General features: G+C 50.2%; 4 protein-coding genes across 9 annotated transcripts; 2 read left to right on the top strand and 2 right to left on the bottom strand.

The window, feature by feature from the left end:
* Positions 1-2028: 2028 nt before the first annotated feature.
* Positions 2029-23122, top strand: WIPI1 (WD repeat domain, phosphoinositide interacting 1). Its single transcript, XM_033002282.2, has 13 exons — positions 2029-2177; positions 3447-3529; positions 5126-5295; positions 8755-8851; positions 12591-12688; positions 13741-13833; positions 14151-14221; positions 15138-15245; positions 15630-15794; positions 15979-16086; positions 17320-17441; positions 18189-18289; positions 22559-23122. Exons 1-13 carry the CDS (start codon positions 2107-2109, stop codon positions 22604-22606), a joined length of 1335 nt encoding a protein of 444 aa, XP_032858173.2. The 5' UTR covers positions 2029-2106; the 3' UTR covers positions 22607-23122.
* Positions 23123-24094: 972 nt separating this feature from the next.
* Positions 24095-64888, bottom strand: ARSG (arylsulfatase G). Of its 6 annotated transcripts, none has more exons than XM_042802644.1 (12): positions 64681-64888; positions 43129-43897; positions 42636-42823; positions 41744-41791; positions 41553-41664; positions 41097-41234; positions 38244-38440; positions 37492-37572; positions 34070-34178; positions 29448-29568; positions 25102-25192; positions 24095-24769 (listed from the first exon to the last, which is right to left on the bottom strand). In XM_042802644.1, the coding sequence occupies exons 2-12, from the start codon at positions 43323-43325 to the stop codon at positions 24435-24437; spliced, it is 1617 nt and encodes a 538-aa protein (XP_042658578.1). In that variant the 5' UTR covers positions 43326-43897; positions 64681-64888; the 3' UTR covers positions 24095-24434. The 6 variants fall into 6 exon arrangements, with proteins under 6 accessions (XP_042658578.1, XP_042658574.1, XP_042658577.1 ...); XM_042802640.1 differs by lacking the exon at positions 64681-64888 and adding an exon at positions 51997-52191; XM_042802643.1 differs by lacking the exon at positions 64681-64888 and adding an exon at positions 51919-52002.
* SLC16A6 (solute carrier family 16 member 6) lies at positions 50806-59514 on the top strand. Its single transcript, XM_042802645.1, has 6 exons — positions 50806-51055; positions 53193-53435; positions 54051-54194; positions 54994-55122; positions 56156-56977; positions 57613-59514. The coding sequence occupies exons 2-6, from the start codon at positions 53201-53203 to the stop codon at positions 57852-57854; spliced, it is 1572 nt and encodes a 523-aa protein (XP_042658579.1). The 5' UTR covers positions 50806-51055; positions 53193-53200; the 3' UTR covers positions 57855-59514.
* A 12348-nt stretch (positions 64889-77236) lies between the features above and the next one.
* On the bottom strand, positions 77237-107028 carry GNA13 (G protein subunit alpha 13). Its single transcript, XM_042802551.1, has 4 exons — positions 106648-107028; positions 104531-104757; positions 86955-87005; positions 77237-82258 (listed from the first exon to the last, which is right to left on the bottom strand). The coding sequence occupies exons 1-4, from the start codon at positions 106928-106930 to the stop codon at positions 81686-81688; spliced, it is 1134 nt and encodes a 377-aa protein (XP_042658485.1). The 5' UTR covers positions 106931-107028; the 3' UTR covers positions 77237-81685.
* Positions 107029-112534: the final 5506 nt, after the last annotated feature.

A 112534-nucleotide genomic window follows, 5' to 3' on the forward strand; every position in this document is an offset into this window, starting at 1 on the left:
GTTACTGCACACAAAGTAGAGTTACTGCTGTCACAGGATTGTCAGGAAAGGGAAGCCAACTCCTGATATATTCTTCCCAGCAAATGCACGCATCAGAACAAGAGCTATCCTTCTGGTGTCTGGCATGGCTCTCTGCTGGCTCTGCCAGACCATTTTCCCCAGGTGTGACATATACCCAGATCGTGAGAAAGATCTTGGGATCTAACTACTCCCTCCTTCCAAAGCTGTGTTCCTGAAAAATCAGTTTAGCTATTTCTTCACGTTTGAGACAGACACACCTAATTTCTTTATCAGAAAGACCCACAATTTCCACCCACAGCACCTCAGCTTCTATTCCACACCCAAAGCCCATGTGCCCCAATCTGCCAGAGCACAGCTCCTGAAATCTCCCAGGGCTCTTGTGAAGATGTGCTTCTCCACAACGCAGCAGCAATTCCAGCCCAAGGAGCAGCTTGCCCAGGTCTTAGAGCCACAGCCACCACTGTGGCATGGCTGTACCCAACAGCAACATCTGCTCCAAAGGCCACCAAAGGGTTTCACACTGTAGCAAAGGACAAGAACTGTTTGTTTCCCCCACCTCTGCTAATTAAATAGCCACTGTAGGCAGCTAGCTGAAAGGAAGATTGACCAACACGGTTGCATCAGTCAAGCTACAAAAATGATCGTGTTGCCCAAGTCTCAGATGCTTCCGTGGCTCTGCTTTATCAAGGCTTAATTTTAAAACCAGCTCATGGTGATTACCCAAGCAGAAAACATTCAACTGTAGCAGTTGCTCAGAAGCCGTTTATTGAAATACAAGGCACTGACTCCCTAATTTTGTTGGGGCTTTTTGTTTTTAAGGTTTTCCCTGCTCCACAACCCCATTTTTCATCTGACATCCCTGTTTCAAAATCAAACTACGCTGATCCACAGGCACAGTCTCATGACATTGACAAACAGCTTTCCTGTTTAATTTGGGGGTTTAATTAGAGCCTCCCACTAGGTCCCTATGAATAGAAGCTGTTTTCCCCCAAAACATGATGAATTTAAAATTATTCCCCTGCAGCCTTTGCAGCATCGTTCACGTGCTCTATGTCCTAGGGACGTTCTGCCATCAATTTCACTCCAAGCTAATGTTGTTTTGAAGCTGTGTGTTTTCATACTTTCTTCCCCAAAATCAATCATCTTCACAGTTGCAGGTTTTAAACTCCGTAACAGGGGAATATTATGGACACTTGAAGGCCCACATGCTGCAAAGGGGGGATTCAGCTGGGCAGCTATCTGTGTCCACATGGAATCTGCCTCATTTCGATGGTATTGCATGTGGCTCTTTTTCCAAAAGGCCTGTGGTGCACATCAAGTGATCTAGGGCCAATGACTTCAGCACTCACATGAGGATTACTCATCTAATTAGGGGGTTTGCAGGCTCTGCCCCTTGCATTTCTGTGCGCTGTTAATGCCATTGCACTGACTTCTAGAACCGTTTAGCGACTGGCTGGAGCGGTTTGTTTTTTTCTTTGTGTTTTCCCCGGCAGATGTGACCCCCACGGGGCAGCAGCGCCGTTCAGCACGGGAACGGAGCCGCTCCGCGCCCAACCGCGGGAAGTTCCGAGCGCGGATTTTGCGAAGAAGGGAAAACCAGACCCTTCAAAGCGCGGCTCAGCCACGGAGGCGGAGAGGGGGGCTGTGTCACCACCGGTTCCGTGTGCGCCCCCCCTTGTACCGCGCCCCAAAAAGGGGGAGGGAGGAGGGACACGGCACACCGCCCACCCCCTCGTAACGCGGCCTAAGCCGCTGCCGGCAGCGATGCCCCCCCACCACCCAAAAAAAAAAAAAAAAAAAACAACCCACCCAAAAAACATCTGCCCGTCTGATGCAACGACAACACCACCACGTGGCCACGCGCAGCTGTTTCCCGTCGCCAGCCAATAGCAACCGGCTCCGCTCACCCCAAAGGCGGGACCGTCCCGCCTGCTCTTCTTCGATAGGTCCATTTGCTAATCCGTCTGCGAGGGGGGCGGTCCCTCGGGCGCGGCGCTGGCCAATGAGCGGCGGCACCGCCCAATTCCCCCCCCCCCAGCTGCCGCCAGCGCCGCGGAGCGGGGCCGGGGCCGCCGCGCCCGCTCCATGGAGGCCGCGGCCGAGGCCCCGGGGGGGCCCGCGGCGCTCAGCTGCTTCTCCTACAACCAGGACTGCACGTAAGCGGGGAGGGGGGGGGGCGGTTGGAACGGGGTGGGGGGTGCGACAGCAGCGCGGCGGTGGGCCCGGCCCCACAGGGACTCTCCCACCCCACCCACGGGTCCAGCTCCGTGGGGCTTCTCTCCCCACGGCCCAAACGGGGCTGGCCCTGTGGGATTCCCTGGCCCCACAAGGCCCTACCCCACCCCTTTTTGGGGACACCTGGCTCTCCATAGACACCCCCAAGTCTCAGGCAGCAAATTCAGAGGAATCGCTGTTTTGTTTTGGTTTTGGGTTTGTTTTTTTTTTTTTCCCCCAGCGGTTTGGGAAGCATTTTCGGATGGTCAGAAGTGATTTTTCTCCAAGCGCTTTGCTGACCTGTGCTGTGGCCACTTAGTAGGTGGCAGGAGTTGCCCAGGGCTCTTGGTGAGCAGTCGGTGCCAAAGCGTGGCCCCACCACCACCTCAAGACAACATAGGGTTTCCTTGGAGCCTCTTGCCCTTCCGCCGTTGCTAACCTGTGGTTTACCTGCTTCAAAGCCAATCATTTAAGAACCGTTTCCAACCGGGACAACAAACATCCTGAAGCAGCAAGCCACACACAGTGTCTGGCAGTCACAGTCCAGATTATGGGCTATGAGATAAGAGTCACAGATACCAACACCTGGAGATATGGTCCCCATCGCATTTGTGTCTAAACAAAGAGCTCTTTGGCAGGTGGCGATGCTCTTGCTGGCCGCCACCACCACCAGCACAAGCCCTGTGTTGGTATTCTGGGCTGGCTGCTGATTTAAGACCTAGAGGTTGCTGCTTACTATATCTGGAACCCAGCAGAGCCAGTGCCTGGCACGACTCTGCCTTGTGCTGCGTGCCTGCCCCCACTGCCATTAGCAGCGAGGGCAAAGCTTCCACAGCCCTCACGAGCCCGTGTGTCAATGTAAACAGCTCAGCTCCTGCCTTAGGAACAGCCCCTTTTTATGTCACAAAGTACCTGGGAGGCTGCAGACAAGATGAGATATGCCTGTTTGTTCATCCTCTAGCTACACGACCACATAAATGGATGACAATTTGCAGTCTCACAGGGATATTTGCCTTCTGTAGGCTGCCATAGCCTCAGATCAAAAGCCAGATTGAGTTTAATACTTTATATGCTTTAGGACAAGAGTGAAAACAGAAGTCATGCCTTCACAAATCACTGTACCAGGAACTATCCATTTCCTCTACCTGTGGGGACTCTTGCTATCACCTGCAAGCCTTGAGATCTGAACTAGCAGGTTTTTGTCTTTGCAGCTCCCTGGCAATTGGAACTACAACTGGATACAGGCTTTTCTCCTTAAGTTCTGTGGAGCAGCTGGACCAGGTCCACGAAAGCAGTAAGTTTCCTGTTTCACTGAAGCGGAATATTGGCCAACAGACTTTACCTGTATTATTGTGCTTCACTCTGCCTCAGGGGATGATTCTGCTCACTGCTGTTGCAGAGATGGCATCTGTTTCTGCTGTACCCATATCAGGAGAGGAACAGCTCTGGTTATTGCCCTGTGCACAGCAGCCTTTACAGTGAGCTACAGCCTTGGAGAAGCTTCTGAACAGCCACCAGTACTTCAGCAGAGTTGAAGGACTCCAACAGGTTCAGAGTCCAGCTTCTTTTTCACTGCTGTCAGTCTGACAGCAGCTGTTTGCCCTGTAAACCAACATTCAGAGGCAGTTCACCACTAGCATGTTTCACACACATGGACAGGAGACCGCAGACTCCCAGCACAGATGCTGGATAACTTGCAGGCTTTTAGTCTAATGTGGTATTTACAAGCAAGATGTTTTTAACAGGTTTCCCATGCAAGAAGGTCATTCACAGCAGGCCTTCAGCTATTGGCTGTGCTTAGAGCAACATGCAATGCACTTAACAGCCCAAAACAAGTCAGGCCTCGTGGAACACGTGCTCTAGTCTGGTTCAGGCCATGGCCAGAAGTGTTTCAGCTGAGATGCACTAGAGATACACCTCACAGCTGGGATATGCTAGTCTCTCTCCACTGTCTGTAGAAGGAGCCTCAGCAACCAGATATAGCTGCATCATCTAGGAGCAAAGTCCAAGCTCCTTTCCTCTGCCTCACAAGGTGATTGAGCTGCTATATGGCAGAAAGCCATAGACTTGGGTCAAAAAGTATTTAGGAGTTTGGATTGCCCCTAGAGTCAGGCCAAAAAGGAACAGATCCCTGCTGGTGACACACTCAAGGTGATGGGCTGAGACATGAGCAGTCCCACATCATGGCTGTGGATCAATCCTTGTACCTCCAGCACAGCACAGCCTAAGCACTGAGCAGCATTCAGCACTACCTACACTAGAAGTCATAGACCCTGATGATTTAGGTAGAGGTCCACCAGGAACCATTGCAATGGTGCCTTCTCACCACAACAGGAGTCACCTCAAACGTGGCTTCTGTAAAACGTACCGCACCGCTGTTCACCACAGCCACATTAGAGCTCTGTAGACACCACAGCCCCAGTGACAGAGAGTGCTTTAAAACATCAGCCTTCCCAAAGGAGGCTGAGAGAAATCAGACACCAGAGAAGAAACAGCAAGTTTTACACACCTTGTTCCTTACCTCAGTAGATTCCCATCTGCTCACTCCCTCCAAAAAAGTCCCCAATCAAGTTGGGTGAGCTCCTCCTTTTTATGACCCCTTCCCGAGGATTAGCTTCAGCTGGAGGGCCCTGCCCATGAGAGGCACAACAGCACAATCAAAGGGGGCTGGTTTAGATTCTGCCCGCAGGGGAAGGTTCGTTAACCCCTTCCTGCTCTGACATAAATGTTTTGTGCCAGGTATGAGAAATTCATAACAAAAGCAGATGTTGAACACCTCAGCATGGAGCATTCCAACCCAATTCCCTCTTGAGTTGAGTCTTCCTTGTTGCTGCAGTCAAGCCAACCATAAGCCAATCTAAAGACTGTCTTGGTTTCCTTCTGTGCCCAGATGAAATCCCAGATGTTTACATCGTGGAGCGTCTGTTCTCCAGCAGCCTTGTGGTTGTGGTCAGTCATGCCAAGCCACAGCAAATGAATGTCTACCACTTCAAGAAAGGGACAGAGATCTGCAACTATAGCTATTCCAGTAACATACTGTCCATCCGGCTGAATCGTCAGGTAAGAGGCTGGGGAAAGGGTTAGCCAGAGTTGTCCCACTCTGGCTGGCTGCTGGTGTTGACTTTCCAGCTGGGCCCCCACTGCCTAGCAGAGCTGCGGCAATCTGGGTTGGTTTGCATGGAGACTCTGAAGTGGGACTGGAGGGGTAGGTACCTGTCCTTTCCTGTCATCTCCACTTCAGGCTTGCTGACCTCTGGCAGAGGAGCAGGATGGCTGTGTGTATGGTTTGCCACAACTTTTTGCTTCAGTAAACGAAGCTAAGTCCTTGTTTTTATTGCAGTTGCACAAAGGCTTTTTGTTGTTTGCCTTCTTCCCTATTCAGCATGCAGCTCTGCCAAAAAAACACCTTTTCATCTTCCTCCCTCCCTTGGATTCCACATCCTGACTGCAGGCCCATCTCTGCCATCTTGGCTGCAAATGAGACCTTCGAAGTTGGTAACAAAACCCAGGAGTAACTTGAACTCCGTGGATGAGGCAAAAGGCTGCTTCTCAAATATTGCTAGCAGCCTTGTTTTGTTTTCAAAGGTATAGAAAACACTCGGGCCACTTAGAAGAAGGCTTTTAGAGCATGAACTGACACAGCCTCATGCAGCCCAGAGCCCTTTTGGAGAATTTTAAGTCATCTTTTCTTTTTGTCCATAATTATTTTCAAAGTATATGCCATAAGAAGCAGAGGAAATTTTACAATGAAGAAATAAGCAGTCTGTGTAATTGTATATAATCAGCCTCTCCTCAGTTAGCAACAGTGAGTCCTGCAGTAAGGCTCTCCCATAAGGAAACTGGGTTGAGTTTCCAGTAAAGCTGAGTTTGACCAGAAGTTCCTGTCCTACAATTAAATCTGTCCTAAATTGATTTTTTTCACTTAAACTTACAATGGAGCTGGCAAAATAGGGACTTCCTTTGAATTTCAGATAGATGTATATGTATAAAAATAAACTGGGAGGTTCTGTGTGGCAGCTCTAGGAGATTAGTGTGAGACTAAAATAAGTTGAGACTTTTCCCCATGTGCTGCTTTGGAGATGGCATGAAGATGATGCATAGGCCCAGCCTTGCATCCGCATTCCTTGGCTGCTTTGTGAGCTCAGGTTAAAATCCTGGGCTGAACTCATCCTCTAGCTGTAACACAGACATGCCTGGAGAGACTTGAAGATGCTACAGATACTTGGGTAGATAGGAGAGAAATCACCATTTCAATCTACGTTCAAGATTTAAACTTTTGGCAGTCAGGTTCTGCGTGTGCTGTGACATTTAAACCCCTTGCTTGGGCTTCTGTATGAAAGCTATACTGCATCAAAAGTCCATAGAAGGCCAAATCCCATACAGGGCATTAGCACAGGAAAATGATGGCAAATAAAACAGGAACGGGTCTCAAACAAATGGTGCCTGTTTCAGTTTGATCTCTCTGTGAAAAAGTCCTCATTGTACAAACAAGCAAGTCCCTTGGTGGTTGCTGATCCATGGGAATTCTTTGTTCCAAGCTCCATCATAACTCTTAAGTGTGTTAAGGTGGATTGTGATTTGTCTCAAAGTGAGGAATAAGGCTGTGCTGTGGGACCGGTGAGAAGCTCTTCCATAACCTCCCCCAGGTTTTCATTCACTGCTGAAACCCTGCTGAGCTCTCTGGAGAGGTTTGATGCATTTTTCTGACTGTGTCCATACCCAGCACATTTAAGTCCTCAACATACAACTCGATTCTTTAACCTGATTCGTGTCAAACTGAAGCACTAAAGAAAAATACCAGCGAGCGGTACCATTTTGTACGAGACACAGTGCCCTGAGCCTTGAGTAGCAATCACAGCACCAGGCACCTTCTCTGAGGCTCTGTCTGTGTGCACAGCGAGGATAAAACCCATTCCTCACCCCAGCAGGGTTTGCACGGGCTACAGGGCTGCATGGAGGGCGGGAGGCAGAGAACCAGCCCTCTCCAACTCGTGGTGAGCTTCTCCAGGCCTCCTTCGCCTGTTCACCTCCCACCCCCATCACTTTCCTGGATTTTGTCCCTGTCGGTGCCAGCATCTCTCGCTGCAGCTCTGGCTTCTGTTTGGCATCATCTGGAAACCTCCCTTCACCTGTACATCAATAGCAGTGCGTTTTGCAGTTCTGGGAAAGCACATGGTGGGTTTGCCGAGATCAGCTGTATAAATATTACTCTGACGGTCTCTGCTAGCAAGTTGATAGCTGTTACTGTAGAAAAGGCAAAGTGTTCCTGGAAATGCAAAATGGCTCTGACACAGCCCCAGATGCTGTGGTTAGCAGGAATAGAAGTGGGAAAGAGTTTGATCCGAGAGTAATGGTGGAGCAAGGCAAAGATTTTCTAATGTGGGTGTTTCAAGTTAGTGACTAAGCTCCACATTTAGATACTAAATAAGTGGCCTCATTTCTAAAGAGGTGGAGGCTTCCTGTACATGGATTCGGGTGCACCAACTTCGGGAGCCCGGATGGAGTCTGGCCTTGCGTTTTTTATTGGGAGGTTTTCAGCGTTTCTGGACACTTGGCACTAACATAGATGGAGCTGTGTGCTCACTGGACTTAGAAAGCATAACCCTTCGGCCAGATCCAAAGCCTGGCCCCAAAATAAGCCTCTATGCAAAATGCCTCCCTGGTAGGATGTAGAGGTTTGGACCAAGCAGAGCCACAAAGCTGAGCGGTCACAGAGATGGTGGCCCAGTGCTAAGGTTACAGCATTGAGCTTCCTTTTTCCTTTCTGCCTTTCCTCCCCATCACTTGGAAGCTCCTCTCTTAGCAGCTGCCTCTTGGCTGGGTGGGTGTTTCTGGGAGTTCAGCAGAAGAGGTTCAAGCACATGAACTTGGAAATACCCTACCCATCTGCCAAGATGGTGTAAATGTAACTGTCCCTGAACAAACGTTTCCCAGCCCAGTTTTTATGCAGTTCTGCAGGGCACATAAAGCGAAATCTTGCCTGCTGGTACCAAATGGGAAAAGAAACATTAACTTGTTGAACAGATGCATTAGGTTTAACAGCAGTGGGAGGCCCGTCATCTGAATGTTCACTCCCAAATCAGGAAGAAGTCAGGGCAAGGGGTACGTAGTCCCATCTGTAGGCATTCTGACAAGCAGGATTGGCAGCCTCTCTGCTGCCAGGTCTTTATGATCAAAAAGTAATTTGCTATGAAAAGAACTACAAAGAAAACTTGGGGTAGGAATAGATGGCAATCAAGGCCCATGTTAGGGTGTAACTTTGATGTGTCTTCCTGTTCCTGGGGCCTGGGGGTGTGGAAGATCAGCTCTTAGTGTAGCAAAGAAGAAGTCATGATTTATCTGCTTTCTGAAGCAAGACCAGATGCAGGCAGCTCTCAAAAAAAGAGTCATACAAAATCAAAGGTTGTCCAGTGCAAGGGATGGAGAGGTGTTCTGACAGGGAAGATCTGGGCGTGGGAGCAGCCGAGACACTGTGCCCATGCTGGTGAGGTTCTGTGCATGTCCCTTGTGTCCTTGCAGAGGCTGGTTGTTTGCCTGGAGGAGTCAATTTACATCCATAACATTAAGGACATGAAGCTTTTGAAGACTATTATGGATACACCTCCAAATACAACAGGTGAGCATGGGAGAACTGTGTGAAAGGGAGAGATCTGCGGGAGCTTTGGAGAGCCACAACACTCATGTTAGAATTTAAACCAGCCTGTGGCTTGTGTATCCTAATGTAGCACTGGAGAGCGAGAATTGCGTGGAGGCAGGCAGTCAGGCTTGGGAGAGGAGAAACCCTGCTCTGTTCTGAGCAAATCCCTGCTCTGTCCTGAGCAAATGTGTCAGCAGAGAGCAGAAATGGTCAGCATGGTTTGGCTTCACCTCCCAGGTTCAGTCCTGTTCCCATGCGTGATGTCTGTGCAGCTCACAGCTTCCTGCAGCATGACTTTATTCTCTTTCACCATCAGAAAGCTGTAAGGCAGGCCAGGACCGCAAGTTTCCCTCCCCATTTAGGACAGCTTGAAATTTTCCCTCTGGGGCTCCCTGCTCTTCCTGCACCGTGCCCTGCGTCAGAGAGTCCCGTGGTGTTTTTGCTCTCCGGACAAAGGAGCCCCGTTTCCCCGCGCTGCTGGCGTGAGTCAGCTCTGCAGCGTCATGCCATGCTGCAGAGCTCGGAGCTCCCTGCAGACCTGTGGTTAACCCAGGTTCTCTTCTGGCCATGGACATGCACTGCTCCACAAAGGTAGAAAGCTCCTGTGATTACTTACAGGCTTGGGGTCAGCTCCCAAAGTGATTAGCGCTGTGAAGATCACCCCGGGGCAGAAAACGCAGCCAGGCACAGAGCTAATTCCCTGCCAGGGAGTTCCCAGGAGCCCGGGCTGCCACCCGATGTTATTCCATACACACAGCAAACCCTGCGGGCAGGGCAGGTGTCTGCAGAGCAGATCCTCTCCGTGCAGTTTAGGGTGAATCCAGTTTTCCTGCTCATGGGAGAGGAGCTATTTTTAGCTGCGGAGAGGAAAACTTGGCCGAGCGCCGGCGGCAGCGCTGCCGTGCGTTGCTGTGATATCCCAGCCGGTCGCAGGCTGCAGCATCATTTCACGGGTGGTTGATCGGGAAGTTGCTGATGTGCTCACGCCTGGCTGCTGGGCTTTCAAGGGACGCTCTTCTGGCGGCTCCCCTGACCTACTTCAGGTCTCAACAGATGGCCTCTCCATGTGGATTAAACATACTAAATGCTGCAAACATAATTAAAGTTTAAAACCTTCCCAAGGAAGCCCGGCAGCAGCAGGAAGGGCAGGGATACCCAGGCCTGACGCTGTTCTGCAGTGGGGCTGAATAGATCAGGTCATGGTTTAAGAGCAACGGCCATCAGCACTCGCTGGGCCAGGACTAGGCTGCTGGAGGTGGCAGAACTTCATACGGGCTTAATTTTTTAAAACCCTTTTACTGCGGCAGCTGTCATTGAAATGAGCTGAGCGAGTGACAAGCGCTATGCCACGCGTGCTCCCTTTGTCCCTGGACCATCTGCTTTGGTCCCAAGCCTGACCCCCAGGATGTCCAGGTGGCTGGGGCAGTTCAGTCTCACCACTCTTTGGACAACCCTTTTCAGAGTGGGGATCTCTGCCGGGGGTGGGGTGTAGGAGCACATGGCAAGCATTCCACCCCCCCTCATAAAGTGCGTGCCTTGGGCACGGTAACATCAGCGGGGCGAGGATTGGGATTTTCTCACACCCACCAGCCAGTTGCAGTGAGATCCCTGGCTGTTCCTGGCCAGGACCTTGTTTCCACTCCAGCTTCCTCCACGCAGGAGAGGAAGTTGCCCACAGTGGGCGAGCCTGTTTTTCATGTGTGCTCAAGCATGTTGTTTTTCATGCGGCCTCGTGTCAGGGGCAGGATTTGCACCGAGAAGGTCATCGTGCCCATGGTGACATGTGTGCCGCGAGGGCACATCTCCGAGGCAACTGCAGCTTTGGAAACCACCTCACATGGCTCCCCCCAAGCCCCAGATGCGCCTGGACCTGCTGGCTTGGGGCAAAAGCCAGGCTTCTCAGACCCGGTAGCTTTTCTCCATGCTGCTCAAGGCAGCCACCTGCGATGTGACACTCCCAGAGCTGCGATGCTGAGCAGCACCAGCCTTCCTCCTCCCTCCTGAGCCTGCCACTGCGTGCGCCGACCCTCGTCAGGGCTGTGGGGCTGCTGAGAGCGGAGGAGCATCTTCAAAGGCTGCCCGCGTCCCTTGTGATCCTTGTTCTTTGTGCGTCCCTGAGGTCAGCCCAGTACACTCACATCTGTGTTTTCCCCTGGCCTGGTTTCCCGTCCGGCATTCCCAGCCAGGCGCGGAGCAGAGGGAGCGGGTGACTCACCAGCCGCTCAGAGCTTGCTTTGTTTAGCTCGAGTCTTCTCTAGATCCTCTTCTTGGAGAAAGGGCTGTGCTGATCCCCCCGTGCTGCCCGGGCTGGGGGAAGACCGTCCTGAAAAGACGGGATGCTCACCACAAGCGAAGTCTCAGGGCTATCTTTGCCCTCCTCCTATCCCTCCCTCTCTGGGTGCCTTTTTTGCCTGCACTTTGCTGCTGCTGCGCCTCTTCTCCCCGGTGCATGCCGTCCCTGGCATGATGTAAATGCCTCTGATTGATAGGGAGTGCATCCCTGGGGCCCCTGGCCGATCCTGCAGCTCCTGGCTCCGTTGCGGTCTCTTTGTTTAGTTATAAACAATGACCTAAAACGAAAGTTTCAGCTGCTCCTTCCCTGCTGCTGGGCCTGGGCCAGGGCCGTGTCCTGACACGACGGGTTGCACGGCATGTGGCCGTGTGGCCGTGCATATACGTGCATATACATGCATGCATACGGGCATCCTGTTTGGGGACTATGGCAGCATCTCCAGCAGCCTTTAACCCTGCGGCTTCCTTCACACGTGGGACAAGGTGAGACCCCTGGGTGGAGGCCAGGAAGCTCAGGTCATGCTGAAGCCTTGAAGTCGGTTTTGGGAGGACTGTGAGCACGCGGATGTGGTGCAGGAAGCAAGTGAGACCCGTTTCTGTATGTGACAGCATTCGCTGGGATGCGTCCTCAGCCAGCGGCAGAAGTGAGAGGCAGGAAGAGATGTTCTTTTCCAAGGTCACCTGGGGGACGGGCGGATGGATGTACCCACACTCACATCCATCCATCTGTGTCTCATCCTCTAGTTCCTGCTCACTTTGAAAGGGGTGTTTGGGTACCTTTATGCTCATGTTGGCATAAAACCAGATGGCTGTTATAGGGAAGGATCCCCCTCTGTGGTTAAAGTTTAGCTAGGTTCAAGTTCCTTGTCAGCCGGAAACTCCCTGCACAGCTGTGGCATTTGCTTTGTCCCTCTCTGCTTCCCTTTTCCATTCAGAGAAAAAGGAAGCGGCGCTGCCCAGCCCCACAGCCGCTGCCTTGCCGTGCCAGGCTTCATAGGAGGGCTGCGCCCGCGCTGCGCTGCTCGCCTCAGCTTCTGCCCCAGCACCTCCACCCTGCGCACATCTGGCGGTGCCCAGATGTGCCTGGACAGGCGTCTTGTTAGCCCTGAGACCGCGATGCCCTTTGCTGTGTTTCATGCACCTATTCCTGCCTTCTCAAAGGAGATGATTAAGGGGGAAAAGCCAAGGGTGTGCCCAAAAGCAGGACTTGGGCTCCTTCTGAGCGGGGAGGAGGGTGGCAGGGCCAAGGCAGCCGTACTGTCCCATACCAGCAGATGTCCCCACGGCCGAGGCCCTGCCAGCCCGGTGCCGGACACTGCCCCAAAATGAGACAGAGCCCGGACCCCCTGCTGTGTCCGTGGCTGCGTTTCTGCTTTCTGTCCTCCACCAGCAAACAACCTCAGCTGTGTCCTTCTCGCCTTGCCAGGTCTGTGCGCTCTCTCGATCAACCACGCCAACTCCTACTTGGCTTATCCCGGCAGTGCGACCAGCGGAGAGATCGCGCTTTACGACGGAAATACTTTGGTAAGTGCGAAGCTCGCCCATTTGGATACCGGCAGGGGCTGAAAACAAACAGAACCACAGCAAAGCCAACCCAACAGGGCCTTTGGGAAGGATGAATAAATACACTCCACCAAGCGCGGCTGCGAGGGAATTGCCCGGGGAGGCACGTTCCCCATCCCCCTTGCTTGGAGGCCATGTGAAGCAGCCAGCCTCTTTGAGATCAGGACATCCATCTCCCACTACGGGATAGTAAGGAAAACGTGACCCGTTACCCTGCAGCCCGAGGGCTGCTGCCAGGCTGCCAGAGGGGTTCCTACAGGGGCTTCCTAGAGGAGCTTCAGCAGCGTATCCCATGGGAGTGATGCGACCGGGGTGGCTCAGGGAGGGTTGGAGCAGCTCCAGGCGCAGCGCAGGGCCTGGAGCAGCCGCTGTGCCATGCTGCGGGCTGGAAGGGATGCCGGTCCTGAAGTCACAGAGAGGGCGAGGTGTCCAAATCCCCCTCAGGAAATCTGTCCCTGGCTGGAAGCAGGGTCATGATTATCTGGTGTTTATGCCAGGGCTTTGGATTACATAAGGCTGTCGCTCTGTACGTGCAGCGGGAGCTGAGGATCTGCAGCAGGGGAGGAGCAGAGCACAAGGGGAAAACATGCTGCTGCTGTGAGAGGTACTAGCGAGGGCCTGGGCTCCCTGCAGGCATCGGGGTGGTGCCGCTGCAGCAGGATCTGTTGCACAGCCGAGCGAACAGCGGGGAGGCCAGCTCTGTCTCTGCACGTAGAAATGCCAGGCTTCGGAGCGGGCACAGCTGTGATCCCGCAGCCTGGAGAGGTGAGGAGCTGAGGATCTCTGCCCCTGAAATGAGCTGTCTGTAATCACAGTGGCCGGAGTTAAGTGGGGAATGAGCTCAAGGCAGGGCAGAGGTAAGAAATGCTGAGGATGTTGAAGGGATACCCCAAGTGCAATACAATCCCCTGCATCCACACCCTGCGTAGGGTGTGAGGCAGGGAACGCCCTGCCCTTACGCAGTCCCAGCAGCAGCGTGTCTCTCTGCACTCACACTACCTTCTGCCCTACAGAAAACAGCCTGCACGATTCCTGCCCACGACGGGCCTCTGGCTGCTCTCGCCTTCAACTCCACCGGCTCGAAGCTGGCAAGTGCTTCTGAAAAAGTGAGTGAGCACTGCTGCGAGCACCCTCCCTGCTGCCTCTGCTCTCTGCCCACGGCGTCCCAGCCAGCTCCAGTGCGTCGGCTGCCTGGAGCGTGGAGAGCAGGACTTCTGAGCTGCCCGTTCTTAAGCACAGCCAGCAGAGGAGTGGCACTGAAAGGACTCTGACTTGTGGGAGGCCAGTGTATCGGGTTCAGCTTGACCCCAGCTGGCAAACAGGAGGGGCCTTTGCACATCCTGAGTTTCCTGGGTGTGTCAGAGAAAGGGCTCATGCTCTTTGCCCTGCTCCTGCGTGATCTTTCCATTTGCATTTTTTGCAGGGCACAGTCATTCGTGTATTTTCCATTCCTGGGGGGCAGAAGCTCTATGAATTCCGGCGAGGGATGAAAAGGTCAGTTCATTCTTCTCTCAGTGACAACTACACAGAGGGCTCCTGGAGCAGAAATGTAAACAGAGGGACAGGGCAACGTCAGATCCTGGTGGCTTTGGCATCTTTTGCAGAAAGAAAACAAGAGCAAACATATCAGATAGAAATGTCATTGTGCCAGACAGCCATGCTGTGCCCAGCCGCCTCCAGCAAGCTTAGTGATTCAATTCAGTGTGTCACAAAACCGGGCGATTGCAGAGAATGGAGGTATATTCAGTCCACTTACTCTGTCCTTTCTTGTTTCTTACATGAAATAATGAAGTCCCCAAAGTTACCAGCCCAACTCTTGCCCTCTCAAAGGAGGTGCTTTGGAGCTATTCACTTGCACAGAGCCCAAGTCTCGATGGCAGGAATGGGCTGTTGCTGCCCTTCTGCAGGCTCCCTCAAATATTTTCAGTAGATCCATTCCTGACTTTTCCCTTTACCCCGTCCCTGACCTGCCTGTGATTTTACACACACTTCTGCAAGTACAAAAATTGCCATGACCAAGACACCCTGGCCCTGCTGAACCTGCACAGGAGGAGATGCCATATGTATCCCGCTATCCAGTGCTTTGGATATCCTCCTGGCCTTTGCAGTAGCTTTGCAGAAGCTTTAGCTGCTGCAGTGAGGCTGGCACAGATGTTCGCTCCACAGGCAAGGACATTTCCACCTCTCTGGCTGTTTGTCACTAGCTCGAGGCCACCCCCAGCTCTGCTGAGCAAAGGGATTAGGGAGATGCTAGCCAGTCAGCCCACAGGCTCGGCAGCGGCCAGGCAAGGTGCTCCTCAGCGTGTATGGGTCTCCTTCCTCCCCGTCCTCTTCTCTGTGAGCAAAACCAAGCAGTTCCCCTTGAACAGTATGCCATGAAGTGACCAGGGCTGTCTTTGCTTGGCCCTAGGTATGTGAACATCAGCTCTCTGGTGTTCAGCATGGATTCCCAGTTCCTCTGTGCTTCCAGCAACACGGAGACCGTGCACATCTTTAAACTGGAGCATCTCACTGACAGGTGAGGGGGTTAGCCTGGGTTAATCTGCCTGCCCCAGGGGTGTCTCGGCTTCAAAGGCCTGCCTTTACACAGCTGGCCTGCATTTCCTCACCACGTACTCTCCATGAGCAATACCAGCTGCAAACTGTCTCTTTGGCTTTGTGTCCTGAGGGACTTACTCACTGGAAAAGCTACAAACTGCATCCCTGCTGTCAGCCTCTTCAGGCCTGCTCTGGGTTTATTAACCACCACTGTCCCGTGCATCCAGCTAGGCTGGCACGCAACGTGCGCAGGTGCTTCAAAGAAAACCTTCGCCTATCTGAGATCAGGATCATTTTGTCTGTTCCTGATCTGTTTTTTGTCACTCTGCTTGTTCCTTCGTGATCCCCCCCCTCCCCGCCTCAGCCGGCCAGAAGAGCCTCCAACCTGGAGCGGTTACATGGGAAAGATGTTCCAGGCTGCTACCAACTACCTCCCTGCTCAGGTGTCGGGAATGATGAACCAGGATCGGGCCTTTGCCACTGTCCGCCTGAACATCTCCGGGCAAAGGAACATCTGTGCCCTCTCCACGTATGTATTGACATCCGCATCCCCTCTGCCATCCAGCCTGTGAGCAGGCACAACTATCTCTGCTGATCACCACCTCCGTGGCCCCTTATCTTGTACCCGTGCCTGCCGAGCACGCGGCCCGGGTGCGTGCTGTGTCAGTGTGCGAGTGCGGATGCGTTCGGACTCACGATGCTTTTCTCATCAGGATTCAGAAGCTGCCTCGACTGCTGGTGACTACGTCAGATGGACATCTCTATATCTATAACTTGGACCCGCAAGACGGAGGAGAGTGTGTCTTAATTAAGAAACACAGGTAACTCTACCTCCAGCCACATCTGATACAGAGGCTGATCTGTAAAAAATTAAGGGAAATTTCACCTGAAAGCACAAAATGGAGCCGCAAGAGTAAGAACGTTAGAACTGACCTTGTGATTTTAGCTGCCCAGTCTGACAGATGTGGGTGGGATCCATGTCAACAGGCAGGGGCATGGGGCTTCTTGCAGAAGAAACCAGAGACATCTCAGATCCCTAGGCAGCTGTGGGACGTCTCAGCTTAGACAAGCAGAGGTGGGCAGGCTGTGTTAGGAGATGCCTCCAGCAGCAGAGCGCTGACCACCATGGAGCAGAGCAGCTTCTCCAGGCGTGAGCGGGTGCTGGAGAGCTGACTTTGGGGGGGGGGAGGATGGTGTGGAGCGACGCTGGGAGCTTCCGTAAGCAAAAAACACGCACAGATGCACGCCTGCAAGCGTGCAGTGCCAAAGCAGAGCCTTCCGTGCTGCTCTTCCGTTTGTCTGCAAATTTGATGAAGCGCATAAGCCCCCCGCACACATCTGGGCTGCTTGGCTCCAGATGGGAAAGCCTTTTGGGGTGGGGTGCGATGTAACATGTGCTCTAAGCTGGGAAGTGGCTGACGGCCAGGAAAATGCCAGCAGTTTTTTGAAAAGCCACAAAACAACGGCACTTCAAAGCTGCGCTGTCCAGCGTGCTCCGGCCGCCCCGCCGCCTTCAGACGCGGCTGACGCCCGCCTGCTCCCGTCCCCGAGCAGCCGCCCGGGCCAGCTTTGTGTGCGGGTTCCTCTTACCATCCGAGGACTGAAAAGGGCCCTTGGGTCATGAGTTACGTTACATCATACTATATCTCTGCTCAAACTCCGTCCTAAACTAGCCAGGGCTGCTTTTCCCATCTAGTCTGCTCCTGTTGGAAGCCCTTTGGAGCCCCCTCTGTGATTAGAAACACTGTTTGCCTTTGTAACCTAAAGCTTTTGTGGTCAATCTGTTCCCTTCTATTCTTGTGCCAGCATTGTCCTCTAGCTGAAGTAGTGCTTTCCCTATCTTCTGCTTCCCCCCCTGCTTTACTGGTAGAGCACAATGCTCTCCTCCTCTGCAGCACGGCTGGGGCTGCAGGCAGTGCCTGGATGCAGTGATGCAGATGGGTGATGTGCTTCAAGGGGACGGGAATGCGTGTGCTTGCCTTAGCCAGTGCTGGGGGAGGAACAGTTGGGATCAGAACTAACTCTTCTCCTTTCTCTTGCTCCTCTACAATTAGCCTGCTTGGCTCAGGAAAGATGGAGGAGAACAAAGAAAACGACCTTCGGCCTCCATTACCTCAATCTTACGCAGCAACTGTAGCCAGGCCAAGTACAGTGCCTTCAACTTCGACCATGCCAGGTAAGCATCATGTCTGCCCTTCCTCGGGCAGAAGCAAGAAAGCCACCTGGGGCAAAGTGGAAAGTCTCCCAACTTCCAAAGGTTCAACCAGAAACACCACTTGTGCAATGCAGACCGGGGCAGCAGGACTCTCTGGAGCTCACCTGGTTCATCCCCAGCCCCAAAACCAGGCCAGGCGCTTTCTGCTCTGCTTCCCGGGAGCCCCTTGCCAGCGCTTCTCCTCGTGTGGAGCAGTACCACATGTGGGCCCGCTGGCAGAGCGGCAGCCACATCCGAGCTTCACAGTTTTTCAGACAGCAGCTGCTGCCAGGCTGGTTTCCAGGAGTTGAAACCGTGGGTGTAGAAGTCAAATCTCACTATTTCTGTAGCAATGTTGCTACAGATTCTCCCGAACCTGTTACGCCTTACTCTAACGAACCTAACACTGTAGGAGAAGACTGGGTGACTATTTCATTATATTCCCAAGTCTGAAGGTCCACATACAGATGTGGATCTTATTCTGAAATAGGTGCTTATGTTCATGGCGGGAGGAGGAAAGCTTCTGCCCCAGGAGCTAGCCATGGTGTCCACTCCCTCATCTGTAGTGTCGATGGAGATACCTTTCCCTTCCACAGTCACCCAGAGCTCTGCCAAAAAGCCAGAGAGAGCAGCTCAGTGCTTAAAAGGTGATGACAGTGTCGGCGCTGTTTGTTTCCAGCCTCCTTCCATCCACTTAATCCGTAACATTTTGTATTTTTACTTGGACAGGTTATTCAGAGGATGGTGGTGCCCTGCGAGGAGAGGTTATCCCAGAGCATGAGTTTGCAACTGGACCAGTGTGTCTTGATGACGAGAATGAGTTTCCTCCTGTGAGCATTCGGGACCCCTAAAACTGCAATTCAGCCCTCATGCTAAGAAGAAAGTATTAACCTCTTACAGAAGAGATACTGTTGCCCCCACCTTGTCCCAGCTCACTGTGAAGCCTGAAATAACTAATTAAGTTACAGTGACAGGGCCAGGAAAAGTACACCCCCACTAAATGGCAGCTAGGGATAGGGCAAAGATGATCAGAGCTAATAATTAGAGATGGATCCGAACAAACCAGTTGAATGAAGTGCAGATGCAGAATGACATTCAGATCCAGATCTGACCTTTGTGCCTTGTGCAGATTTCTAGTGTTACCAGGAGTAGCTTTAATTTGAACAACACCATCATTTGGATGGGGCTACGAGCCACCTGGTCTAGTGGAAGGTGTCCCTGCCCATGGCAGGGGGTTGGAACTGGGTGATCTTTAAGGTCCCTTCCAACCCAAACCATGCTATGATTCTATTCTACGATGATTTAGAAATAAAAACTTCATACTCCCTGTTGCATTTACAGTCAGTTGTATTAGTTTATGGAATGCAACTGGGACATACCTGAACCTCACTAGTCTCTTCATTTCCAAGTTAACTGAAAAGGAAACTCCTTTTTCAAGTACAAGGATGAAAGTTGTAACGAGTTTTAAATGGTTTTATGATTTTTATATGGCACTTTCTCAGTCACTCTTGGAAGAAGATACTGGCTTTTTAAAATCTAACTTAAGCCTGGCAGTGTCTCTCCTGCTCCTCTTCCTATTACACACGCATTTATTATGTTAAGTATCTAACCCCTAAATGGACAGATGTTGGTACCATGCTATGATCTGGTTGTAATCAGTGGCGTCTTCATGATAATAATGCATTAATACAGCAGAATATTGTAATGGATTTCAAGTTGTAGACTTGGCAGACTTTTGAATCCCTTACTCCATTTTTACATATCCTGCTGTTGGAGTTTTACCTGAAAAGGAGGAAGTAAAAACTTCATCAGGGTCCCAGGATTTGTTCCGTATGCTGAGGCTGACCTCTGTGAGGCCCTTTCCTAGTTACCAAGTGTTCTTTAGATAAAAGGTGACTAGCTCACGGCTCCCTTTGAAACGCCACCTAAATCCAACTCAAGTCATATAAACCTTAGACCAATTCTCTTTTGTTACCTGTAACATAACCTGCTGCAAACTGAGAACAAGAGTTTTCTGGTTGTCCCGACTCCATTCCCCAAGAAGGACATTTAAAATGTCTCCCCTCTGGTCTAAGTCGTGTGGCCGTGGAGAAGCTGGTACCCAGGCCCCTGGAAGGAGCAGCAGGGCCAAAGAGAAATCCTTTGCTTCCTTCTGCTGAACTTGCTCTTGAACATGTGGTTTGGGGCCAAGCAAATGCCAGCGAGCAGGAATCACGCTGCTCCTGAATGAGCCTTCCTGCTGGGACGATGCCGTATAAAAGCAGCCCCAAACCCCTGCTGTACAGCAGCAGGCGTCATTATTAAATGAACTTTGATCTGTCAAACCCCTGCGCTGTAATTAACGTGACAGAGCAATGTACACGTGTAATGTTAGGGAGGAGGTGGTGTGGGAGGGAAGGCGCTTTCCAGAAATATTCCCTGATAAGGTGGTTTAGCAAGTGGAGCTTCCAGATAAAGGCTCTGCAGCTGGGACTTTGGTTTTGCCCCTCTGTTGCTGACGGTAATGTGTTTTGCATCTGGTCTACCAGCTAGTGCGGCGCTGGCTCCCGCTGCGTCAGTGCATACGGAGGGTTGGTCGGGATGTTTTGATGCTCTGAATTTCACTGAACTTCGCTGTTTTCTCAGCGCCGAGATGTTCGGTCTCGATGACGTGTTCAAGGGGGGTTTCAGGCATCGGTCATTTCTGTGCGGAGAAGGAGGGAGAGAAAACCTGACCTTATCCAACAAAAATGTTTTGACAGCATTCTGCTTTGTGGAAACATGGGAAGGGTTTTGTTTGTTTTCCAGTGTGCAACAAAAAGACATTTAAAAACCTCAAAACTTGTGACAAAATGGAATATTCGCCCACAGCCCACGCCACGAGTATGGCTTTGAACTTAGACATACTTTTGGAGAAGCAGCAATGCTCAGACCCAGCAGTTCCTCTCCATTTTGAAACATCTTGCCTTCCCCTGACCTCAAGCAAGACTTCAGAGGCTCAGCTGTTAAAAGCGAGGAGAAGCAGCTTCAGCCTGACATAAAATCTGTTGCTAATTGTTGAAAACTGCCTCTTCATTAAACAGAAGGAGGGACAGATCAGAGAAGGGGTGAGAAGCCCAAGGAGGGCTCGTAAAAAGTGGCTTCAACGAGAGTGAATGTGGATGGTGCTACTGGTGGTGCCAGGACTGTGGAAGGATCCTGTGGCAAGAGGTTAAACAAGCTCAGTGACGTCTCTTGCTTGCCCTGATGGGGTGGATGAAGTGCTTTCAGGTCTCCTGTTGAGCTTGTGCAGGAAGGATTCGGGTGTTACTGAGATGAGCAGCAGCCTAAAGCCTCCGGTGAGGAGAAGGTGCCGTGCTTGAGCTGCTCTGGGAGGAGGCTGCGTCGCCCTTGCTCTGCGTGGTCAGAAGGTTTTGCAGGATAGGAAGAGCAAACCCAGCTCTGGCTGCAAATGGTTGCAGCGATTCTGGCTGGTTTCTGGTTACCTGCCCGAGCTGCCACTTTTCTGTGAGGTTTTTCAGTGTCGGTGAGGTTTCCAGGGGTGTGGGGAGCTGTTGGTGTGTGTTTTGGGCCAGGCAGGGCACCGCTTGGCCAGCTCCACTTTCGGGAGCCCCCGCAGTGACCCCATGGGCAAAACAGCAGTTTCACGGTAGCGCTGTGAGGTTTGACAAAAGAAATCCAACATGATTTAGCAAGCAAGACGGCCTGTGCGGCCCTGAGGAGTGCAACCAGGGGGTCTTTTTTAAAACTTCTGGAATTCAGTAGGAAAGGTGATTTCTTCCAGCAGACTGCAAAGTGCTTTTCCAGGCACACATGACCCGTCCTGCATTTGGCTGCACGCTGAAGCTTGTCAGCTTTGGGACCAGAATTGATGTGAAGGCTTTGTTGGGAGACCCATTTCATTAAGCCCAGCTAGATTGCATGCACCAGTCAGCTCTTCGAAGGCAGCTTCCCCTCACCGATACGCAGATAGCCTTTAAAAACACCTCTGGCATCGATTTCTGGCTGTGCTGCCGAAGGATGCTGCTGCCACTGGCTCCTGCCCGCAGCGCTGCTTACGGGCTGCACGGGGCAGGATGAAAAACTCCTCTCGCCGCAGCTCCCACCCCTGCCTGCTCCCTGCACGGACAGACAGACGGGCGAGAGCACGAGCTCCAGCAGCCCGTGCACCCCGGCCGCCCTCAGCAGCGCGGTGTCCCGGCGGCGGGGTGGGAATCCGTGCCGCAGCGCGGGGCCCGCACACATCCCCGCGGCTCCAAACCGCAGCTCCTCATACGAGTAACCAGGCTGCAGGTGCATCTTCCGCCCCGTGTTTGCCCAAGTTCCTCCTTGCTGTTTGCTGGACGGTGTTCCATTCTGCGGCGTGGATACGCGACGCTAACGATTTTAAGTGTTTGTTGGGTTTTGGTTTTTTTTTTGTTTTTTTTTTAACAGCTGGCTGTTAGCAGAGGAAAGGCCGTAGATTTTGCGGTGAAGCTCTACTAGCAGTCATGTTTCATGAGGGATAAGCGAGTTTGGCCTCTTCTTCCTCACAGCAGCTCCTGCCCCGGTAGCTCAGACAGGCATTTTGGGCAGCTGGGACTTGCAGGATTAAGCCCAGTTTATCCGGTCCCTTGGGAAGCGTGCGATCCAGTGCCAATGCTTGTGCCTCCAAAGTGGGCAGGCGATGGTCCTGAGGCTAGGCTTCCTCCCACCTAGTCCAGTCTAACATGTGAGAGTTTAACTCTGGGCTCCATCTGGAGACCCCGGAGAGAAACGGTGATGCACGGCACACACCTTTCCCCTCCCGCCATGCCAGGAGTTGAACTTTTTGGGAGGACTTAGGGAGGCAAAGGGACTTCACCCCCGGTAATCCAACTCCTGCAAGCACGGCTGGGCTCAGGCCGATACCAGCTGCAGGCCAGACACGCTTATCACCAAGCCAGATGGTTTCTGTTCCCAGGACTGTAAATTTGGGGAGGGGGAGAGTAAATAAATAAACCGCTCACAAATCTGCCTTTGAATGGAAAGTAAAACACTGCAGGACATCCCTCCCCCTTCTCCTCCCATGTGCGTAAAACCAACTTGAAACACACCCTGTTGCTGGGAAAAGTAAGGCCGTTCTGTTTTGATTTTGGTAGATAATCTTGTGCCGTGGAGGTCAGCCGGGCAAAGCGAAGAGGTCATGATGAGAAGCAAACATCCGCGCTTAGGACAGCTGCTGGGAAGTGCTTTGGAAAAGCCAGGAATTTCGAAGAACAGATTTGTGAGTCCCCAAGACAAGAAAAAAAAACAAACAAACAAACAAAAAAAAAAATCCAAGGTGGGCCACTGCTTTTTCCTACGGTATGTTTAAGTGACTACCTGGCCCTGCTAGCCCCCTGTTTGAATTTGTGTCTGGGTGGGGTGTCAATGTACTGTATGCACATCGCTATATTTAACAAACTATATGTTAGAACCACAGTGTAAATGCTAATTTAATCAGATTTGTATGTAACCAGGATTTTATATACCCATTTGTCCCTTTTCTAATTTATGCTGTTTTATGTGTATAAATGTACTTACAGGAAGATATATTAAACTTATGTCTTTGTACAGTATATACATACTATTTTACCCAAGCAAAGTATTTTTGCAGTGATATTAGAGAAGATGCCATTTGCTATGTTTAAAGACAGAATAAAGTCATGGTCTGTCCCCTGGCAGCTCCCTGCCCGTGCTCCTGCTGTTCTTTGTGAGGCCCTAAAGATGTCAGTCTTGATTAAGCTTTATGAGTGGGAGAGTGGGTTTGGGGGGCTGGCACAAGGACGGCTGCTCCCACACGACCAAGTCCACGCGAGTCCACTTACGACTTGTCCAACGAAAGATCTGGGTGTGTAAGTGGGAGTCCAAAATTGCTTCAGAAAACCCTCACTCAGCTGCTGAGAGATCCCAGCGGTTTCTTAAGTTTCAGTTGCCCCTTTGGTTTTGCCTCTGCAGCTCCCCAGGCCTTTGCATCTGCCCAGAAATGGCCCTGTAAGAGCTGTTTGGCCCCATCTGCGCCCCTGGCATCACCCTGGGATCGGCAGGAGCAGCTTCTCTGCCTGGAGCCCTGGTCTGCTGGGAGATCTTGGGGCAGGGACCTCTCCCTGAACCTCCCTGAAAAAAAAAAATGCTGTTACGCCATTGCTCTTTCCACGCAGGGTTGATGAGGAGCAGTTCCCCAGTTCTGCACTGCAAACCTCTCCCCCCACACCTTCCCCAAGAAAAAAACCCTTTTCCAAACGCCGGGACTCGGGTGCTGTCTCAGTGCAGCCACTGGCCTCTGCTGTGGCCGAGCAAAGCAGGCACAGGACAAGCCCAGCATCCTGTCCACGAGGAGGGGGGCACTGGGGGACAGCCCAGGACCCTCTTTCTCATACAGACGGGTGGGTCTTTAGCATAACCCCGTCTATAACCCCCCCCGGCAGCCGGCGGGGTGTGCGCTCCGTTCCCCAGAGCACTCACCTCGTGCCGGCCGGGAATTTTCTCTCTGCAGCCACAGATTTCCAGGCTCTCGGCACCAGAAGGGATGTTTGCTCAGAGGCTGCAGGCTCCGTCCTCCCCTGCCTTGTGCTCCCACCAGCCACTCCTGTAAGGTCCATTTTAGAGGAGAGCCAAGCAAATTTCCCAGAGGAATTCTCTCCCACAGCCAGCTCTCACAGAAGATAGTTTTAATCCAAGACCTTGGCTCTTTCTCAGCTAAAGAGCTCTACAAAAAGCCCGTCTCCTTCCACATGCCCAGAGCCACCAGGTACTGCAGTGTCCTGCTCCTCCAGCCACAGGGGACAGTCCTGCCGGGGGGACAGCCCTGCAAAGGGGACCCTCCTTCTGCTCCCACAGACCCACAACTCCCCTCCCTGCTTCATCGCACGGAGCCAAGGGACCGGCAGCCTCCAGCCCTCCCCTCCCTCCGTGGCCAACCTCCCGCCCGGAGCCAGCAAGCCCAACAGTCCCGTTCACAGGAACCAGACCCGGGAAGCCTGAGCAATGATTTGCTTAAAGACAAAGCCCCGGGGCTCTTTGTGCCATGCGCCGGTCCCGCGGGGCTGCAGGAGAGCCGGGCGCTCGGCAGCGGCAGGCCACGTGCCGCGCGTCGCAGCAGGGCATCGCGGCCGGGTCTTTGGAGTAATCTGCAACCGAGGTGTTGTCCGTGGCGATGTCCTCCAGAGCCTGGGCGTAAGCCCTGCTGATTGCGGGTAGCACTGCCTGATATTCTCTGGATGCCACGTCCAAAGGCGCCTGCTCCTGGCTATCGCGATCCAGATTGAAAACGAGCGGTGGCTGGTGACGCTCAGCTGGCCCGACGCTCCCATCGCAAGCCATCGCCCCTCCTAGGGAGGGAAAAAGAGAAAGCACCGGAGTCTCGGGCTGCCAAGGGATCACCCCCTTGGTGAGATTCCTCACGCATCTATGATGGCCCAGTCCCACCACATCCCAGCTTTGGGAGCCCAGATCCGAGAGCGCTAGTCCAAGAGTTCTTCCGAGGCCAACAACCCCGGGCTGCAAAGCCCACCACACAGACACAGCAGGGCACGTGCCTCCTGCTCACTGGGTTTGCTCTTGCTTGAATTAACTAGAGTCGGTTTTCACCCGTATCTGCAGGGAACAGAGAATTCCACAAGTTTTTTCCCAGACTTTATGACCTCTAAAAGGGACACGGTACCTGTGGTGTAAAACGCCTTGTACTGGGCCAGCCGGAGCGCCTCTATCTCGCCGTCCTTCCCAGCTGCCCCACTGTTGGGGTGGAGCAGAACCTGAAGGAAGAACAGAAAAGTCCCTGTTGCAGAGAAAACCTGCTCTGGGAGCCCCGCTCCCTCCCCAGACGAGCCCATGTCCCACCCGTGCCCGCGTGCAGAGACACCATTTAGCCCCTGGCCTCTGAGCAACCAACCGACTTTTGCTTGCTGGAGGGTGGGGTGACAGCAAAAGGGCACCGGGAAACCCCAACATCTCTCTTGTGCCTTCCCGGCCCTGAATTTCCCTCCACAGAACGATTCTAGTGATCACGAAGGCGCGGGGGGTTTTCAGCAGAGCGGGGCAGAAAATTTCAGAGCCGGGCCGGTCTCGGGTGCTCTGTGTCACCCACCACTGCCCCGCGCCACCCAGACACCCATCTCCCTCGGTGCTCACAGCTCAGCTAGTGGCAGGGACATCTACAGGAGCCAAATTGTTGCCTGGGGCCAGCAGCAAGGCACGAGCTGCGGGTGAGCTCATGCGAAGCGGAGGCTGCCCGGGTAGGTGAGGGGCTGGAACATCACTCCCGGCCCGTCTCCGCCGCTGACTCACCCCGCTGTGCGAGCGCTCCCTTCCCTGACAACAGCCGTCCCGGCACAGGGAACGGGGCTGAGAAGGAAGGGGAGAAGGGAAGGGCGGGTCGAATCTCTCCCTTTCAGTATTTAGGACACTTGATCCGCACAGGACGACTGCTTTGGCACACGGGAGGGAGAAGACAAGTGAGCTGGACGGTTCGGCGGGCTCATCTGTCAGATAATATCTGCCGCGGAGCCAATGGCTTCAGTGAGGGATGAGTCACTCAAGGTTTCCTCTCTGGGAATTGAGTTTAAAAGTGATTCAAGAAATTTCCACTGTGCTAAAAATTAGAAACATCTGCTGAAGTTGTAGGCAGCCGCGGTGCCAAGTTCAGTAACAGCGTTCGCAGCTGATCAGCACGGTGATGCCTTAACAGGTGCCCGGGGGGGAGCCCTGCCCCGGCACTGCCGGGCACCCCGCACCCCGAGATGTCGACCCCGTGCTGCCTGCTCCGGCTGCAGCCCCCGTCCCGGGGGGCCAGCTGGTAACTCACCCAAGAGGTGGCAGGATTCAGGCTGGGGGGTGATTTCCAAGTGCTCTCGGTTTCTTTTATTGCCCTCCATTGCAAGGTAAATTAAAAAAAAAAAAAAAAAAAAAAAAAAAAGTATTTTGCTTTCTGGCATCTGGTTTAAAAATCATGTTTTAGGCAAAAAAATTAACGGTATGAAGTGGAAGACGAGGTGCTGCTGCAAGGGGGAAACCCCTGCCACAGAGTCCCCCCCATCCTGACACTCCTCAGTCCAAATAAAACAGCTCCATAGCAGAAATCAGCAAACACTCAAAGGCCCGTGAAGCCAAGGTACCGGGAACTGAACCAATTCATCTGGTTCCAGTCTCAAAGTTTTGCCTACACCTTTAGCAGCACAACTGGGATGCCGCCATCTCGGTGTAAAGGGACTCGATCCTCCCTTGCTACCAAAAAGCACATTCCTAAACCTGCCTCATAAAACCCCACGCTATGAAAATCTGTTATAATTCACTGCTTAACCAAGGACCTTGTTTTGATTGACCCCCTTCAAGAAACATTCCCAGGTCTGTAACCCTTCTATTGATCTGTGACTTTGTTATTTTAATAAAATAATAATAATTAAAAAAAAAATATAGAAAAGGGGAGAAAAAGCCTGTTCTCCCTAGAAAACCTGTTGCCTGAAGTCAGTGCTCCAGGCTGTTTGCACAAGCGAGCAAGCACGCGGGGAGCAGGCGCACACCCTCTGCCATTAAGCTAATGGAAAATGCCGATTTGCCTGACACTTGTACCCTTGATACATCTTGTAGGATGCGTTTCTTTTTACTGTAAATAGCCTCTGCTCCAAACAGGACCTTGGCATCGCCCCAGCCCTGTCACTCCGGTTGTGCCGGTGCCGAGGGCGCAGGCTGGGACGCCGAGCGAGGTTACCCCGGGCAGCTCGTGTGGTGTCGGGGAGCCTCGGCCGGCCCGGGGACCCCCCTTAGGAAAAAATCTGTGTGGAAACCGGGCGGCGGGGCGAGCAAAGGAGCCGCTTTCGGGAGGATTTGTGTCAAGGGAAACCCTGCAACGTCGAAGCGGGGGGTTGCTATCAGCCGCTGGCGAGCGGGGGGTGAAAGGCAGAGAGCCAAGAGGGGAGGGAGCGGGGATGTTCGCTTGCCCCCCGTCACCTCGTGGGGCTGGAGCAGGTGGGTGCTGTGTGTGTGTGTGTGTGTCCCCCTCCCCAGTGTCGCCCAGCCCTGTGGCAGCGCGGGGAGCTGCACCGCATCCCCTGGGGATGCCCACCCTGCTCACGCTGCCAGGATGGGCAGGAATAACCCAGCTGTGCCCCGTGGCTCTCAGCACCCCTGATTGCAACACAATCCCCGCCCTCCCCCCTCAAAAAAAAAAGCACTGGGCCGGCGATGCTGGGGAAGCCTGGGGCAGCGCATTGCAGCTCAGGACATTATTCCTCAGTTTGAAACATGCAGGAAGGGCTGGCATGGGCTCGTGCCTCTGCACTGCGCCCTGACACCCAGCAAACCATCACTCCCAGCAAACCATCACTCCCAGCAAACCATCACTCCCAGCAAACCATCACTCCCAGCAAGCTGTTGCTTCCAAACCATCACTCCCAGCAAACCATCACACCCAGCAAACCATCGCTCCCAGCAAACCATCACACCCAGCAAACCATCACTCCCAGCAAACCATCGCTCCCAGCAAGCTGTTGCTTCCAAACCATCACACCCAGCAAACCATCACTCCCAGCAAACCATCACTCCCAGCAAACCATCACACCCAGCAAACCATCGCTCCCAGCAAACCATCACTCCCAGCAAACCATCACACCCAGCAAACCATCGCTCCCAGCAAACCATCACTCCCAGCAAACCATCACTCCCAGCAAACCATCACTCCCAGCAAACCATCGCTCCCAGCAAGCTGTTGCTTCCAAACCATCACTCCCAGCAAACCATCACTCCCAGCAAACCATCACACCCAGCAAACCATCGCTCCCAGCAAACCATCACTCCCAGCAAACCATCACTCCCAGCAAACCATCACTCCCAGCAAACCATCGCTCCCAGCAAGCTGTTGCTTCCAAACCATCACACCCAGCAAACCATCACTCCCAGCAAACCATCACTCCCAGCAAACCATTGCTCCCAGCAAACCATCACTCCTAGCAAGCTGTTGCTTCCAGCAAACCATCAATCCCAGCAAACCATTGCTCCCAGCAAACCATCACTCCCAGCAAACTGTTGCTCCCAGCAAACCATCGCTCCCAGCAAATCACTGGTGTCCCCCCCCCCTCCCGGCGCCGTGTGCGCAGGGGAAGAGGGTTAATCGCGAGGAGCACAGCGGAGCACACTGGCCATATCCCATCCGCTTCCCCGCTTGACCTCACGGTTCAGCAGAGGGTTCCATAAATACGAAGCGAATACCAAAGCCCTGATGGACGCAGAAAGCAAATCCAAGATCCCCACTGGGAGCTGGCTCGTGGCGCTCGCAGGAGGGTGGACTTTGAAAGCAAAATCGGGCTTTATCTGTGGGACTGCTATTAAAGCCACTTTTTTTTTTCTTTTGGTTCTGCAAAAATCATGTGTGACTGAGAAAAATGCATCGCCATACTGCTTGTTCTGCTAACTGTGGTTTTTAGGCTTAAAGAAGCTGTCTGCAGCTCCTATTGTATGGACAGAATGCTGCAGGGTACGGGGAGAGCTGCCCCCTTGAACATCAGGAACGGGCACGTGCCCCAGCCATGAGCTGGGAGAAGGAGGGCTTCGTTAGGTCTCAATCTGGGAAGATAAATAAAGTGGAGGCAACTAGGTCGGAATCCCTGGGACCTTTTCTTTCCCACACTGATGTACCTTTTGCGATTGGGAAGGAGACACGCCGTGCTGGGCACCGGGACCGCGGGCACAGCGCACGGGAAGGCACGCCAAGCTGCACGCGTAGGCATTTTCATTTATAATCCCAGATTTATGAATAAAGCATAAAGCACCTCTTCATTCATTCAAAAACCCTTTAACCCCGGCACCCCGAGCCCAGCCTTGGGCCAGCACCCGGCTGTCTCTGGCTCTCCTCCTCCTCTGGGCCAGGGGATGGTGCTCCTGTGGGTGCACACGTTGCCAGCTCTGGGCCCTTCTGCCCCCCACTTCCCTGTTTTAGCTCGGGGTGGGGGTGGGGGGGGGGGTGGGACCTGCTGTCGGGAGAGGGATGGCACCGGGGTGGGGGTGGCTCTGCCCTACCTTGTGCCCCACATCCGACCACCCGAAGAGAACGGGGGACACGTCCAAGCCGTCGAAGCGCCTGTTCGGGGGAAGTGCCGCCCCAGCCAGGGCCACCAGCGTGGGGAAGATGTCCAGGGTGCTGGGGAAAGAGGTGGCTTTCATCAAAACAAGGAGTAAAGATCCCCGGAGGGTCCCCCCAACCCCACCTACACCCCGCAGCCCCTGGCCCGGGGGGCACTCAGTGCGCTGATGGCACGGGATTGCCCTGGCTGGGGAGCGGGGTTGGGGGGGGGGGGGGTGGGGGTGTGGGCAGCTGCTTCCCAGCGCCCACCCCGGCAGCTGAGCTCTGCAGAAAAGGTTAAAACCGGCTTCAAGCAGTGGCTGAGCCCCGGTGACCCCTCATTTCGCACGCCTCCCAGCCCCGCCTGCTCGCCAGGCTCGGACGCTCCCGCGCCCCGCAAATCCCCCACCCCACAAACCCCACACCCACGGGGCAGGGGGGCGGCAGTGGGGAGCAGGGCAGCCCCTGCGGGGAAGGCAGCAGGTCACCCTCCGGAGAAAGTGCTAGCACAGGGACTTTTTTCCGCCAGTGACAGCAGATCCCCTCGCCCCAGGAAAATGCGGTCTCGCTTTTGCATGGCGCAGCACGAGCCGTTGCAGCCAGAATGGAAAATGAGAGCGGTGCTATTTTGTGCGCTCCCACCAAAACGCCCGTCAGCATTTCCACCGTTAAACCTCTCGGGGGTTTTTCAGGGGCCACAAAAGAGTGCTCAGGGCTCGTCCTTGGTCGTGGAGGGACACAGGGAAGGAGCGGGTGACCCGCTGTCCCTCCGGCTCCGTGGGGATGCAGAGAGTCTCTGCTTTCCCACCTGCTACCCGTGGCCCCAGGGCCAGAGCTCGGCCGCGGCGATTCCCCACCCGCCGGCGTGTCCCCGCGGTGCGGAGGGACCACGGGTGGAGCAGAGTCATTGCTGGGGTGGGACGGGGCCACCCTTGTGCATCCCGGGCATGGGCTTCCCCCCTCCACCGGCCACTGTTGCCCACTGGGGTCCAGGCTTGACTCTAGTGGGACGGGGACAGCCCCCGCGTCTGACTTCGCCCCCCACATCCCACCTCTGTGAGGCACAAGTGTCCGCCCCCGCCCCACCAGCAAACGCATCCTTCCCTCTCGCAGACGTGGTTGTGGGGTGACCCTACCCCCCTAAAAGGAGCCACCTGCACCGGGGGTGTCCCACGGCCCTGGGGGGACAGCGGGATGTCGGTGTGGCCGAGTGACACGTCACAGCGCTGCCCTCCCCGGGGCTGAAGCCGTGGCAGGGGAGCTGATGAGCCGGCAGAGCCAGCGGTGCTGAGCGACCAACGGGGACTCAGCCCGCTCCCTGCCAGCCACAACCCCCTCGTGCTGGCAGCTCGGGGGATCAAAACCCCAGGGGCTCAGTTGGGGCAAGGAAATCGTGGGGTTGGGGGGGGCGGAGGGGGGGGCGTGTGTGTGAAAACACTGTGTCCCCCAACCGGGGGGCACCCAGGGTGCTGCCACGGTCCTGCCACCCCAGTCCCCCCACCGCGTTTCCCCCGGCCGCTGCGTGACGGCGGCTGCGTGAATGGAGAGAGAGAAGAACCCGGGGCTGAAGGGCCCCCCGTTCTCCCATCCAACGAGGTTTAATTTAGCTGCTAAGAGACGGAGGGAACAAATAAGAACAAACACTGCTGAGGCAGCCCCGGTCCGGCACGCTCGCCGAGACAGCCCCAGCGACCGGACGAGCCGGGAGGCGCCCAGAAAAATTCTGGCTCCCCGCTGCACCCGAGGGAGGGGACATCCCCGCAGGCACCTCGCTGAGGTCAGCCCAGGTCCACCCGAAAGGGCAGCTCAGGGCAGGCCCCGCTCAGCACACTCGTGGTCCCGTGGGTGCTCAGCACCCTCAGGATCCGGTCCCCAGCACGGAGCATCTTTGCACCAAGCGGCCCCGACCCAGCGGATGAGACTGCTGGAAACTGTCACCGAGGTGGGAGGATAATGTGATTGAGGGCTGAGGTGGCCAAAGATCCCCCCCCCCCCGGCCACAGGCAGATGTAACCCATGGAAAAAAAGCACGAAAACCCAGCATTTTAGTCAAAGTTGGCACAAAGGCCCCACCAGCAGGCACATCCTGGGAGCCGAGGAAGCCACACTTGCAGGGAAGCCACGGTGCCAAGCCCCTGCCCCGGCCGAGAGAGTTTTAATAAATAAACTCACTCCAGCGTCCTGCTGCTGCCCCAAACACGGAGGGAGAAGGGCAGAGGGGCAGAGCAGCGCTGGCGATGAGCACCCCAGGCAAGCCGTGCCGCCCTGCCCCGGCGAGGACGCGGTGCAGGCAGCTGAACCACCTCACCCCACACCCCAACCCCCCTCGCCCAACCTGCCCGGCCCCACGCCGCCGGCACGGCCAGGCTGCTGCAATTTTGCTTCTTCACCACCCCACTGACCTATTTCTGCCGTGCCCTACTTTGGGTTGGGGCAGGGATGGGCAGAAGCACAGCGGGTGGCTCCGACGATTAAATATAATTAAGAAAAGCCGACGAGGCAGTTTTCTGCAGAAACCAGCGTGCAGGTGCATGTCCACGGAGATGCATCAGCATTTCTCTGCTGGCTTTGGCTTCCCCGGCCCCTGGGCACGCTCACCCCCTCTCACCCCTCCGCTCCCTGTGCCGGGGAGGACGCGAAGCCGAGCGACGCCGGGGAGAGGCAAGGCACAGGCTCTCCTCCCCAGCCGGATGGCAAAGGCTGTCAGTATTTTCATAACCTCAGGGGCAGAAGGAGGCTCACACCGGCAGCTAACTCCTGCCCTCGCCCAGAGCCTGCCCTTCCCGGGGGGATCCCACCAGACAAACATCCCTCCTTGTGTGCAGGGGTCTCCCAGCCCCATATGCATGCAGATTTCATTCCCTCCTCAGTTTCTTGGTCTTCCCCATCAGCTGGGGGGGGGGGGGCAGGGAGGAGGGAGCAAGTCTTCCACCACCCTATTTCACATGCTTGTCCTTCGAGGGATGTTCCCAAGGTTGGCTCAAGGCGCAGAGAAAAGCCACCTGCCCTGACACACTGCGAGCACCGAGCAGCCCCTGCCCTCCACGTCCCTCCACGTCCCTCCACGTCCCTCTGTGTCCCCTGCCCCAGAGCTCAGGCCGTGGCCAGGACTCCAGCAGTGACACCTTTCTGAGCAGAAGCCATCACTCCCATCCCCCCGGCTGGTTCTGTGCTGCCTCCCAAACAAGGGGGGTTGCCTTTTCCCGATGCCAGGGCATCACCCTGCACCAGCCGGGCACGGCCCCGTGGCAATGCCAGGCTGTGCTGCGGGGGGCACCGGGTGTGCTGTGACTCCTGGGGAGCCACGGAGCCGCTTCCCCAGCACCCTGAGTGCAGCACAGCCCGTGTGTCGCCACTGGCTTTCTAGATTTCCAGCTGTCCAACCTGCTGGACCGGAGCTGGGGAATGCAGGAGATAAGGTCTTCGAGGAGATAAAGGCAATGCCTGGGCTTGGTGGCAGGGGAGGAGGAGGAGGAGGAGGCTGCTGGGATGGGGGATGGGGACGGGCACTGATCTTGCACCGCGCTGCCCGAGCGGGGACGGGCTCTGCCCCATGTCCCAGCAGCTGGTGCATCCCCCAGCCGTGGGGAGAAGGGTTTGGAGGTAAATCCCAAGGGGTGATGAGTGCACCCCAACCCCTCTGCCAGGCGTCAGTGCCTTGAGCCCTCCCCAGCTTGCAAAAATCCAGCCCCCAGAGCTGCCCTTGGGCCACGTAAGGATTAAATGGGTCCAGTTTATCTTGGACCTTAGAAACATCCAGTGCCCTCCGCCAGGCCCCACCAGTCAGGAGCTGATTCCAGCAGCTGGGACACTTGCCCAACGCCCAGCAACCCCCGCCCTGGCCCCACCACCCTGACCTCCACCATCGCGTCCTTCAAGGGATGAAAGGGGCCGAGGCATCCCACCGCGCTGCCCCCAGCCCAGGCTGTGCCCCCCCCCCGCTGCACTGCGGCAGGGGGGGGGGCTGCAAAGAGGGGTGCACGGCGAGGGGCACCGGCTGCACGCAGGGGTGCAATATCGCTGCTGTCAGGGCCCCTCCGTGCTGGCCCGGCGGGGCGGGGAGCGGGGGGGCCGCAGCCCTTCCCTCGCCTCTCGCCGGAAAAAGCCAAAGTCGCTCGCTGCCTCCCAGCCCGGCCGCATCCTGCGCCGATTGCAAGCGCCAGCTCTCCGGCCAGCCTTACCCACAACCGCACCCTCCTCCACATAAAGCCATTCACAAACCACAAAGCCTAAGCCTGCTTCTTGGTGGGGAGAGGGAACATCGTCATCTTTTAATTATCGGGAGGCACTCGGCCACCGCGGCCAGGAGGCACACGGAGCCCAGGGGCTGCTAACGCCAACCCACCCGCCTCACAAAAAGCCCTTTCAACCCGTCTTTGCTGAAGCATTAAGTCTTACGGGCTTTGGGAGAGGACAAAAGGACAGTTTCTGGCACAAGGCAGGCAATAACCAGCGCGGGCAGCTGCTGCTGCCAAAATCCAGACCATCACCTGGGTCCCAGCGCGGGGACGGTGGGTGCTTCCAAAACAGGGGCAAAGGGGCTGCCCCGCGCCCCGATACGAGCCGGCCGGGCTCTTACCTGAGCAGAGCGTGGCTTGTTTGCTTGGCAGGGATGTGGCCGGGCCAGTACGCCAGTGCCGGCACCCGGTGCCCTCCTTCCCAGGTCGTTTGCTTTGCCGAGCTCCCACCTGCAAGAGAAAAGGGCAGCGCTCAGCCTCCTGCCACCCAGGGGCTCTGCGTCGATGGGAAAACCTCCCAACCTCGGAGATTCCCTGGGAAAGGAGCTTCTCAGAGGCAGAAACAGAGTAAATGAGCCCAAAGGAGGATGATTTCACTGGAGAGGGAGCTGGGTCGGGGGAGGGAGAAGAGTTACAGGAGTTTTTAAAAGAAATAGGGAAAGGGGAAAGAAAGGGGGCTCAGTTCGGCAGTGCCTTGTGTTTCTCCTCTGCTCCAGCAAGTCATGAGAAATGCGGCCGGCTGCTAGAGCTGCCACATTTCCAACCATTTTTGACATTGGGTGAGAATACAGGAAATGTAGGAGTTTATGCCAGACGAGCTGCGGCAGAGGAGCTGCAGCCCTCCGTGTGGCAGAGCACCGACAGCCACCCCCCCCCCCCATCTGCTGGAGACCTGCTTCATTAAAAATACCATCCTGCTAATAAAATAAACCTCCTGCCAGCTAATTAACCTGTTCGGTTGTTTCCCTGGCAGCACCCAAAACGCCCCCTGCTCTGCCCTCGGCTTTGAGACGCGCAATGTGGGGAAGCTCTCCGGTCCCTTCCTCCACCTGGGATGCTGAGCACCGAAATGGGGGTGCTGAGCACTGAAACGGGGGGCGCTGAGCACCAAAATGAGGGTGCTGAGCACTGAAATGGGAGTAATGAGTATCGAAACGGGAGTACTGAGCACTGAAATGGGTGGAAAGGCGTTAGAGAGCCTCGGCTTTGGCTGTAGCCCAAAGGGCCCCGGGGCAGCTGCCGGGGTGGCGGCGGGGGGGGGAAGGGGCTGGGAATGGGGCAAACAGAAAATCCCAACCCGATTCAACAGAAAATCCCAACCCGATTCACGGAGCAAACTTCCCAGGCCCAGCCTTTGTCCTCCCGCCTTTCAGCGTGCGCATGGCAACGGCGCTCGCCCGAAGCCATTTCCTCCGGGCAGAGCCAAGAGAGAGGCGACCCGACGTCCCCCCCCCCCGACTGCCGGCACAGCCACCCCGCTCCCCTCCGCCTCCCTGCGCCCATCCCCGTCCCAGCCCGGCCCCTCCGGGAGGCATCTGGGCTCATCCTGCCCTCCCCAGCCCCGCTGCCGTACCCACGCAGCGGAAGGGGACACGTGTGGCGCGGCTGCCGCCGGTGGTGCTGGCGGCACGAGGACTTGTCCTGCCGCCCTGGGCCGAGCACATCCTCGATCTCTGCCGCTCCCCACCCCAACTTTTGGCGTTTCCCCCCCCCGTGAGCATCATTTTGGGGCCTGACGTGACGGCACGCAGCCGGTACCGGGATCTCGCGTGGCCACTGGAAATGTAACAGCGCTTCCAACACGCGTCACGTACGGCTTAAGCAAGCTGCCTCCCCTGCCTTCAGATGCCCTAGAAAATTATAGCAATTACAGCAATTAATATCAATCCCCCTCTCTGCAGGTCTATTAAATAACTCATCCTCCCAGTAAGGCACTTCAAGGGGTTTCCATGCCTGGTCGGGGGGTCTCCAGGAGGACACTGCGTGGGTATTTCCCTCCAGCCACCCAAGTACTATTGGGCAGTAAACAGGGCTGAAACACCCCAAAACCAACCGGGGATTTTTCTCCAGAGCAGGGATGACGCAGCCCTGCTGCTGTGGGGTCCGTGGAGGCCACAGCTTTCCAGGAAAAGCTGAACTGAGCATTCCCATGCCGGGATGAAACCCCTGGTCACCCTCCTGCCACGCGCAGCAGGTCCCCGGCACGGGGACACCAGGTCTTGAGTCTCTCAAACCTGCATCAAAACATGCCCAGCATCACATCCCCGAAATGCAAAGCTCCATCCTGGCACCCCCCTTGCTGGGCTCTTGGCCCTGAGGTAGGAGGTGAGTTTTTGGGGTGGGCTGGGCACTGCGGGAAGCTCCCCAACAGGAGAAGGGGGGCAGCACGCACGGACGTGCCGCTCTCTCCAGGCGAGGACCGACTCCAGCGACCACCCAAAATCAATGGAAAACACCCCCTGGAATTTGGGATGGACCCTAAAAGGAGAAACGCCAAGCTATGTGAAACGTCCAGAGTCCCGAGCAGCCCGCTGTCCCCTGCCCTCCCGCTCCGCAAAGGGTTTTTCCCCGCCGGGGGACGAAGCCCCCGGGATGGGCTGGCCGGGCATCCCACCCACCCAGCACCCACGCCAGCGGGCGTTTGCAGCGTTCGACCCGCCGGTAGCAGACAGTAACACCGGGCTGGCTTTCAAACCATCCGTGCAACAACCAGCCGAGGGATTTCAGAAGTCATCCTTCCCGGCTGGTATTTCCAGCCAGCTCCTAGAGCCCTGCCAGCCCGACCTCCTGCCCAGCCTCCCGCGATCGCGAGGGCTCGGGGTGTTTTCGCAGGGCAGCGAGAGGCTGGGAAGGGGCCGTGTTTTCCCAGCTTTGTTCCCAAACGCTGCACTGCCTGTACCATCTGCTCTGACTTGTGACCGTCGGTTGCTCAAGAGCATACCCAGGTCGTCAGCAGGGTTTGTTTACTAAAAAAAAAAAAAAAAAAAAAAAAAAATTTAGGTTACGATTTCATCCCGGGGCCAGCTGAAGGAAGGGTTCTGGGAAGGGGAAAGCGAGCCAGCCCGGCGGCAGCCTTTGCCTGGGGAAGTGGCCACGGCTGCATCGCCGGGGTGTCAGGAAGCGGAGGAGGAAAGAGGCGCTGCCGCCCGCGGCCCCTCCGCTCCCTCCCCGCTGACCCCGAGCAACGAGGGGAACCGAGCCCGGCGTGCGTTTACACTGCGTAATACAAGCAGAAGTGGGAAACGCCTGACTCATGCGTGCTTCTGGCCGCTCGGGCTGAAATAAACCCACCAAGCAGATGGCTTGGCCGGAAAAGGAGGAAAGGCAGGGGAAAAAAAAAAAAATAAATAAAAAACAAAATATGGAGAGAAAGAAAAGCAAAGTTTCTAGGGCTGCCGGGCACTCTCCTCCAGGCAGGATGGGGCTGGGGACCGAGAGACCCTGATGGAGCCAATGGCTTGGGCGCTGAGAGCATCCCATTTCCAAAACCAACAGCCACTCGCCTCAACCTCCGGGGTAACGGCGACCTGGGGGGCCTCAGCACCCCCCCAGCAGAAGTTTTAGGGGAAAACTTGACTGACTGCTTGAAAGAAAAAAATGATTCTGGGGTGTGTTCAAGGCAATGCAGCCCAGCAGCAGCCAGAGGAAAGGTTGGAGAGGGAAACGTTCCCCTTGTCTCTCTCGATGGGCAATGAAGGGGCTCTGTGGGGCAGCCCCCCCTGCACCCCTGGGGACAGGGAGCCCCCCCACACCGCTGGGTTACCTCGCTGCCTCTGCCAGGCACCCACAAAGGGACCCAGGCGTCCCGCCAGCTCGCACTTCTGTGCCCAGGGGCCGTTGTCACCTGCAAGAGAAAAGAAATGTCCCCATGAGCGACACTGGGAGCAGGGGGCTGGGAGGGGACACCGCCGCAATGGGGGGGGCGGGCAAGGACAAGTGACCCCTCCGTCCCTCCTTCCCACCCCCGTGATGTGCTCCCACATTAACAAGAGCAGTGGGTTTCTTTATTTTTATTTCTGACAGTTCATTTTCAAGGGTTGGGGCTGGCCGAGTCCTGGGTGAGGGACTGGAGCGGAACTGGGGTGCTGGGGGGGGGGGGGTGGGGGGGGCGGCTGCCACCAGCTTTGGGCGTTAATGAGCGGCGGAGCGGTTCCTGTCGTCAGGAGCGAGACATCCTCATTAGGGAGGCCGCTCAGCGAGAGCGGATTTGGGCTTCTTAATGAACGAGGATTTGCAGTTTAATTAGGCAGGGCCCTGCCGGTTCAGCCCCACGGCCGGGGGGGGGGGGGGGGCCCGGCCAAGCGGCCGCAGCACCCCGGGCCCCCCGTCCCCACGATGTGACAGCCCCGGGCAGCTCTGCCGCAGATGCTGATCACTCCCCATCCGCAGAGCAGCCGGGGAGCATCGAGGGCAGGGGACAAACAGGGGTCCCTGTGGGTGTGGGTGTGTCCCCCACACCCACACACATCCCCGGGGGGCTGGTGCCGGTGCAGCCCCCCCGTTTTCCTGCTGTACCTGCGAACCACAGGAGCGTGTTGCCTTTTCCGTGGCTGTCGGCGACCCGCTTTACCCGTCCTACCAGGGCATCCATCTCGCTCAGGGAGGCTCCGTAGATGCCCCTGCCCGAGGCGGGGGGCGGCGGCGGGGGGACCCCCAGCGGGACGTGCATGTGGGCCAGCGCCAGGTAGAGGAAGAAGGGACGGCCGCTGTCGCTGTGCGGGGAAGAGGGGGAGAGTCTTCAGCCGGGTCAGGGAAGGGGAATGTGGCAGCAGGAGGTCACCGGGGGGGGGGTGGCACTGCTGAGCCTGGGGACGCAGGCTGGGTGCCACCCCTGCCTCTGCTGCAGCACCCGGGGGGAAAAACCTCCCTGTGTGCACCAGCCAGATGAAAACCCTCCGGGCGCTCACTCCCCTGGCAGGGGGGGATGCTCGCTGCAGCGTGAGCCACTTCTCCCCTGCTCCTGCTTAAACCTCTCCCCATTGTCCCTTGTCCTCCCATTTGGGGACAGGTTTGCCCCTTCGCCGGTGTCCCAGAGCCAGCGGCGTGCCAGCCGCCAGCCGAACGCCCGCTGTGGCACCCGCCCACCTCCCTCCCTTTTCTCGCAGGGCCCATTTTGGCCCTTCCTTCCCGTCCCCAGCAAGCGCTCGGCCCCTCGACGGTGATTTTAGCGGAGGATGAGCCGCAGGAGGACATGCACACCGACCTCGAGCGCGGCCTCGGTGCTGCCGAGCAGCCCCGGACAGGGAAGGCGGCACGTTCGCTCGCCGCGCGCTGCCCCGCTGCCTGTTTGCTTTTAAATCATCAGAGGACACGTCCTGTTTTCTTGTTTACGGCTATATTTATCTCCTCCAACGAGGCCCGCTCTTCCTCAGGGACCTCCGAGGGGAAGGGTGGGATGGCGAGCGGCGGGGACGGGCCGGATCCCGGGGACGTGTCCCAGCCCGCGCACGCGCCCGGCTCCAGCCACCCCATCGCTGCCTCCAACAAGCTTTCAGGGCCCCTCCGACGTGCGTTTCGGCACTTCCTTCCTTTACCCGTCACCCACCTGGGGATGGAAAATGAGTAAATCCCATCCTGCCCGGAGCTGCCGCATCCTTCCCGAGCGGCGCTGGAGCCCTGCAAAGGGCTGCGGCCCCCCGGCCCCCCTGCCCAGCCCCTGCAAAACGGGGGTGCTGATGCACCTTTTTCAAATCACTGCTTGAAAAGGCAACGCGGCACCTTTTCCCTTGGGATGTCAGAGACCTTGGAGCGGGGAAAGCTGCTTCCCCCTGGCTCGTGTCCCACCTGAGGGCATCAGGGGGACTCCAGCATCCAGACAGACTCATGACCACCGCGTTCAGCTGAACACTCCGCTCGCTTTTTCGCATCAACATTTCAGGATCCTCCCGAAAACCGAGCAAACATTTCATCAATAATTTAAGACAAACGCCCCTGACTTTTGCTCCCATGTTCGCCGCACTCTAAGTGTCCCGGACAGAGCCATGAATTGCTCAACCTTGACATGACTGGTTAAAAAAACACCGAGATGACAAATCCGGTGTTCTTTTGTTGCCCTGTAATGAATGAGTCAGGCAGAGGAAAACTGGAATAAGCCATCAAAGAGAAGGAGAAAAAAGAGCAGGCACCTGCTTAATCCTGTTCTCCATGAACGCAGATAACCCCAAAATACTATTGGGAGTTGAAAGGTTTTTCCTATTAGCGCGGAGCTCACCCGCTTGGCTTCACAGCCTCGGAGCATCCTCGCAGCCCCGAGGGCTGGGGGTTGGCGGGGGATGGACCCCTGCTGCCCGGTACAGCGGCCGGGCCACGCTGCGGCCCACTCCTGGTACCCAAAGGGGACCAATTACACACATTGTGCGCACAAAACCAGGCTTACAAGGAGGCATTTCCCCGCAGGCTGCTCCCTACCCAGCCCTTCGTTTGCCCCCCGTTACCCAAAGCTCTCCCCCAGCACCCCCGCGGGACCCCCCCGCCGTGGCCCTTCCCCGAGGCTGTGTTATCCCCGGGTGCAGGCGCGGGACAGGCTCTGGCACGGCTGCCCGGTAGCGCTTCCCCTCCTGGCGCTGCAGGGAGGCATTTTGCAAAGTCACAGCTCATAATCCGCCAATAATAGGGATTAAAATTACACAACCCGTCAGCAGAGCTTCGGGGTCGTCGTCTCGGAGGAGCCGCTTTGCTCCTCGGGGAAGGGCACGCGCGGGCTGCCCGTGTCCCGGCGCGCCTGGGGAAGGCTGACCCCGAAGCCCAGGGGCCGCGAAGCACTTTATTCCCAAAATGGATCAAACCCCAGGTACGGGGTGAGTTTAAGCACCCCCGGGTGTTGCCTCTGGTCCTGCCGCCGGAGCTGCCGTGGGCACCCATCCAGCACCCACTCCCACGCCATCCCCCACCCACAGAGGCACCTCCGCTGCCCCGCGGAGCCCCCCCCCCCCCCCCGCCGCATCACCCTGTGCCACTGCAAAGACAGCGGGACGGAGGACAGACGGACGGCAGCATTTCCCTCCCTCCCACCCTCGCTAGCCGGGATCTCGCTGCCCCCGGAAGGAGGCACAGCCCAGCTTTAAGGCTTTGACCTTCACTCTAAATGATGGTTTTAAACACACACGATACCTTTAGAGGAGACCCACCAGAAGGCTTCCAGGGGAAGCCCCGCAGGACACCGGTGACAGCCTCGGTGGCTTCTCCCTCCTCCAGCCGGATGGGAATCCAAGCCGTGGAGACCTGGGATTTGCTCCCCAAGGACCGTGGGGCAACACCCGTGTGTCCCCCCCCCGCCCCGGCGCCGCACCGACGCGCTGCAGGAGACTCTTGCGGCGCCCCACGAGCTCTCCCGGCGAGGGGGACGGGGGGCGGCGGGTGGCATCTCACCTCGCCCGCCGGATGAAGCGCGCTGCCTCCTCTGCGTAGCGTGCCGCCAGGCTGCTGAGGTTGACGGGCTGCTGGACGATGGCGACGTCCTCGAAGAGAGGAAGGGCCACCTCCGTGTAACAGTCCTTCCTCACGATCCTGCTGGGAAAAAGCCACCCCACGCTTGTCACCGGAGCAGGGACCAGCGTGGCAGCGAGCGTGGAGCCTGACTGTTCTCTCCTCTCCGCAGAAAGACGAGGAGGGGAGAAGAAAGGGGACGATGGCGACGTCCCCGTGGCCCAAGGTGCCTTAGGACTGACCCACCGCCCCGACCTGCGCCCCGCTGCGGGCTGCACAGCGGGGAAACTGGGTGCCTGGAGCATAAGGGGAGGTGACCGCAGCGAAGGGCAGCTCTTGGGGCTGGGGACACTGGTGCAAACACCCACCTCCCCCGTGCTGGCACTCGCACCCCCGTACCTGGCAGCCGCGCCGTGCCGCGGGCAGGGCGGGCAGGGCGGCAGGTTGTAGCCGGGGGTGTCCGTGCAGCCCATGTCGTGGCTGTAGGGGATCCCGAAGTAGTAGTCGAAGCCTGAGGGGCAAGCGAGGGTGTCGGCGGGGACAAGGCGAGCCCAGGCTGCTCGGCTCGTCCCCGCTGGCGCAGCCCTTACCGCGGAAGCTGGGGTGGTGGTGGCCGTGGTGTCCCAGGTGCCACTTGCCTGCGTGGAAGCCACAGAACATCATTTCAGAGGTTAACACAGCTACAGCCACCACCAGTTATCACCCACGAGGCGTCCACAGCACTGGGGGCTTTAATCTAGCAATGAGAAAGGCTACTTTTGTGCTGGCTGTGTTTCCAGAATGCCTTTTTTGTTTTGGTTTTGGTTTTTTATTTTCAGAAACTCAGAAAAAAATGCGTAAGGTATCTCATGTCTGTGCAAATCAACCGCTTCCAGTCTTAAAAGGCTCTTTCACACATTCGTGTTCAGAGAAGACAACTTTCTAACTCCTCCCAACCAACCAGCTTCGTCCCCTGAACCTCCAGCACGCTCTTGCTCCCTCCAAATGCGCCGATCCAAGAGAGAGGATTGCAAAAACTACGGGGGAAAGGAGAAACCGAGGGCTTTTCTGCCAGCACCATGTGGGCAAGCAACAGGACCTGCAGGTGCAAACCCGCAGGCTGGGGCGACCCACGGTGACAGGAGGGTGCCCAAAGCCACGGGGGCCAGTGGCACCAGTGGCATCACACAGGGTGGCTGTGCGCCGTCACGTTTACTAAGGAAAACCTGGCGCGTTCCCCGTGAGGTGAAGCGATCGGAGCTTAACTGGGGAGGGCCTGGATTTCAGGTAATATCGGACGCTTGGAAATGAAGATTTTTAAGCTTGGGCTTGCAAAATCCAAGGGGGAGGTGCAAAATCTCTCCCGTGTGATCCTTTAGACTTTCCTTTAATAGCCAGCAGGCCACCTAACTATCTCCTCCGCATGGATGGACACGGGCTGCTTCGTCTCCCCCCCGCCATCGCCCCCCACCCCGGACGCACCCTCGGCGCGGCGGGCGTTACCTATAGCCCCCGTGCTGTACCCGGCCTCCCGCAGGACCTCGGCCAGGGTGCTCTCGTTCAGGGGGAGGCCGCCGACCGACGTGACGGCGAAGTTGTGGGTCACCCCGTTGCGCGCCCCGAGGCGCCCCGTGAGCAGAGAGGCGCGGGACGGTGAGCAAGTGGACGCGGCCGAGTGGAAATCCACGAACCTAGGAAACAAAAAGACCCTTTCGCTCGCAAGCTCCCGCGCTGCCCTGGCCCTCCCTGCTCCCCTGTCCCCTTTCGCCCCAGGGAGGAGGGTCTGGAGCGGGTGATGAAGCTCGCAGGTCCCAGCGGGGATCGATGGATCTGCACCCTGAGGTGCTGGGCTCTAGCCACCCTCCCCGTGCACCCCAAACCACACCAGTGACACCCCCTTCGCCTGCCAGCCGCCGTGGGAGGGAAACCCACTGTGCTGCGGGACAGACTAACCCGGGATGCTTGGAGAGGGTTGGGGAGGGGGGACAGACGTTACCTCATCCCTTCGGCTGCCAACTCATCCAAATGCGGGGTCTCCTTTGTCTCTGCCCAGTTGGCCCCAAGATCCCCCCAGCCCACATCATCTGCCAGGATGACGATGAAGTTGGGCTGCCCGTACGCTGCTCGGGGAGCCGGGAGCCCCGCCAGCGCCGCGGCGAGGACCACCAGCGCCCGCGGGGAGGGGGACCCCATGGTGCCACCCACGCCGGGGCACCGGCGGCTTCGCCTTCCCCAAACTCCCTCCGCTGCGGCCCTGCGGATGCAGTTGAGCTCCCCACGGGCCCCCGCGGCGATGCGAACGTCCCCTCCTTGGCTGCTCCCGCGGGGTCGGGCCGGGAGGTCTGGGTTTGCTCCCTCGGCTACCGACCGAGCCGCAACGTCTCCTCTGTGTTTCACACCCAGGCACAGCCAATATTTCTGAAATCGGTGCCAGCAAAGGTATTATTCTTAGAAGTCAAAAACACCCTTTGAAGTCACTGTCACTCTATTTTTAACTTCCTTTCCTTCCTGGTAAATATCTCATTAGACACCGAACCCAAGCGGTATTTTTCCCTCCAGAAGCGTGCTCGAGCTGCGGCAGCGGCCCCTCTCCCCTCGCAGCCCTCGGGGGGATGTTCGTGTCTGACAAATGGCTCTTTCCCTGCAGACTGCGCTCCTCGGCTCGCCGAAGCGCTGGCCTCCCTCGCTTCAGGAGGGTAAATAACTGCCACGGCTCTGCCGGCGGCTGTCGGTCCGTCCTTCACCTTGCACGGCTACAGCATCCCCTGTGCAAGACAAACAAGACGCACTCAGGACCTGTTGAAGCCCTCCTGCACCCCAGCCTGGGGCAGAACGCTTTATCCAGGCACCAAGATTTTGCCTTTGCAGTTGTATTTTTTGCTGCCTGGCTCGTGATGGCTCAACTGGTAAGAACTGGAAACAAGTGCCCCTTTCCCGCATCCATCGCTCAGGCTGGGCTGGTTTCCTACAGTGCTGTCACCCCTGGGGAGCGGCGCTGCTCGCTCCCAGCACCACGGAGGGCAATGTGCAGGGCCTTGCCTTCATTTGTAAAAACTGAGAAGTTTCCAAAACTCATTTTTTAAATTTAGTTCTGCTCACGCAGCCCCGCTGCCAGCCATGCGGAACTGGGAGGGAGCCGCTCCCGGAGGCAAGAATGCAGAAATCCAGGCAAACCCAGAGGGCAATAAACCCCAGAAATACCTGGGCTTACAGGATTAAGCACACACAGCTTCTTAGAGCAGGATTTGGCCTCCAGGAGTGGAGAAGTTCAAGGACAAACACCCCAAAGACCAATGGCAGAGATGGAGCCGTGCAATACAACGTCTTGAGCACAAAGTTATGGCCAAAGGGAGGTGAAGCAGCAGAGAATTGCCAAAACCCCGCTGAGTCCCACGTGATGAGCTCTGCCCCAGCTGTGGGGATGGTGTGGGGACCTGCACCCCAGTGGGGACCAGCAGGACCCAGCTGGGACCAGCACTGCCGCCGATGTCCCCAACTGGTACCAGCAACCTTGGGGGAGGAACGTGCCACAGAGGATGCAGCCCCCATGGATGGTCAACACAGCCAAGCAGGACAACATCCATGAAGAGAAACCAGGAGGGCGAGGAGAGAAGGTAATAGTGGAAAACAAAAGAGAAGGTGACAGGAGGAGGCAGGAGAGGGAATATGATGAGCCCCATCTGTAGGCCAAGAGGTTTGTAGCTGACAAAGCAAATTTTTCCCACTTTTCACTCTTCATATCTTTTTAAAGCTTTGGGCTGTCGCTCAGATCAGCAGCTTCAGGACTGCAGTGATCGGGGATGTGACTCCATTCATAATTCATAGCCTAGTTTCTAAATTTCCATCCCAGGGCCTCGAAGCTCTTGGTACAGTAATTAAGGGGGGTGGGATGCGGTGAGGCATGGGAGGGGGCTGAGCCCTGCCCTGCCTGAACGAAGAACACCAGCTCCCATTCTGCACCCTAACTGCACACCCACGGCTCGTCCCTCATGCCCTGAACTGCCAAACAGCAAGAAGAATCGAGATTAGGTATCTGGACATATTGACGGTGGCACAGTTGCTTTTATTCTCCCATTTAAAAATTCCCTTTGCAATTTCTTTGAATAGCCCTTGGGGTTTCTTTGGGGATGGGTGCCTGAAAAGAGCAGCCCTGCTTCTGTCCAACACCCCCACGCAGGGGCTGAGCCCAGTTGGACCAAGGAAAGCACGGGCTTGAGTTACCAGCTTCAGAGGAACAGCACGGATTAACCTGGGCACAGCCCAGGGTGATCTCAGCCCCATCTCAGCTCTGGCCGGGGCTCCCCGCGGACGGGGACAGAGCAGAAGATTGCCCAGCACTGGAACTGGTTTTGGAGGGGTAAAATAAAGTGACAAATTTCAGCTGAGCCTCACGTAACCATCACAGCTGAGTGGTGCCTAAGATGGGTGGTGCTCACGCTTTCCAGGAAGCTGCACCACGTAATCCTGCACCTTCGCTGGCATCCAGCAGCTCCTGGGCCCCTTCGCCAGCCTGAGCACAGTCCCTGCATCCACCCCCAGCCTCTCCGAGCATCCGCCGCGCAGCACCGTGCCGGACCCCGTCCCGTCCCCGGGGGGGGGGGGTGGCCCTGCACCACACAACATGAACTGGGGACCCCCCCGTCAGCACCTGCAGCCACCCAGAAAAACCGAGCAAAACCCAAGGGAGCCGAACCCATGTTCGCCCACAAACCCCTGTCCTTTCCATTTACGTTGGGGAGGGATGCCAGGATGACACGGCTAACAAAAACAACCAAAACCATTTTCAAAGGACACTCTCTTCTCTCTAAATTACAGGGGAAAGTCATCCAGGGCTGAAATTTATGCATTAGAGCCAGACAAAACTTCTTGATCTCTGATGCTCAGAGGCCATTTGAAGGAGCGGCGGAAGGCAGCCCGTGGAAGGTGGGATGTGCTGGTGAGGATCCCACCCGGCTCCTGCAGATCCATCCCCGTCCCCAGCAGGTCCAAACCCCGGTGGAGCACGAGGACGTGCTGGAGCACCAAGCCCAGCGCGCTCTCCTCCCAGCTCCTCGGCAGAGGCACCTCTCCCACCCTTTCGATCTCGAATTCCTGGGTGAATCAGGGCTGTGCCGGCTCTGCCCACCGCTGCGCATGGCCTCCAGCAGTGCCAGGAGAGCCCTGGGCCCCCGCCGTGCCAGGACCTGCCCTTCAGCACCATCTCTGTTCCCCTACAACCAGAACCACGCAGAGCTGAAGGACCATCTTTTAGCTATTTAAAAAAAAAAAAAAAAAAAAAGTGACTCAGAAGAGATTCCCCCAGGTGGGAACTTGGTTGGGGCGGTACTTTGTGCCAAGAAGGAAATATTGCACTGGTGGTTACAGCTTGAGGAGGTACCTGGGCAGAGTCACCCCCAGGAACTGAGGCCTCCTGGTAACCAGTACCAGCACTGGGCTGCGAGCACCAGCATCGCTCGGGCTGGACGCTGTGCAGCTGGGCTTCACAGCACCCACTTTGTACCTGGGAAGAATTAAACAACTAAAACAAAGAGCATTTTTTCAAGCCAGACAAGACAGTTCACAGAAAGATAAGGGATAAGTGGAGACCAGATAAACCAGTTTAGAAAAGCCCCAAAGCCTCTCCAACCAGCTGTGCAGGACACCCTGGGGCTGGCCCCAGGGTAGGGGGGATGCCACCACCGGCTGTGCCACCACTGAGTGGCCGTGGTCACCCACCCAGTGCTGGGAGTATCTGTCATGTATTTATTACACATTAACCAGAAGTTTACAAATCTTGGGGCCAGCACGATCATTTTCACATTTTTCACATTCTTTCACATTTTCACGCCTGCCTGGAGAGCAAAGCAGCGGCCGGAGCCCGGAAAAACCTGCTGCCCTTTGAATCACACCCGGCTGTGCCGAGCTGTCCCCTGCCAGCACCCCACCCGGGGTGTCACAGCTCTGATCTCTGGCCCAAACCCACGCCCTGCTCTCCTGCTGAAAGCCCCAGAAGGCATCCCAGTCCCCACTGTGAGGAGCAGGGAGATAAGGACACAGCAGGGGATGAGAAATTCAAACTGGAGAGGGCACCCCCTGCTACCCCAGGACCACCCCGGGGGCTCCCAGCATCACCTCTCGCATCAACCGGACTGAGTCAGGGAAACTGAGGCAGACAAGGAGAAGTAATCGCTCAAGCTGCGTGCAGACCCCACGGCTGCTGAGTGACGCAGGATGGGGATGGGTCCCCGTGGCGTGGCCCATGGCACTGACCCCAACCCCACCAAGGGATGCCCAGCCCCAGACTGGGTGGCACATCCCAGCTAGGACAGCCAGGCTTTTAGGGTGGAGGAAAAAAAAAAAAAAAAAAAATCCATGTTTTGTTTGCAAATTAACCGTGCACAGATTTTTTGGTTTTGGTTTTTTTTTTTTTAATTCAAGCACAGGGATGGGTGGCAGGTGCCTTGCAAGGGGTTCATCTGTGGGGCAGAGGGTGCACGAGCCCTGTGTCTGCCCCATTAGGCCTTCTTGCTCCCTGCATGTTTACCACCAAAGCTCTGTTCCCGGTATAACTGTCCTGACAATGCTTTGAACAGAGTCAAGACTTTATTCCAGGAAAAGGTTTTCTACTGGAATAGTTTATACTAGTTCCCCTAACAGAATAAGCAGCACCGACAAAAACATACTTCTGCAGATTTACTAGGATTTCTGCCAGCTCCTGAGACAGGAGAATGTTTTTCACCCATCTAACTGCTAAGTCTTTCAGAAAAAACATTACACATGCCGAGCAGGGCTGGGCGAACCCCAGCAGAATAAATGAACTGGAAGTCCCTGACCCATCCGGCGGCAGAAAGCAGGGGCCCGCGCTCCCTTTCTGTTTGCAGCCCGCCCTGCTTTCCAGTTCCCAGCTGATTTATGCCCACTGACGGGATGGTTGCTCTCCTTCGCTAGAGCTGACAGAGCCCTCAAACACCGGCCACGCACCCGGGCTGGGAGCGCTGCAGAATTCCCCTGGAAGATGGAGAAGCAGGTCCTGGTGCGAACCGCTGCCAGGCACAGGACGAACCCATGAGGGATGTGCCGGGGCAAAGCATCCCGGCGGGACACGGCCAAGCCCTCCCCGGGGCCAGGCTGCGGCAGGGAAAATCCCCCCAAAGTGGGCAAACAATATGGGGGGCAAAAGGATTTCAGAGCGGAGCTGGGAAGCTCCGGGGCGGAGAGGCTGCAGCCACCAGCCCCGTCCCTCCCACGGGGCCCCTCCAGCCCCCATCGCTCCCCAAAGCCTTATTGCACTTGGAAAGCCCAAAGCAAAGGAATGAGAAGGTGAAGCAGAGACAGATGCAAAGTACTGACAAGAAATACCAAGGAGTAAATCGCCTTTGTTTTTTCATGCCAAAGATATTTGCATTCTTATTTCTCCCCTGGAGGCACAAACCTCTTTTGTTGTCCCATAACCACTTGCACTGTCGCTGCCAGGAAGAATTACAGCTCGGGGAGGGTGACCCATTCTCAAGGAAAAGCTTGTGTAACGGGATATCTATCGGCTCTTCAAGGCCAGAGGAGGTGGTTGCCCTTTATCCGTAGCCCTGAAAGGCATAACCTCAGAGGAGGGGGTTTCCCGCAGGACAGGGCGATACGAGGCTCCCCGAGGACACACGAGGCGCAGTCCCATCGCTCCCCATGGCCCAGCGACTGGATTTTAGCTTGTTTAGGACGGGACCGCGAGGGGTGAAGCTGCTGAAACCTCCCTGCGAGGACAAAAGCACCAGCAGCTTGCTGGAGGCAGCAGCCGCCGGACCAGCACTGCCATGAGAAACCAGCAGCAGCTTTCTCGAAGCTACCGAGCAAAAGCAATAGCTAATTTGCCTGATTTGTCAGAAGTTTGCAGAATTTTGCCTCCGCTGCCGGCTACCCTTATCTGCACTGCCTCACTAGCAACTCCCATTTAAAAAAAAAAAAAAAAAAAAAGGCAAACCAAAAGAAGGGACTGCTGCCAAATCAAACTCAGCAGCCCTTGCTGACAGGGGTGAGGCACTGAAGGAACATTTTAACCTGAGTAATTTTTCCAGGGGTATGAACCAGAATCGCCAGGTTCCACTTTAACCCAGCAAAGTGCAGCGGGGCCCTGGGCTGGTGCGGGAGGGCGGGCGAGGAGGGGTCCAGCCACTGGCCCGCTCGGAGCCCTCTGCTCTTACCTGCGGGCAAAAGCCACTCGCCCCGAGGAACAGCACGAGGCTCCAAACCCTCCCCGGCAGCGTCCATCCGCGCCCAGCACATCGCGGCCAGCACTGGCAGTGGCGGCACAGGGAGCCGGCAAACGCAGCGCTGTCACCTTTCCCTCTTTTCTACTGGTTCCAATGAAATTTAGGAGAAACCCTAAAGCTTTACCTCCATCCTCCTTTGCTGAGCAGTGCTGAACCGCGGGCTCCCCGTGCCAGATATCCGACCCCCCCACTCCCTTCCTTCCCCATCCATATAGGTGCCAAGTCCCTCTCCCTTGCTTCCAGTTTGAGTCACAAATCACAACTTTCTAAGTTCCCTACATAAAGGAGATGTTTTCCCCTAAAACTGCAACACGTGCTGCCCGCAAGAATGAAGCAGGGAGGGGACGAGCGCACGCTGGTGTCCTCAGAAACGGCGCGCAGGGCTTCGGCGTGTGCTCAGCCCCGTCCCAGTTGCTCCCGTCCCATCCCCAGCAGCTTGTACGGCAAATGGGATGGCGGCTGCCTGCCCCACCGGGAGCCCAAACCCGGGGATGCTCCGGCACTGCATCCCACCGGGAGCCCAAACCCGGGGATGCTCCGGCACTGCATCCCACTGCGAGCCCAAACCCGGGGATGCTCCGGCACTGCATCCCACCGGGAGCCCAAACCCGGGATGCTCCGGCACTGCATCCCACCGGGAGCCCAAACCCGGGATGCTCCGGCACTGCATCCCACCGGGAGCCCAAACCCGGGGATGCTCCAGCACTGCATCCCACTGCGAGCCCAAACCCGGGGATGCTCCGGCACTGCATCCCGCTGCGGAGGGGCGAGGAGGGGGGGAAGCAAGCAGCTGGATCCCGGCCACGCTGCCCAAAAGGGCCTAAAGCGTGCGGGAATCCCCTTTGCTCTCACCCCTCCCTCGACTTGCACCATCTCATCCCTTTCCCAAAAGGAAATCGAGGCCTCTCCTGCAAACCGAAGGCGCAAAACTTCAACCCCAAACCGGAGCGGGCTCCTAGACTCCCTGCTATAGGGAAGGGGGGAGCGAAGAGGGGGGACCCAAATCTGCTCCCGGTGCCGCTCTCCCCCCTCCCCCGCTCTTTGCACCGGCACAGCTTTTGCGGCGCCCCCCCACACCCCCCCCCCCTCACCGGGGCCCGGCGCCCTCCCCGCAGCGCGGCCACAGCTCCGGCTCGGCCGAACCGGCGGAGACCCGCTGCTCCCGCCTCCGCTCCACCCCCGGTGGGGCCGCAACCCGCCCCCCCCCCCCGCCGTGCGTGGGGGGGTGGGTGTGTGTGTGTGTTTGGGGAGGGGGGTGGAACCCACAGCAGGTGCCGGCCTGGGAGAAGCGGGGAGGGGGGGGGGGGGGAGTGTTTGGGGGGCTGGGGGTGGTGGAGGTTTGGGGTGGGGGTGTCCCGTCCCCCCCCCCCCCCCCGCCGCCAGCACCGCCCCCTCCGCACACGCGGTGCCGGCGCTGGGGCGAGCCGGGCCCGGCGCGCACATGGCGCTGCGGAGCCGCCGGCGGAGACCGGCTCCAGCCGGTATATAAGGGCCGGGAGCGAGCGCAGAGCAACCGCCGCCGCCGCGGGCAGCGGGAGCAGCAGCGGCCGGAGGGGCCGCCGCCTCCTCCTCCTCTTCCTCCTCTTCCTCGCCTCCCTCCTCCTCTCCTCGCCGCCGAGGGTCGCCCGCCCTGCCCCGGCCATGGGCAGCCCCTAGCCCCGCCGCAGCACCCAGCGCCGCCCGGTGAGTGGGCTCCCGCCCGGGGAGCAAAAAAAAAAAAAGGGGAAGGAGGGGGGAGCGCGTTGTTTGGCTTTTTTTTTTTTCAAAAAAAAAAAAAAACAGCATCATTATTATTTTTAATTTTACCTACCTTTTGGCTTCCCCCTCCCCCCCGTCTTTTTCCGCATCCCTTTATTTTTAGCCGGCGGCCCCGGCGCCCGCCGAGGAGCCGGTGCGGCGGTGGCGATGCAGAAATCAGGTCTGAAATGTTCGGAAAGTGATGCAGGGAAAGGGGGGCCACGCCGGGCCCCTGAGCGCTGGCATTTTAATTTTTAATTTTCCCCTCCTCCCCCCCATCGTAATTTCTTTTAATTTTTAAACGTACATAACGTACGCCAAGGTTTGGGGTTTTGTTGTGTTTTTTTTTTGTTTTGGTTTGGTTTGTTTTTTTTTTTTTTTTCTGCTTTTAAATAGCGTGCTTCCTTCTCATCTAATCTCCCCCCCCCATTTCTTGTGCAGTGACACAGGAATTCATTGCAGCCCTGGTGTCTCTCTCGGGGGGTTGTATCCAGGCACTTCCCACAAACTTTAGGCAGAGGCTGAACTCCCGCCTGGGCACACGGCGGTGGTCCTGCCTGCGCCCCTCACCCAGCCCCGGCTGCACCAGAGCCTGGGCACAGGCGGCACCGAGGGATGCTGGAGCCCACGCCTCGCTCCATCCCTCGGCAGAAAAACCCCCAAGGGAACCGTGCACCAGCCTGGACCCGCCACGCAGCACCGCAGAGGGGTCCGCGGGGTGCTGAGACACGCACAAATCCCCCCCCCCCCCCCCCCCCACACACACACCCACTCAAGGGACTGCTAGGGTGAGCCCCTGCATCACCCACCCCGGCCAGGCTCCCGTGGGGCTGCTCACGGGTCACCGGTGGGTGTCGGTGCTGGTGTCACCGGGAAAGCGCACGCACTCGCCTGCTCCTCCGTGAGAAGTTCCCCAGTGGGATGGGGAAGCGTTGCCGGAGCCGCTCTGGCTTCCTCTGCTGAGAAAGTCCTGCCGATGATCTGGAGCAGAAAATGGAGGAGGGAAATGCCTGGTGGCTGCTGGGGACGGCGGCGCGGGGAGGAAACGCGCCGCTCGCAAAAGCCGCAGGTTCACGCTGCGCCCGGGACGCCGTGGGCGTGGGGTCAGTGGCTGCCCACGGTCACCTCGCAGTCCCCTCCCGGGGTGGCCGGGGGGGGAGCCAGCGCCGGGGGTTTGACCCCAGGACTGTCCCCCCTTGCCCCGTGCAGGTGTGACGGCGCTTGGGTTCGGTGAGAACCCCCCCCACCTTGTGCAGGACACAAAATCTGCCCCCACTCCCCCCCCCCCCTCACATCCACGGGTCCTGAGTGACACGGGGCAGGGCTGAAGACCCCCCCACACACACCCCCTGTGATCCCCAAGCAGCCCTTAGGGCTTCAGCCCCCCTCCTGCCCTGGGGGGGTGACGGTGACCCCGAGGGCTGCAGGGGACAGCATGGGGAGCTGGTGGTAGTGGGGGGGTGGCCCCAACTCCTATTACCAGACTGCAGCGTGGAGGGCAGCCCTGGGGCAGCCGTTTTGGGGAACGGGCAGGCTCCCGAGGAGTTAGGGTCACCCCAAGTGCCAGCGGTGGCTTTAGGACACCGCAGGGTGAGGCGGTGGGTTGTATCGTTGACGGACCCCGCAGCAAATGGGGGGGGGGGGGGGTCACTGAGGTGTCACCGGCCACCCTGGGCCAGGCAGGAGGGTGCAGCGGGGAGGAGAGGTGCTCCCCGGGGGGGGGGGTTCCTGCGGCTCCACCAGCCTGTGCTGGGTCCTGCGGTGGATCTTTCACGAACTGCATCCCTCCACCCCCACGCACCAAACTACAGATGACAGCTCCCGGGCGCTGGGTTTTGCTGATGGGAACAGCTCGCCTGGCTGCTGAGCAGAGAGTTTCTGCTCCTGGGCTCAAAGGGCACCAGCAGAAACCAGCCCCGCGGGGTGACAAAAGCAGAAACTTCAACCCAACTCCTGCATTTAATCCCTCGGCAGCACAGGGACTGGTTAGTGGTGCCTTAGGGTTTTACAGCTGCTAGGCCATGCCTCTTTCAGCAAAATTCATCTTAAACTGATGCCTGGTTCTTTCTCCCCTCTTTTCCAGATCAAAAAATGACTGTCAAAGCTGTAAAAATGCCGTGCACCGCTGCAAATGTTTATACTAAAGTGCCTGACGGAGGATGGGGTTGGACAGTTGCTTTTGCTTTCTTCTTTGTGGAAGCTCTAACGTACGGCATTATAAAATCATTTGGTGTTTTCTTCAATGACCTGATGGAAAGCTTTGATGAAACCAACAGCAGGATATCCTGGATAATATCCATATGTGTGTTTGTACAGACCTTCACAGGTAAGAGTAACGGGTGTTCAGCGCGAGTGCGAGGGGCAGTCGTATTGCTGACTCAGCACATGTGGACCTGGTACCTGTGACTTTCGTGTCTCTGATGGCTCCGTTATAAGTAACAGCCATAAAGCCCGGAGGCTGCGTGCTCCTGAAACACCACGAAATGGCTGTCTCAGCCCAGCAGTCCCTCTGAGCCCCATCTCGTGTCGTGCTGTGCGGTACAGGGACGTGGTCCGCGTCGCTCACCCCGGCCCGGCTCTTATCAGCAAGGGGTGAAAACAAGAGTTTTGAAACCCAACTCTGTAGTGAAAAGGATTAGAAAGAACTTGAGCCTCTACTGGTGTCTGTGGACGTTGCTGCAGGTTTGTCCCAGGCTGCCACGCACCCGTCTTGAGTCTCTCGTGATGATTTTTTTTTTTTTTTTAGCACATCCTAAGTGCTTTGAGTTGCGCTGTGCTCCAAGGATGGCTCCAGGGTGATGCTCTGCGGCGTGAGGCCGGCTGGCAGGGGAGGTGGCATGTCACCGGGGCAGGGGTGCGAGAGGAGCCTCTGCAGGAGCCTGGTAGCTGGTGAAGTTGCTGACTTGGGTGTTGACGCTCTCTTCCTCTCCCACCCATCCAGCTCCTCTGTCAACGGTCCTCAGCAATCGCTTCGGCCACCGCTTTGTGGTGATGGCTGGAGGGGTGCTGATCAGCACCGGCATGGTCACCGCCTCCTTTGCCCGCACTGTTGTGGACATGTATGTCACCATCGGTGTCATCTCTGGTGAGTCGTCCTGTTCCCGTACCTGCCGAACGCTTCGCGCTCTCCTGCGGCTTCCCACAAGCGTGGCTCTGGCCGGGGGTTGGGGGGGGGGGGGGGGGGTTTGACTTCCCCATGGCACGGGGGGAGGGGGGCGGGATGCTTGAGAAATGGTGCTGCCCCTTCTAAGCTGGCCTCTCCCTCCTGGCAGAGGAGGTGAGCTGGGCTCAAGGCTTGGCTTTCTGCCCTGTCCCACCCCGGGGACTTGGTCCCGCAGCGCACCGCGCTGGTGCAGCCGCACCGGTTGCTTCTGATTGACTGGGATCGCTGGGGAGATGAAAGCTGTTCACGGGTTCAAATCCTCTAATCTCTCCCTTTATCTCTTTGCTTTTTTTTTTTTTTTTTTCCTGACACTTTACCCCCTCTCCAATCTGGCCCGGGTGTCCTGCTCGTGTCCGTGGCCAGGAGTTTGCCTCGCTTAGGGGAGCAATTGCTACAGGCTCAAATTCTTTAAGCAATGAGGTCCTTGAAGTGGACCCCACTGTTTTTTGGGGTACAGAAGGCATTATCTAGCAGATTTGGGAGGTTGGGTCTCTTGGTTTTGTTTTTTTCTTTCTTTTTTTTATATTTTTCTTTTCCCCTCTCCAATTTAAAAAAAATAACATTCTGGTTTCCCCAATGATTTTCTTCCAGGGTGACTTGCTGAGTTGGCCGAAATGATACTGTAATCTCGCCACTGGGAAAGCTGACTTAACGTGTTCTTGCATCGGTGTTTCCCCCTCCCTTACTTGTTGTTATGGCAATTTTTGGCATTTATTCACAGGCCTTGGATACTGCCTCTCTTTCCTCCCGACTGTCACCATTTTATCACAGTATTTTGACAAAAGACGTTCGCTGGTCACAGCAGTGGCATCTACAGGGGAATGTTTTGCTGTTTTCTCCTTTGCACCAGGTACAGTGCCCGATCACTGGGTGTTCACACGTGCATGCCTAAAGCTCGACACTGCTCCAGTCCTTTTTCCCAAGCAAATGGGAGCCGAAGGCCACCGATACCAGGGTGCTTGTGGACCTTCCTGTGAGCTGCTAAAGCCCACAGGTGGTTGCTCACGTGCCCGTGGCACTCGTGCCCTGGGAAGGGTTATAAGTGATCCCAGTGATGCGGGAAGGGTTATAAGTGATCCCAGAGACCTGCCCAGTGATGCCCGAGCCCTCCCCAGCATCGCCTGCCAGAGCAGGACGTGCCTCGCTGATACGCAGCCCGACGGGTTCCCTATATAGATCTAGCAGGCTAAAAATAAGACCGAGAAACTTCAGCTATTTAAAACACGCACAGCACACACAACTGCTCCTAAAGGTTAGTGGGCTTGTGCTTAGCATGGGGTGCTGAACTGCTCCAGCCTTCTGGGGACCTGTCCCCAGGCAGCACGTCCCTGCCACCGCCTGTCCTCTGCAGCTGAGGTGCTCTTCTGCTGCGCACGTTTCCTTTCAGCTAATAACCGTTGCAAAGCTGCTTTGGTTGCAGATGAGGGCTCCTCATGAAGCAGTGACATGCACCTTTGAGTAGAGCTAAGAGACTTCCTCTAGTAGTTGGTTTCAGGGTGGGGTCAGCTGAGAGAGGAAACTTGAATGTTGAGTTTGCTCTCACTCACTAAAAATAACACCACTTTCGTCCTTGCGCATCCAAAGTGACTGGGGACCTCAGAAGTGGCTACCAAGAGGGTAGCTTCTGCTAGCCCGATGTTAACTACAACTTCTAGCTCTTGTCTCCTGCAACTGATGGGAGGAATGTGGGTGCCAGACCCCTGGGTGGCCCCAGGCAGGATGGTCCAGCAGGGACCCCTGCTCAGCCCCTGCAAGAGCTGAGGTGCTCGGGAGCCTCCAGTGATGAAGCTCCAGTTACTTCACTAGCTGGAAATTCAAATAGCTCCTGGGTGTAACTACAGGCTTTTCTAGTTATACTTTCTTCTTCTGCCCTCTTCCCTCAGCAATTACTGCTTTGAAGGAGCAGATTGGCTGGAGATACAGCCTCCTTTCTGTCGGGGTGCTCCAGCTAAGCATTGTCATCTGCGGATCACTGCTGCGACCCATTATCATCAAAGAGCAAGAAGAAGTGAAAGCACAGCCTCCAGAAGAGCCCACGGAGACAAAGTACATGCTTGAAAACGAGCAAACACGCACCTCAATAGAGTCCATAGACTCAGGAGTAGAAATAACTACCTCACCCAGCAATGTGCCTGGAAACACCAAAGCAGAGCCGAAAAGTGAAGAACCAAAGGAACACGTACAGATACTTGTTGAAAATAACAGCACCCCTCCAGAACCAAATACCAAACTACTGGACTTCTCTGTGATGAGAGACTATAGCTTTATATGTTATGCATTCTTTGGCCTGTTTGCTACTCTGGGCTTCTTTGCTCCCTCCCTCTACATCATTCCACTGAGCCTCAGCCTTGGCATCAGCAAAGACCACTCTGCATACATACTGTCTGCCATGGCGATCGCAGAGGTCTTTGGAAGAATTTCAGCTGGCTGGGTTCTCAACAAAAAGCCTATCCGCAAGATCTACATTGAACTCATCTGCGTCGTTCTGCTGTCCGTAGCGTTGTTTGCCTTCCCTTTTGCCTCTGAATTCTGGGGCTTGATGACATGTAGCATATTTTTTGGGTTCATGCTCGGGACGGTAGCAGGCACGCATATTCCCCTCCTGGCAGAAGACGACGTGGTTGGCATCGCAAAGATGTCTTCTGCGGCTGGAGTCTATGTCTTCATTCAAAGCTTAGCTGGGTTGGCTGGACCACCCCTTGCAGGTAACTCTAAAACTTTTTTTTTTTTTTTTTTTTTTTTTTGGTATGACAGCTGTTGGTGCTGATCTTTGTCTAGAGAGTGTTCTGGCAGTGTGAATCACAGTACTATCCTAAAAGCCCTGCAACTAGTATTAGGAGTCTCTTGGAGCCAGAAGACTGCTGCAATGCAGCTCTGCAGAGTCCCACAGATGAGGCAGTTTCCACTGAGGAACCTCAGAGTAAAGGAAAATACTGCAGTGCTACCCTGCTCCTGTTAGAAACCTAAAACTGGCATCACTTCAGGCTCTAGCAAACAGCAGAAACGAATTGCTCTCGCTGTGCATGTTTCTGCCACGCGCTGCAGAAAGGTGAAGTCTTTATCGTAATAAATAGATGCCTGATGCATCTCGGGCTTAGCATCCCTGCAGTGCCCAGAGGCTTCTAACTTGCTTGAAGATGACACTGTGTACTGCTAAACACCATGTTTTCACTTTTTTTTTTTTTTTTTTTTAAGGTAGCATCTGTTGTCACTGAGTATCTTTTGATTGCAAATGAAATCATGCAGTGGTACTCAAATTAAAAATCCTACAGGAGGGATGGATGGGCAAGGGAGAGGAAGAGTCGGTTGTGGTTAACTGCTGTAAATGTGTTTTCTGTAGGTGTCTTAGTGGATACGACACAGAACTACAGCTCGGCCTTTTATTCCTGTGCTGCTGGCATGGTCCTGGGTGCTGTGTTTCTGTCCCTGGTGAGACCGTGCAAGGCTGGGCTGTGCCACCGCCAGCAGCAGTGCGCGGAGGAGACCGCGGCAGAGGTTGTCCCGGAGTTACCAGATGACTTTATTGAAATGGATATTGGAAAAGCAGAAAATTCAGGAAAAGGCTGTGATGGTGTGGTGTAAAAAAAAAAAAAAAACCTCTGTTCCTTTTCCATCTAATGTACTCGGCGTAAGACTGGGGAAAACATCAGCTCTGCTCCATGTTTTAAAACTACATTCTAAGGGGAATGTGAAATTTTAAATGTGAACAGTTGCTACCAACTTTTTTTTTTATTAGAAAGAACTTTTTTAACCAACAATGGAAAGCTCTATAGAAAATACAGATAGCCGCATAAGAATAACAACTGTCTAGCATGAAGATGTGATGCACACTCCTGCTTTCCTGACAATAAGCATCGGTAAAGGTTCGACTGATCCCAGAAAAACTGCGAACAGCCACAGAGAAGCAGCTCAGCCTCTGCCTGTCCTTACCCATCGCCCACCACAAATTCCATGCAGACAAGAAACCGATGATACGAACTGGAGACGAGCATTTCGTACACCACCAGTAGCCAACTGAATCTTCTTCTGGAAGAATATGGACTCATGTTTTAGATTTGAGGAGGAGGCTAGGCTAGATAGCTGACCTAAACCATTGATAATGTTCTTCTAATTAACTTGAACGTCACAAATGCTGGGAAATAGGAGGCTCCGTATGTCTTTATGGCCAGTTATTGCTGCACATATTTCATAAGATCATTTTTCTTCTCCTGATTGGTATCCTTAGAACTGTTTTCTATTGATAGGCAGATCTGATGTACTGTTTCTAATTTAACTAGTATTTATTAATTTATTCTAAGAGTGTTAAAGGAGGTTAGCTTAAATAACTGGAGAGGAAAAATCATCTTTTGCATAACGGAAAGCTGTCCTTATATCAATCTCTTCAATACCTATCTTGTATTGCTAGCTTGTGAAATTGTTGGGAAACTTACTCTTACAGCATAGAGTGTAGCTGTTTTTAATAGGTAGGTCTTAGGTAACCCAGTTATTTAAAGGAAAAAAAAAAACAAAAAAAACAACAACATAAAAAAAAAAAAACAACAAAAAACAAAACCAAACCAACAAATAATAAACTACAGATCCAGCATCTCTTTCCTTAAGGCCTCAGCTGGGGTCACCGGACCCAGCTCCGCTGCCGTAGCCAGCCCACCCCACAGGGAGGATCTGGCCCAGTATGTCTTAATGTACCCCAAACCTTCGCTTCCAGGTGCACAAGGAAATCTTTGCCCCATTGCTGAATGAAGGTGGAAGCCCCCCCGGCCCCTCGCAGTCTGCTCCCCGCATCTGCCAACCGGCGGGGGCACGGGGTGGCTGGTCTGAGCTGTACCCCCTTCCCCGGCTCTCCCTGCTCCCCCAAAGTCAGCAAGAGGTTTTTTAGAGACTTTTTTTTTTTTTTTTTTTTTTTTTGGCTGCTGACTTCAGTGAGAACTGGAGCCTGTGCACGTGGAAGGCATGAAGGGAATGATCAAAGCCAACATATTAGCTCGTCATTTAGTCTTAATGGGAGAGATTCCTACTCACAGTGACACAAGCTTGCTTACCCCACCTATATGCATCTTAACGCCTCTAGGCAACTCAGGGGGACAAATAAAACAAGTCTGTTTTGGTTTGGAGAAAAAGCCAAACCAACATTTCTGTGTATTTAAGTGGAAGTGGTATCATGCATTAACTGCTATGCTGACCTGTCTGTATTTTACCAGCCATAGAAATGTGGGACAATCTGTTTAAAAAAAAAAACAAACAAAAGAAAAAAAAACACACACAAAAAAAAAAACAAAACAAAAAAAAAAAAAACAAAAAAAAAAAACAACCTCTTTTTGGGAAGGTGCTTGATTTGTTTTTTTTCTGTCTTAGATGTTCAAGCAAAAAAAAAAAAAAAAAAAAGAAAAAAAGAAACAAAATAAAACAAAAAAAAGAAACAGGCACTCTTGCAACCAAGTGGCTAGAGCAATTCATCCTCGCTGCCCGAGACCTGCGGTCTCGTGTCCTTCCTCTGCCTCAGCACTTTATCACGGCCAGCAGAACCTCGCTGCGTTGCACCCAGGACTGGAAGACCCTTTACAGAGAACTAGAGTTTTGTGAATCAGTGAGTAAATGAACAAACGATGTTGCATTAAGATGTACTTTTTATTTATTGTTAATTTATGATACTTCAAGCATTTTGGTAAATGTTCTGTAGACTATAATTGTAAGATTATTGAAGTCTTTGTGATACGAGACCTCACTACAGCACTTTGCTATTACAACTCTGCTTGGAAGTGGAATAAGGCCTCCAGGTTTTGCGTGTGTGTGTAAGCTCCCTGTTCTGCAGATTTGCGAGGTTCTACTGTAATTTAATTTTTTTTTTTTTTTTTTACAACAGTTTCCAATACAGGTCAAATAATATGTTTGTCACTGACCTCACAGTACGTTTCTGTTCCTGTCTGTGTCGCGGCACGAGCAGGGGAGCGAGTGAGTATGTGTGTGTGCGGGCGCAGAAGACCCAGAAGCCAGGCTTTAATGTGTTCAAAGCAGGATTTACTGATTTGTTTGTAACGTACCTAGTGGACTCTGGAAATACTCTAAAAACACTGAGTTTTGCAATAAACTTTTTTTTTTTTCCTTTTTTTTTCTCTCTTTTTTTTTTTTTTTTTTCTTTTAATAAAGAAAATGTAAAACCTTTCCTCCTCTCCCTCTTCTCCATCCCTCAGACAGGGCTGGGCCAGGTTGGGGTGGGGGCTGGCGGCAGCGTGGCCCATCACGTGCTGCTTCCTCAGCCCCAAGGAGCGTGTTTGCCCTGCAAATTGGGCAATCCTACCCTCTTCTAACTGGGAGCTTAGAAGCTGGTAGATTAGTGCTGACCTCAAGGGTACTCTTGTAAACCCTTACCCGGGGAGGCCTGATTAGAAGGAGCCTTTTCTTCTGATTGGTGACTGAATTGGTGGCACTTGGGAACATTATCCTCACGTCTTCAAGCAGCACGCAATCATGTAATTATTTTATCATCGCTGAATTGCAGAATACTTTCTTCATGCCAGGCTAGGCGCCTCATGTATCAGGAATCAAACTACTAAATAGCAGGATAGTTGCACTAAAGGGCAATTTTCTCTCCCTCAGACCTTATTTCTTTTTACACCAGCTGAGATACACCCTTCCCTGCTTAGCCTGTAACTCCCAGCATCACCAAACCCCATGCTGCTTAATTCCAAATACCAACACATGTATTAGATCTGCAAAAGAACTACTTGTTGAAGGAATCCTCACACCACTGATATGTATTAAGTGTCATTTGTTTTCATTCTGCTTGCAAAAGTTCTAGAACAGAGGTGATCACACACACAAGTGGCGCAGACTTAACACAAATACCAAAGTCCTGGGAAGCTAATCTGTCTCCAAACTTGACTCTGGCTCAATTACAGCAGTGAACAAACATCATTTGCAACAGCTTCCTCAAAAACAATCCCCCCAAAAAAAGAAAAAAGCATGACAAAGGCTGCACACTGTTCACATAAATAAAAGCACGTAAAACTGTAACCCTATCAGATGTCTCCCTGAACAGAAACAATTTTGAGTAATTTTTCCCACCTGGTTTAAATTAATTGCCCACAACCTCCTCTGTTATCCTGATACAAATGCCTTAAGGCCAGAACAAAATAGGATAAGAATATTTATTCAGTGGCATTGTATATCTACTTTGTACCAGTAAATAAGGGGACAACACAGGGCAGAACTTGCTTCTGCAGGCCTTGGTATTCCTCTCAAGAGTGGCTGTATGAACTCTTGTAGTCAATGAGGCCAGTGCCAGCCAGATGTAAATAAAGGAAATTACACAAGGTCAGCTTGCAGAAGGACAAAAAGCCCTCAGACCGTAGGTATCTATCCTTTCTGAAGCAGAAAGGAAGCTGTACAGTGGGCTTGTTTGTTGTTTTGGGGTCTTTAAAAAAAAAAATATGAAAGGACAAAACCATTTTGAAATTAAAAGGAAGGGCAACCTCTTGTTCTTCGCTTTAGAGAAGCTGACATCAGGTACTTAAGGGGACAAATGAATCTTTAAAGATAGCTAAACTGGTTTCAGAAAAGAGTAAAGTAGGTGCTTACAAAACAGCTCGAATGTTTTAATGCTTCCCTTCAGATGTTACTTGTTAACATCTGAGATCATAATTTTCCAGCTGCCCGTAGTAAACATGACCTGAATTTGCAGTGATGCAAGCCCCAGCAGCAGCCTTCCTCCCTCCCTCCCTCCCTCCCTCTTTAAAGCTCATCTCAAAGATGCTTCCCAGGTCGGGGTTAGGAAAACATCCCTTTAACTTCTGGCTTGGCTTGCAGGCTGAGAGAGGAAGGACTACTGCCCCGAGGAATCCTTTTGCACTCGCAGTCCGCACCAAAAGCCACGACCCCGGTTCCCAGCGGCCGGCGGAAGGGCTCCTGGCGATCCCGTGCGGTGCCTTGCCGCCGAGCCGGGCAGCGCGACGTGGAGCTTTCCCCTCCCCGGCTTCGCTCACACCGACTTCTCCTTGCAGGAATTGCAAAGTCCTGGCCTGCGCTAGCATCAAGCGGCAGCAAGTCATCTAATAAATCAAATGCAATCCCCCACCCTCCTTCCTACTGCAGTTGTCAAGCTCCAGTTACAACAATTTGTGGTAAAATATTACTCACCAGCACTTTGGCCCGTGTGAGCAGCTCTGCCTCTGTAAAGACAGCCCCCTAAATCACTGCTTTGTCACAGAAGCCACAAGCATAACCAAAAGACTTATTACACGCAGACATTATGAGAATAAGGCTGAGGAGACAATAGTTTCCCTCGCTTCCTTTTTGTCAAAGCTTTCATTAACGTCGTGAACGTCTTTTTCTACTCTACCCGCTGCTGGCTGCTTGCCGCAGTCAGCCTGGCAGAGAAACGGCCCAAGGCAGCCCCAAAGAGCCCGAGAAGCAGCGAGACCAAGTCGGGCGACGGCAAACCGGGGTGCTGAGCATCACCCTGTGCTCCAGCTTCAGGGACCTGCTCTCCCCAGCGATGCTGGTACGCTCCGTCTTGCCTCTCTGCTCCACTAATTCACTTTAATCTCCACCAGTTTATGCTTTGTGCTGTGTGTAGTTAGCAAAATTACGCACTTTAGGTACTTCGAGGCTTTTGCATTTTGCTGTTGATGTGGCTGGTTTGGTTTTGGTTTTTTTTTTGTTTGTTTGTTTGTTTGTTTGTTTGTTTGATGTTGGGAAATGAGACAAAGACCCAAAATCAGTGGAGAGCAAAGGCCATTTGTGAAATTATACCTGGGGTTTGAGGATGGCAGGGGACAGGCACGGCGGGCGCTGAGCAGCCAGCACCAGCTTTGCTGGGGGGGCTTCCCACTCCCGCTGCTGCCCGTGCACAGTAACAGGGTGATGCTCCTGCCTAAGCCAAGCATCCCCCCAACCCCTGCTGAGCATCCCCCCCAACCCCTGGCCTGGGGACGGAGCAAACAGGACCACCTCCCTTCACGGTGCCCTAACCCCCAGCTCAGCGGCCCGTACACGTGGCCCTCGCTCCACCTCCACGCTGTGTGTGACGGTAGGGGAGGTTTCCTACAGCGAGTAGAAACCGTCTGTAGATGAACTAGATAACACGGCGACGACGGATGCACAGATCGCCCGAAGGACAGGAAGACGCGTGACAAGGTCTGATTCTGACACTGCCCCTCGGACGGACCTGCTGCTGAAGCCTGTTATCCGCTCCCGGGCAGAGCGTTTCACCAAAGTTATGCAAACCCTTCCCCTCGCAGGTCTGTGTCCCCGGCTCCTCTCTGCCGGCGGTGACCACGCAGGGGCTGCGCGTCCCGGTCGGAGCCGGCCCTGGCAGCCGGAGCGCCGCGGTGACTTGAGGACACCTCGACACGCACGGCCACTTCCACTCAAACTGCGGCGTCCGCAGGCAGGGGCTGGCCCAGCGATTACTACACCTTCACATTCCCACATCCCATTCCCCTAGGGAGCTTGGGCCGGGTGTGAAAGCAGGCTCCGGTTTGCAGGGAGAGGAGGGAAGAGCAGGGCAGGGTGCCCTCCGCATGCCGGCACCCGACGCCAGCCTCGCCGCGGGACGGGACGCATCCCTGCGGCCCCAGGACAGGATGCTCCCCGGCTGCTCCTCCGAAAGCAGCGCCCCGGGGGGGACAAGCCAACCTTTGCCAAATATTGCAACGCGGGCGCCAGGCAACTTGAAATCGGGAAACATGTGCGGAGCAACAGCCCATGCCCTGCTTGGAGCCGAACCCCCAGAAAAGCCAGCTCCTTCCCCACACACCGCAGGGCTCCCTCCCCGTCGCGAAAAATCACTTCTGTTGCAGCCCCAGGCCTCCCTCCGGTGCCTGCTCCGAGTTTGCCCTCACCCTGCCAAATAACAGGTACTGAGCACCCCGTGAGCCTCTATCTTCCTCCCTCACACACCCCGGGGCCGCAGCAACAACAGCTTATCAGCGTCAGCCAGGCACAGCCTTGCCCCCCGCGCCCCGCTTCGGGGCACCCCTGGGCGCTATCGGGTGCTGCAGGCCTCCCGTGCTGCTGGGACGGGCTCCAGCCAACTGGTCCCACCAGGCGAAGGTCACCGGGCGGTTTGGCGCTGCCAAGGACAGGCAGCTGGAAGCCGGGTCCCCCCCCTCCCCGCCCCGGGTAGAGGCGGAAAAGCCGTCGCAGGACAGAGGCGCCGTCCTCCCCTTGCTGCCCGCACAGGGCGGCCCCTTCTCCGAACAAACAGCAGCCGCGCACAACCCAGCGAGGGGCTTCGGCTCTGCCCTCGCACCAGCGCACCTCGAAAACCCCAAACCACAGCTTCAGCCACCCCCGTGCCCACCCCCATCCGCACCGAAACCCCGCCGGCCTCGCAAGACTTTCCCTCCTTCGGTAACTCCTACAACTCCCCGCGCTCTGCCAGAAGTAAAATACGTTAAATGAACCGTACCTGGAAAGGAGTTTGGAGGCATAAAGGCAGTTTTTCTGTTTCCTCTCCTTTTTGCTGGCTGTTCTCCTCCCCTGGTGAGGGGTCAGAGCCCTCCGCAGCTTCTTCCAATATCGGAATCAAGAGTGCTCAGAAAAGAGAAGGTGGAAACCCTCTCCCTCCACGGCAGTTAGAGCAAATCCCGATGCAGAGAGATCACCCAAATATTTAACTACAAAACCACATTCAAGTTTTGGTTCGTAAAATGTTTTCATGGAGACAACCCCTGCCCTTCCCAGATCTCCACTGGTATCTTCACATCTCAAACATTTTTATTCAATCTCTTTTGCACAGCTTCGAATGAGACAGGAATTTCAACTTCGGCATTTGTCTTCAAGGACTAGGCACTCATCTCGCAGCCTGACCTATGTTTTGGATTTCTCCTTAGTAAAAAGCACCTTCAGCACAGCATAGGGGACCAAACCTGTCACCTAACCGTGTGTAAAGTGATAACTGGCCATAAACTATATATTTATGTAAAATTAAATTTTAATAAGCAAGGAAACAACAGCAATAAATATCAAAATGTGTAAGTGATTCTGCTTCAAAAGAGTAATTTAAAAAATATATATCTAGATGCACACTGGTGTGTACTTTTAATAGCAGATAATTCACACACTTTAGAAAAATTAATTGCTGACAGTGTGTAAGACCAGGAAGGGAGCACAAAAGTAGATTTGTGAAGCAAAGAGCAAAAATTAATCCCGAAAATTGTGCCCAGTGGGAACTCTTCCCCCATCAGCCTGACCTGGGGCCCTGGTACGAGGGAGTCAATTTACCGGCACAGAGGAGGAAGCATCCTACCTGGCTAATGTAAAGAAAAACGGAAGCCTAACCAAATCCTGGTCACAGTAATTAAAAATAACATCCTGATACAGGAAATTAAACCTCTTGCACAAAGCGCCAATTAAATCTGTGAACCTGATTAAAAAAAAAAAAAAAAAAAAGAGAGAAACTATGTAAATAATCTGGATTAAAGTTCAAGGCATTTTCTCTGGATCTTGATGCAAACTCTTAGATGCAACCAGACTTTGCTCCTCTCCCTGCGACCCACACTACGGATAGACCCTGGTACTTGGAGACCCTTTTTCAGGACAGCACCCACCCCATCTCTCCCCACGTAGTGCCAGTACCCCAAAACCCAGCTGTTCATTCACACTTGCCCCTTTCACCTGCAAATAACTTTTTACTTCTACGCAGGGACTCCCATTCCTGCAATTTTACTACTAGTCTTATAAAATAGAAAGAATGAAACCGCACAAGTCACCACCTGCAGCTGTGTGGGGTGCAGCACACCCCGGGCCCTATTTAGAAAAGAAATTTTCAAGAGTGATGAAGACAAACATCCCTGGATACACGTGGCATCAGCAGAGACCAAATACTGTAGCATCACGTTAGCAACCAGTGTCAGCCAAGAGATGATACAAACATTAGCTTTTCAGTAAAGAATTTTTAGTGCACTGGTAGTTTCTTGTCAGTAAATTTTAAAATAGTCCATAGTAAATGACAGAAAGTAACCCTTTAAATACACGAGTTTTTCTGCATTTACTATATGCTCTGCTTATATGCTTTAGTCCTGCAGCACATCAAGGCATTTTAATAACCACTTGCAGCTCTCCTTGAACGCTTGTAGGGGTTTTGATGAACACATTTGGGTTCCTGACACTGTTTCACTATCGTCTTCATGCATTCCTTGATAGTGTGGTCTTCAAGAAGTAACACATGAAATGAAAATAAGAAAATGAAAGATTTTAATCTTAATGTTGAAGGACTAAAGCAAAATCATGCTCTCTCTCCACTGCATTCTGCTTCTTGTATTTAAAAACAGTATGGTTAATACTGGCTAGGAGGTTTTCAACCCCCAACCGGTGTGAGCAACGCAACCCTTCTGCCTCTTCCCCCAAATACCCCGAGTCCTCTGTAACACCTGCTTCTACTTAGCAAAACAAATAAACAGTTACTAACCACAAGTATAACTCTCTACCACTGACATTTCTTTGCATGTCTCAGACCACAGTTTCCTTTGGAAACCCTGAACTTATGTGCTCCTTCAGTTTTTACGTCTGTAAGACCGTAGAAAGATGAGAAAAACAAGAAAACACGCACGGACAGAAGCTACAGTATCTACAGCAACAGCTGAAACACAAACCAACGTAGGGGTTGTGAAATTCATCCTGCTAGGAAGTTGAAAACCGAGGCTGCCCGGCGCTCACCGCCGATGTGGTAACCCCGGGCCGGGCGGGAGGTGGTGGCTCCCGGGCAGGGCCCGGGTACGGACACACACCCGGCCAGACACACGGCCAGACAGCACCGAGGGCGGCCAGGAACCTGCCCGGCGCACCCTGATGCTGCCGCGCTGCCGCTGCTGGGCACCCGTGGGAGCGGGCGATGCCGCAGCGCGGGAGATTGCTACTAACACTCGTGAGCCCCGGTTTCGGCAGGGGAGTGGGGGGCTTCGCTGGGAAGCAGCCGGCTGGTGGTGCTGGCAGATGTCCTCCAGCTTTCCCGTGGAACCCCAGCTCTGCCGGGCTCTGCCCTGCCCGGCTTGGGGGGGGGGGGCAGCGAGGGGGGGTGCCTGCGCTGCTGCGGGTGGGGAGGAATGAAAAATTTGGGGTGCTGGCTTGCGTGACTGCCCAGTCTCCACACTCTCCATCTTTCTGTAATGTCAGAGCCCACGGCTGCCCGCAGCGCGCACAAACGCGTGGCGCAGAGGGCCAGGGCTGCTGCAGGTGGCCACGGGTGACCCTGAACTTGGCCTGATTTCACCGGGGGGGGGGGGGCTGACAGACAGCCCACGTTGGGCCAACCGCTCCCACCTCGACCTCCTCCGCTCCCGGGCTGCCCACGGCGGGCCGGTACCCGGCGGTGTCGGGGGAAAGGTGCCCGCTGTCCCCGCGTGGGTCCCCACGGCAGGGAGGCTCTCGGCCAGCGTTGGGATCGCTGCGGGGGTGTGTGGGGGGGGGGGGGGGGGGGGGGAGGAACCCCAAGCGCGTCCCGGCGCATAAAGCCGCGCTCAGCACCCCCACCCCCCCCAGCAGTGGGTGTCCCCCCCCCCAATTCTTCGTGTCGTCCCCCCACCCCGCGTGGGTTCCCCACCCCGCCAGCACGGCCCCGGCTGCGCGGCCCGCGGGCGCCCCCTGCCGGCCCCCACGCGCGGCTGCGCCGGGCCTGTCCCCGGCCACGCGGGACAGGCTGTCACCCGTGATTGGGGGCTGCCGAGCCTAATTAAGCCAAGCCCTCTGCCTTCCCCGCGGGTCATGATCGGCCGCGACGCCCCGTTCCAGTTACATCAGCGGGAACAGCCGTGGGATGAGAGTTTCCCCCCCGTGGGTGCTGCATTCCCTCTGTGGAGCCTTCCCCACGCAATGTTCCCCCCCGTGGGTGCTGCATTCCCTCTGTGGAACCTTCCCCACGCAATGTTCCCCCCCGTGACACACCGCAGGCGGCTCGTGGGAGAGGCTGGCTACCCACAAGGGCCGAGGAAGCCAGCGTGGGCTACCGCCACGCAGCCCCCACGGCCCCAAACGCCCCACTGGAGAGCAGAGACACGTCAGCCACGGGATGGAAACGATGAGCTCCAGGCCGGGCTGCGGGCGTCCGGCGAAAGCTCACGCAGGCAGCATGAACTCCAGCCTCCGCTCCCATCCTCGTTTCCCAACTTTTTTAAGCTTTATTTTCCCACCACGGCCCCTGCGGGGGTTGCTACCGTCCGTGCCCACGCAGCCTCCCAGCTGAGCCCCCACGCTCACCCGATGACACTATATGAATCTGATTTTTTTTCAGCGTGATGTTTTTAGGAAAGTCTAATACATGATGGCTTTCCTGAACACAGCCATTGTTTTGTGAGGGAAGGACAAAACCCCGTATTTATGTCTAGTAAGGTTCAGGCACCAGAGAATCCTGCTGCGACCAGGAGGCAAAGTCATGCTCTGAAACGTGGCCTGAGGTGCTTCAGGGTCTGGCTCTCCTTCCCCTGCTATCTTTTCACACTCTTTGCCTCCAGTTTACAGCAAAATAATATCTTATATCCAGTCATTCAGATGTAATGACAATTTTCAGTATGTAAAAACAATCAAATACATTTTTTTTTTCCCCCCTACAACAGAAAAAAATCACTTGCAAGCGACAGGGCAGCCAGCATTTGTTAGGAATTCCCCTCCTTCATTTTATCTGCTTGGGAAACTTGGCAAAGGAAACTTTGCCTAAGCAGTGACATGAATCAGACTACCCATGTCCCTGCCTTTTCCAAATAATCTAGAACTTAATGAGTTGGAAATTCATCAGTCTTCTAAAAATTTAATAAAGCCAACTGCTAGGCACTGAGCACCCCTGCTTGCCTTCCACCACACTTCAACAGCGAGCACGATTTGGCATTTTTCCTATTATTGAGCTGATTGTTCATAGTTTGAAAGTAATTTTAGTTTTCGACACTTAAAAGTTGTGCTTCTGTTGTCAAAGAAGCTTGTCCAGTGATGAAATTCCAAAACTCATCAGGGTTATTCCCACAATGCCAAAAGCATCTCTAGGCTTTTCCTTGTTTAGGTATTTCAAGAGGTTCCCCCGAAAGAAAAAAAACAAAGCATCAGTGAAAAGCCTATTTTCAGGAAACAAGCAGAAATATACAGAAAAGCTGTGAACACGCAGGATTGTTTTACATACAAAAATGCACATTACTGAGCTGGACAGCCTGAGCATTCAGACACAATCATATTCCAGAGAGAGGCTTTCAAGACCAAGCTCTCTTTGCAGACTTGGGCCTCGGGATAAAACAGCCCAGATGGTTTTCTTCTTGTTCACAGATGACTGAAATATTACTTTACAAAAGCAGAAAGAGGAGTAAGAAACTTAGATGCTTGAATCAGTTCTTGACTGCTAGTGGGAAAAATCTTTCTAGCCCTATGGACACTAAGTGGGCTCAGCAGAATTCCTAGTGGACCACATCAGATAAAAATCACCATTAAGAATGGCCAAACAGTAGATTTTATTACGATACCCAAAGCAAATTTGTCTTAAACAGGCTTGACAAGAATTTGATCTTTACTGTTGAAGCTAGAACCTAAATACTAGATAATTATGCTCAACAAAAGGCAAAACATCCAGCTGACCACAGCATCAATGTGGGAAGTTTATTCCTCGGCTTCGATGGCTGGCAGAGCTCAGACTTCACAGCTGTAACAGGGATTCAACCAGCTCCTGAAGCAGGAGCCCGCGGCCCTGGGCTCATCCTGCCGGCTGCAAGGGAATGACTTAGGCGAGTAAAAATTACAGAATCCAACAGCTGGGGGAGCTGGGATTGGGGCTGGCGAGACAGGGAGCGCTAAGCTGCGCCGCCCAAGGCACTGGGAACTGGCTTGTGTCGGACATCTCCACACTGACGAGTGGCAAAGAGTCTGGAGGCCCCTCTGTTCATCACTTAGATCAATCGACTCGCTTCACGGCCCTTCCTCGGAGCTGTAATATTCCCACTAATTTCGGTTTTTAATGAATTTCAAGTTTCTATCCATTTTTCAGGAGAAAAATACATGTATTTGCTGCTAAATGGCACTCTATAACATTCCCCCACTATACATGTAATCTTTTGCAGTTCCTTATAATTCCACACATTTGTTGCACTGATATTTGCTATCTTAACCAATAAATAAAGGAAAACAGAACTACGCAGCAGCAGTTGAAAATACTGCGTAACAGCAATACAGGTGTTTGCAATAATTACTGTAATGCTAGGTATCTTTTATTGCCATCAAACCCAAGCAAGGCAACACATGAGACTAAAAACACACAAACATGTTGTTACCCACAACCGTCAGGGCCAAAAACCCCATCGGTGTGGGACAAAAGCATGACACCGAGCTGTAATTCAGCTTGCGGCTCAGAAAGGAGCACTGCACCCCCAAAACAGCCAAACAAATACGAGGCAAATAGGGGTGCCGGAACTTGGCATGCTGGTCTGTTTTTTTTGTAGCGTATATTTACAACAGGATTGCAATTATTAATTTAAAATGTGTGCATGAGAAAAGTGGAGCATATTTTATTAGTACAGCTAATTAAAAAAATTGCTATTTTAGAAGTTTTAAACGACCTGTGTGAAAGCAGTAGCAAGTGAAGGAGACCTTTGTGATTTTTGTAATTAGAGCATCGCCCTTTCTGGAGGAGAATTTGTCTAGAACTTGGGGGGAAAAAAACGTTGTGACTGACAAGGCACCGCGACCACATTCTCATCCTGGAGTTGAAACCCTTCAGGGGATTGCCTGCCTCCATGCACGCAACCAGCAGACGTTTTTTCTATGAAACAGTGTATCAGGAGGTATTCCTGGGCTTACTGGTTTGTACAGGTGTGTCCTCTCTATTCCTCTGCCAGAAGCAGCATTTTCCCAACACACCTAGTAGTTCCTTGGCGTTTTTAGAAAACGAACGAACAAACAAACAAAAGCTCTAATATTGTACACTCATGTGATACTTTTTGTGTTTAGAAGCTTTTACAAAGGCTTGCTGGAAGATACTACGTCCAGACGGAGAAAGAGTTTAGCCCACGGTTCCAACATACGTACATCGATGTTCTGTGTTTTCCCCCGATAATTTCATCATTCTCCCAAACATTTCAAAGAGACATAAAACAGCGGAAAGACAGGGATCCTGGGATTCCTGGAAAGCGTTGCCGGTGTGGTGATGAGCGACTGAGTCTCAGAGCTGCCCTCGGGGCGGTACGATTTCTCCCGTAGCCTCGTCCCGAAGCAGGATGCTGCCCGCCGGACCCGCGGCCGCTGCGTGAGCCCGGCTGTTCTGCTGAGCGCTCGGAGGGGGCTGGGATCCAGCCCTGTGCTCGGGTCGCGGCGGCGCTCCCTCTGCCGCGCGGCTCCTCCGCGACGGTCTGGTCTCAGGCACGCAGAGACAGCTCGGGTGTTCCCGACACTTTTCAGGGCACACGCGTGGCGTTAAGGCTGGCCTCACGCGGCGTGCTCGCCTCAGAAGGTCACGGGGCTCAAACAGAACGGTGCGCAGCGCATAATCCTGCCATCTAAGTCAAACAAACTAGCTGCGCATGGCAGATCTGCTGTTCCTCTTACTAATATGTTCAGCTCTGAAGTATTTTTCATGAGCACGGCATTAGGAGCTCTTCCCGGGCAGTCTGGGCTCACCCACGGTGGGTGAGACATAAAGATGGGGTGACATTTGTCTGCACAACCAGAAATCCTGTCTGATCAGAAGATGGAGGAACAAATCAGTCTATGCTAGAGAGATGTGTGAACCAAAGAGCTCCAGCTATGGAAACGGGAATTTAAATGAGGATTTAGATATTGTTTTGCTTTTAAGGAACTGTAAAATATGTGGGGTTATTTCCTACACTACTGCCAAGATCTGCAGCTGTTTATTTGCAATGGCTTGTGGCTGTTACAAAAGCGAACATGGAGATGAGATGGGTGAAATCCTGCCACGAAGAGGAACTGAAGGACCCTGCATTGGAAACAGTCCTCGTCAAGAAGATAATCCAGACCTTTCCCCCAAGGATCTCAGGAGTGCTCCACACCAACACGCTCACACCGTACAGCCTTTCTTTATCAGGGAAATACAGTACAAAGGTGCTGGGGTGGGGGTGGTTTCATTTCTTTGGAAGTATCTGAAAGTGCCGTGGCCAAGTCTGGGCTGGTCACTTCTGGCACTGCTGGGGAATGACTCACCCATCTACCTGGGACACCATTTCAGGCTGAGAAATGCTGCCTGGAGGAGCTTTTTTCTCCCTACTGATTACAGATGGCCCTTGAAGCTGCTAGCTCCGAGAAACGTTCTCTAGAAGTGGGCAGTGACTCTCGCCCAGGGGACAGCAGGCTCCCCATCTGCCCGGGGAATCACTGGCCTCCACCTCCCAGGAGAGCCGCGGCGGTAAGCAAAGGTGCCAGGCTGTTTTCCTCCCCTGCTCTCCTTACTTTGGCATCGTCATAGACATTTGTCTTGCTGCAAGCAAATGAGACGGGGTATGGAGACACAGAGTGGAAAGCCTGGCTCCAGCGCAACGGCTGGCTGTCTTCCAGATGCTTTCATATTCGATCCCTGCTTCTGTGAAGAGGGAAAAACAAAACACTTTGCTAGCCTCTTGGAGAGCAGCTACTTTTGGCAATTAATTTGAATATTAAATGTCTAAATACTCTCCATGTATCTAACCTACCGGTTCAGGAAATTGGGGTTGCCTTTCTAAAGGAAGAAATCTTGCAACGGTGTCAATCAGTGCTTTGGCACAACAAGGAAACAGCCACAATGACTCACTGCTGATGTTTGTACATGTAAAAGTGTTCCCTTACCCCAGTGGCATCCCCAGATATAAGACAGTAGATGATTGTGCACTGCTTTATTACAAGTGCAATGAAAGACAAGGTTTCACTGGCAACAAGAGGAGGGGTTAGGATTTGCTACATGCTGGAAGAAAAGTATTTATTTAGTAGTATTTCTCCCTGAGTAATGCAGAGGTGAGAGAAGGAACAGCAGAAAGGTTTCCCTGCTGTGAGCAGAGATGTAATGCCATCGGCAGGGAGACATCGGGAGCAGAGGAGGAAGGAGAGCTGGTGTGGCGCTGGCTGCGGAGCTGGCGGCATCGTGTCAGGCTGGCGTTGCCTTCCCAGGCAGCAGCCAGGCTCGTGGAGCCGAGCAGACAATAAGACGAGAACCTCGGAGGTTGGTGTGGCCGTGGTTTTTATAAAGGGCATCCCAGGTTTCCATCAGGCTGGAATGCCCTGGGCGGTTGGAACCGTGGCTCTGCGTGCTCCCGGGGCACTGCAGCGCCCGCGGCACCCGGTCTGACGCCTGGCACGCCGCAGGGCACGGGCTGCATCACATCCCCTTTTCTCCTGAAGTTCTGTAAATGGGGATGGGAGGGAGGGGGAGGAAGAGTCTGCCTGGGTCATCTGCATGAATAAAAGAGGAAGTTTTCCCCTTAATTCTAGACAATTTTTAGCAAATGCCAGACATGATGTAAGAAGGCTGTCGCTGCTGAAGGCTTGCTCAGCTTGCTCCCCTGCAAATCCTGGTGTTAACTCTTTGAAAATGCTGGTTTCCCTGAAGTATTTTTGTTCACTTCCTTTTTCTTCAGGGAAAACTGAGGCTACAGCAGGAAACGGTCATCAATTCGCAGCTGCTCCCAGCATTAGACTTTGGATTAATACAAGAGAATCCAGACCATATAGAAAAAGTGCAAAATATTATGCCTAGGCAACCACATAAAGATCTGTTCATTTACAGATATTGATTTTTCTTTTGAGAAAAGCTGAAAACAAAGAACAACTCCCAAGCAAAGACTGCGGGTACGCAGAGCACTCAGAGCTGAAACTCACGTCAGGGCTGGTGATCACACCTCCTCATTGTGGAAGTGCTTACTGCCGTAACAGTCTGATGTGGTGAGTCGCCGGAGAGAAATTATTCACAGTTGGTGACATCCCACAAACATCATTTGCATGGTATATGGTCAACATGGAAACAGCCATTCAGTCTCTCAGTCAGCGCAGAAGGCTGTCTGGGGGAGTGTTAACGTTGAAATACATGCTTTTTTTTTTTTTTTTTTTTTTTTTTTTTTTTCCACTACTGCTTCCCCTTTGAATCTGATAAAGGGATGGCTTTCTTCTACATAAGAGAAGTTGACTGTCTTCCAGGTGGCAGGCAACATGGGAGAGAGAACACAGGGCAGAGCCTGCAACGCAGGTAAAAGCCATCCAAGGTTTGGCCTGGTGCTGGGTAGGAGAGAGAACTGGAAATCAGGCAGGGATTTTGCCTCTAAGCATTGCTGCCTGTCAAGGGGAAGAAGCCTGGGAAGGGAGTCAGCACCTCCTATGCAGGCAAGATCCAAGATTCACTATATTGAATATTGGGAGTGAGGAAAGCTTGCTTTTGATATCACTGGATGCACAAGGTCTTGTGCTTCCTCCTGCTCTGTAAATCCTAAATTAATAAAAAACAGTCTGCATGGATCAGCATCATCTTACTGGGTCGCCATGTTTCAAACCATCCAGGCAGAGAAATTAGATTTGTTCACTTACTGTATCTGCTGACAAACATGTTCCTACCTTATTCTCCAGCGCCTTACAGCCCGCATTGCCTGAGGAACAGCAAACACACATCCTGCTGCTAACAGCCAGTGGCTGGGAGGACGCGGGCTTTAAATATTCATAGTGTGAAGTCGCAAGCACTGAAGCGGATGTCTGCTTAGAACAGCCTACCCCAAATCCAGGTTTGTCAGATCTAGTGCTCAGCAATTAATCAAACTCTTGGCTTCCTCCGCCGAGGCGAGCAGAGGCAGCAGCACGCATGGGCGGGACCGCGGCTCCCGTCTCGGTGCACATCTCATTTCTGCTGGATGTTTTGATTCCTTATCTCCGAGTGATCTGCAGCCTGTTTACTGAGCTCTGGCATAAGGACTGGCTCTGCCATGGCATGTTTCACCCGCTGGAGCTGGGCTCGCTCTGTGATCTTGCAGGAACTTCTCTTCGGAGCAATAGTGAGCAAGAATCCCAGAGCCCACAAAGCCGCTGATGGTGGAAGTGGCACTCCAGCAGGAACAAAAATCTTGCCCCTCATTTTGAATCATGCATAGAAACAGGAGGGAGGATGGCACAGAAAATAAATCCAGTACTATCTTAAGTTAGGCACAAATAAAACACTATTGCAGAACCTTGTGGGACTGAGTCTATCTGGACCCTTTTTATTAATTTAATCTAGTAACTCGCATTTCACGCACTGCAAGAACGTTTCAGCTTGTGTGGAAAACACAGCCAAGCAGTGCCTTAGGTGGGCTGGCCAGAAGTAACTTGATGCTGTTATCTTTTTTTTTTGTTTTTTTGTGGTTGTTTTAGAGAAAAAAACCAGCAGGGTCTGCACCAGCGCAGCCGCTTGTCCTGTTTCCAGGCGTGCTCCCCGCAGGGCCCTGCTCCCTTGGCAGCTGCTCCTCCAGCACTTTGCCCTTCAGCTGCTGAACAGCTTCACGCTCAGCTCAGCTCCTCCGCGGGAACGGGGCTCCCGAGGGCAGCACCCGACCCGGCTCCTGCCGCCGGCCGGGCAGCCGGGGAAGGAAGCTCTTTCCGCAGAGCTCCACTCCATTTTCGTTCCCTTATGTCAGTTATTGTGTAATCACCGAGTTACTTTAACAGGAAGGAAGAGGCTCAAAAACCCAACCTACATTCCGTAGTACATGCAATGAGGTGTTTTGTTAAATCAAGAGCTTGGTGCAAAGTGAAGAAACTTCCACTTGCTCACATAAATCCTGTAACACGCTCCTTCCCGGCCCCTCCTTCGGCTCTCCCCACCGAGCCCATCAGTGCAGTAAGTCTGTGACTTACTCCCGCACAGAACACCACCACTAACCTATTTCTAATGAGAGCTTTGGTCAACAAGAGCTTAACTAGAAGCCTAGGTGAATCTTGATGCAATTAGACTTGTAGTATTGGGCTTAAAAAAAAAACCCACAGTCTGTTAAGATGACTTCTCGATGTTGTTTGTTTTGTTCAGGTGGCTGACTGCATCTCAGGAAATAAGATGCAAGAAAAAAAAGCTTATCAAAAAAACCTAAAGAGATTGGTTTTCAAAGTCAGAGCAACATCACACCTGGTGTTCATTTGACATAACTGTTTCAGTGCAAAAAAAGTGGTCAGGAGACAAGGTTGTGACTGCCCCGAAACAGCCCCCCTTGGAACACGCAGGACCTGGAACCAAAACTGCGCTGCGGAACCGGGTGAAGTTTCAGGGCATCCATCAGGTTTTTAACCCCCAGCTCCAGGGAGCGGAGGTGGCTCCTTCCCCCCGCGAACCCTGCTCTCCGCAGCAGAGGCTGGGGGAGAGCGTGCAGGCTCCTACTGACCCACAGCAACACTGACATACACTGAGAATTTTTATGGTTTATGTATTCCGATTTCCAAGACAAATACTAACGTTGAGCACTAACTATAAACAAGCATGACCTGGTCTGAGCATTTTCAGAGATTTAGTGTGCACAGCATGCCAGCCAAATCCGAGGACTGTTGTGGAAAATTAAGCATCTCGGGCCTATAAAAACTGACAAGGAGAAATCAATGTTTTGCTGCAAAACATTGCTTCATATGGCAGCCGGTTGCAAAACAGCCAATGATCCTTTTCTAGAGGAGGCAGAAGCTGGCTTATTCAGAAAACAGCTTAAAAAAAAAAAAAAAAATCTAACTCTGCAATACTGAGGTACATAATTTATACAGAGGCTTGCTACTTACGCCAGAACACACAAGAGTGTCATCAATGTTTTAAATATTGAGTACCAAACTGGTTGTCAAATGCAAGTCAGCAATTCCCTTTTGCCTCTCTCCTGGAGAGAAAGCAATCAGGCTGAACAAGAATTTGGAGGAGCCCTTTTAGCAAAGAGCTTGCTTGAGACCAGAGACTAACTCTATTACATATTTTATTTGAAACACAAGATGTGGCAGGAGCAAAACAACTGGCCCTAGCCAACCAGGAAAAAAAGTCAGTTGGCTGTCTCCACACATTATTAATTTGAAAAAATAATTTCGTAATACCAACATGAGGCTGTATATGTTTATTCATCGTCAGTAATTTTTGTACACAAGGCAAATATTAATAGCTGAAAGGCAACACTTCTGGAGCGTATGTACAGAGCAATGTACAAGCAAGTGTAAGAGGTTTTAAACTATTAATCAATTTAACCGTTTTATAAAAAGGAAATGCTGCTTTTTCTTCTAAGACCTCCCTTAGAAATAATTTATTGCCAATCTTAAACTAAAGCAAGGAGAAAATAAAATTTACAATAGAAAGTAGTCCCTGGAAAGTTTATAAAAAGTTAAACATATAAAATTGTAAGCCACAAACATTTATACAAAGCTAATACAAATCTTGGTTTTGTTAAAGATCTATGAGGTTGTTACAAAATATATTTTTACATAAAGGCTTCATGTAAGGTAAGCTCTCACTGCTACTGAAAGCGCAGGAAAGCGGTTTTAAATAGTCTGCAATTCAACTTATTTTCAAGTACAATGCAAAGAAATTGCAAAATGGCACTGTATTGCAATGCTGTGTAATTAAAAAAAAAACAACCTATGTTAATGGTACCATCAATAGACAAGACCTGTAAAGTTAACTCGTGAACAATTCAGCATGGCATGAAACTTCTGATCATTTTGAAACAGCAAATGTTATTCTTGGAAAATGAACCTTCAGTAACCGTCCTCAAACAGGAATAACCAGAGAAGTCTTCCAATGGCGATGGACATGTTAAACATGCACAGTTCCCAGTCTTTAAACAGTGAGTTGCTCCCAGACACGGTGAGCAGATGCAGTTTGACCAAGCTATCTGGGACTGATCATAAATACTATTACTAGCCAAGTATAACGAAGCTTGAAACACCCACCCCATGTGAGCAATTTGCTAGAATAATTCTGATGGGCAAGAGTTAAAGCTACTTACTAGACAAATGAGTCCGATATACAGCCTTTGAGATCAATGAACCCACCTGACTTTTTTTTAAGAGTAGATATTCTAGAAAAAAGCTTAAATTTTACACAAACTGATGGCTTATGCTCCCACATACAATATATAAAAAAGGTAAAATTTTTAAAGCCCTGATGAACAGCCACAGTTTTCCGGTATCCATCAATTCAGTTTAATACCCTGCAGCAGGGAACAGTTGCTAAAACACCAATTTCAACTTCAAGTACAGGAAGGCTGTACAAGACAGTGGTATATCTCCATACGGTCAGTGATTTTTTTTAACAGAGCTCACTCCATCAAAGAAAACTAAGAAAGTTTTGGGAAACTTGATTTTCTACCTGCTCTCCCACCTTCACTAGAAATATGTCCTGACCTTGTACCACAGACTGGTTTACGTGAACAAGCTTCACTGTTACTAGCCAACTGTGACTGTTTGCTTCAGGATAAAACTCAGTCTGTTCAAAACATCAATCCTTCCGCTGTTGTACCAAAATTATATCCTGCTATAAAGAAATCATATTTAGAAACAAATCTAAAAAGAAATACAACAGTACACGCTGTGCTCCTTTTCAAGTAGCTAATGAAGAGTAAGTTTGAAGATGGAAAAGCCAAACATTGATTCGGTTTGTTTAGGCAGCACGTTAACATAGGAACCATGTAAACAGTTACATCAAGGTTAGTTGCCTCACCCCCTCTAAAGAAGTGGGAGTGGGAAACACAAGTGATTTGACTCAGTCATTTCATTAAAATAATTAATTTCTGCCTGAGATTCATATAGTGCTTATCTACCAGGGCCTACTTTGTCAGAAGTGACCCAACATTGCAGGGTCCACCTTGCTATCTTACAGGCCTTGGTGTTCACAGGGAAAGTGATCTGAAAGAATTTTTTTTTTTGTGTGTGTGGGTTCAGGGGAGAAGCCTGCTGAATATTTTTCCCACTTCAGCTAACATCAGAAGTGCCCAGTGCCTTGGTGATACCATGTCCTTAGACTGACATCAATTTTGAGGAAATTAACAGGTAAATTAACTTTTTAGTAAATTAACAGGTCCCTTGACACAAAATTCATCAACATTTTACATAAACAAATTTGTTAAGACAAATTCTTGGTAATCTTCCTATTATCCGCTATCCAGTCTTTAGTCTTTTCTGCAATCATCTAGTCTGACATCCTGAAAAACACGTACTACAGACCCTCTCTAAATTAATTATTTTAATCAGAGCAGAGGTAAGTCTCTTTTCAAAAAAGAAACTTGCTCAGACAACCGTCAGCAAAGGGAAAATCACAAACCTACCACTCCTCTTGCTGACTAACAAGGGCATGGATTTGTTCAATTTCTGCTTTCCAACACTGGACTTTGGGGCTACTAGTCAGAGGTTTGTTGCCTGCTCATGCAGCATTTATAGCTCAACCAAATCAACCTGTCATCCTTCTCCAAAGAGGGAAATGGAAAACTTCTGGACTCCCGTGACAGGCACGTCATCCAATCCTTTAAACAGCCTCACTAGCTTTTTTGGAGGTCTCTAGTTCATCATCATCCTTGAATTTCTCACGTATGACCTGACATCAAACCAGACGTAATCATGTCTATGTCCAGTAAGGAGGCAAAATCTACATTATATATCCCCATCCCCCAAGATTATACTAATCCTCCTGACATCGCTGTTGCACCCCGACTTTCTGTTTATGTTTAGATTATGCACTGTGACTTCTCCCAAGCTCTTTTCAGAACTCTTTCCTCCCAAAATAGTGCCTTATCGCAGAAATTGCAGACTAATCTATGACTACTCATTGGATGATATAAAAAAATAGAGGTCTTTCAAAGCACCTAACTAAATAAAAATACACTATTCCCCTTCTACTGACAGGAGAACGAGGTACAGAGATGTTAATACAACTTACACTCACAGTAAGTAAAAGGCTAAGTTCAGAAGACAGGCAGCTTTCCTATGTTCTAGCAGGGACACTGCTCCAAGCAGTGAGAATATTATGTCACACTGCTTGACACACGTGTGGTATGTTAATAAAAATTCATTTAAGTATTGGCCAGCATCACGATCCACAGGAATTGGCCGGCTCCATCGGGCAAAGTGGCAAGCTGAACTGCCTACATGATACTACTGGGGAAACCTGGTAGCGGCATTACTTAAAAACACAACCTCACAAGCTTACTCTCATTTTGTAATATGCCGTGTGGTGCCTGAGGATTTCTGGGCAAGAAGTATTTTTTATTATTTTTTTAATCACATGGCAACGGTAACACCCACCCCCACCCAACCCCCTTTCCCTCCCCCCAAAAAATAAAATGAAACTGCAATGGAACTTTTGGTAAAATATTCTTAGTCACAAGCAGCACTCTGGAGTATGCTGTGCAACATATTTGGCTCAAGTACATTTCGGATTGCTAGACCCAGTTGGAAAGTCTCAGAAAGAACCTCATCAGCTGAAGCACGTTCTGCTGTGACATTTCTTTTTTCAGCAGAAAACATTCATCTTCACTGTGTCAGCTACACAAGGCCTCTGCTGGGAACACATATGCTCACATAAGGCCACTGAAAATACCATAGGAGGACAGAACACAAGGAGGCACTTAGGTTTGCAAGTACTTCTATCCGTCACCAAATGCTTACTGATTAAGATGAGGCACATTGTAAGAAGTCATGAAGAAAGTAAAAATAAACCAGTGCTATATTAAAGCGCTTCAAGAACAGGTAAGGTACCTACTTGTAACATCTGGTTAGTGAAGATAAGAAACACAAGTTTAGCTTCCTCCCCCTTCCCGTATCAGAATTTCAAGAGGACCATATCACAGTGCTCTGTGCTTTGCCATGGCTCTAGGATGTACGTACAACGCAACAGAGTGAAACCGTGTACTGTGCCATTCACTAGTTCCTCGTCACCAGACTTCTGCCTGCGTTAGTACTTCCTGCCAAATACAGCTGAAGCTCCCAATCTAAGTATTTTTAAAGCACCCCATGCTTTAGTCAAACCCCATGCAAAGACTTGTACTTGAAGAGGAAGTATGTTACACCCAGGAGTCCTAGCTTCAAACCGATGATTCCAGCAAGAGATTTATGGGATTTCTAACCAACAGTAGACCTGAGAAATCGTAAGTCAGCTATGGTATCACAGTCTTCGTAACGAAGTCAGATGTGAAAAGTTTCTCCCCTCCTTAAATTACTGCCACAGTCTAACAATTGCAACAATTTCACTGAAGTTTGGACTTGGAAGTCTGAAGGTGGAACGAATTTTCTAGGATAATATACATGTTTGCAAAAGGTCAAATTTATCACTTTACAGGTAACTTAGACATAGGTCTGCTATAAAATTACAACTTGAGTCAACTTGAAGCTACACTGCATGAGATTAAGCCTGAATTTCTGCAGAAATTGGCAATAACGTGTTCAGCAGCAGCTTTTAGCCACATACCAAGAAGTCTGACAGGATCTGGATTTCTCTACTCCTGCTGTAAACTTCTAATTAAAAAAAACAATACACAAGTTACTCAAAAATGTCTTTTTGCACATCACTGTAACATAAGCTGCTTGAGGTTGTCGTGAAGGATGGTATCCTTAACATCACGGAAAACTAGCCGGATGTTTTCTGTGTTAATAGCAGTGGTGAAGTGGTGGTAGAGGGGCTTCTGCTGCTGGTCCCGGCGTTTAGTACGAAAACAATCCACCAGGAATTTTTGGACATCTGTTAAGCAGTGGGGATCCCCTTCAAACTCTGGAAAATAGTCTTTGATGCTCACTTTTTGTACTTTTTCCTCAAGCAAGTCCGTCTTATTTAAGAAGAGAATGATTGAGACGTTGCTGAAAACCCGGTTATTAACTATCGTTTCAAAAATGTTCAGGGATTCCGTAAGGCGATTCGTTTGCCGATCCTCCATAAGCACTTGGTCAAATTCACTCGAGGAAACAAGGAAGAGTATTGATGTGACACTGTCGAAGCATTCAAACCAACGTTTCCGTTCTGACCTCTGGCCACCTACATCAACCATTTTGAAAGGAACATTTTTTATTTCAAAGTCGTACTCATGAATCCCTTTTGTGGGTCTTCGTGCCAGCAGTATATCTTGCTGTGAGGGAAGATAATCCTAAAAAAAAAAAAAAAATAAAGGACAGTTTGCCAATTAGGATACAAGTCACAGGCATAGTGATCACAGCTGACTTGCAATTGAGATAAAAGCTTGCACAGGAACAGCTTGAGGTTTTGAATAAACATACACATGTATGTATATTTATATGCTAACACTGAAGCATTTTATAAAAATCTAGTCCAAAGCAGGAAACACACCCAATATTAAATCAAAACAGGTACCCCAGAGAACTGAAGCTTTCCATTTTACACATGACAAGGATCTGTAAATAACCTGAGAGGTGTACCATCAATTCCTCACGCGCCAGTTTCCCTCATTCTGGATTACTTTTATGCTTCATTCATCCTCTTCCCACAAAGCTGGGAAACACGCTGGCTGCCAACACTGCAGTGCAACAAATGGAGTCTAAAACAGGTTTCTCAAATCTGTAACCAAGGTAGTATCTCGTTCTGACTATGGGCACTCAGTTCCTCCCATGTTCTCATGCATACTGCACAACTGCTGCTAGAAAAAAAAGAGCTCCTCCACTAAGGATTACTTTAAGGCAATCAGTTATGCCAGAAAAGCAAAACCTAAGCAACTTCCTGTGTTTGTGCCATGGATCTTTTGCATCCAGCTGTATCGGTCCAAAAAAGTCACTTCTATTAGCTGTGTGCCACACCTGTGAGCTCACACAGCCCGATTTTTTCCAAAATATACCGTGCAGTTGGTAGAACAGGAGAAGAAACAGGCAGCTGCGGACAGCAGCCCCCTCGCAGCAGTACGGCCTAGGAAGGCACCCAAGACAGCTGTACCCTGAAGCTCTCCAGCTTGCCTTTTCCCCCAGAATTAAACAGGCAGGATAAGTGGGTTTTTACTATTTTTTTTTTTTTTGACTGTTACATGAACAATCATCACCAACGGATGCAGATGCTAACAGGAAAATAAATTCCTATTAGTCAGCTTTTGACAGCATGAAATTCAAGACTTGTATTGGGGATTTCTTCATTCTTAGAATTACACTTTTTCATATGGTCCAAGTCTTTCTGCTATTTAAAAAGTGCATCTATAAGAGACAGCTGGCTGAGGCTGAAGTTTAAAGCTTTGTTGTTCACTTGTTATGGAAACTCTTCCTTACATCTTTCCAGCATTTCTCACAACTTCAAAGAGAGTGATTTAGGTTTCAGAGTTGGAATTTTAGTCTCCTCTTAGTGAATGGTCTATGATTATGATCTTCCTTTGACAGTGCCAGTTACCAGACTTGGAGCTTTTATAAAGATGCATAAGACCACGGTCCAGAAAGTCTGAATCAACTAGTAAGCCAGGAGGGGAGAAGGGGGGAACAAATACACAACTACATGGCTATTTAAATACTAGTATTCCAAGTCTAAGGCAGCTGAGCAAGTTTGATCCACAGAAAGCAATTTTAAAAACCATGAAGTGACTGTAATGTTCTGAAAACTCAAGGATCACTTTGCTTTACTATGTAAGCTCAAAAATGAAACTAGCTAGAGAGAGGCTGTTTTGTTTGAACTCCTGGGTTTCTTTATTTGAGCTGCCCATGACTAAGGTACTGATTTTTATCGTGGCACGAATTACAAAGCAGCTCTCTGAAGCACAGGCTCCCCACCCTGTGCTTTTTGCTGTAGCACTATTACACATCCAAAACCTGCACCACCTAAATCTACAGGGAAGTTGAACTCCTAAGAAAGAATTATGTTCTCTCCAAACTGAGTGACAGACATGTGCTGCCGCCCCCTTGTCTGATTAAAAGAAGTAACTTTAAAGGGTAATAAGATTTTTCTCTTTATTTGTTACATTTACATTGGGTCTCTTCTACCAAAAACTGTTAGAGGGGGAGAACAATCAGAGGAATACAGCAATGACCGTATCAAATGTCTCTGGGCACATGAGAAGGGATTTTGAGTAAAGCTGGCTGTTAACATTTAGGCAAGAGAATGTCACAGGTTCAACGCTTATTCCAGCTCTCAAACAAGAATGCTTAATCTGTTATTGAAGAAGTTAGTCTCAAGTTCTCAGAACAAAACCAGATAGTCTTATGAAAGCTCAGGAGTGACTAAAGTTATTAAAGTAAATAAATAAAATAAATTAATATAATAGACAAAGCCGTATGTATTTTCAATATTGAAACAAGAGCAAGCAGCAAACTCTTCTGGGAGTTGGACTGTAATGTTTATTCAGTAAAGCTTTCAAGAACAAGGAGCTTATCCCTAGAATTCCTGACAAATTCCCTCTCTAGTATTACTCATTTAAAATTCCTTCCACGCTTGCAACCACAAATAAAATCCTTTTAAGTGCTTTCAAGTTCTACATGCACAGAAGATCTACCATGTTTTATACCTGATAACAGCTACTCTGATACAACAGTCTGCAAATGCGTGCACTGGAAGTCAAGTGCTTGGTATACAGCCATCATTTGGCTACAGGAAACTAAATACAACAGCTCCCAAGAAATGTCCCAGTATTTCAGTTATCTTTTTGAAGGATGATTATGTTTTCTCCCTCATGCCCAGATCCTTAGGATACTAGCAGCTTGCCACTGTACCACCTCTGAACACGTCCCATTCTCACTGTTGATCCCATTATTCATATCCGAAGACTCCAGCATGAGGTGAGTATTTTCCCTGGACAGCACTGAGTATTGTTTAAGTCCTTTCAATGTTTCACCATCATCAATCAGTACTATTCCTGCAAGCATCCCAAGCACACTCTCCTTTTCTACACTTTACCAATCTTCCATGTTGACTGTTTTCCAATTTTTTTTTTTTTTTTTTTTTTGGAGGAGGGGAAGGTTTGTTGGGGTGTTTTTTTTTGTTTGTTTGTTTTGCAGCTCCTCCCAAGGATATATACTGATATTGACTTGGATGGAACACGTGCTTTCTTCCTGAATTCTCTCCTTCCTCAAATTCACTACAGTCTGTTTTCTTCTAAAGAACTTCTTTTGGTTATCAGGTAACTCTTTTGGCTATCACATCACTGTTTGCCTAGTTAAAATTAGAATTCAAGGCATGAATAAGATCCAATCACAACATGGAAAGCAATGACTCTCTCTGAGATATTTTGAATACATATAGTCTGCACTGGCAGTTGAAATAACAACAAACAGTTGCAAGGAATCCAGCCGATCCCACATTGCCAGCCAGCTACTTGTATTTTGCTGATCTGATTAAATCTGAACATTAAGTTCTTTTCCCTACATGCTGTTATCATCAGCTCCCTTTCGGCAAGAGACACATGAATTGCAGGTCTATCTGTTTATAAGCAATTTAGTTGCAGGCCAGCCTAGTTGTATCAGATAACAGATAAGAACAGTAAAATACTTATATAATGCAGTTTGGAGAAATAATCATTAGACAGATCTTGCATATAGATAAGAATAAACCAGAAGAACCTATAAAATCTTTCACTCCGTAACAAAACTTAGCTAGCACTTTTCCCCACAGATACCTAACATTTTCTATGACAGCTGATCTTGAAGAGTCCCTCTGTATTTGGCCTAACTTTCCACTGGAAAAGCTGTAATTCAGAGCTCAGTGTTCCCACAGCAACATCTGACCTACAATAAGAGCGTGTGTGCATATAGAATATAAAAATACTAGTGACTTCAAGTTTGACACTTTAATCAAAGAATGGGCCAAGGCTTAGACGGTTTCTAAGTAAAAAACTTTGAAAAGACGCTGCAAAAATCTTTACCCAAATGTGCACAAATGTGTGTGTGGGAGGGAAAAAAACCCAGGCCTTAGAAACTGAAGTGGTATTGGACTCAAAGACCATGAGAAATCCACCACTAGCAAAAAGTTGAGCAGCTCGTTAAAGTGAGTGCTGTTCTCATACTGCCTTACAACTCAAGACCAAATCAAAATTCAGAGAGTGACGGCTGGAGTTCTCAAACAAGATATCTGGGAAGCGCATGCATTCTGCAAGATGATCACCAGTGCTCTAGTTAGAAAAATGACAGTTCAAAGCAGAAAAATAGTCTGGCTTAAAATTAAATTTTTATCTGTTCAAGAGAAAGAAAAATGAAATTAAACATGATGCAACAGGATTCAATTGAAGTGGTTTGGATTCCTTCATCATTTGTTAGCCACCAGCTGGAAATGACCATGGAGAAACTGCTTCCCCATGGAGTTCAAGCTAGCATCCCATTTTAAAGGCAGTTTTTCCACATGCCATTTCTGCAATACACAACTAATGAGTATCAGCATACAGCTTCATTATTCAAACAGTAACCAACATTTCTATCAAAAAGAGGTACAGAAGTTGCAGCTTTTTTCCCCAGAGAAAAAAGATTTTATTCTGTACCAAGTGTGCTTATTTTCAAGTTGATACTACAAAAAGGTACCACTGACCTGTGGACTGATTTAACTTACTGTTCCCAACTGGGTATTTAAAACCAAAAGCAGTCGTTTTTGGATATCAATTAGTGTTGAATTGCTACTTTAACAGTCTCTTGATGGGACAAGCATTTGTAACTTGTTTTTTGTTCAATTTCTACAGAAGTTGTATTTCCATAAAGTTTCTTGGCCCCTGCATTGCCCTGTGTTTTCGACATGTCAATGATGAACTGCTGAGATAACGGGACAAAGTTAACTGAAGATAAAGTTATTTGGGTAGACACTAATTACATCTCATCTGTTTAAAGCCCCGAGATCACAAAGACTACTTAAAACTCAAGACTGAAAAAAGAACTTACTTGTTCTCCAAGTTTATCCAAGTTGTCCAGGAAATACTTTACAGATTCCCCCTAAAAACAAAGCAAATGGTTACTTAAATAAGCAGCACACTTGATCCCAATAGTTTACATTCTGAAGTCCAGTTAATTTACCAAAATCTAGATTTAAGTGTTGCAAGCTTTAATCACTACGATTTTTTTAAGCAGCTATCCTAAGAACACAACTGATATTTTATTTTTAGGTCAGTTAATATTTAAGCTTAAAAGCATAGGTAGGCACATTTATAGTAGTTAAACCCTTTCCAAGTTTAGAATTGTTAAATACATCTGACACTGTTATTCACAGAAACTAACAATGAAGCTATCACACCTTCATTATGAAAAGATACATTTAATTCTTCTAACCCTTTGAAGAGTCTGCACATATAGATAATTCAGGTACAGCGATTAATCACTGAAGTTAATTTATAACTGCATTGCCATATGATCCCCTTCATACAGGTACTTCCCCTCAGCACAGCAAATGACTAGCAGAACAGAGGATGAAAAACCACAACAAATGAAGCATTTTACTACAGTTTCCTATCAGAGACCAAGTTGGACAAGGAACTCCTTACTCTGAGAGTAACAAAGAGAGTTCCACACTGCCATACTGCATGGCATCACATCTAGTGTACAGGTTATTTTGTGGATTCAAGCCATCACTGTCCATGCAAATAGTAACTGCAGTTTTTAATCCCTCCAGTAATGTAGAACTAAAGACTTTTTTACTGTAAATCTGAGCTACAGTCAACTCTCCAGAACTCCGTTAGGGTGCTGGGATTAAGGAAGAACTCTTAAAAGGATGGTGCTGAACCTGAGTTCACTTGCAATAGGTAATGTACTGATTGAATTTATTGCAAAGGAAAGTAGTACCTTTTTAGGATTCTCAGCATCATCACAGAAGCAGAAACATGCTTCCTTTTGAAACCTCTTGATTACCAAGCTGTAACTTACTTATTTTATAGTAAATACAGAAAAGAAACCATCTGTGTTTTCACTCTGGACAGATGAACAAGAATTCTGACTGAATTTTCTTGAGAAATTCAAGAAGCATCCTAGGCAGGGGTGAATTAAGCCAGACAAGTGAATTAAGACAGAAGTTACACCCTGATAATGACTTCCCCTCACTTAAATTTGAACTCTGAAAACTTATCTAGGAAGAATACTAAACCTCAATATTAAAATGTGTCATCTAAGCAGCAGGAAAGTAGGGTAGGGTAAATAACCATCCAAAAAGAGTTCTGGCAGACACATAAGCCAGGTACCTTTGCAGGTTTTCCAGGTACTAAAATAAGTTACATAACACAGGTAGATTCCACATCTTTAAGTGTGCAATTCGAACATCAACTTCTAGTTAGACAAGACAGGGACTCTGGTTGAAACATGCCTTGTACTCGACACACTGGCAGGGAGAGAGTCCATCACAGTTCTGCTACCTTATTTTACCTTCTATTTGGCTTAATATTTCTGATTTTCTCTAGGGTGACAATCCACAGCAGTAACACTAACCACTTTAAAGCCTGGCGGCATGAAGCAACAACTGCTTGCAGTGATGCCACTATTTTACACCTACATCTTTCTCAGCACTTCAGAAATCCATTCTAGCCTCAACCCTGTAAGGAAAGCATATGGGGAAAAGCTTTCCTATTTCACAGAAAATAAAAATACACAACTCTGATGCACAAATCCACCAAAATTCCCAAGCAGGAGTAACAGGATCAGAATTCAGGCCTTCCAATTACTAAGATCACTGTCTCTAGCTGAATATCAAGACAAAATAAAGTTTAAAGTCAGACTTGATTTCTTTTTAGGTCCCAGTAGGAGCTGGCAATCCTCCCTCCCCCACAGGACTATGTACAAATCAGCCAGATTTCCGTATCATTAAGTGAAGATATTTATTCTAGAACACCTGGAGCCTCAGAGGCTGCAAGTATGCATGCGTGTGTGCATGCATAGATACATTTTAACCTTAGACAGCTCTTTTTTATACTACTTACAGCAATGCCTACTCCCTAAAGAAGCATTAACTCTGCAGTACTGAATTCATGAGTTACTACCTCTCCTTTATGTCCCAGGGCTTACTGCTACTGCAATGGACTGAGCAGTTGGAGCAGAGGAGTAAGCCACAGCCTCTAAAGGTCACAAAACACCCCAGAAGCAGCTTCCCAAAAGAGGGGATTTCCTGAAAACACAAATGCAAAACACATTGGCCTGCAGCAACAGCAATGCTCTAGAGCCACACATCCAACAGTAAAATAACTGCCAGAAAGCACACCAGAAGACTGCTTAGCTTTGTAGGCTGTCACATACCAAAGTCAATGGCAGATAAATATCAAGGTGGCCGTTCTGAAACTCAGGAGATTAAACTACAAAAGCAGTTACAAGCATAATACAGTCAATAAAGCAGTGACATACTAGTTTCCCTCCTCCAAATCTTCATCTCTGTCACTGGGTTCTTCCCTTATGAAAAATCTATTCAGACAACTAATATGACACACCAAGCAAGCACCATCAATGTGACTCAACTCTGTATTTAAGGATGAAAGTTGTTCAATCGTTGGCTTTTATCAATTTGCATGGCATCAAGAACTTAACAGATTCAAATTCGTCATCTGTGCTTCCATCCAATCCCAGACACCTCTCCATATCCTACAGCTACAAGTCAGTGCCTTGACTAGTGGTAATTTTCCATCTGACTTGGACATCTTCACATTAGCAGGCTAAGCTCTGCTAACTACAGATACTCTTGAACAGCAAATGACCACGACTAACAGATTGTTATCAGAATGCACTGTGGAACTGAAGAGTTTTGACCCATTTTAAACAAGCTTCAAAAAGGCAGCATTACAGAGCAACCAAGAAAGACTTCCAATCCCTTTCCAAAAGGGGTGAACCTATGTATTTTATGCAATGAAGAGAAACCCACTGAAAAACCCACCACACAACAACCAAGGAAAGACTTAACGCCAGCAACTGTTAAAACTGAGTAAGAAAACTGCCTGTTAACAGTCCTGTACAACAGCTCCAAAGACAGCTTCTGTGTTAGGCTACTTTTTCTTGATATTAAATACAGAACTAGATCTCACTCTGTGTATCGATGACAGTGGATATATTTAAACAGCTGTATTAACAGAGAGTGGTTGCATTCTAAAATTTCCCTTTAGACAAACTGTAAAGTCTCTGATTTACCTAAGATGACTAGAAAAAAGAAACTGGGTTTCCCCACTCTGCCCCACTAACCCAGTGTGACTCTCCACCCCTGCCACGTGGCTGTTGCAGCAGTCTGCTGCCACCAGGCCACAAAGCAGCCACGCAAAGGACAAAATCGACAGGAGACTGAGAAACCGCAGGATCTGCCCCCATTAAAACACTCCATAGTTCTCCATTACATTCCCGTTGTCTTCACATCCGTGTTCTGTGAGCACATACGATGGAATTTTAAATTAAAGACCTAGTTTAAAAAATAAGGTCTTAAATTAGTCACAGGTAAACGTTTGCCAGGTTTGTTTTGGGGTACTTTGTTGGGTTGTTGGTTTTTTTTGTTTGTTTGTTTGTGTGTTAAATGCCAGCAAACCATTTAGAGTAATTTTTACAGCTTAGCAGTTTTGAACTGCAAACTTCTGCAGTATGGCTGAAGGCTAGTAATGACCTGTCACGCTGCAGGAACCACACCATTGAGCCTTGCTCATCCACTGCCTGCTTTCTTCAACTCAAAGAAAAGGCCCAAAGACACCGACAGAAGTGACAAAGTCAAACACATGCTTGAGCACATTTCTCATATGCATGTTGACATACTGCAATAAAGCAAACTTCTTGAGCACACACCAGTACAACAGAATGAGTGGCCTACACATGAGCTTTGAATATCTTCCAGTGTTAAGTAACTGTGTTTTTGCTCTTTTAATACAGTACTAAAATAAATCCTATCAGAATATCAGAGTTTAAGCAATCACTCTAATGGCTTGTAGAAGATGCCCTTTTTTGTTCAGATGGACTATACACATCTTAGCTGCAGCCCTTCGGCCTCCTCCTGATTCAGAAATGCACGTAAACCACAGGAAGTTGCCTGTTAAATAACTTTATTCATAACTGTCAAGTATTCAGTTTTCAGAAAGGTTTGATTTAAACCAGCTTGTGTGCCTCCTGGACTCTTATGATCCTTGCTGAAGAAAACTAAGCCAAGTCACTGCATCATGAGCATATAGTGATTTATGAGAAAACACACTAAATCACATACTTATCAAGGTAGTTAATGTTACAATGACAGCTTCCCTTAAAACACTGCATTTATTTTAACTAGTCCTGCTCCTCTCTCAAGTTTTATGTAAGGCACTCTTTTGACAAAGACAGGATTACAGGACATACTGGTCATTTACCTGTAAGACAATAGTGTATTGTTGCTGCTCCTGTGGTCTTCTGAAGCAAACCAGAGCAGTTATCTTTTATAAACAAAACATAGCACAGAGAAAGATTACTGTCTAAAACGTTGCTAGTTAGTGCCTAAAGCAAAGTAACCACAAAAATATTTTTGGGGAGGAAAAAAAAAAAAAAAAAAGAGACTACATGAAATACACAACAGATGAACACATCTTTTAAACCAAGGAAGTGGCACCAATTTATTTGGTTTCCATGAAAACAATGTCAGCAATCTAAATATGATTTGTTGAAACCTTAGCATAGCCAAATGGCTTTTTAGCTGTTCTAGGGGAACACAGACACTACATTTTTTCCAATAGCAATCACTTAAAAAAGAGAGAGAGAAAAAGCATCAAATAGATTTAGTCATCACAAGGTTGAAATAAATAAATGTACAATTTATCAAACTATCTACATTTGGCTGCAAGTTCGGTGGAACATACTGAACTGACAAGACTTAAGTATCTGAAAAAATAAATCAGATATTTAAAGTAAATAGGAGATATAATTTAGTAACTCTAGATTAGAATTATAGAAACCACCAAACATTTTCTCTTCCTGACCTTACTTGAATTTCTGGGAAAAGAGAAACAAAAATTTCCTATTTTATTTAATAAAAACCCACAAAACACAAACAAACAAGAACAAAAAAGCTTTTTTTAAAAGCCTAGTTTAGAATAAGAATGGGTAGCTACAATGTTTTTAGGTTGGCATGTGCATAAATTGACACACAAACCAAACCATCCATAAAATGGGAAAAGTAGACTGAAGGAATAACGGTGATGGAGGAATAACCAGAGCCTTAGAATTCTGCATCTTACAATACCCTGATAATCCTTATAGCATACACTTCATTATGTATATTTTTTTTTTTCTGTTAGAGGCTTAATCCAGATAAATCCGTATGTGAGGATTTTGGCGAAGAATCCAGAGAAAATAATCTCTAACCTTTATTTTCCTGACACCCCACCCCAAACTGATTCAAAATAAGAGTGACTGCAAATCAATACTGCTGCAACTGAAGTTTCACCAGATTTCTTCTGAAATTTCAGTAATAAGCAAAGAGATAATTAATGGAGAAATGTTTTAGTCAAATCCATGCAGATTTCCTAGTGGGAGAGGTATTAGACAGCACTACGACCTCCTTCCTCTCCACCCAAACAAGGGATGTCCATAATATTACACGAAAGAGACAGATGATCCATGTGACAAGTTTATGCTGTGAATGCACCTCGTCCTAATTATATTATTGAGCTCAAATCCACAATGGTCTTGATTGTTAGACCAGTGGAAGTTGAACCAAGTCTTATGTCCAGAGATTGAATTGGTTTGGTTTCTTTTACTGGCTTCAGACTTGGAAGTAAATAAAATAATTTTGGTTCCTTCACAGCTTTCAGGTTTCTACAAATTAACTTCTCTCACCAGTCACTCCTCCCAGTGCTTTCTAATGAGGATTCCTGTTTCAAACATGCTCCAGTCAACAGAACAGGACAAAACCTCTACACATTCATACCTATAACTTCTTTATTCAAGGAACTAAATTTAAAAATGGATATGTTTCCTATTTAATAGCAGCAATTCAGCAACTTGCTTGGTATCTCCTAAGGTGAGGAGAAACAATTCATTTCCCAATTTGCACTCCTATGCTCTAAAACTCGATGCAGTGCTCTCCATTTAAGCAGCAATGTTATTAGCAGTGTTTTGGGAGTACACAATAAGCATATATAATAGCTAATTTTTAATAATGGTGCTAAAGGTATTTAGGGAAAAGTATTGAGGTAAGCAACCATATATTTACTTACCACACTGCAAGTTTGGGTCCAAATATCTGAAAGTGTGCTAACAGAAAACACATTTCCTGGAGAAAAGTATGTTTCCTTTCTCTAAGTATTAAATTATGGCCAAAATTATGTTAGAACCAGCATAAACTGGCATTCCCACCAAAACAAAGCAGTCCCCCTTGATGCCCCAATGACCATTACCACAGCCATGTGCAGACCGGCCAACTGCTCCATGTTAAACTAATCCCTCCCTCCCTAAGAAGGAAGAGCAAGCTGCTTTCAAATGGCACTGCTGCTAGTGGAAGCATTAATGGACCAGCCTTAAAAGGGCTAAAGCACAGATAATGTACATCAAGATCAGACATTTCAGGATCTCCTAGCTTCTTTCTCTCCAGCTCAACCATTTGAATAGTCATTTAAATCTGATCTGCCCTTTTACAAAGATAAAATTTAAGTACATCGGGATTAATTGCTGCTTCTTTCTAAAACTGGAGTTTGACACATACCACATTCGCTTATACAGGAGTATGAAATAATCCTGTTCTTCACCAAAACACATCACAAATGCGTCACAGCTCACCCTATCTCTGACAGCACTATCCTACTTCCTCTTTTCAGCACCTCCTGCGTGCAGCTCGAGTTGTATTTTACTTTTTTCAAAGCAATTGGAACTGCATCACGCGGTGTAGAAGTGACACCTGTCATGTGTTTGGTGACACAAACTCAGTAGCTGTCCTAAAAAAAGGAAAAGGTTGAAGTCCTGACTCATAGAAGTGATCTTTTGTAAAACCTTTTGGTAGCAGAGCAGAACTTGTATTCAGAACAGCTCTATCACATTGGGTGGAGGGTGCTCAATAGCATGAAGCTACAAAAGCATCAAGAAAGGGAAGAGTCACACGAAATTTATTACACAGCTGACATTTTTATCTTGCATAATGGCATTAACAAAGAAAGGTGAAGGGGCTTAAGAAAGCTTTTAACCTAATAATATCCCTTTAATCTATTATCCCCTATTTACTGTGTAATCCAATTAATCCATAATTCTCAAAATGCGGGTAACACACAGAGGAGGACAGAGCACAGCAACCTGAGCTCCTGCACTCCACTTCCCGGCAGCTCCCGTGAGCTGCTGGGTACCCAGGAGCATCTGCTGCGGCTGTTGTACCCAGACGGTTGTGAGTGGAAGAGGGGAGGTAAGACAAGCCAAACCAAGCCAAGCCAGTCGGTCTCCAACTAAATACTCCAAAAAAGGCTCCGGTATCAGCTGTTTCTCCTTCTTTTTGCACTACCCTTCAAAGTGCCTCATTCACTCATACAACTGAGGCTTGGATTTTTCTCCAATCAGTACAGCATTTCCATGGTTTCAGATGTAACATGCTATCCCAATTAACCAAATGAAGACATGATCAAGTACTAAGAAGAACTTAATCTGCATACTAGTACACCACAGAGAAAACTGTTCCAGTTTTGAATTACTTTCCTAAGATGGAAGAAATCCAATCTAATTTTTCTTAGCTAGGTATCCCCCTCTGCCCGCCCCCCCCCCCCCCCCAATCCCCCCAAGAAGGGATGTAATTGCCAGATTCTTAACAAAACTTGACTAAAAAGATGAAATTTCACTACAGCTTTTGGGCATGAAACAGCATTCCATTAAAGCCTACAGAACTATAACTTCTTCCACACAAGGCATTCTGTTATCATATTTCTAACTAATTCTGAAAGACTACTTGGAAACCAGGATGTGCCATATTGTATAAACAGTTGAGAATTTTAAGAAACTGCACAGCTTGAATGAAGTGATACTCCATTTGTGCAACTCAAGAGCAAAACCCAAGTCTACTGAGACTCTTTCCCACAATTAAAAACTCTAGGAATACATGGTGCGTCGTTTTGCCCAGGATCACCAATGCTTCCAAATAGGAAGCTGTCATGGTTTAAGCCCAGAAGGCAACTCCACACCACACAGAAGCAAACTCAAAATCTACAACAGCCCTTTCTAGAGACCAGAGCCAGGTTAAGAAATGCAATATATGGCAGATGGGACAACACACATGCAGAATCAGAGCATCTAACAAAGATGCTCCTGTTTGCCAAAACTTGAACAGAAATTCATCCATGAGAGCAAATTAGGATATGCTGTCCACAAGATCAGGTGCACTTTCTTTCTTCAAACATCATTTTACTCTCTCCCTCAGTAGGTATTTACAATCCAAACTCCTCTTCCATAAAGTTTACTTCAGGAAAGACACTGATACTTTGCAAAGTATTTTCTAATTTCATTGACAAAACAAATCTTCCAAGTCACAGCACACACTCAGACCTACAAGTAATATGAAAACATGCGCTGACCAAGACGAAACAGCCACTTCCCAATTACTATTTACACTCTGGAAAGCATCTATATAAACTTCAGATGTTTTGCACACAGAACAGACTGGAACCAGACTGTAAACATTTGCTCCTCTTTCAGTGCACTGACCTACTGGCTCTATGACTTCATGCGTTTGCAACTCAAACTGCATTTAATCTAACACTGAAGCAGTAGTCGAGTCTGCAAATCTGCCATCCATCATTTAGAACTTTACTTGCTTCCAAGTTGTACAAGACCAGCAAAGGCTCCCAAAAACATGACAAATATTTGGCATGTGGAAACATATCAGCACTAAAATGGGCCATATTGAACGTCAAGATGCTTGAAAAGCCCATTCTTGCATATACTGTAAACTAAATCACAACATTTCAAAAGCAGAACTCTAAACTAGATACCAGTGCATGCACTGAAGCATCCCTAGGATTCAGTTTTAAAGTACATTTGGTTCCTATTTCAGCCTCATGAGAAATCCAGATGACCAAACGCTTTTTAGTTCCTTCCTCCGCCTCAATTAGCAGAATCTATTTCAATTAAGTTCTGGTATTTCTGTTTACAAATTGTGACATACTAATACATCAGCTCTTGTTACGAACTATCTGACAAGATTCAGTGATAATTTACTAGCTCTTCTAAAAAATCTACATGCATCATTAGATGCTATTTAAAAAAAAAAAAAATTAGTAAAAGCCGTGTCTAAAGCACTCAGAGTAACAGTAAAGTACACAAGACTCCCTACACAGCAGCAACATCTAAGAGGCTGCAAACATTTCACATCACCTGTAGAATTTCATACTAGAAATTAACTAAAAATAGAAAAACTAGAAATTACTTCCTAGAGCAACTATGTAACTGTTTGCTAGTGAAAACAGTCAAAGGTTCCAATACGATCCATCTGTATAATTTTAGCAGATCACCCTACACTGAGGTTTTTGGCTTCCCCCCACCCCTCCCACCCCACTATTTTGTGTAGATATTTTGAATTACAAATGGTGCTAAGTATGCTGTGTTTTCACACCTGGAAATTCTGCATCCGCTTTATTTGGTCACCAGCAGGTGATCAAATACCATCACGTGCCTGGTGAGAAGCGCTTCCAGGCAGTGTGCCAAGACTCATGTTGGTTTGTTTAAAATTATTTCTCTGGCATCATTAAACAAAGAAAAAAGATACAGAAACTCACGTGCGCTTACACATTCCTGTACCTCTCATCCATAAAAAGAATTTGGGGTCTTTTCAGTTCCTTGGTTAAGTCACTGAAGAGAAGCATGACATTCCACTTATTTTAACTGAGGAGACTATGAAGTACTGGGAAAACATTTAAGGCGTGAATGACCATGATGGAGAAGGGTGCAGCACAGTACAGTGAATTAAGTGCTGTAAAAGGCAGCTCACTCCTTACTACAGTCCAAAAGTTTTCTTCTCTGAAATAGATGAAGTTGTTAGTTATTGTGATCAAGAATTCAGGATGTTTTTTTGTATATAAAATCCCTCAACTTTCCCAGCTGTATGACCTGATGTTTGTTGTCAATGTAGACATGCAAGTGGTAAAGATACTGGAAACAGTTTAGGACCTTTTTCAGCTCCTTAAACATGTAGTCTTAAACATTTTCTTTATCCACCATTTAAATTGGACCTGTCAAACTACTTTGGTTATAGAGTATAAGAGCTAGTTGCTAGGATTACTCAGAGATTTTTATTTGTAGTAAATACATTTATTGAGGCTGCTGAGATATCTAATATTGTGTTCTATGACCCATTTATTCACCTTTAAGATACAAATAAAGGCTTCAAATTCCAGAGCCATACAAGACACCACTTGGTGTCAGCTAGACTCCATCAGCACCATCAGTGAGACAGCTCGCTGTTCTGCAAAAGGGCAGGTTCTGCAACTTCTGCACTTCAGAACTGATCTGTGGTAAACTCAGATACTTACAAAAAAAGAGTGCCAGTAGACATAATGCTGGTATGGAGATTATCTTGCTTTCTATGTGAAACACTAGTACAATTTTCTCTTGCTTTTCTTATGTAGTAAGGTCAGCTGCATTTACATTTTCTCACATTTTCTTAAGCAACTTCCTCAGCTACCCCAAGCTCAAGTTTCTCTACCACTTTGCTAGTTCTGCGTAAGAGGTACAGCATAAACTCAGAACATATAAATAGCATTTATCATTAACTGAAGTTTAAGTCAATAAAGACAGCCAAAAACAGTCATCCAAATACAACGTGAATGTAATATGTGCTCAGTGAGAGCAGACTTCACTAGCTTCTAAGGCTGAAGTCTTGTTACAGTAAGCTCAAATCAGGGAACAGCAGCACAAATCAACGCTGCCCCTGGCATTGCACCATAATCCTAAAGGCTCCTGTATTTACATATGAAAAAGACCACTCCATATTCTTTGCCTCAGGTGCAAAATTAATTTCACCTATATAGATGGAAGATCACAGCTGCATTCATACCACATCTTTTGCCAGCATGGAGATTTGCTGACAGCTATGAATACTGGGACTCTGTAGTGTAGATCAGGCTTATATTTAGTAAGTAATTTCTAAAAGGACAGAGAACAGTGTAGCCATTGCTACATTTAAATTCTGTGAAATAATGTAGTGAGACAGTTCTACAGGTACTGACATGTAGTATCTTGTAGGTTAGTAGCCAGCAAGGAAATGGGCTCTGAATGAAAGCAGCAGAAGCAGCAAAAGCTCATTTAACACATTTGCACCAATATAGAATCTGCTGAGAACAGGTTTGTACATTCAAAACATGTGAAAGCTTGAGAAAGTCTCTTCCTCTGAAGTCTTTGGAGGTTGTTGGCATGCACAATATATTCAGAAGAGCACTTATATTTTACCTTTATTTAATCAAGGCTCAGTTATAGAAATCCAAATGTTTTGCAAAAGTAGGTGACCCTTTAGTTTTCTCCAACAAAATGTTTGGGAAACTAAGGCACACTAATATCAATACGACATAGCTTGTTCAAGACAGAGTATGTATAAGAACACAACGTGTTGCTCCCACACTGTGTTGTGAAAGTCTGCATTTTAAAAGCAGTGGCTCCCCATAAACAGGTATCTGGATCAAGTCTGAATTAAGAATTCCATCCTCAGAGGGTGCACTGGAACCACACAGAAAAGATACACTTGTACAAGCTAAGTGTAGCGCACATGACTCCAAAAAGTTGCTCGCAGGACACATCAAGACAGCTCCCACTGAAAGACCTCTCAATCCAGAGCCACATCTGTGCTTAAATTATGGCAAAGATGTTCTTCAGTAAAACCACACCAGCTTGCATTACAACATCAATCAGCAATACAAGACCACTCCTCTCCAAACACTTCAGTATTCTACTGCTAGCAAGAAAAGTCAGGAGGCAGGAAAAGAAGAATGGTGGAAAGAGGCAGTCCCAGAAACAGCCTTTCAAGGCACAGTAACTCAGAGAGGCTGAAACAGAAATCTTAATCCCAATTTGGAAAACGATTAAAAAAATGGCACATTGTATTACATGAGTATAAAAGTTCACCTGAAGATCATTCAGCTCAATGAAAATATTTCGGTCAATCTCCATTACCAAAGCACTGATATACATATTGAAGAATTTCTGGCCACAAACCAAGAATAAGGAAACTCAAGCCTCCTTATTGTTTGACTGTCATATTAATCCCTATATGGAGCCTTATTAAAACAAACTCAAAGCTAGCATTATCTTGTCACTGGGGCAGGAAAACCAGCAAATCCTCAAGAACTCTGAGTCTTTTCTGAGGATGTGAATGACTAATTTTTAACTATAAATTTGTAAAGCACTTTTCTTTCCATAATTATAGCAACAATCTTTGATAAATCCTTTTAACGTGAAGGCCAAAAGATGGCAAGTATCTAATCTCTTCAAGGGCTTCAAGGAGTCATGCTCACTGTGCACATGCCATCCTGTAATTTGATGTTTGGCAGACGTATTGATTGGGGAAAGAGAGGAAAATAGTTCATATTTCATCATATACAAAGCAGCAGCTTTTTAGTTCCCCCCCCCCAAAAAAATAAGCAATATTCAGTGTAATTACAACACTGTATTTAAATAAAGTAATTGTGTATTTTATGATTAAGTGCCCAAATAGTCAATGCACCTGTTTACTGGAATGCTGAATGATTAGATCTTGTATCTGTAACGAAGAGGATTCGTTACAGTCTGAAAAACTTTCTACCAACAGTTTATGCACTCAAACACATCCTAATAGAGCACTACCTACACACTCCAAGCAGAAAGAGAGCAGGACAGCTGAACATCCAATGCCTAAACCAAGGGGAGATCTGGAAAGGCAGAGGGGGAAAGACATCTCTACCTCCCAACCTAAGGGTGTGGGGAGGATGCAGAGGCTGAATACTGGGAGGAATAGCAACACACTACAGAGGGCACAAGCTGTTGAAAGGCTTCTGAAATTCAGTGTCACAAATAAGATGTAGACGCTTTTAATGAACAACAGACAAGATACTCTTTTCCCAGGTTCTACACTAGTGACTTCAGAGAAACACTGAAGCACTGGCCTCACAACCGTTTCATAAGATAGGCATCCACACCTGAGAAAGAGACCTCAACATCTGGCGACCTAGCCTGGCTTCAAACACAACTGACCTCCACTGGATCACTACTCCATAACCAAGCACATTTCAAGGAAATGGCAAATTTCAAAGAATGGCAAATTTTGCTAATACTTTGCAGTGGCTATTTGAGGACTCATTATTTCCAGTAGACCTAATTTAATGTTCTTGTGTGTACAACAGCCCCACCAATATTCAGAGACAAAACCCAGAAAAGCCCAACCAGAATAGCATAAAATACCATCCTCCAGTAAACTGAACAACACACTCAAAAAATACTACTCTGCAATAGAAAAATGCTAGAGAAGCTGCAGCTAAACTAGCAGCAGAACTTCAAGATGAACACGCCTTTTCCTGTCTTCTATAATCTGATCTAGCACTTGCAGACATGTCACAGAAGTAAACAGGATCCAGAGGTAAATGCGTATCCTATCATCCTTACTGTGACATCTATGTCTGCAGTTCTACATAAATGGGGAAAGAAAAGTGTCATCACTGCCCCTGTGCATTGCAGGTTCAAGGCATAAAAAAACCCCCACAACATTCAGTGTAATTTGCAAGTAGAACAAAAAATATCTATCTGAAGATCAACACTTGCTGGTAGCAAACATCCAAACCCATCCAAAAGTTATCTTTAACAAGAACAAACCTCTAACACATTCAAAGCTTATCTATCATGCATCTGAGCAACTCGGCTCTCATCCCACTTTTCCATTCTCAGAGAATTGGAAGACTCCTGGAGACTACTTCAAAACATTTCCTGTGTTAACAACTCTCATAGAAAATTCAAGAAATGCAAGTTCACAGCAAACGCACTGAAGTGAGAGGCAGTGTACAACAGTACTCTTACTCAGAAGTGCTTTCCTTGGTGTTACTAGACACGTAGCACCAGCACTAGGCACTCCTCTCAGCTGCCAGTGCCTCAAAGCAAATCTCAGTGAGAACAGCAAACCTTTACAACCACATAATTAAATAGTTCACAAGTATAAAGACTAGGAAATGTCTAATTAAATTGGTTTGCATGCTGTAGAATTAAGATAATGGGTATGTTTATCCAGGTCATTTCAGGAGATTTTTACCGGAAATCATCTTGCAGTGAAAAATCTGAAATGTTAATTAGATGACAAAGCATTAGGCTGATTCAGACTAACTCTAACTAATCCATGTTAGGAATCTGACTAGAGGCCGTAGGAGAAATGAACTCCGTCGATGAAGGAGAGAAAGCCCAAGGATGACCAGAATCTTAAGTGTAAGTTGCAGGAACTAAGCCACAGAGCCAAAATAGTCTTCAGTTAACTGTGTTAGTGGAACTATCAGCCGAATGACTTTGGTTTGTAATAAAATTTGAGGGATTATAATATTAACCACCTGTGAAGTACTGAAGTGGCATATATTGTACTAAGCTGTAATTAGCTCTTTCCAGTTTTAAAGGACTACACAAGTGTGAACTAATGAATTTTCATAAATACTCTTGTTAGTGGCCAGAAGGCCCCAATTTTTATATCACGGAAAATATATCATATTGACTATCCCCATGACCACTTAACAAAATGAGGAACGAGACTCCAGTGAACTAGGCATGGAAATGCTGATTTGTGATGTCGTTAAAATACAACTAAGTTCTGTTTCTTCCCCTCTCATGTTGTTATGAAAGGACTACATTGTTTCTTTAGGCTCCTAGCATCACCTTTGGCACAGTAAGTGAAAGATGATGGAGAAAAACTAAAAAAGCAAGAACAGCTCAATAATCTCTCACAAATGTACCTATATCTAAGTCTTAACCAGATACATGCAGAAACTTTAATCTTAAACCCTCTGTGTACTTCCTATCTGTCCAACTACAAATGGCTTCTAGAACTATACACTCTTGCTTCCTTTCCTCCAGAATTTCTATGTAAATTTTGACATTTTTCCATCACTGCTCTGTTCTTCATTTGCTTCCTTCTACCTTTGCTCCAAAGTGTCCTATTCCCATGATAAACAATACTTTCCCAGCATTCCTGCCTGTGCTCTCTTAATAGGAACCATGTTTTCCAGCACAGTGTCAAACCCAGTCCAGTGAAAAAAGTTAAACTCTCCCAACAGCCTGAAAAGAAGTTAGAGCGTACACAGTCAAATAATACTCTTCTACCATGCTCAGTCCCAGCATTTAACACTTTTTAATGACACTTCTCCCTCTCTCCTACTCATCTAATGATTGCTGGTATCTCTAATTTCATTACATTTTTGCCGCAAACAGCTGAACTGGAAGCAGAACAGTATTTTTGTCTTATTCCCTATTCTGCAACGCTAACAATTTTCAGTCTTGAATCTTTACTTCAAGAGTCAGTACTCAACGCAACTGAACTGTCTGCGTCTCTTCCAACTTCCCCCTGCTCCACCTCCTGACTTGGATATGTCTGTCACTCTCTCCTTAACCATTTGTGTCTTCCTTACATATTATGGCACATATCTAAACTCTCTGAACACTCTTCTACAAAGCTTGTCAGCAGATACCGCAAATAGAAGTACTGCTTTCAGCTTTCCACCATTCTGCTGCCCATATGGAGCTCTGTCACCGCTTAAGCTGGAAGCTTACTGGGGTAAAACAGCGACTTCACGCTTGGCCAGCACCGATCGCACTGCTTGCACTCAATACAATGACATCATACAGCTTTTTTTTTTTTTTTTCTTTTTTTTCATGTTTATAACTTTGCATAAATATCTTGGGCTGAGATTTTGAAAGGATTTAAGAAATAAAGCAATGTAAGTAGAAATAAAGCAGTTACCTTACTTTCAAGAATTAGTATTACAACAATACTCAACTACTAAGAAGACTTAAAAAAAATATACCCGAGTTCTGTCAAAAACACAACATGATCCATATATATTTTGGCAGACAACATTATACAGATTTAGGGATTTCCAAAAGAAAGAAATAGTGGTTTTTTTCTGTCAGATTCAGAAGAACACATTCTTCAAATCCTACTCAAAGTGAAACTCCACACATGCTTCAGTTATGGAAAGAACCTACTTCTCAGAGACTGAAAACGACAGAATAGTAATAGCTCCCTTTCCCTTTGCTACTTAGCCTGAAGTCACTAAACGTGCTTAATCAAAGATGAAACAATTTTATTTAACCAATTCTAAAACAGATCACTCCAGCATAGCAACTGCATCACTACAAGTCACATTTGCACCAGAAGAGGATCTTGACTACAGCAATTACCCTTTTACGATCACTCTAAAGGCAAAATGCAAGGAGCAACAGGTCTCACTAGAAACTTATTTACATAGCTCAGAACTAGACTGGGCAGGTGATAGGCTACTCCAGCACCTGCCTATCTTGCAGTCTCCAGAAGACATTCCATGATCAGGGCAATACATATTTATAGAGTATTTACACAACCTATTTAAGTCAGAGTATGATTACACAACCATTCATAATAGCTCAACAGGAGACATCATCAGCTATTGTTCAGATTCACACTAACACAAAGGTTATTTTTAAGACATAAAAACACAAAGCCACTTAGGTTTAAGAGACCTACAAGAACAGATTTTATCTACTTTAAGGTTCTCAACCCCCACCTCCACAAAACTCTATGCTACTGGCCTTTACTTACATAAGTCTATGAACCAATAAACAGCAAATTTAACTTAAATTCTTCATTTCCTTTTGCAGCATTTGCATGGAAATGGAACGAAGCAACTTCAGCTGTCAGTTAAAGCTCCAGCTCAAGAATCAAGATGTTTCTTTTTCCTTTCCGACCCCACTATTGAATTGTATATTCCGTCTCAACCCCACTATTAAATTGTATACTCCATCTTCAGCTGAGAACTTCAATATAACAAAAATCTCATTACACCAGTATTAACACAGACGTTCAAAATTAAACAGGAAGTATACAGAGGGAATGTTTGTTAGATTGCTCAAATTGGAATAGAGAAGGGAGTGGTTTTTAAATTCTTCTCATTAACCCATGCATATCTTTTTCTTAAAAATCACATTATTACTAAGTCTTCCCTTATTGCATGTCATTTTTTTGTTTTGTTTTTTTTTCTTTAAGTCGAGGCACTAGTTAACAATTGGGTGGAAATAATAATATGGTAAAAACACTACAGAGGTACTAGCTTTGTTACAAAACATAAAAGCTGTCTATATCTCAGCTTTCTCACATATGAAATGAGGACAATTATGTCAGAAGTTCTTTATTAATCTTGTTTAAAAAAAAAAAGGGGGGGGGAAGGGAAGGCGGGAAAGGAGCTAAATGCATCTGTTTGCAATACCAGTGTTACAGTCTACCATTCCAAAATGCCTGAGATCCATAAGGAGGTCACTTGATCAGTGTTTTATGGAAAAGCAACACAGGAACAAGAATCATACGTACTCAATTAAAAACACCGAAATGCAAATCTTACCAGCTGAAATTCTCTGCGCCTGTCGTACGCATGCTGGATACCACTGTCTGCCCATAGAGCTCTTATGGCTGGAAGGTACTGTAAAAAAACTGCCGTCTCCACCATGCCTTGCACCACCGTGACTGACCGAGTATCAAAAGCCATCATCGTATCTCCATTACTCTGGTTAGCAGGATCTCCCCAAGGGATATGAAGTTTCTCTCTGGCATCTACGAGGACTCTCACACCTTTAACAACATGAAAGAGCACTGCAATTAGAGTTTCTCAGCATCTACTATTTCACTAGCCTACAAATCTACAAAGATTCAAACAATGCACTTACTCTTTGTACAGTCAAAGCTCAATGGGACTATCCACTAGGAAATCAGAAAGTTTCTGAACAATTGACTCAAAGCACTACATTTTCAGGTAATATCAAAACTCAGATATCTGCTATTAGAAAAATATGGACATGATCAACAGTATAACATCCATAGCACGACTTTAACTCTTGAAAAAGTGCTATTTTTAATTACTAAATCCCCAATCCGTGCTACCAAGCAAACTCTTTTATCTGGCACGAATGCAAAACAAATGAAGTACATTTAAAAGCTTATTTCAGAATATCACCACACCATCTGATGACTTCTTTTCAGGTTCCCTAGTCTCTGTATTCTTATGAACTTAGTATTTAGTTATATCAAATTGTAGGGAGTTATCACTGCCTTTACTATCTTCAGAGATATCAAGACAATATTTACTAAAACCACAGCACTTTCTAAAAGCTATGTTTTTACTGCTTAAGTGCAGAAGGAGTTCTATCACCTAAAGACTCCCCCCCTTTTTTTCGTTGTCATTTTGGTAAATAATCTCGAGAAGAAATAGAGTATTTTAAACTTCTCTTATATCAGACTTAAAAAAAACCCTCCAACATTGTGCTCATACTGATAAGGAATGCAGGGAGATGAATTATAGTAGTGAATTTACTGATGAAAAATAAAAAAGAAAATTCCAGAAATAATAAGCAATTGTAAGAGCATGGGGAAAGGTATAAGGAAATTATGATGTAGTAACGAATGACTGTATAATAGCATACTTGTTCAATGCCAAAGTAATTTTTCAAGCTTCTTTCCATAATTTTTCTATCTGTCAAAAGCAACAACTACAGGAAAGCAGCCTCCAAAAAAGATATGCAGTTCCTGCAGTTTCACAGAGTAGGAAGTACCTTATTTTATTAATAAACTATCACTTGGTCAACATATACGCTCGTGATTTCTACTGCTTTGCTATTTATAGTTTTTCCGAGCTTGATCTGTAAACAGTTTTGTAAAACAATTCTCTTTAAGAATCACTGGACCTCAGCCCCCTTCAAAAGCAGGACTGACATCTGACAATGCTCTGCTGTTTTGAGAAGCTTAGTCAAGACTTTGTCCAATTATTACACAGTGCAAACCAAAAAACCTGACGAGCAATTTAGATAAGAGAGAGAAAATAAGTAAGGATGACAAGAGTGAAATCATGAGCCCGCTCCTAAACCATGTGTGAAGGTTCTGGCAACGCATCTATGAAAAGTGGCTCTGCGTGCAGGTTTCTGTTGATCGATGTGTCAGCCTAGTTTCCAAACACGACGGCAACGTTTCTTCCACTGAAGCGAAGCGCAGAGAGCGCTTCCTCCTCGGGCACAGGACACGTCTCATCCTCACGCACTTTCAGGTGCGCACTCCCCTCCCCATCCATTATCGCTCATCCCTGCGATCGCATTACCAGGAAACGGCAAAGCTGGGGGATCTTACGGACTAAAACCGCTGCTCGCACGGCAAGAGCCGAGGCCGCCAGCCGGGCGGGCCGCACCCGGCGCGGCGGGGGGGACATCCCGCGGGCCCGGCGCGGGGCTGCTCGTCCTCGGCGGGAGAAAGGGTGAGGCGGCCGAAACGAAACCACCGACTGGGCGTGAAGAGGCAGCGACCCCGCGGCTCCCACCGGCCTCAGGGACCCCCCTCCCCGGCCCCGCTCCCGCCCCGAGGGCGTTCACCGCCCTCCCCCCCCCCCCCCCCCATCCCCGGCTGGGCCGAGCCCCCGCAGGCCGCCAGCCCGGTGCCTGGCGAGGCGGGCCGGCTCCGCCGCCGCCGCTCACCCACCCTTGATCACATTGCTGTAGATGGTGGCGCGGAACTCCTCCCGGGCCGCCCGGTCCCAGTCCTGCCCGTGGATGATCCGCATCTGCTTGAGGAAGGTGGACTTGCCGCTCTCGCCCGCGCCCAGCAGCAGGATCTTGACGAGGCGCTTCACGTACGTCTTCTCGCGGTTGAGGCACTTGTCGATCTCCTTGGACTTGCGCTGCTGCTCGGCCTCGCCGCTGGTGAGCAGGCAGCCGGGGAAGCAGCCCGACAGCACGGAGCGCGACGGCAGGAAGTCCGCCATCTTAGCGAGCACTGCCAGCGAGGGGAGCGGCCGCCCGGCCCGGCCCGCACCAGCCCGCTCTCTGCCCGCGCATGCGCGCCCGGCACCCCGCCTCCGCCATGTGACCCGCCCGTGACGGCGGCTCGCTCCCGCCCACGAGCGGCTCCTCACAGGAAATGGCGGGAGGCGGCCGCCGCCTTCGCCTCCGTTACCGGCGGGGCCGCGTTCACACCCGGCACCGAAAGCGAAGCGTACGCTTGCGTGAGGGATAAAGGAAGCCCAGGCGCAGCCGGCCGCGGCAGAACGCCCCACCTCTGCCACGGCCCCGCAGCCGCCGGAGGAAAGCTGCCAGGCGAGCGGCCGGGGGAGGTCACCCCTCGGTCGGGGGGGGGGGCGGGCAGGCAGGATGAAGCCTTGCCAGCTAAGCAGTTTTTTGTTCTCGGTGCGAAGAGAAAATAGTTTCGTTTAAACGCTTTGAACAACTTGGCACGGGCTTCCTCCTTGCTCCTCTGAGAAGAAGGCTCCCAGTACTGCTGGGGTACGGCACCAGGCTGAGCAGACACCGGTCGTGGGCCTCACGCGGGGGCTGTATGCAGTCAGAGTGATAAAAAGCAAGTGGAACTTTTTATCCTCTATTAAGTTAAAAGAAACAAAGACTATTTTCCAGTACTTCATAGTAAAATTTTCCTAAAAGTTGTCAACTCTTCACATCAGGGGCAGAGCAAGTAACAGCCTGAGGGATGTACAAAGACTGAAAATCCCTGTCTTCATGTGACCCATCCTGGAGCACAAGTGTTCTCTTCGTCATTTGGGCAAAAAATTAACTTTGGTAAGTTTAGTTGCACCAGCATAGTGCAAGGGGATAAAACTCCCCAGCCTACGCAGAAACACACTGCCTGAAGTTGTAGTCCATAGGATGAAAGGCAAAAAGATACAGTAACCTTTTGTATTACTTTGGTTATTGATGCAACTTTTCAAAACTACTCAAAAAAGTCTTACATACAACATGTTGGTCAGATCAGCAAGTCTGTGGTCTTGTGTACCTGCTCACTGACACACTTGTTATGTCCTGTAGGCGTAAGGATGGAGCTAAACCACATATGACTGAAAAGGAAGCATACACACGTATGGTGTAGCTCAGTTGCAAGCACATATGTCCATGTTGTGCTTTCCTGACGTGGCTATTTATAGTGTTGAAATCACATACATGCAATCACATATGTAAAGATTATATTAAACATTTGTCTCTCCTTACATCTCTAACTTTGATGTCTGCTGACTTTTTGTCTCAATGTTTTTCTGCTTTTTTCCTAAAAATAATCTTAATTTAGAAAAAGGAAGAAATGACCGAGGAAACTTTTTAGGAGTTAATTAATACCTACCAATGAAGTATAGCCAAAAAAAAAAATAAAATGCCATAAGTAGTAGAAGCAGATTAAGAAAATCATAGTCGTGTAGCAGAGATGATAACCAGCCAAGCTTGTGCAAGGGTGGCATAATGAGTTCTTGCCTTGCACGCCAGCAGCAGGATACACCTAAAACTTGGGCTGCAACAACAAGGATGAACGAACAAATGAATGAAAGAAGAGTACAAGGTGTTTTCTGGTGTCTGCCAAAAGCAGTATCACCTTCCTAACCTGGGACATCCCTCACCAGAGGCCAGAACTACTTCAGGACAAACAAGTGTCTCCTAGGGCTACCTGGGCTTCCTTTCAGGGTGGCTTCCGTCTCATGTTGGTCCTCTCTGGGATTCTCAGTTTTGCCCTCTTCCTTCCTCTTTTTCCTCCTTTCACTTGACTTTCCCCCATGAACTCGCCTACCCGGTGACTTTGCTAAACCCTCCCTTTGCTCTGGCCTTTCCCTCCAACTGCCCTGCGCAACCATCACGCTCCAGCTGTCTGCTTCCTGCTGTCCCTCTCAGCACAGGTCCCTGCCACCCCTGTCTGCTGCCACCCCTCTCTCTCAGATTTGTCACTTCATTCTCAAATACCAAATATGTCATTCAACATATCCAGCTGCCCAAGTCACCTAAGTCTTGGGTATCCAAGAGTATCCTGGCCTCCTGCCAGTGCTGCCCTACCTCCTCTACCCTTCACGTTCCCAGCAGCTGGCAAGCCCTCTAAAACCTCCTAGGTATGCCATTCCTGATCTCCTGGCACAGGAGCATGGCTCTCAGCGTGCTGCAGAGCGGGAAGGGCTATTCCTGCACTGAGGGTGACAGTGTTCCCTGGAGAGGCAACTGAATTGGGCTCAGCGTCATCCAGCTCAGCAGGGGAAACCAAATAGCTCAGTCCTGGGTCAGGTGTTAACCCAGCTGCATCCTCTCACCCCAGCAGCCAGGCTCTCTGGCAGGGTGCATAAGGTCTGTCTCTGTTTTGCTTTTTTCCTTCCTCTTTGCCACTTCTTTCCTTAGCTTTCCTGTCCCTGGAAAATCCAGGAGTGATGGGAAGCAAATGCTGCCCATTCGTGCTCACAGCTCTTCCCATGTGGCTGCTAAGGAAGCTTCTCTTTTTGAGTGCTCACTGGACTCTGGAGATAGTGCTTTAACTATTGCCTTGCTGGGAGACCTGCGATTAAGTCATGTCTCTCTCTATGCCGCAGTTTGCCCTTTTTTTTTTTTTTTGTAAATTGCTTTTAAATCTTCCTGGAGGGAACTGCGTACTGAAATTCAGCCTCTGCTTGCCACGCTCGTGGTACCATTCTCGTTGCTTCACTTACATTACCCCTTCCTTCCCCTCAGGGCTGACCCCAGTTTCCTTAGATAGAAAGGTAGTTTACTCACCACATGCCTTTTGCATTGCATGATTCAACTTCTGATGTGTGAAGAAGGGGCAACCACGTAGGAAATGTGATCTTTAAAAAAAAGGGGGGATGCCCTCTGCAATGCTTTCCACAAGAGAAACTGTTGAGAATTGTGAGCGGGTCTGTTGAGAACAATCACAGGTTATGGGGGCTTCACACGGAGAACAGAGGGACAAAATTCAACTCTCACCAGACCTTTTCCCAACCAGGACACACTCTGTGACCTTGGGTGCAGGCTGAGAGGGATCCGTGAGCTCTGGAGAGCACATGGGTATGCACCGTTGCCCTGTGATGCATTGACCACGAGTGCATTTTCACTGTAGTGTCATTTCCCTCCTGTGTGGGGTATGAACATCCATGTATACCTGCAGTTACATAAATAGCACTGGATTTACTGTAGAAAGCAGACACTGGGAGGTAAAGTGGACTCCCCAGGAAACGCCTTTCTTCATTATCTGGGGGTGCAAAAAGGCCAGGACTAACTTGTGGAGCCAGAAATCAGCAGGGAGGCTGCACGGCCGTTCCCGGTGCTCTCTACCACTCTCCCCCACTGTTCAAGTCCCTTGCTTTTTGACCAACAGATTCACACATAAAATGGACCAGACTGTGTCAAAGATTGTGGAATTGTTTGTTCTCCACAAGTGTAGGTTTTGTGATTAGAGGCCCAGGAGCGTCTGCCCTTTACAAGCTTGTATAAGCTGATTTAAATGCCTTGTGCTTCACATGGCAGATCTGCTGTAGCACATTAGCTGCTGGGGTAGTTCACCTGGGCAGCAGGTGAAATGCGGTTTGTCTCTGATCTTGTGTTTGGTGGTTTGTAGATGCTAACAAAGCTCAATTTACATTGGACATCTATAGCAAAGACATGATTAGCTTTGTAACGGAGAGAGAAATATATGCAGGCTTTATTTGAGCTTGTCAGAGAAGACTAGAAATGGAAAAAAATCCACACCTGATCTACAAGAGGGTGTCTGTGGTGGATCAGCTGGATTTAAAATTACTGGGAGCTTTGGAGCTCAGCAAGGTTGAAGAGCTCACACCTCAGCTTGAGGTCTTCAGAGCTATTTCTTCTGGATCTCTTGCAAGGAAATTCTGTTCTTTCTTAATTCATTTGTAGACCCAGTTTTCACATATTTCTCATGAATAAGATACCTGTATTCCTCAGTGCAATTTTTAAAGTTAGTATTTTGGGATGAAATGACCATTTTTATTCCTATAAATGCATGGGGCACATCAGTGGTGACTGATCCTTTGTTTAGGCCAGTGTTTGCACCTCACCTAGGATACTTCTGAGTCCCTCCACCACCCAAGAGAGGGAAAGAAAATAGCCGTTCAGAGGAACCGTTTGTAGTTTGTAACAAGTTTTCGCTGTTTGCCTACCAAATAAAAAAAATGAACTACATCTTTTTGTGTGCTATTTATGTCCCAATTAATTACTTACATGTATAGAGATCCCATTCTGCCAGTATCTGTCTCTCAAACAGAGATGGAATCACTTTTGTTAGATAGCATCATCAAAAAGCCTGCATGCCTTCACTGTCCTTTCCCTTGCTTTCTCTGACTCCACTCTGAATTCCCTCTCTCCCACTGTTTCCCTCTAGGACCATCCATGCTCCTGGCATTTATGTCACCTTTGCCATTTCAGAGGGCTACCAGGATCTGAGTATGGTTTCAAAGAACCAACCAGCACCTCAACACTTGAATTATGATACACTGCAAACGTGTGGAGAACTCTCCTCCTGCTCCTTTTGGCTGTCAGCTGATGCCTTGAAGCATTAAGTATGGTAACTTTGCTACTAGCTTGTGAAATGACAGAGGTTACTCATAATCGTTAAGTCACCTAGCAGCATGGAGCAGAGAAGGGTGGAAAAGCCTTCTGGAAAACAAGGATTGTCTGATCCAGCAGCTGCTGTGACTCATGGAGGGATTTCACATGGGAATGACTCTGAGCAGACATAGAAAGGCCTTCCAAAGAACTGGCTTGCACAGATACTGTGAAAAAGCAGAGATAAAGATAAAACACTTCTACGAGAGCGGCAAAGCAACGGGGAAGGCAGCCCATGCCTTCAGGGTATTACTGTGAATGGAAGAAGTGCTCTGCTCCAAGATCAGAGCCAACGCGCTTTCCTCAAGTGTGGAACTACAGACTGTAACGTCAGAACAGTCGCAAACACCGCGGCGGGGAAGGCACTGCGCCGAGAAACAGCTATGGATGAGGTATAATCGTGCCTGTATGACTGGTCCCCGCATGTCAGTGGGATGTGTGGGAGCACGACAGCAGCTCTGGGGGGGACCTGCTCATGGAGAGCGTGGTGAGAGAGCCCGCTCAGCATGTGTGCAGGTGGTGCTGCGTGCATACCGAGGCGGGAGCGCACACTCCCGTCCGTGCGTGTTCTCTGTGTGGTGTGCGGGGAGGTACAAAAGGCAACGTGCCCACGTGGCTGACAGGAATTCCTGGGAAAGCCTCATAGGAGCCCTGGCACAGTGAGATGCCACACGGGTGAGGACCCTGCCCTCTCCTGCCCAGCTGTGCTGGCTACCCGAGCCCTGGGCATCGGCAGGAAATCCCACCCTTTTCTTAAGAAAACAGAAAAATGGAGCTCTTGGTTTCCAGTGCTGCCAGTTGTGTACTGCTCCCCCACCCATTGCTAGCTCCATCGTGAGGAAGCACTCTGTAACCCTGTGGTCTTTCTCTGGTCACCGTTAGTCACAATTTCCCCGCATGGCAAAGCCACCAAGCCCCCCCAAAAACACCCAATCTGGCTCCTGCATGAGCAGAGGTGACCAAGGCCAGTGGCATTCAAGGAGCAGCTGCCCGATACA

The sequence above is a fragment of the Tyto alba genome, unplaced genomic scaffold (genome assembly GCF_018691265.1).
Source record: "Tyto alba isolate M040663 unplaced genomic scaffold, T.alba_DEE_v4.0 Super-Scaffold_39, whole genome shotgun sequence".
In the NCBI taxonomy this organism is placed as follows: Eukaryota; Metazoa; Chordata; class Aves; order Strigiformes; family Tytonidae; genus Tyto; species Tyto alba.

Coding starts and splice junctions, on each gene's coding strand:
- WIPI1 (XM_033002282.2), top strand. CDS start 2,107: ATGGAGGCCGCGGCCGAGGCCCCGGGGGGGCCCGCGGCGCTCAGCTGC. Junction 13,834..14,150: donor TGGCAAGTGCTTCTGAAAAA/GTGAGTGAGCAC, acceptor CATTTTTTGCAG/GGCACAGTCATTCGTGTATT. Junction 15,795..15,978: donor AACATCTGTGCCCTCTCCAC/GTATGTATTGAC, acceptor TTTTCTCATCAG/GATTCAGAAGCTGCCTCGAC.
- ARSG (XM_042802644.1), bottom strand. CDS start 43,325: ATGGGGTCCCCCTCCCCGCGGGCGCTGGTGGTCCTCGCCGCGGCGCTG. Junction 41,235..41,552: donor CGGCACGGCGCGGCTGCCAG/GTACGGGGGTGC, acceptor TTTTCCCAGCAG/GATCGTGAGGAAGGACTGTT. Junction 38,441..41,096: donor CGCTTCATCCGGCGGGCGAG/GTGAGATGCCAC, acceptor TTCCCCGCACAG/CGACAGCGGCCGTCCCTTCT.
- SLC16A6 (XM_042802645.1), top strand. CDS start 53,201: ATGACTGTCAAAGCTGTAAAAATGCCGTGCACCGCTGCAAATGTTTAT. Junction 55,123..56,155: donor TGTTTTCTCCTTTGCACCAG/GTACAGTGCCCG, acceptor CTCTTCCCTCAG/CAATTACTGCTTTGAAGGAG. Junction 56,978..57,612: donor GGCTGGACCACCCCTTGCAG/GTAACTCTAAAA, acceptor TGTTTTCTGTAG/GTGTCTTAGTGGATACGACA.
- GNA13 (XM_042802551.1), bottom strand. CDS start 106,930: ATGGCGGACTTCCTGCCGTCGCGCTCCGTGCTGTCGGGCTGCTTCCCC. Junction 87,006..104,530: donor GGCGCAGAGAATTTCAGCTG/GTAAGATTTGCA, acceptor CTTTGTTTTTAG/GGGGAATCTGTAAAGTATTT. Junction 82,259..86,954: donor TGGATAAACTTGGAGAACAA/GTAAGTTCTTTT, acceptor TTTTTTTTTTAG/GATTATCTTCCCTCACAGCA.